Source organism: Meles meles, chromosome 1, assembly GCF_922984935.1.
Source record: "Meles meles chromosome 1, mMelMel3.1 paternal haplotype, whole genome shotgun sequence".
Classification (NCBI taxonomy): domain Eukaryota; kingdom Metazoa; phylum Chordata; class Mammalia; order Carnivora; family Mustelidae; genus Meles; species Meles meles.
The window spans coordinates 37,177,868-37,299,763 of record NC_060066.1 but is presented as its reverse complement, the minus strand read 5'-3'; the positions used below and the strand labels follow the sequence as shown (position 1 = coordinate 37,299,763).

General features: G+C 39.3%; 1 protein-coding gene and 1 pseudogene across 3 annotated transcripts; both read right to left on the bottom strand.

Annotated features, from left to right (window-relative positions):
- Positions 1-3,405: 3,405 nt before the first annotated feature.
- RNF19A (ring finger protein 19A, RBR E3 ubiquitin protein ligase) lies at positions 3,406-58,113 on the bottom strand. 3 transcript variants are annotated; one of them, XM_046009722.1, is made up of 11 exons: positions 57,833-58,113; positions 49,014-49,289; positions 31,104-31,871; positions 20,113-20,321; positions 16,970-17,114; positions 16,023-16,185; positions 11,505-11,619; positions 10,842-11,003; positions 8,041-8,254; positions 6,679-6,822; positions 3,406-5,604 (listed from the first exon to the last, which is right to left on the bottom strand). In XM_046009722.1, the coding sequence occupies exons 3-11, from the start codon at positions 31,775-31,777 to the stop codon at positions 4,914-4,916; spliced, it is 2,517 nt and encodes an 838-aa protein (XP_045865678.1). In that variant the 5' UTR covers positions 31,778-31,871; positions 49,014-49,289; positions 57,833-58,113; the 3' UTR covers positions 3,406-4,913. The 3 variants fall into 3 exon arrangements, with proteins under 3 accessions (XP_045865678.1, XP_045865686.1, XP_045865667.1); XM_046009730.1 differs by lacking the exon at positions 57,833-58,113 and adding an exon at positions 50,876-51,081; XM_046009711.1 differs by lacking the exon at positions 49,014-49,289.
- Positions 58,114-58,184: 71 nt separating this feature from the next.
- LOC123943132 lies at positions 58,185-69,621 on the bottom strand (annotated as a pseudogene).
- Between the last annotated feature and the right edge of the window lie 52,275 nt (positions 69,622-121,896).

Below are 121,896 nucleotides of genomic sequence, written 5' to 3'. Positions count from 1 at the left end.
GTCCTTGGCCCTAAGAGCCGTAAGTTTCTTTCTTTTTAAGATTTCTTTTCCCCAGTATCCTGAATTCTGAATTTGGAGGCACCTGGTGCACATGATGTAATATCTAAGTTTAAACCTCCTCTATGCTGGATAAAAGGTAGTAGAAATAGTGTTCCAATTATTGGGCAAAATGCTGGACAGAAAAAGAAAAACAGTAAGAGGAAAACTATGTTGTCACCATAGATCTAGGAGAATTTACACATTCTAGGATCAGGAGGAAACTCTTACAGAGGAAAGGGGCTGTCATTCCTTACTGCTTATATTATATCCACAAAGATGAACTGCTTCTCAACCCTGAAAACCTGGCTTTCTGTAATATTAAAAGACAAACAATTCAGAAGGCCCACACAGCCTTAACAGCAATTTCTGCCAAGCATTCATAAAAGATGTAATTCCAATCTTATGTGCGGATACTGGAGTTTATCCCAGGAGGTTGGTTTAATATTTGAAAAATCGAATTCTTATTTTAACCATAACCATATTAACCCTGGTTAAAGGAATAAATCACATTTACATTTCATAATTACATGAAAGGAATAAATCACAATTATGTGACAGACGTACCTCCTCAATAGCACCCAATAAAATTCAATGTATTTCCTGAGGTTTTAAAAACTCTTGGCAAATGAAGAGTTAGAAGACAACTTGATAAATTTGATAAAGGGCATCTACAAATATATCTGCACAAATATCACACTTAACAGCTGAAACACTGAAAGGTTTACTTGTTTAACAAGTAAACAATGCTCCTACCGCCACTGCTGTGTAGCACTTTACACCTGAAGTCCCAGCCGCTGCAAATGGGCCAGAAAAAGAAATACACGATCAAAAGCTCGAAGAGGAAGAAAAAAAAAACCACTCTGAATCCTGGCTTTGTCACTTATCAGCCATGCAACTCTGGACAAAGAACTTAACTCTTTGCCTCTGTTTCATCTATAAAATGGGATAATGAATACCTTCTTCACAGAGTTGTTCTGAAGAGTAAATAAGTTAATATTTTAAAAGTACACAGAAAGTGACACTTCAAAGCACTGTAAAAGTGTTAAATAAAAAATACATTATTCACAGATGATTACTGTGTACACAGAAATGTCAAAGAAGCTAAACTACTGGAATTAAAAGAGACATAATATTCTCCAAGACATGAAATCATTACATGAAAATTAGTTGTATTTCTATATACTATTAGTAACAAAAAGAAAATGGCATTCAAAAAGTACCAAGTACCCAGGAATAAAATTAGTAAAAAACATGAAAGATCTCTCTACAAGGATAATTATAGACTCAGTACTATCCCAACACAAACTGGTAGAATTCAACAAGGTTACTCCGAAATGGTTATGAAAATATAAAGTGTGAAGAAGAGTCAAGACATTCTCCCAAGAAAAACAAGGTGGCAGATTTGTCTTACTAGTTATCAAATTCCAAGACGATGTCTAAATAGGGTGTTAACTCACCTGGGAGAAGATCTCTTTCTGCAATGCTCATCCATTTGGTATGTCTACCCAGTTCCTCTCCCACTTCTTTTAGATCTTTGCATTAATGTCATCTAGGATAGAGACCTCTCTGTGATTTGCTCTATATGAAACAGCACTACCCAATACTCTAGTCACTTTATTCCACACCCTGTATTCTTCTTGGCACCCATCATCTGACATCATTTTAAGCTATGTGTATGTCTTTTTTATGCCTCTCTCCCCCAACTGTAAGTCCATTGAAGCCAGGGTGTCTGTTTGATACAATGCTGTGTATCCCCAAATCCACTGTTACTTTGTTGAATGAATAAATTGACAGAAATGACAAAAATTCTGATTGGCATATGAAGTATAGTGATTAAATTTGAACTAAATTTAAAAACTGCAAACTCCCTTTCGCTATTCATCTACTAAATGAAGGCTACCAAAACACTATGACTCTCCCCAAGTTTAAACTACTTCTTTGAGCATTCAAAACCAACCAGTATGTAAACCCTGGCTATTAGCAATGGTATCTCATATTTTAATAAGGGGAAGAAATGAAACAAGTCCATGAAAAGGAACCACATAAAACATAGCCCTGAGAATCCTGAAGACTCTGATTAGAAAGGCAAAATGATCAGAAGAATAGGAGTTTAGGTATTTTGCTCACATAGCTATGATATTATAGCTCACATAGCTATAATAGCTATGATGGTTTCCAACATGTGTTTATCCTTCGGTGATCAAAGTTGTATTTAACTAGACAATATGCTATGGGAAGTCTTACATATTTACAAATTAACCCAATTTTTGGTGAAAATAACAGTGATGGATTGTGTTAATTTAACATAGAAGCAAACTAATTCAGTGCTCTGGAGATAGGAGTTTGTACATTCAAGAGAATGCAGTTAAAATGTGGTCAATATAATGAACAGTAGGGTATGCCATTTTAATCTTTGTATTCTCTCTCACAACCTCGTGATTTTTTCCCCCTCATAGACCTTAAAGAAAACAAAGTACAAAGGGTCTTTCAAAGATTTTGGGGGAGTTAAGGCCTGTCTTGAACCCTGGAGTATTCTCTTGTTCTAGTCTAGTACTAGAGTTGAGCTCCAGGGGAATGTGGCTTGGTCCTAAATTAATTCAAGTTTGAATGACTCCTAGGAGACGAAGGAACTTCTGAAGCCAACTGAAAGGCTTTTTTCAAAAAAAAAGTGACATTTTTTTCAAGTGACACTGCAGTGGTACTGATTGAGCGTACAACCAGAAGAGGAATGGGTAAACAATGCACTAACCTTCTACATAGAACCACTTTTGCTGGATTCCTCTGAGAAATCATTTAGCTTTCCATTTAATCTTTGGCCTTTTACAGAAATGTCAAGAAGCAGTCCACATATTCACGCATATTATTTTCACTAAGTACTAACTATGTAACAGGAAATCAGAAAAATCACCATTTTATAGAGGCTATGAGGATAGAAAGCATTTAATTATAATTACTAGCTTAAATTTAAACAGCTCTAGTTTCATGATCTAATGTTGCCAGAGTAGAATCTCTTAGAATAGTCTTTTAAGATCTTTTTATCTGTTATGATGAGCATTTATAATATTTCTCTCTTCACAATTAAATGATAGATCTATTTACTTTCTAACCAATTCACTTTAAAAAGTAAAATATGTTGATGAATAAAGCAGCTTATTTCTGGAAGAAAGGCAAGTATTAAACATGAAGAAAGGATTCACTGGGTGTCAACACTGTTTGTTGAGGAAGTTCAGCAAATGCTTCCTTCTGGGCTGAGACCAGTATACAGAATCATCTCAATGGCTTGCAATATTTGTAAGTAACTGCCATGTGACAAATGAGAATTCTTATTCTTATAAAAATACCTGCACACAAACCATAAGGCAGCAATACATTAGTATTTACATTTATTTAATGTACGCAGTTTACACACTCGCTATTGAACAAAACTGCAATGCAAACAAATATACAAATACCATAATAAGCATTATCAAATAAAATAACTGGCACTAGTGTTATAAGCATATTAATGGACCTTGTGAGAACAAGTGGTGGAAGAAGACTGCAGCCCACGGCATTTTTCTTTTTATCAAAAGAAAACGCTCAGTAGCACCATAATGGTAATACTTAACAGAAACACGTAAGATGGAACATTTCAACTGCTATCTTTGAGGTTAACCTGTTTTATTTAAGTGAATTATACAGGAAATTAACAGTATAGGCAGTTATTTGGGTGGACTTCTGTTTACGTCAGCTGAACACCTTCCATAAACAAAAGCAAAGGAAAATAAAGCCAGCCATACGTGGATCCCTCCTTAGCACTTGGTACAAACTCTGCACCGTGCTTTGATTTCATGATTGGAGAAGATACGCATGTGTTAAAACTGAGGTTATGTATTCACTAAAGCCTGAGTGTGTCTTTGGTAGGTTAATACTTTTTCAGCATTGTTATTATTATTCATATTTATGTTTATCTATCTTGTATTTGTCTATATAATCCAAGGTGGCTAGAGAGGACTAATGGAAAACACAGCAAAATCCTCAAACAACTAGACCCTTAAAATCCAGTCTATTCCAAAGGCACCAAGAATCAATGGGGTGCAAACTTCCCCTTGGTGAAAGGTGACTTTTTTTTTGTAATACTTACAAACTAATGGAATTTTATTTTGTAATTTTATATATCTTATTTGGTGCTGTCAGTACACTTAATTACCTACCTTTACATTTTGCTTCTAAGATGGCATCAACAATATACAAGATATACAGAGTACCAGGTATTTCTATTTCGAAGTTGTGCAAAAACTGCCACAATCCTGCTCAAAGTGTCTAAGTATCCAAATGGTAGCAAATGGGCTGCATTAAACTTTACACATCCACATTGCATATGAAGAAAAAAATGAAATTTATGCCCAGTTATGAATAGAAATGTTACAAAGAGTATCATATACTGAGAGTAACCTGCAAGGTTCTTTAAACAGTATTCCTTAGTGGTTTCAATAAAATGTCACTAACCACTTACCCCTAAGCCTCAAGTTTTCTTCTCTTCATAAGAATGTTTCTAACTGTATTAGTATTTTATATTGATTATAAATTAAGCCAAAGTCCTATCTAAATACACAACTATGTGCTTCAAGCAATGTTTTGTGGCAAACACACAAAACATACTTCTCTTAAGAACTATTGTCCTTACAATAATGCACTTTTAAAGCCTTCATTTCATAGTTTGGTAATTAAGATCCACATGAAACACAATGCTTTGCTGAACATAGAAAATGTATCTGCATTAGATTATGTAACTGGGCATTTGCTGGTAACTTGAAACTTAAAGTAGTCACATGTAGTTCAACCAGCTCCAAACAAGGTTGTTCAGTGGTAATTAATCTGCAGCATTTATAGGCCTAAATTTCAGTCTGAATGGCAACTTTTAATTCCATTGTCTGATGTGAGTGGTTGTTATTTGTTTCTTTTAGCGCATCGCCAAAATACAAATCAACATTGGGTTTTACTCCATTGTTACCATGTTCTTCAGCAATATGATTCAACTGTGGAACTTCTGAACATGAAGCAGTTTTGGTAAGCAAAGAAATGCTACACTGATGTGGGGAATTTTCCAGACGATCGTTTTCTACCTCAGGAAGAATGTTAACAGTAGCAAAGCGGGCATGATAATCATTGGAACCATGACTACAAGAAGTTTTCATGCTTTCTAGGTCAGAACAACTAAATTCAGAAAAATGACTAGAGTGGGAATCTGCTACAGATGGCATACTGTCACTGAGGGATGGAGCCTCAAATTCACTTGAGTTCGTGCTTTGTTGTTCTAGCAACTGTGCATCCATGTCCTCTCTGGTCTCGTTTATCTTCATGTTACTCTTTTTCCTCAATTTCCCACCTTTTGCTTTCTTCCCTGCTGTTGCTTCTTTGGACCACTTGGTGGCACCAGATTTACCTTCAGGCAAGCCACTGGATGAAGCACCAGCATGACTTCGGGTGGCACTGCCATCCTCCACACTGCTGCTTCCACTGTTGTGCCTGAATTTGGATGGCTTTGATTCAATATCTACTTGCACCTCCATACTGTTGCCTTCTCTGGAACGTAAGAGTAACAAATATAAATACATTTTTAACTTCCTTTTATTTTTATTGAGGTAAAAGCAAAGGGAGAAGGACTTCTTTTCTTTGAAAAATTTTTCTTTGAAAAATTCAAAGACTACATAAAAGCTATCAAAACAAATTAATGCAGGATATGCTCTATTAAAATATTACTTGAAATAAGAGGACTTTTTCTTTTTAAAGATTTTATTTATTTATTTGACAGAGTGCACAAGCGAGCACGCGCGCACACAAGCAGGGGGAGCAGCAGAAGGAGGAGAAGTAGGCTCCCCACTGAGCAGGGAGCCTAACAGGCTCAATTCCAGGACCAGGGATCATGACCTGAGCCAAAGGCAGATGCTTAACTGACTGAACCACCCAGGCACCCTAAGGACAGTATTTATAATAATGTTTCAATTAAAAAAAACAGAAGTAGCTACACTGATTGCTTATCTGATCCAGGTACTATGTTACCCTCTCCATTTTTTTTTTCAGAACAGCTTTATTGAAATATAATTTATATATCACAAAATTCACCTGTTTAAAGTGCACAATTCTACAGATTTTAATAGTATATTCAGAGTTGTGCAGCTATCACTACCAACTAACTGCAGAACACTTTCATCATTCCCAAAAGAAACCCTATATCCACTAGCAGTCTGTTGCCATCCTTTCCTGCCCCCAGTCTCTGGTAACCACTAATCTACTTCCTGTCTCTATGAATTTGCCTACTCTGGACATCTTATCATTTTCTTTTCCCAAAGAGCCTAACAGTTGGTAACCATTATTTATTATAATTTTGCTTAATGATAGGAATAATTATTTTAAACTTAATTTTAAGGAGCACCTCAGTGGCTTAGTTAGTTAGCTGTCCAACACTTGGATTTCGGCTCAGGTCATGATCTCAGGGTCCTGGGATCAAGTCCTGTGATGGGGCTCTGCGCTAAGCGCGTAATCAGCTTGGGATTCTCTTTCTCCCTCTAAAATAAATAAATAAAATCTTAAAAAAAATAAAAAACAACAAAAAAATAATAAAAAAAAACTTGAACTGTTTAACAGTTCTTTCCTTACTTGTCCAATGGGATGTAGGAATTCAGAATAGATCCTGCCATTGCTTTGGTGCTGGCATTATCACTAACTGTTCCCAAGCTGACTGTGCCAGATTCTCCACTTAGACTGTACCGTTCTTTCTGTACATCTGCTTGTACTTCCAACCTTAAAGAGCAGGGAGCAGATAAAAACGGAAATTATATATAATATCAGACTACTATAATATATAGTAGTTATATAATTCAGTTAACACTCCTAGTAGCAAGAAACTATTTTAGAAACAACTACCAGCATTTTTAAAATTTCATTTTATTTGATTACTCAAACTCTACTGCAGCAAGCTGAACAGTGCCAGCCATCCAAATAAAATAGGAAAAATTAGCTGTCTGCCAAGTAAGGTAGTAAAAGAGTAACACAAAAAGGACATAAAAGATTTTAATTAAATATGCTAGCCATGTCTGAGTGTGAAACAAAATCTGAATATATTAAAAACCAGTCTACATGACAGATCAGCGGATTAAAACATCCCAAGCCCCTCATAACATATTAAAACTGACCCTCTAAATTTAATACCCAATTCTTTAAAAAAGACATAATAAACACTACTATAAGAGAATTTGTGTTTAAAAGCATAAAAGCAAAAAATAAAGCATCAAAACAAGCTACCTAAAAACAAATAATAAATAGAAGCAAACTACCTAAAAATAGGATAAATATAACCAACGTATCTTTTAATTCATGCACACTCTCCTATGTTTAAAAAAAAAAACAAAGCTAATAAACAGAAATAAAGATTAGAGAATTAGAGAAGAAACAAAGGAAGACAAAAATGCTTTAATTTCTTCTATTTATTGATATGGCTGCTGGCACGAGACTTGGTGAGAATGAAGTAAGTGCTAACACATACAAGGATTCTGGAGGACTAGACTACCCTGGCCTCAGCTCACGCACTCCCACACATCCTGACTCCACGTGCTCCCCCCAGGCCTCAGCCAGCGTCTCCTTTTCTAACATCTAGCTGCGGCCACCTCCAGAGGTGAGGTTCCAGGCTTCAGCACTGCCTTTACCATGTACACCAAAGCAGCTCCAGCACTGATGCATAACATCAAATCTGACAAATGCAGTGAAGAAATTAGCAGAATGCTATGCCTCAGACTTGGTTTTTACCACACCATGGGTATAAAATACTACAACAGAGAATTCAAACAAGTAAAAATTTCACTGTTTACCACTAAATTTCATTGCTAATGTTACTGTTTTCAGCCCTGACACAGGACTGTATGTAATCATAAATATTACACAATCATAATAATCTTCAAAATTCTCATCTAATAATTTGTAGTTAACAGAAGGCAAAAAGAAAACAGAGCACATTTTTCTTACCTGTTGAAACAGTTTACCATGGCGCTTCCTGACAGACTCCCTGTTATACTGGCTCCGGCTAGGGCCATGGTACTAGCCGTCTCGCTCAGGTTGTCTCGAATGGCTCCTATGCGATCCATGTGGCTTCCACTTGCACTCAAACTGCCAGTCAGACCACCAACACTTCCCTCCCCTATGCTAGGGTTGTGTCTTGCTTCTGCTACTGAAGTTGTGTCTAAATGCAAATATTTCAAAGAAATTAAATAAGAATGATTATTAATTTCCCTCTTCTCAAATTCCTCCATGATTTCAGATAGAATATTTTATTATACACAACATGCACAGGAACAGAAAAGACATCTGGAACCAGGAACACATAACTATGGTGTAAGAGGAAAGGGAACTATCTCTGAGTGTAATATTGGATTAGGGACTGGCTCTCGGTATTAAATGGTCACAACATTTTTTACTGTAATAGCACTGTATGGTGGTGAGACGGTAGCTACACTTGTGGTGAACATATCATAATGTAGAAACTTGCTGAATCATACGTTGAACAACTGAAATTAAGGTAACATTGTGTGTCAACTACATTCATATTAAGAAGAAAAGAAATGAAGACCAAGAAGAAATAGGAGGAGAGAAGTGGTTTCCTCTTTTTGTTAAGATTAAAGGTATTAGGATTTTTATATGCTAAATAAAGATGGTGAAATCAAGCGCCTACTATGTTCCAGGTTTTTTCTTTTTTTTAAGATTGTATTTATTTATTTGTCAGAGAGAGAGAGCTCAAGCAAGGGAAGCCTCAGGCAGAGGGAGAAGTAGGTTCCCTGCTGAGCAGAGCCCGATGCAGGGTACACTCCCAGGACCCTGGGATCATGACCTGAGCCAAAGGCAGATGCTTAACCCACTGAGCCACCCAAGCGTCCCTATATTCCAGGTTTTAAAAATACAGTAACAAAGAATACATGTATAGCCTTCACCCCTAAGAAACCAAGTAAACAAAGAAACAAGTTATTACAGACTGTGATAAGTGCTTTTAAGGAATCAAACTTTTATCTTCAATCTAAAATAAATTGGCTTGAAATTCTCAAAAAAAAAAGTGGTCACCACTTCAAGATTTAGGAATTCTTTAAAAAATCTGACAGCTGGAAGATTCAGCTGACTCTGGAGGAAAATATGTTAGTTTTCAATAAGGGTTTCACTTAAAGAGCTTATTATTCTTCAGGTCAATAAAATGGGCCAAAAGTTGATTTCTAGGTATGTTCTATAGATCCAATTGTCTACAAGCTATTACAAGATCTGATACCACTGTATTCCATAAAATTATCAGAAGGAAGACTATTCCAGGCAGAGAACTGCAAGTTTAAAAGCCTAGAAGTGGAAGTGTACTTGGCATCCTCAAAAATATCACGGAGGGGTGGTATTAAATAGGAGAGTAAAAAGAGATAAGAGAGATGCAGCCCAGGACAGATCATGTGGGGGCAGTATGGGCTAAGATAAGGATTATGGGTTTTCCTTCAGTACAGCTGGAAGCAGAAGCAGTGTTCTGCGCATAAGAAAGACATGATCTGATTTATGTTTCAGAAGTATCACTACATCCACTGTGGAATAGTGAGCAGTAGATGAGAAGTTGATGGATCATCTAAAGAGGCGATTACAATACTGCAAGAAAAAGGGCAGTAGCTTGAACTAATGGAACAGTGGAGAGGGTGAGAAATGGTTGGATTATAGCTAAATACTGAAGGAAGCACCAGAATTAGCTGTCAGATCGGATGGAAGGTAAGAATAGAAAAGGAGGAATCACTGTAAGTGAAGGTTTTTGGTCCAACCAACAGAATGGAGAGGCTATTTGTGGAGGTGAGGATGATGACTGGAGAGAACAGGTTTTAGAGTGAAGAGTTTGGTTACAGACAACTTGAAATTCTTCTCAGATATTTAAGTGTAGATTAATGAGGAGAGTTAGATGTACAAATCTGAAGTCCAGAGGAGAGTTCTAGCCTAGATACAAATTTATGAGTGGTCAGTCTACGTATTATTTAATATGACCCATATTAAGAGATGACCCAGGGAATGAGTATAGATGAAGACTGAGAACGAATGGCTAGGAAATACAATGAGATGAGAAATGGTTTCTCAGGTGATAAGACAAGAAAATGTTTCAAGAAGGAGGGCATGGTCTAACACATCAGGTGAATTGTTATATTAAAATGAAAACCGAGAGCTGACCATTATATCTGGTATGATGGAGGTCACTCATGGCTCTGTTTCGGTGGTGTGGTAGAGATAAAACCCTGGAGTGGCAGGGACCAAAACTGATTAGAGTGGGTTCAAGAGAGAATGGGAGGTAAGAAAGTGGTCACTATCTTTGCACATCTGCCTGATTACTTCCTAAAGACAAATTTCTATAATAAATTTTTATGAGGGCCTTTTCATCCTACAGGTATCGTTCTAATTCTTATTTCTCTGAATAACACTGGGTTAAAGATACTATTTACTGGCCATCTGTATTTCTTCTTTTATGAACTACATTTCTCTTCATATCTCATTCTTACCAATTTGTATTGTTTAAGGCAAAATTCAGGATGAAAGTCTGGATGTTTCTAAGACATTACATTTCTAGTGTAGGTTAGGTATCCAGAACTCTTTCACCCTCTTTCATCCATTCACGTTTCCCAGGCAGTTCATTTCACTGATGTACATCAGGATGAATGCTATTAGGCCTAGCAAAAGGTGGGCAATGGAAATTCTAATTTGCATGTTATCTATTTTTCCAACTTAAACTATTAATAAGTATATCTTCTTCCTTTGCTTAAAAAACTTACCTACAGCTGTGTTAGTTCCACCAACATTTATATCATTTTCGTCATCAAATTCAATCCTAACTCCTTTTCCATTGCCTGCTGAGACTCCACAACCTCCACTTCGACAGAGAGAAATTGGAACAACGCCATAGACATAGGCTAACATAATAGGAACACCAATACCTAAAGAGGAATTAAATTAGTCATTAGAAGTTAAAAAATAAATCACAGAAACAGGAGTTCTTAGAAAGCCTTTTCAAAATAAACTGTACAGGAGAAAAGTGCTACTGTTCTCCAACCCTTGCCCAAAGTAGTTTTACCTGTTAAGAGACACAAACAAATTCAAAACTTCTAAACTTTCCAGTGACACACATGAGAAAAAAAGATGTAAACCTTTTTGTTTTTAAGTGCCAAGGCTCTAAACCATATGAGGTGAGGGTGGGTATCAGTCAATAAGAATTTACCAATTATCCTAAACCCTAGGCTCTTCAGTCTATAGTGCTTTTAACCAATACAGTTACTCAATGAGAGGCTTTCTGTAGGCTCAGCTTAAACTGTCCTTAAATAAATAAAAAAGTAACTCTCTTATCATCCACAATATAATACTCTGTCTTAAAAAATCCTTCCACAAAACTTAAATTCTACAAAATCTGAGGTGATCAGTATTTTTAAGCATTTTCTTACCTACAGTTACTGCAGCTACAACTGGAGATACTATTACAGACAATGTCACACCACCTGTTATAGCCAAATTCCGTTTGTGCTTTGAAACGTCTTTGCCTTCATATCGATTGTGAATCTTGAATTAAAAATAAAAATGGGGTGGGGGGTTAAAGAAAAAACACATTACGTATTTAATTTAAATGAAACAGACCTATAGTTGCTAGTAATTTAAAGTGATTTTTTATAATTTCATTCAAGTGTCCTAACTCAAGATGATTGTTTTATTGTTCTTAAACAATATTTTTACCCATAATTTAGTCCTTATTAATAATTTGCTTAAATAAGACAGTGATTTAATAGATTTTACTTTGTGTTTGCTTTTAAAAAAGTTTTGAGTAGATGTATAATCTTTTTCAGGAATAATAAAATCATGTTTTGAGCAAAGAAGGAATTAAGAATATTATTTTTAGGGATGCCTGAGTGGCTCAGTTGGTTAAGCCGCTGCCTTTGGCTCAGGTCATGATCCCAGGGTCCTGCGATTGAGTCCCACATCAGGCTCCTTGCTCAGTGGGGAGCCTGCTTCTCTCTCTGCCTCTGCCTGCTGCTCTGCCTGTGTTCTCCCCCCTCCCCTGACAAATAAATAAAATCTTAAAAAAAAAAAAAGAGGGGCGCCTGGGTGGCTCAGTGGGTTAAGCCTCTGCCTTTGGCTCAGGTCATGATCCCAGGGTCCTGGGATCGAGCCCTGCGTCAGGTTCTCTGCTCAGCGGGGAACCTGCTTCCCCCTCCCCCTCTGCCTGCCTCTCTGCCTACTTGTGATCTCTGTCAAATAAATAATTAAATCTTTAAAAAAATATATTATTTTTAACATAGTCATGGACTGGATGTTTGACTAATAGGATTACTTCTAAGAAATTTAGCATTCCACAGGTTTCTTTCTAAATAAGCATACCTAGGGGCATCTGGGTGGCTCAGTCGGTTAAGCCTTTGCCTTTGGCTGAGGTCATGGTCTCAGGGTCCTGGATTTGAGACCTACACTGGGCTCCTTGCTCAGTGGGGAACCTGCTTCTCCCTCTTTTCCCCTCTTGTGCTCCCTTCTCCTCCCATCTGTACTTTCTGTCTCTTTCAACTAAATAAAATATTTAAAATAAATAAGTAAATAAACAAGTATCCCAAAATGGTAGAAGTTGACTTCTAGGGGAGACTGCCACACATTTTTTTTTTTTTTAAATAGACCTTAACAAGTGGTACTAATAAGCAAACATCATAAATAAGTTAATTTTTTCTTTGATCCTTTTTTATAAAGAAAATTATCATCAAATGACTCAGAATCCTGGGGTCTCATTTATAGCTCAAAGTCAAAGGTACAAAGAGGGAAAAAAAAGAGAAGAATGCGGCCAGAGGACAGGAATTAGATCTACTTAGCCACTTTGTATAGTATAGGTGTTAATAAACAGAATTTAATACCACAGTGAAAATGGCTTGTGAAATACATCAACTTTAAGAAACAGCCCAATATCTTTGGTCTCATGGTTTGCAAAGGCTAACGCTCATAAAATACATTTCCCTTCTGTTTCAAGACATATTCAAAACAGCCCTCAAAACTGTACAGGTAGTCTCTAAAATAAATACTTGACTTATGAACAATGTTACAGATGAGATTTAATAAAATTATTATTATTATGTGGTTATCTTGAAGGCTATAAAGTACAATGAGTCTTGTGGCATATATGAAGCAGTGACAAATTGGGTGGAGAGGTGGGTGAAGCATGCATGGGACAAGCAGCATTCATCTTTCCTAGTTAGAGTCCTGCCAGCATTGACTATACGTCCCTAGGGAATGAGCCTCTCTGCCTCCCTAAACAGTCTACACAGGCAGAGATGGCAGGGCCTCCCAAGGCATCTTTCATTATCCTTCAGCACTGCAGCTAATCCTTGCTCCTCTCCTCATTACCATTCTTGAAAAACTTAGCAATGAAGCAGAGAAAAGCCAGAGCTAAAAAACTGACAGACTAGACAGGAATCATCAGAAAATTTTGCATCCTTAAGCACCAATCTTTAATTACTGTGATGGCAACATTCTATTCCTTAATTTTTTTCTGTTCTATTGTTTTGTGCAACATTTTCTATTTGTTACTATAAATAAAGACTAAGCTTCTAGGTACTTTATCAGCTTAACAGGTTTTCCTGGGCTGGTCTGTAACCCTAAACAACACAGAGAACATTGTTTCAATGGAAAACTAATTTATCAACTGGCAACCCCCGGGGTATATGTCTGAAAAAAGGAGACTTTTAACCTTTTAACTGCTCCCAAGACATGAACAATGAGGTAAATAATCTTTCCTCTAAATTATTTGTAGGTGTGTGCGGTACAACAGTCTCTCCTTCTCTTCTACTTCTAGGTATCTGAATAAACAGTTTTGTTTTTAGCAAAGCCTTACTTTGGATAACTACATGAAAGATTAAATAATCAGCTGCTATGTTGGGGACCTTAAACAAATTTAATTAATTAAAACCTTCTGAAATAAACATTTGGCTCGTAAATATCCATGTTTATTTATCCTTGGTAATTTTTCAAAAATAGTATATATCACTATTTTTCTGATTATAAAGTAATATATGTTGAATATTTAAAAATATTTTTAAATATTCAACATACATTGAATATGGAAGAGGATCAGCCTCCTCTTGAGTTTAGTTCCAAAAGTCATAACCAGAATTTAACCAAACAATTGAAAGGAAAACAGATTCTGACTCAACCTAACAATTACAGACGGCCGGCAACAGAATGCGTGGCTGCAGGAGTTGGGGATGTCCCCAACACTGAAGTGCCCAAATGGCTAGAGAAACCGATCAGGGATCTTACATAAAGAATGTATTCTAGGTTTAAATCCTAGCTCTGTTTCTTTCTGTGTAACTTAAACTACATAAACTTTCCCAAACCTCAATATTCAATACATAAATTTCTTTAAGGTTAAAATGAGTCAACTTTAAACACCTACCACACAGTAAGGGCTCACCACATGTTATTTCTTTTAATTCCTACACTTTATTCTGCTTGAGTGCATGAGGTTATGATTAGATAATTTCTTTTTTTTGAAGATTTATTTTAGAGAGAGAGAGAGTGCATGGTGTGAGTTGGGGGAGGGCAGAGGGAGGGAAAGGAGCAGACTCCCTACTGAGTTTGGAGTCTGCTGCTGGCTCTGTGGACTCATGAGATCATGACCTGAACCAAAACTAAGAGCTGGATGCCCAACCAACTGAGCCATCCAGCCACCCCTTAGATAATTTCTAAAGTACCTTCTCAATTCTGAGATTCCATTAATGTAGACAGCAGCAGACTTCTTAGCCACTTCATAAATTATCCCTTTAACATTTCAAAAAAGAATGATTGCCTGGCTAATGAAGTATAATTCATCACTCATAGGCCAGTGGTAATTATTGGTGTTTGGACTTACACAAGACAGTTATAATCTACAGAACAGCGTATTTACTAATAGCAGTAATCGAAGAAATAAAACCTTTGAACCGAAGTTCGAAATAATTCAGGAACTGGCTAATTATTCTTTGCCTTGAGGGCACATGTTATTTAGCTATTAACTTGTTATAGACTTAAATTTACAAGAATATATCCATGAGAAAAATATCAGGTGTCCTTCAATACTTTAAAGTTAAAAAGGAAATATACAGAAGTTTTCAGATTCAAGTAATTTTATTTTATTTTTTAAAGATTTTATTTATTCATTTGACAGAGAGAGATCACATGTAGGCAGAGCAGCAGGCAGAGAGAGAGAGGGGGAAGCAGGCTCCCCACTGAACAGAGAGCCCAATGTGGGGCTTGATCCCAGGACCCCGAGATCACGACCTGAGTCAAAGGCAGAGGCTTAAGCCACTAAGCCACCCAGACGCCCCAGATTCAGGTAATTTTATTTTATTTTTAAAAATATTTTATTTATTTATTTGACAGAGAGAGAGGTCACAAGTAGGCAGACAGGCAGGCAGAGAGAGAGGGAGAAACAGGCTCCCCACCGAGCAGAGAGCCTGATGCGGGGCTCGATCCCAGGACCCCGAGATCATGACCTGAGCCGAAGTCAGAGGCTTAAACCACTGAGCCACCCAGGCGCCCCAGATTCAGGTAATTTTAAAGCAACTCTACTTTTGGGGCACCTGGATGGCTCAGTGGATTAAAGCCTTTGCCTTCGGCTCAAGTCATGATCCCAGGGTCCTGGGATCGAGCCCCACATCTGGCTCTCTGCTCCTCGGGGAACCTGCTTTCTCCTCTCTCTCTGCCTGCCTCTCTGACTACTTGTGATCACTGTCAAATTTAAAAAAAAAAACACCTCTACCTTTTATGGGTACATACAAGTTTGCTAAACACTGAAAATTTATTATCTTATGAAAAAATAAAATAGTTTATACTGAGATACAAAAAATGATCTTTCAAGACAAAACAAAACAAAACAAAACAAAAAACCCTAAGATCATCAGTCTTAAACCTGAAGGTTGAGAATAAGATAATGAATATAGAATTAAGCATTTTACCTTACGGCCCACATATACAGGAATGCCAATAATCATTGCAGGGATAGCAATGCCAGCTATTAAAGCAATTCCTACGGGAGCACCAACAAGTGTTCCAAGCTGCCACAATATCTTCTTCTTCCGGCTCCAGGGTTTCTTCCCCCAAAAAGTACATCCTGATGGACTAAGGGAAAAAATTATAACTGTAACTGCTATAAAACATAATATCAGCAAATGACTTATAATACATTAAAACAATGACTCTAAAAGAAAAAATCAATATAAGAATGACCATCAGTTATTTTCAAAGGAAACTGACAAACCAGAATTCAGGTTAAGTATTTATCCCTAGTCATTATCTTGAAAATGTTAGGTTAGTTTCTGAAGAGTAAATTAATACAAAACATGCTTATTTTTAGGCATAAAATTATCTGATTATATCAAACTCACTTTGTGGACTAAATGAGGGAATTTATATTTAAGAAAATTAAATGGAAATAGTTATGACCTAGTGTAATTACATGGGGGTATAAAATACTAGCTTCTAGTTTAATAAAACTAACAAAAAAAGAAGAAATCTATATGCTTCCTATTTTGGACTAATTAATCCCAAGTGGCTAGCACATTTGGTTCCTTTTAAATTTTTTTAAATAAAATAAAAATTTTATTTTTGTTTAAAAAATGTTTTTTCCACTCAAAGATACGTCATGAATTTATGTCTCACATTGCCTAATGTATGCAACTAGAATAAAACACATTCCTCTTAGTATAAGCATCAAGTTTAAAAATTCTTAAGATAATACAGTCTCCCAATTATCTTACAATATAAAATATTTAGATATAAATAGCTCTTTCTCCCTCCCCCTCCAACTACTAACCAGGCCAACCCTACTTAGCTTCAAATATCAGACAAGATTGAGCACATTGGTAGTATGATATAAACTAAATGGCTCCGTCTATAAACTTACCTTAGATAATGTAAATCTGAGATTTCTTTCATACATAACCAACAAAACTCACAACCACAGACAGCACATGTCATGTGATTACAGCTCCCATCATTCATCTTTATTATATAAGCAGCACATCGTGGACATGGCTTTATATCATCAGCTATTAGGAAAACAGAGAGACCTGTTTATTACATAAAACTGAAATGCTAATACTATCTGCTTAAGTGGCATATTAATTGATAAACTTCCTCATGCCGGAGTATCCTCAACTAGTAACTATCTTAATTAGTGGTGGGGATAAAGATATTTAACTTTCACTCTGATAAATGTAATCTTCAGAACAAAATGAAAGGTGACATCCCCATTTTTATGGTTCTAAAACACAAAACAGCCTTTTAATGTGCTAAGATAATATGTTAGAAACGAACGCCATAGCAATGTATTTTTGATGTCTCTTTATAGATCTGTATCTGCATGTTTCCACTGTATAATTACATATCTATACAAAAGGCTGTTTTGTCTTTGTCTCTTAAATTAGAAATTTACTGTGCACATTATATATCTCTCTCAAAATATTCTCAAATGCAAAACTCCTAAATAGAGTTGTTTTACTGACTGAATGGTCAACTGATGCCCCCTTCCCTGAACATCAATTAATCCATAGCAGCTTTATATTGAAAAAAAAGCTTCCCATTTCTATTTAAGGTACATTTGGCAAAATTTTTTTTAAATCATTACATTTCTATTTACTGTTAAAAAATGGGTTATTGTCATGTTGGGGGAAAAAACACAACAGGTTACAAAACAATATACGGTTCTCAAAATTTGTTCAAAGAACTTTCCCACCTCCACCAGATTACCTATAAGGACTTAAAACAAAATGTTAATAGTGGTTATCTCTTGGGGTGGTAGCAGCAGGAGACACAGATGGCGGTCAAAAGCCAAATAAATATATTTTTAATAAAGGGGGAAATAGAGTAAAAAAATGAAAAATATATAATTCATTTAAAATGTTAACTCCAAGTGCATAAACTCCCTAGTAGCTATAATAAAGTGTCTTACGTAGATATAATACTGTTACAGTTTAAAGATAATTTTATAATACAAATTACTTAATGTACCAGATGATTAAGCATACTTATTTATCTTTAGCTGACTGATCAGAAAGAGCCAATTAATTATCATTATGTCAAGCAATTATTAAAAGGGTAGTCGATTTTTCAATGTATCATAGTAACAGGAGACAAAAAAAAAAATCAAGATATCTGGAATAACAGAATTAATAAAACCATTTTAGATGGTAGTTCCCTTTCCTCTTTTTTCTCCCCCACAAGTCAATGAGTAGCCAAGTTCAAGTTTTTTATAGATTCATCAAAAGAAACTATCACATGAACATTTGTCCTGAGAGCTTTGATTTTTTTAGAGCACTGGAGGTAAAAATGCATGTACTTTAAATTTTCAGAATTATAAGGTTTTTGAACATGGAAAAACTCCAAAAGAAGTTTTTAAAATAATCACCTTGGGAGGTTATATTTGTTCCAACAATGCTACTATTTGGCTCAAATCACTTGGGGAGTTTTTCTTTCATAATTACTTTCAAAGCTACTTAATATAAAAAAAAAAATCACTCTCATGATCATATAGTCACATCTTAGTTTGGATCCATCCTAAACCAGTGATTCAACTTGGTTATTCTAGTTGTTAGACTTAGTTCCAGAAGAACTTCTCGTTACTTCCAGATATCAAATTGACATTAAAAAGATAACTTAAGTGGCTGTATTGGGATGTAAAGGTTATGACCAATAAGGCATTCCAGGGTAGTACTGCTGAAATAAACATAAAATCTTCCACAGTGAATACAGTGAGAAAGATCAACATTCATTTGCATGACTAAATCATGATGTATATTTTAAAATTAATAACAAACGCAAATCTCTAGCAGGTGACTGGTTTCTCTAGTTTCTCTACCTCAAACAGTAGAGCACCTACTTTGTGTCAGGAAATGTTTAAACCTTACAGACATAAGTATTATTAGTGTCTTCATTTTACAGATGAGAAAATTTGATCGGGTCACACAGAATTAGTGGAAAAGCTAGGATTCAAATCTAGACAGATTCCAGAGTCCAGGCTCTTAACTCAATTATGTATGTCCTGTAACCAATCAATAAATACCCATGTCCACACACAGAGAAGAGGGATATCATTTCCAAGTGGATCACTCCATGTCTACAGCTAACCCTAGAGGATACAGTTTAGGTTTATCAGGTCTCCTCTGAATTACTTCTGGACCCATACCTGTAAATTATTATTAATACCTTTGAATTCCACCCCAAATCTTCAGGAAAGGACACAGAAACAAGTCAATGAGCAAACGACCATGAAAATCTGTGTACACTGTGTAAGGTATTAAATATTGAATTTAAAGTTTAATTTTAAATTTGACTTTAACAGCATAAAGTACATGACTGTCTCAACACAGTGCTAGTAGGAATATAAATTATTTTCTTGACAAACTTCTGTATTTTCCAAGTTTTTCCATTTTACAATCAGTGAGAAAAATATTTTTCTAAAAATGATTGAAAGTCCAATAAACAATGACATTCTATAAATGGGAAATATTAATTTTTTCAATTTTTATCCAAAGAACATTAAGAAAATCAGAATTTTTTTAAAATTTTTGAGATTTAGGAGATGGATACATTGTTCATATAATAGATCCGCAGGTAATTTAAAAATTCATAGCCAAAGACACAAGATTCTTAGTGTCCCATAAAGTATGATTTTGAATCCTTGATCCTGGAATTAGATGACACATCTGTGAATAAAAGATGATTTTTAAACATCTTTGCTAACTTTTGCATAATATACTTTTATGAACAACAGTTTCAGACCATCCTCAGTTATCAGTTATATACATCACCACAGCGCTTCCTTTTTTCTCTTTTTACAATAAAATCTTCCCAACCTCAATACGATTTTTTCCACAGTAAGGAATGAGTGCTTCTGGAACAGAAATACTAACAACACAAAAAACATTTCTGAAAACTGAAGGGAGGAAAGGCAATAACAGGAACTATTTGAATACTGCATTTTTTATTAAGATAACTATAGTGCTGTTTGTGTCAAATATTTTATTAGAAAAAGTCAGACATAAATACCTGCTGCTCCAGACTCCTGACTATAACTAATGGATGAAGAACGTATAGTTCTCAGACGTAAACTCTGGGCTCTCTCTTGCCGAGCAGCATCACAGGTCTGATTGGGGTGCCAGATCTGTTTACAGTGGTAGCAAAACTCTGTTCCACAGCCTTCTCGCCCACAAGTTAATTTTGGACAGCTAGCACATCCAAATGCTATCACAGCATATCTTCAAAGAATAAGAAAAATGATTTAAAATGGGACATAAAAGAAGAGATACTAAGTAAAACAATTATCCAACTGAAAAAGTTTTCTATTTATATATACATGAGCAAATTAAGTCATAAACCCTAACACTATCTCATCAACATAAAAATGGGGAAAAATGAACAATTCACAAATGAATATATATAAATGGCTAAAAACATTTTTAAGGTTCAATTTTTAACTTTTAACTTTCAATTTTATCTAAGATGCCAAACTGTATAGTTAGCCTAATTCCAATTTTATAAAAATTATATTAAATTAGTATTGTATGCACACAGAAAACACTAAAAGGAAATATACCAAAAATCTTAACAGTAGTTTTGCAACTAATATACATATATTTGCTATATATTATATTATATATAATATTTAAAAATTATTTAGTAATTTATAAATTACTAAATAATAGTAATTTCACTGAAAAGGAAATGATGCTCTCTTCTATAATTCTTTTCTATCCTAGCTTTTCTTGAAGGAAGGAGGGAAGGAGAGGGACATGGGGAAATCTGTGTGTGCAAGGGACAATGATGCTAAGACCAACAGTTTGTTAAGGTCAGTCACAATATATAAAGGCAGAAGAGAAGTTTAGGTTACCTGGTCAAAATACCATTTCCACCACTTATTATCTGTATAGTCTCATTAAATCATAAAATCTCCTTACAACTAAGTCTTCCCAAAACATCAAACAGGATTCAAATACTTCAGCATTCAGCCAAAGTCAGCTTTAGCTTTAGCCTTGATATTTAGAATGCCAAACAAGCAATTCACCATTTCAACGACAGTTCCAGTAACTCTGCATCTGTACTTGATTAATGACCATGTGATCCACAGTTATTATCCTTTCTAAATCAATAGAAATAATGTATGGAAGACGCCTGGATGGAGCAGTTGATTAAGTGTCTGACTCTTGGTTTTGGCTCACATCATCATCTCAGAGTTGGGAGATCAAGCCCTGTGTTGGGCTTGTTGGGCTCTGGGCTCAGTGTGGAGTCTGCTTGAGACTCTCTCCCCTCCCTCTGTCTCCCCACTATGCTCTTTCACTCTCTGAAATAATTCTTCAAAAAAATAAACAAACATTGGTAGGCATTCTAGATACAGAATAAAAAATCTTACTGCTTCATATGGTGAAATTTTACTGGACAACCGAAGTATAAATGCACATTGTATTTAAGAATAAAATACAGTAATTATTAGTGAGAACTGTGAAAGCCAAATTTAGATATAAACTTAACTTTCAAATCATTAAACAGGGATATAGATTTGTAGTTAATATGAATACTGAGAGTGCCAGAACTAAATTTAGGAAGAATATAGCCTTTCTGAGTAAATAAATATAAAAATACACAGGGTAGATCAACAGAAATAGGTTATATCATAATTTTTTTTAAAAGGTTTTATTTATTTGACAGAGAGAGAGAGAGAGATCACAAGTAGGCAGAGAGGCAGGCAGAGGAAGAGGGAGAAACAGGCTCTCTGCCAAGCAGGGAGCCCCATGCAGGGCTCGATCCCAGGACCCTGAGATCATGACCTGAGCTGAAGACAGAGGCTCAATCCATTGAGTCACCCAGGCACCCAGTTATATAATTCTAACCTTTATAGGTGGTTCAGTATACCACCATATCACTAAACAAAACTTAAGAACTAACTTAATTTTTAATCAATGATTTAAGCTATGAGTCCTTTTTTTTTTTTTTTTAAGATTTTTATTTATTTGACAGAGAGAGACACAAGAGAGGAAACACAAGCAGGGGAAGTGGGAGAGGAAGAAGGAGGCTTCCCACTAAGCAGGGAGCCCAATTTGGGGTTTAATCCTAGGACCTTGGGATCATGACTTGAGCCGAAGGCATATGCCCAACAACTGAGCCACCCAGGCGCCCAAGCTATAGGTCTTTTAAGAAAAAGTCCTATTAGGGAATTCTTCACATTTTGATAAGAATTAAAAGCAGAATGTCAGCTTTGCTACTTTAAACTTTCATGACAAGATAATTTCCACATCTGGTACATAATCCATGAAAACATGAAAGGGTATGATGTGAAAACTGAGGTCTCAAAACATTTTATTCTCAATAATCAAGCTTCAAAACAGCATTATAAGTTGCTTTAAGATAAAAATTCCTTACAATGACTTAAACTTTTTGAAAATAACTGTTTACAAATAGTGAATGCCTATTTAGATTTTTAAAATATGCAGTATAATTATCTAGAGCAAACTAAAGACCTGACAAGTAGACTAGCATTTCAGCATGATGATGTCAAGTATTTAACATTTGATTATTTTTTAAAATAAAATTTTACATTTACTTTTGTATCCCATAAGTTCATCACACCTTAATTAGTGATATTTGACTTTGGCCCTGGAGAAATATTAATTTTCTGGTCATTTGGCATTTGTTGAAAATAAATGTAGGTATGATGCATCTCGGAAATTAGGATATCATAATAAAAAAGAGTTGTGATATTTAGGGGTACCTGGGTGGCTCAGTGAGTTAAACCTCTGCCTTCGGCTCAGGTCATGATCCCAGGGTCCTGGGATCAAGCCCCGCATCTGGCTCTCTGCTCAGCAGGGAGCCTGCTTCCCCCTCTCTCTCTGTCTGCTGCTCTGCCTACTTGTGATCTCTCTCTCTGTGAACTAAATAAAAAAAAAAAAAAGAATTGTAGTCTTTAAATAAAACTGTGTGTTGTGGAGAGAGCAGAGGGGAAAGCAGGGGGAAGGGGAAAGAGAATTCATTCATGGGACATCATCATTATGTACTCAAATATCAGAGATAAAGTACCTCAAACTTGTTTATTCTACTTCCCAGTATTTCCTTTTTAAAGGAAAAGCTGAGAGATTCTATCCTAGAATTAAACATTCAAGTCCCATTCAATCTGTATAAGTTACAAAGAAAAATAGGTTTATCTTTAATAATCCTATTTTTCATGAATGTATATTTTGATAACTAAAAGTTAAGAGTCTATCAGTTTTTTCTTATTAACAGTTATTGAGTGCTTACTATGTAAATGTTCATAAACATTCAATCTTAATAATAACTTTGTTAGGCATATTTTATAATATAGCAAGAATTAAATGTAACTAGCATTCACGTATTTTGAAAACAGAATGTTAGGCCTCTTGATGATTTTCATTGTGTGGGAGTCAAACTTATTTTCCATTGGAAAACAGCTGTCAAATTACAATGGAAGCAAATGGTAAAACTAAATTAAATATAAAATGCTTCCTTTGGGGCGTCTGAGTGGCTCAGTGGGTTAAAGCCTCTGAGGCCTGGGTCATGGTCCCAGGGTCCTGGGATGGAGCCCCTGGGATGAGCATAGGGCTCTCTGCTCAGCAGGGTGCCTGCTTCCCCTTCCCCTCTCTCTGCCTACTTGTGATCACTGTCAAATAAATAAATAAAAACTTTAAAAAAAATGCTTCCCTTAAAGAAAAATTTCAGGAGTGTCTCTGTTCTGGTGCATTAAGTGTTATATGGGAAAAGAACACCCTCAGCAGAATGTCAGGGATAACTGAGCAATACCTAAGATCTTTTGCTTGAACAGTATCCAAATCTTGGTTTAAAAGATGGTTTCATGTCCTTTTACGATTCATTATTTAACTCAAGTCTTACTTTCCATCCCTATTCTTCCATGTCTATCTACTTACAAATGTTTAAATCTTCCTATTTAGCAGGAGTGGAGGGACAAGAAGAAAGCAGGGGAAAGATAAACAGGGACTGAAATAGGACAATCTTCCCAGAAATATTTTCTGTTCACTGGAGTGGCAATAGGAGGTCTATACTAAGAAAGTACTCAAGTTAGAAAAATGCTAAGCAAAATTAAAGCACTTTTTCATCTTAACTATAGGATTTGCTAAAAGAAATTTTTTTAAAGATTTTACTTATTTATTTGACAGAGAGAGATCACAAGTAGGCAGAGAGAGAGGAGGAAGCAGGCACCCTGTTGAGCAGAGAGCCAGATGTGGGGCTCAATCCCAGGACCCTGAGATCATTACCTGAGCCAAAGGCAGAGGCTTAACCCACTGAGCCACCCAGGCACGCCACTAAAAGAATTTTTAACATGCCAGTGATCAGTATTTAGTAAGCACTATTTCCAGAATTTATTTCACCATGGTGTCTATTTCCTGGGAGAGTCTCACTGTACTAGAGTTCTACAAATTACACCATTGATAACAGAGGAAGTAGGGATACCAGCTAGGGTACTATATTGTGTCTACAGTAAATTCCTCATGAAGGAACAAGTAAAAAGAACAAACTATACCTAAAACAAAATCTAATCCTAAGGTAAACATAACACTCCCCAGCAAAAATTTTAATTAAAAAATGAGGAAAAAGAATGAAGAAAGATTATCCAGGCGTCAAAGACCCTTGCTCCCCAAAAGTAAAGCTTTAACAAAACCTTTAGAGAACAAAGAAAATATAATCACAAATACTGTTTGATCCAGGTAGGGGGGAAAGTCAAGTTTTGCATCAAAATCAACAGGCTCATATTTCTACTTGCTAGAGTTACTATTTCTCCATAGAGGAGTGACTTGTTTAAAATGTTTGGGAGAAGATCTAGATAAAGTGAGGCTCATCTCCTGGTTCCCTCTTTCACGAGCTGCTTCCTCTAGAAGATGCCTTCTGTTGTGCTTTCCACTACATGCTACAGGGGAATTGTCAAGAACTGCCCAGACTATCTGGAGAAGTCAGTCTGTTTTAAGGGTGGTGTCAGCAAGCCATATCTGGCTGCATATCTAAAGCCACATTCTTTAGTAGACTAATTAGTAAGGGAGAGCTGACATGCCTCCTTGCATATCAACTTGGTTCTGATTAAGGGTTTGAGGGAATGTTATTTTTACAGATTCCCTTAAATCCACCAAAAATTTCAGTATCATTTAACAATGGCTGGTGTAGCAGCAGTATATACTGAATTACATAGCATTAAAATATATCTAGACCAATTTTATGGTTTGGAAGAGTAAACTAAAAAGAGCAAACTCTCAGCTCAAGGAATTTTTAAACTCTAAGCTCAAAGTCTTAGAATACTTTTATGAATGTCTATTCTAACAGATACAATTTATCATTAGTTATGAATTACAACTTCCACTGAAACACAGTTTATACTCATTATGGCTCCCTATACACAAAACCTGCTGTTTTCCAAGTCACATGTATTTGTTTCCTCTGGAGAAAATCACAAGTTGCATCTGTTCTTTGTATAAAATTTCTAAAAGGTCAGCCTACAAAAGCATTTTCAGCATGTCAAAAGATGGTCAAGTTATGGCTAAAACCCTTCTTTGTAGGGTGGAAATAAGAGCTACATGGAGATTAACCGGAATTTAAAAATACATATTGTTCCTAAGCCGATGGTCCCATTTTTAAAATCCATTGTGAACAGTATGTTCACCAGAATAAGGATGGTGGAAATAAGAGCTATATGGAGATTAACTGGAATTTAAAAATACATATTGTTCCTAAGCCTATGGTCCCATTTTTAAAATCCATTGTGAACAGTATCCTTCACCAGAATAAATTATTCAGAATCATTTAAATGTCAGCCAGTTTGACACTACACAAACCTGATTGCAGTTGATCACATTGCTTTAAAATGGCTAATTGAAAAAAAAGTAAAATAAAATGGCTTATTGACAGTTCCTATGCTATATGATTTATGTTAGCGGCATATAGTCAGATTGACTCATTCAACAGCACTTTATTGGGCATGGCTAAACCAGCAATTACAAAGAAAAATCAAATACTTTTTTTCTTTTTTGCCCTTGAGAGGCTCACAGACATTATTAAATCAATTAACTATATTCTTGTATAATAAATGTTCTTGTATATTCAAAGCTCCCCAGCAAAGTCAGAAGCACTCACATGAGATAACAGGGATAACGTGTACTGGTAGAAGGGTGGCCAACTGAAATACGTGATGACAAAACTAAAATGCCAACTTTTTGCGGTCTGCCTGCAATGTATAAACTAGGCTGCCTGGGCAGAAGGTAATCAGGTATTTTTACTCAAGACAGGTTCTATGCATTCCTTCCTATGCACCTCTCACCTCGCCCCAACACGTCTCCCTAGCCATGGCCAGATTCTTTTCTGAGCCTGTGTACACTGTATGTTATAGCAGCAGTTTTGCTAACTTCACCCTGGTTAAATCAAAGCACACAGGTTTGGCTCCTTCTCAAGAGGACTTTTCCAAAATACTGTCTTTTAAAATAAGTTCAATTTGTCCTGGCCCTCAAAAGAGTAGAGAGAATATTAGGTCAGAAAACCTGAGGGATCTCAAATAGAAACCAGGTCAGCTTTTCTTTCTCCTCTAAGCTAAGGGCAATATTTCTCAAAGTGTGTTAAACTACATGTTTAAGTAAAATTAATGTCAGATACAGAAAATGGTCAGATTAATAAATATCATATGCAAAAGAAAAAATTCACAATTTTACATACAGCATTTCTAGAAAAAAAGCCTTTCAAGTGTGTTGTACAATAGAAGGGGTTAAATACTATATACATGTAAACGGTCCTAGCTAGCTAAGTATTTCTATTACTCACTGCCAGATAATCAGGCATTTATTTACCAGTATTCTTTATGCCAGATTTAAATAATAAAATGGATTCTAAATAAAATATGTCCCTCTGTGGATCCAAAGATTTTAACAAGTTCCAGGGGGAAGGGATTTTTGTCTTTTATTCATTATTAAGTTTCCAAGTACCTGGCACACCGGTGCATTAAATATTTGAATAACAGTCTGATTTTTAAAAATTAAGGCAAACTTAAGAAATGAACACAAGGAATTATAAATAAGAGCTACAAAAAACTTGCTGTGTACCAGGAATTGTGTTAATAATAAAATTAGAGGTCTACCCCAAGCCTTATAACAACATGATAGGACAGACATTTAAAATCAGGTCTACATGCTCATGCTAAGTAAAATTGAAACCTTTAATCAAGGCTTACGTAGAATTCCATTCTCAAAGTACACATATAAATTTTCTGTTACTGGATGACAGTTTCTATGTAACACAACCATAAAGCCTACAATGTAATCAAATATATAAAATATGCTCTTAATCTAGAGAGACAACATAAATCAAATATAAATGACAATACATTACGAAGCAATGCTGACATGTTTTCTTTGTCCTTTGTGGGTAAGACTATTGACAACCACCAAATCAAGAGTTAATTTATAGTCAAATTAACCAAGGCTAATTCTTTGTTAAACTTAAATAGCAATAAAGTAGTTGTGTTCATAATAACAGAATCTATTCAAGTAGCTGTTTCTATTATTTTATATTTTATACTTGAGTTAACATTTATCTTCTCCAAAATATTTAAAATATTAAGCCATTTTGCCCTTCTTTTTCTTTTTTAAGACTTTATTCATTTATTTGAGAGAAAAAGAGAGAGCTGCGGGAGGAGCAGAGGGAAACAGACAAGCAGACTGAACCTGAGCCCAATGCAGGGCTCAATTCCACACCTTCGAGATTATGACTTTAGCCAAAATCAAGAGTTAGACACTTAACCAACTGAGTCCCCTATGTGCCCCTAAGCCATTTTACTCTCTGACAATCAAGTCTCAATAAGAAGAAATTGGGCAAAAATAACTCAAAGTATGAGTTTATGAAACATCTTTAAATTTTACTGAAAAATGTCACCCATGCAAAAAGGATTTATAAATAAAAACAAATACCCCATATTTACCACGCAAACTAAGAAAAGTATCAGTAAGGTGATCATATAATTAACAACCTAAACTAAAACATTTGAGGAGAGTAATGCAATCAAAATTACAGCAAAAGCATAAACTAAACTATCTCTGGCAAGTCAGAACCTATGGTGTTACCACATTTATCAGTGGCTTTAGAAGCCTCTTGATTGCTCCTTCAAGTTCACAACCTCCTTTCAATAGGTAACCATGAAACTAAATATATTCAGTCATTTTACTGTTTTGTTCTTTTTTTTAATTTATTTGCCAGAGAGAGAGAGAGTGAGCACAGGCAGGCAGAGTGGCAGCAGAGGCAGAGGGAGAAGCAGGCTCCCCGCCAAGGAAGGAGCCCCATGCGGGACTCGATCCCAGGACGCTGGGATCACGACCCGAGCCGAAGGCAGCCGCTTAACAAACTGAGCCACCCAGGAGTCCCCATATTACTGTTAATGAACACTTTTTCTTGTTTGCTATCATGAACATTCTTTTTTTTTTTTTTTTAAGATTTATTTATTTTAGAGAGTGCATGAGGAGGAGAGGCAGAGGGAGAATCTCAAGCAGACTCCCTGCTAAGTGCAGAGTGGAGGCAGGGCTTGATCTCACCACCGTGAGATCACTACCTGAGCTGAAACCAAGGGTTGGATGGACCACCTAGGCAAGCCTATTATGAATATTCTTTTTTTTTTGAAAACAGTTCCCTTTTTTATTATGAACATTGTTAAACATGTCTCCTAACTAGATGTCTCCTGGCACACAAGAATTTCTTCAAGGTATTTCACTAGGAGTGGATCTTCTAAGTTACAGGGTAAATGTGTATTCAATTTTAATAATAATATGGCAGCAGTTGAGCTAATCTTACACATATATTTTCTTTTCATTTAAAATTTTCCCTTTTATTTATAAAACTTTCCTTTATAATCTGTTTTGATTTTGCTTTTGTGTGTTATGTGTGATGATAATCTCATTTCCCCCCCTCAAACAGCTACTTTCACAATTCTGTATGTTGAAAAATCAATCCTTTCCCAGTTGGTTTAGCATGTTTCCCCTAAAATCAAATTCTTCTATAAATAAGAATCTGTGTCAGCTGTAATTATTGTGTTCTACACACACAATTGATACCACTGAGTTAATACAATTGATATCCATTAGGAACACATGATCAATCAACACAGCTCAACAGAATATATCTATTTAATAACCAGAAAATTTGTGCCCAGGATTTACTGCCTCAATCTCCTGGGGCCATAGCTTCTGACACTTAAGCCTTTTAATTCATGCCATCATTTTCAAACTTTTTCTTTTAAAACTATTAAATGGGTATGCCTAGGTGGCTTAGTCAGTTAGGCATCTATCTGCCTTTGGCTCACATCATGATCCCAGGGCCCTGGAATTGAGTCCCATATCGGGATCCTTGATCAGTGGGGAGCCTGCTTCTCCCTCTGCCTACTGTCCCCCTGCTTGTGCGCACGCTCTCTCTCTGACAAATAAATAAATAAATCTTAAAAACAAAACAAAAAACAAACAAACCAAAAAAACAACCAAACCACTAAATGCTTGAAGAACTTGGGAAGTACTTTTTACCCTGGGGTTCCATGAGAGACAGAAAATCACACTCTTTTTCTCCAGACAAAACACACCATATAGGCATATTCCTCACTATTTGAACTCTTGAAGGAGTATTTGCTATAATGATTTGCAAAAAGTGTGTTAACCTAAAATTTGCTGTCCAAGTTGAAATCTAATGAATGCACGCTTGCACCAGTGAAAATGTTGTGCAGAGGTCCATGGGACCAAGAGTGATACAACTGTATGCAAGCTGTTCTTTTGACAGGATACTGTCTCCTGCTCAAGTTATTTAAAGGTATTGTTCATTATTAAGATTTCTTCCAATCTTTTTCTTGAGAGTTCATCTCTTCAGGGCTCCCGGAGTTTGCTTCTGTCATACACCTGTAAGCACAGCCAACCTTGGCCCAGTTTGGAAAGTATCTTTAACATATTATTTTATTATTTATGTTCTAGTACAAGCTCCCTGCATTAGAGGAGAGCACAGTTCAAATGTGATAATGAATTGTATTTTTAAATACTTCACACAACTAATGAATTCATAAAATGTCAAATACTCAGGTAATATTTTTAATATTTTATTTCCACTGAAATCCCTGGTGGATAGTTAAAGTGTTAGTTATACCTGGGACAACTGGTTGGGATTTGCAAAGGCTGGTAACATACTATTAATTTTCTCATTTGGAATGAGAGATATAGGCTAGATGCAATCTAGAAAGTTACTACTCAACAAGCTTTTAATAATAGATTTGATTCAGATGATGAATACTGAAACTTCATCTGAGAAACTGAACTCACATTCTACCCTTATTTCTGATTATACCTAGATAATCTTGAAAGCTCTGGGTTTTCCCCAACTCTTACTTATACATAATCTCTAGCTTGCTAATGGTAACATCCAATGTTTACAGCCTTTGTTATTCTTGAAGAGCATAAGACTATTTATTCCTAGTTATGACATAGGAAATGCTCTATAAACAGAAGACACTGTTAACACAATCAAATGTAGAAGAGAAATTTTAAATCTTGATACTAGCAATACTTACATCATACCAACATGAACACATGACATTGTGCACACATTAAGGTGTCTTTTGAAAGGGTCATTTGAGTTTATACAACCAAAACCTAACCACAACCAAAACCAAACAAAACCCTTGATCATTTCATCTGCTACACTAAAATAACAATTTTCCAAATTAAAGGGATAATCAGTTTTGCACACAACTAGATCTTGTACTCTACCAACTTATCCCTTTCTTCCAAAAATGTTCAAATGAGTATGCGATGAGACACAATATAAAAATGAGTAAGATAATATTCCTGCCATTAGCATCTAACATTGTGCCTGGCACATGGCATGCACTCAATGTACATTTGTCTACTGAATAATGAATCATACCTGACATGTTAAGATTTTTCTTTTGAGTAACAGCTAATTCTTATTTTATCCACAGAAAAAAATATTAACTCAAGAAAAACCAAACAAAATCTTACCCACAGTCCGGAGCTGGACACCACCTACAATCAGGATCTGCAACAAGCCACCGTCTAAGCATAAATTCTTCATATTTTTCCATCAAGACATCATCACTTAATATCAAGCGAATATCATGGGGATTAAACCGCTCAGTACATTCTGGGCAACTGATATTAACTCTACTTTCAGAAATTTCTATCCTTAGATATTGTCGTAAGCAATCCACACAAGATCTATGATGACAAGTCATGATCTCAGGAAATCTGTCCTTAGAATGCCGCAGAAGGCACAAAGGGCACTCTATAAAGTCTCCAATTTGTTTGCTGATAGAAGTTAATCCATTGTCAGAGGAGGTATTTGTAGAGAAAATGGAGTTCTTATCAGTACACATTTCAGAATGTATACTTTCAATGCTTGCAATTCCATCCACCCCGCCATTTAGCTCCCTGGATTTACGTTTGTTATCCTTTTTTCTCCGAAACAGAGAGCCTATTGAAATTCTTCTTTTTTTGGGTGCCTTTTTCACTGAAGGCAAGCTCACAGATGAAGCAGAAGACTGAAGATCACGATCTGAACCCATTTGCCGATGTAAACTCATGTCTAAAATGTTCATTAGAATTGACTCAGGGTCTGTGTTTACACACAGCCCTTCATTATATTTAGAAATGAAACCTATTTCTTGTTCTTGCATTCAGATTAAGTCATGATGTAAGAAAATCCTACTTGGTTCCTTCAGCGAATTCTTGAAAAAGCTTGACTTACAGAAGACTGTTATCATAGATGGTCTGAAAAACAAAACACAACACCAAGAAAATTTTATTTATATTCTTAGTGTGCATGATTTTAAAATAAACTTACAACCCTACTGCGAAACTTCAAACCAGTATGTTCTTTAGTCATTAGGGTTTTTTTTAATAACACCAATTTACTGAGTAGTCTACATGAGAATGTAAGAATATACAAGTATATTCTTTAATCTTAATTAAAAAAAACCTAGATTTGAGCTGACCTTACCATTATTAAAATCTCATAAAATTTTTTGATCATTTTCACTGAGACTTCAATGATTCCCCACTGCTTTTCAGAGTTTAACTGACGGTAAAATACACATGCAGATACAAAGGATTACTAAGTATAGCTTATATAATCTTGAAGAAAAGTGAAGTGTGTGTGTGCTCTTACCCTGCCAAATGCAACGACTTAGAAAGTTACAGGAATTAAGACAACATTCTGGTACATCACAACGCTGGATACAAAGACCAATGGAGCATAACACAGTCCAGAAAAGTCCCAAGTATATGTGGATACTAGAGTTACATCAAAGGTAACAATAGCCTTTTCAAAAACAAAACAAAACAAACATACTATTGTTCTACTGGTTACCATATGAGAAGAGGAACTTAACCTATAGCTCACCAGGTACATAAAAATCAATTCCAGTTGGCTCGCAGATCTAAGTATGAAAAGTAAAATCATAAAGCTTCTAGAAGTCAACAGAGGAGAATATTTCTGTGAAAAGACTTCTTAAACATACAAAAGTACTAACCATAAAAGAAAAGACTGACAAATTGGAATACAATAAACTCCAGAGACAGTATTCTAGAGAGTGGGACAAGACAGTTGCCACATATAATTAATAAAGGACCAAGGACCCAGAATATGGATAACACTTAAATATTAAGACAAAACAGACAAAAAGAAAAATGGGCAAGGGATTTAAAAGGCATTTAACAAAAGGATATGAAAAAGTGCTCAACAACATCTGTCATCAGGGAGATATAGATTAAAGCCACAATGAGATACACATCTAGCAGAATGGCTAAAATTCAGACTGACATTTCCAAGTATTACCAAAGATGTGGATTGCTGGTGGGAGTGTAAAATGGCACAACTACTTTGGGTAACTGTTTAACGGTATCTACCAAACTTGAACATATAGACACTTTTGTTACCCAATTACACTACTAGAAATAACTGCACAAGGGAAATGAATGCCTACAGGCATCAAGAGATACATAACAGGGGCGCCTGGGTGGCTCAGTGGGTTAAAGCCTCTGCCTTCAGCTCAGGTCATGATCCCAGGGTCCTAGGATCGAGCCCCACATGGGGCTCTCTGCTCAGCAGGGAGCCTGCTTCCTCCCTTCTCACTCTCTGCCTGTCTCTCTGCCTACTTGTGATCTGTCAAATAAATAAATAAAATCTTTAAAAAAAAGAGATACATAACAATATTAATAGCAGCATTATTTATAAAAGCCAAAATACTAGATGCAACCCACACTTCTTCCAACGATAGAATTATATTCACATTCTAGCATATTAGAAATGAATGAAAATGAACAAAATACTGCTTCACACAAAACAAGAATGAATCTCACACAAAAGATGGCATACTGTATGTATAATTCTATTTAAAGAAAGTTTAAAACCAGGCAGAACTAATCTATAATGATTGAAATAGGGTGCCTGGGTGGCTCAGAGGGTTAAGCCTCTGCCTTTGGCTCAGGTCATGATCTCAGGGTCCTGGGATCGAGTCCCGCATGGGGCTCTCTGCTCAGCAGGGGGCCTGCTTCCCCCCCCTCCCCCTGCCTGCCTCTCTGCCTACTTGTGATCTCTCTCTCTGTGTTTAATAAATGAATAAAATCTTAAAAAAAAAAAGAAATTAGGAGTATAGATAACTTTTGTGCGGAGGCACAAAGGGAACTTTGACATATGCAGTAGTTACAAAGGTATGTTCACTTTGTGATAAATCACTGACCTACAAACTCATGTTTATACACTTTACTGAATGATTGTTATACACAGAGTTAAAAAAAAAAAGCTTCCTGAGCTGGTATCTACACATATCCTTGAGAAAGTCATATTGATTTCCCAACACAAAATCTAGAAAAACATTTCACTTAGGCAAACATTATTCTTGGCCATCAGTTTATAATATTTTCTCATTATCTGCAGCATTCTCTGCTAATTCTGAGGAAAATACAGGGTGTAATGGTAGGTTTTACTAAAATTTTCTGCATTTTCTTCCATGTTTTTATTTTAACTTGCATTTCAAAATGTCTTCTGTACTCCACAGTGAAATATATTTATCATAGAAGAGAATTACAGAGGGAATCGACTTTGGGGAACTTATCATAAGAATCTGTCACTTAAAATAGTAAATCAATGGTACTTATCAGTATCACCTGGGAAATTTTTCAAAATATACATTTTAAGACACTTGATAGCCATGTAATTTTTTTCTCCAAAAGAGAACCCTGTAGGGTTTTTTTTGTTGTTGTTGTTTTTGTTTTTTTAAGATTTATTAGTTGGGGGGGGGGGGAGACAGAAATGTACAGAGGTGGCAGGTAACCGGGAGAGAGATTTCAAGCAGACTCTCAGTTGAGTGCAGAGCCAGACATGGGGCTTGATCTCAAGCAGACTCTCAGTTGAGTACAGAGCCAGACGTGGGGCTTGATCCCACAACCCTCAGATCATGACCTGAGCCAAAGTAAGAGTTGGCTGCTCAACCAACTGAGCCATCCAGGTGCCCTTAGAAGTACTTTTTTTTTTTTTTTTAAGATTTTATTTATTTATTTGACAGACAGAGATCACAAATAGGCAGAGAAGCAGGCAGAGAGAGGAGGACGCAGGCTCCCTGCTGAGCAGAGAGCCAGATGCAGGGCTCGATCCCAGGACCCTGGGATCCTGACCTGAGCCGAAGGCAGAGGCTTTAACCCACTGAGCCACCCAGGCGCTCCAGAAGTACTCTTAATATTTAAACTAGGATAATGAGCAAATCAGAACATGTGTTCATCCTATTTAAGAAATCCTAAAACATTATGCAAAAACACAAATATGGCTCAAAGGAAAAATAAACAAATCTGAATACTAAAACTTTTATATTTCTACATGGTAAAAAATATAATAATGCAGAAAGACAGTGATAAATTAGAAAAACGTGTGTAACAATGAAAAAATTTCCCTACTATACAAACACATCAATTTACACATCAATGAGAAAAAGATGTACAACCTGATAACAAAGATACAAGGAGGATGTTTGAAGAATTATAAAAATTAGAAAGACTGGACACAGTTTTTAATAATAACCAAAACTAAAGAAGCAAAAATTCAAACGTTAGATACCCTCTTTGTGCACATTAGATTGACAAAGGTTGTAAAAAGTTGGTAAGTGTGCTCTGTTAATGTCTCATACACTGGGGCACCTGGGTGGCTTATTTGTTAAGTGTCTGCCTTTGGCTCAGGTCATGATCCCAGGGTCCTGGGATCAAACCCCACATGGGGCTCCCTGCTCAGTAGGAAGCCTGCTTCTCCCTCTCCCATTCCCACTGCTTGTGTTCCCTTTCTCACTGTCTCTCTGTCAAATAAATAAAATCTTAAAAAACAAACAAACTCATATACTGTTGGGAGGAGTGCAAATCAGCACAATTTGGGGAAACCAATTTGGCCTTATCTATTAAACATCAAAATGGAAGTATTCTTTGACCAGCAATCCCACATGTAAAACTTACCTTTCAGAAAATGTAAGGACACCGGTGTGCAAAGATAATGTGCAAGGAAATTCACCGTAGCCTAGTTGATAGAAACAAACAAAACAAGACCAAAAAAAACAAACAAAAACCACACAAAACCTGAAAATAACTTATGTATCTAACAGGGGATTGATAAAAATAAATGAACCAGCCACGATATGGAAAGCACTCTCTATATAATGCTAAGTAAATAACTTCAAAATAGTGTATATAATATGAGCAATGCATTTGTGGAAAAAACATACCCACAAAAACCACACAAAACCTGAAAATAACTTGTGTATCTAACAGGGGATTGATAAAAATAAATGAACCAGCCACGATATGGAAAGCATTCTCTATATAATGCTAAGTAAATAACTTCAAAATAGTGTATATAATATGAGCAATGCATTTGTGGAAAAAACATACCCACACAGACTTACATATACTTATACAATTTTTGGAAAAATATTAAGAAACCACTGACAATAGTTACTAAGGGAAGTACAATCTAGTATTTTTTAAAATTAACATACAAGTATTATTTGTTTCAGGGCTAGTCACTAGTCTTACACAATTCTCAGCACTCAACACAGCACATACCCTCCCCAATGTCCATCACCCTGCCACCCTATCCCTCTTTCTTCCTCCTCTCCAGCAACCCTGTTTGTTTCCTGAGGTTAAGAGTCTCTCATGGTTCCTTCCCCTGCCCAGTCCCATTTTATTTCATTTTGCCCTCCCTTCCCCTCATGACCTCCTGCCCTGCCTCTCAAATTCCTCATATCAGAAAGATCATATGATAATTGCCTTTCTCTGATTGACTTATTTCGCTTAGCATAATACCCTCTAGTTCCATACACGTTGTTGCAAATGGCAAGATTTTAAATTTTTGATGGATGCATAGTATTCCATCGTGTGTGTGTACACATACATACATATACCACATCTTCTTTATCCATTCAGCTGTTGATGGACATGTATGCTCTTTCCACAGTCTGGCTATTGCAGACATTGCTGCTATAAACACTCAGATGCACATGCCCCTTCAGACACTACATTTGTATCTTTAGGGTAAATACCCAGCAGTGTAATTGCTGGGTCACAGGGTAGCTCTATTTTCAACTTTTTAAGGAACCCCCAAACCGTTTTCCAGAGTGGCTGTATCAGCTTGCATTCGCAAAAACAATGTAGGAGGGTTCCCCTTTCTCTGCATCTCGCCCACACCTGCCGTTTCCTGACTGGTTAATTTTAGCCATTCTGACTGATGTGAGGTGGTATCTCACTGTGGTTTAGTAGAATCTAGTACTGACTTTCTGCCTCCTGCAGAGTTTAAAACTGTTATCAGAGTTTAAAAAAAAAAACAAACAAAAAACTAATTGAACCCCACAAGCAATAACAATTATTTTTCCCTAAAGCTAACCAGTAATAATAAGGATGGGGTCCAGAGTTTGTGTGTTTTATATTTAGGTCAATAATTTAGTGGCACACTCTGATTAAGAACTACTAAACTAAGGAGACTTAAAACACTCACTTAAAAAACAAAACTCCATGGGCTTTGCCTCCGAAACAAAGTTCCTTGTTTTTCATTACGTCACGTACAAAAAATAAAAGTTCTATTAAAAACAACAACTCAGGGGGCACCTGCGTGGCTCAGTCAGTTAAGGGTCTGCCTTCAGTTCAGGCTGTGATTCCCAAGGTACTGGAATCCAGCCCCTTGGAGGCCAGCCCCAGCTTCTCCCTCTCCTCTGCAGTTCCCCCTGCTTGCACGCTCGCTCTGTCAAATAAATACATAAATAAATAATCAAACAAAAACAACAACAAACAACTCAGTTTATTAGTAATCATCAGTCAAAGGGTTATGGTGAAGTACCCCTTAACCTATGGCATAGAGATGATGAGACTTATTTAAAAATCCACATACTTTAATGGCTATTTTTCTGCAGAAATAATCCATAGAAGTGTCTATAAGCATGTAAGTAAAGAGTATTGGGAATGCCTCAATCAAGGGAACTTTGGCTAAGTTGGGATTTTTAAGACTACACCCTAAACCACTAAGGGAAAAAAAAAAAAGCACTACAGAAATTCTGCCAATTTGTAAAGATAACAAAATGTGTGAAATTAAAAAAAACTTTCAGTGATTCAGGAACTTATTTTTAGAAAAAGCTGACTTCATTCTCCAGTGAAAAATAAAAACCTATTATTTGCATCAATTAATATAGCACTATTCTTTTTGAACTCAATTTTTTTTAAGTAACTATCAACTACATGATTCTGCATTATGCTCTGCCTCTCAAATGTACACACCATTAAGACAAAAACATTACTTGAGTTCTAAAACAAATGGCTGGGTTGCAGGTTGGAAAAAGAAGGGAAAACATGTTGTATAATACCATTATAGAGTTTAAAAGTCCTTTTTATCTGTGTCTTAATTCTAGCCTCACTGCTCGAAAGAAAAGTTTTATTAAACTTATTTGACAGGAAAACTGAAGTTCAGAGAGTAAATATTGCAAGGTAAATAAAGGATAGGGTTAAGGGAAATTCAGGTGTTCTGACACTTCCGCCTCAGTACCATTATCTGCTTGCAGCTGTCTTCATGAAAACTTCTCTAGTCACTATCAGGATATCAAAAATTACCTCAGAAAATAAAAGACAATTACATCTTATACATCATCTGGGGTTCATCTTAACTATCCTTCAATTCCATGTCTCACTCAAATCATTCCTCCTGTCTGAAATGTCACTTTCTTTGTCTCCTCCTAACCAAACTGTACTCAACTTTTTTTTTTTAAGATTTTATTTATTTGACAGAGAGGATCACAAATAGGCAGAGAGGCAGACAGAGAGAGTGGGGGAAGCAGGCTCCCTGCTGAGCAGAGAGCCAGATGTGGGGCTCAATCCCAGGACCCTAAGATCATGACCTAAGCTGAAGGCAGAGGCTTAACCCACTGAGCCACCCAGGCACCTCTGTACTCAACTTCTAAATCTCAGATGACTTCATTTTGTTCACTTTTTTCCTGATTATCTTTAAGTTTTTAATAAGGTCTTTAAGGCAGAACTTGAATATTTGTGATTTCTTTAATACAACAGAGCCAAGATGGTGTCATAAACAGAAACATCATGAACAAATGCCAAATGAGTATTTCTTAAAATGACACAATGTCACTGAAGTGATGATACTATTCCATAACCAGAAAAAAATATCAGTCTGTTAGTTCACTGTCATACCTCCTAAGCACATGTGTTCTATTTTTTTTTTTTAATTTTTTATTTATTTGACAGACAGAGATCACAAGTAGGCAGAGAGGCAGGCAGAGAGAGAGGAAGGGAAGCAGGCTCCCCGCTGAGCAGAGAGTCCGATGTGGAGCTTGATCTCAGGACCCTGGCTGGGATCCTGACCTGAGCTGAAGGCAGAGGCTTTAACCTAGTGAACCACCCAGGCACCCCTGTTCTATTTTTTTTAATAGTCCAATTAGTTCATACTAGGACTACAAAGAGAAACATCAGGTCTACTGTATTAAATACAGAATAGATTATATATAAAAACATAAACATTTGCATGGTGTAATAGAATAGTTCATACATCTTCAGAGCAGGAGCAGATGATGAAAGGCAGTAAATATACTAATGACATAATCTGAAATATTCCCAACTCCTAAAAATCCCCAATCTTGGAAGCTCTTTAAATTGATGTACTAGCACAAGGATCTGTCAGGCTGTAATGTATTGATAACATAAAATAGTGAGGGGGAAAAGATAACTCAAGTTGGGCTCCATATGGTTATTGGCTTAGTGGGAATACCCAAAATAAAAGCAGGGATCTTTAATTAAAGACACTGGAAGAGTTTAGTTACTGAAACAGAAAAGAATAATAAAACACAAATAGATCCTAAAGTATGCATTTTCAACTAAGTATCTACAATCATAATTATTGTTACACCAATGTCACAAGGAATTCTAGTCACCTGTTAACTATGAGAAATGTCTCTCCTTTCCCTTGTTCTCACTATTAGCGTAACTCCAACAAGCTACACACTCATGCTCCTAAAGAAAATGTCTGGAGAGGGACACCTCAGTGGCTCAGTCCGTTAAGCATCTGCCCTCAGCTCAGGTCATGATCCCAGGGTTCTGGGATTGAATCCCGCATTGGGCTCCTTGCTCAGCGGAGAGCCCGCTTCTCCCTCTGCCTGCTGCTCCCCCTGCTTGTGCTTGTGCTTGCTCTTTCTCTCTCACAAATAAATAAAATGATTAAAAAGAATGGTTGGGGAATTAGTTTTATTGCTGGCAGAGGAACCCCACTTTTGACCTTTTTTTTTTTTTTAATGGACTTCAACTGAAAAACAGAACCTAAGACTGGTATGGAGAAGGAGAGAGACCCGTACCTCCTCATCTAACCTTCTCTAGTTCAGGGTCATACCCCTTTAAAGTCAAGGTCTCTTGATTCTCACCTTTTTCTACTTTTTGGGAGGATGGGGAGGAGCAGAAGGAGAGGAGAGAAAGAATCTTAAAGCAGCCTTCAAGCCCAATGCGGAACCCAACATGTGGTCTCAGTCTCAAAACCCTGAGATCATGACCTGAGCCAAAATCATCAGATGCTTGACTGACTGAGCCCCCCCCTCCAGGTGTCCCTACTTTTTTCTACCTATTGAGAATACGTGAGGGATTATGAAATAGGAAGGTTCAAAAACAAAGGTATTTCTACCAACATGTGACAAGATTTAGTAAAAGTGCTAACCTTGTACTGACTCATAAAATTGAAACCACACGATTTTTTATATTTGTAAACATTACAGAAATTGAGCATTCCACCTGGAGCATCTAATCAACAATTAAAATAGTTTTTTAAAAGATTTTTATTTATTTGAGATAGAGAGATCACAAGTAGGCAGCGCAGCAGGTATAGAGAGGGGGAAGCAAGCTCCCTGCTGAGCTGGATCCCAGGACCCTGAAATCGCGACCTGAGCCAAAGGCAGAGGCTTAACCCACTGAGCCACCCACGTGCCCCTAAAATATTCTTTTAAATGAAAATACGTACCAGATTTTAAACACTCAATTTATAAACACAGGATAGACAAGAACAGGAAAAAGGTTCAAATCCATACAAACAGCAGCCCATTGTTTAAGAAAAGCTGTTATGTATCAATCAGGGTCCTGGCAAAACACAAAGCACTCTCAAAGAGATAACTGAAGAGCACATTGAACAAAGTGTGGGCAGGGTTAAAGGAACCAAAAAGGGATGCCAAAGCACTCAGGAACCCACTGCCACCCTCTGGAATGAAGAGGCAGGAGGAACAATTACTGAAGAAGAGCTGTGCCATAGTAATTGTAAGAGTAATACCCCACTTCTCTCTGTGGTTCTCAAAATATCCTGCCAATGCCTCACATTGGCTAAGTCCAAAAAATGAGCCCAAATGAGGCAGTTCTTAGAAGCCAACTCCCTCTGGGACACAGAGCAAGGCAGAGATGGGTTAAGAGCGGATCTGGAGGGGTAAATTAAAAAAAAAAAAAAATCCATTACTGGATGTATAAAAGAGAATTTGGGAGTCAAGACCTGGTTTAGCTACTTTTAGTTATATATATAATCCATATATAAAGTGTAATACCGCGTCTGTGATCTCCACTACAAAATATGTATGATGCCACTCACTTCAAACAGATGTGAGGCAAATAAAGTGAGGTTGACCAGTGCTGAAAGTACCTAACAGAATCTGGCATTATACTAAATGTTAGCTGAAATGAAATGTAACACAAGCTTTGTATCCCTAGTACCTACCTCAATGTGTAACTTATAGCAGATGCCTAATAAACTCTGGCTAAATAAATTATGATGCAAAATACACATAAGTGGAAATGAGGAACTGAGGATTCTATCGTATCTTTACTTCTGGTTTGCTATCAATGTACCATCCTTATCAAGGGATACAATCTTACTATATCCAGCTTTTTATATTATGAAAAGATAAGAAACTTTATCTCAAGAGTGCTACAGGAGAAATAAAACATGTTAAGTATCTTTTTTTTATAACATTTTTTAAAAAGATTTTATTTATTTATTTGACAGGCAGAGATTACAAGCAGGCAGAGAGGCAGGCAGAGAGGAAGAGGAAGCAGGGTCTCCACAGAGCAGAGAGCCCGATGCGGGGCTCGATCCCAGGTCTGTGGGATCATGACCTGAGCTGAAGGCAGAGGTTTTAACCCACTGAGCCACCCAGGCGCCCCACATGTTAAGTATCTTGACACTATGTCACTTCAAGAATTATAGATTTAGGATTTCTCCTAAGAAACATCTCCTAATTATAAACACTTCAATAGCATCTAATAGCTACCCACATGCCAAATTATTTAAAACTAATGAGAAGGTATTCTGGAAAGTAGAGGGCTGGGCAAAAAGTTTACAGATAATAAATCACTTCCCGAGAGAAAATTCCTTAATACTCTTCATCTGTTTTTGCTTGTTATTCAGCTAAAATTAGGTTTCTTCTATTACTTCTTGAAAAAGTTAAAATATAGAGAAAATCCAAAAATTGTGTTTTGATGGTCTAAATGCTAAGTATAAGAACAAAAAGTACCTACAACTTCTAATTTCAATTTTTTTAGATGTCTGACACCCAGATGTTCTACACCTCTAAAAACCTGCATGTAATGAAGGGATAACATTTATTAGCATGGAACAACATTTATTAGCACTGTTGAAGAGAATAGCTAAGTATAAAGTCATTTTCTTGTTTTTAAGTGAGGAGGAAATAGGCACAGAGATCCCCACCACAGTTTCTATAGCTCACTAACTTTGGTTACTAGTGAATCCTGAGATATTTTCTATTCAAGTGAAAGAATCAAGAAAGATGAAATACAAGACTTTCTATTTTGGATGTTGTATTCTGTATTAAAAAGCATAACAGGGGCACCTGGGTGGCTCAGTGGGTTAAACCTCTGCCTTCGGCTCAGGTCATGATCCCAGGGTCCTGGGATCCACGTTGCATAGGGCTCTCTGCTCAGCAGGGAGCCTGCTTCCCCCTCTCTCTCTGCCTGCCTCTCTGCCTACTTGTGATCTTAGTCTGTCAAATAAATAAATATTTTTTTAAAAAAGCATAACAGGCTATTAAACTTCAGCAATATACACTTAGATGTTGTGAAGTTGGGAGAAGATGAGGAATAAAATACTTACTCATTTCAATGGCTATATATCTGCTATTATATATGAGACCGGGAGACAAAGAGGGACATTTGCTTTGGTGGGCAAGATACCTACAGTGTTTCTCAAGTGTTTACAAGTCATTTGTATTTCACTTGCTATGTATGGCCTAACCATATGCTCATATCCCAATATTGGACTTTCCCTTACTAATGTTTAAAACTTATTTATATGTAAAAAACACTTGCTTTTATGTGTCAAAATTTTTTTTTAAAAATTATACCTGATTTTATGGCAATTTTCCAATGCAGATATTTCAAATTCATGTATCTTTCTCTTTATGACTTTTGGCTTCTATACCTGTCTTGGACAAGTCTTGGCTTATTCCATGAGTATATTTTTAAAAAGCTCTCATGTTTCCTTCTGGTACTTCTACAGCTTATCTTCTGGCTTATATCTTTCATTCATTTCAATTTATTTAATGTTAGGAATAAGGGAGATCAAAATTTTATGTTTTCTAAATGGCTAGCCAGTTACCTCTTCTCATCCACAACTCCCACCTATTTAATAAGCTACATCTTAGTATGAATTCTTGCTATCTAGGTGGTATGGACTTCTAAAATAAGCTCTTGAAATAAACTACCAAACTGTTTTGCTCCAATCTGTACTCTCACCAGTCAGAAAGGTGCTTAGATCCTGAATTCTTACCAACATCCCATGTTATTTAAATAGCTTTTTCAGAGTGACAAAAAATAGCAAGTACTTCAATTTCCATTTATTTGATTACTAAACAAATTCAACAATCTTCTTTATTTCTTCAATGATTTATTTGTTCATGGACCATGATTTTTTTTGTCCATTTTTACACTGGAACCTTAATGCTCTTTGATTTTAAACATACAATATTTACTCCCTAACATTTGCCCTTTAATTGTGTAACACTTTGAAGGTGTTTAAAATTTTTATTTAGTCACATCTTTCAAGCTCTTCTGTAAATTCTTTGTTTCATATGCTTACAAAATCTTCTCAGAGGATGGAATCTATTTACCAATACAACTACCATTTTTTTGTAATCATTCCTTCTCGAGGATTCAAGTTTCACCTGAGGTCATTTCCTTTCAGTCTGAAGAACATCCTACAGCATTTCTTGGTATGCAGGCCTCCTTGCAACTAATTCTCTCAACTTTTGTTTATCTGAAAAAAGTCCTTATTTCACCTTCATGTTTTATGGATATTTTTGCTGAATTCAGAATTTCAGGCTGACAGCTTTATCCTTTCAGAACTTTAAACAGGTCATTCCATTGTCTTCTAACCTCCATCTTAAGTCATCCTTTTTTGATATTTTAATTCCTATGTTCATAATGTGTCTCCCCACCCTCCACCCTTTGGCTACATTCCATATTTTCTTTCAACCTGTGATATTCAGTAGTTTAAGATGTGCCTAGATGTGGTTTTCCCTGTGTTTATGCTGCTTGGGATTCACTTAACTTCTTGGATTTGAAATTGATTTTAATCTGAATAAGTGATGGCAACTACTTCTTCAAGTATTTTTTTGAAGTTTTTTATTTTTATTTATTTGGCAGAGCAAGAGCGAGAGAGAGATCACAAGTAGGCAGAGAGGCAAGCAGAGGGGGAAGGTGAAGCAGGCTCCGTGCAGAGCAGGGAGCCCAATGCGGAGCTAGATCCCAGGACCCTGGGATCATGACCTGAGCCGAAGGCAGAGGCTTATCCCACTGAGCCCAGGTACCCCTTTATCCTGTTTCATCTCTCCTTCTGCCATTCATATGCTAGACAGTTTAATACTGTCCCATTGGCCATCGAGGCTCTGTTCATTTTTTGTAATGTTTCTGCATTCTTTAGATTGACAAATTTTTACTTATCTTCAAGTTCACCAATTCTACCTCTGGCATCCCCAATCTGTTGTTAAATCCATTCAGTGAAATTTTCATCTCAGATATTGGACTTTTTAGTTCTAGAATGTCTATTCCTTTTTATAGTTTCCACCTCTCTACTGACATTACCCATCTGTTCAGTCATTATCATGCTTCTCCCTTTAAGTCATTGAAAATACTATAGTTGCTTTTTAAAGTCTGCTAATCCTGCTAATATTAGTGTTTGCTACCATTTGGGGTAGATGATGTTGGCATAAAGTCACATTTTCCTGATTCTAGTAACTGTATATTATAAACTGGATATTGTGAAGGATATGTTGTAGAGACTTTAGGAGTCTCTTATGATCTCCTGAAGAATGAGGATTTGTATTATACCTGGCAGTTAAATCAATAGCTAATCAAGTTGCCTTGTGGATGCTTGGTTTACACTTTTTTAGAATGGGACTTAAGAACATGTTTACCAAGGCCCTTTAATTTGGTGGGAATCAAAAACCAAATTCTGTCTCCCCTGCTAAGGATAGCTGCAATATCTCTAGTCAGCACTTTCAGTCTTACAGCTGTTGTTTTCCATTGAGCTCAGCAGTATCTTCCATTCACAATTCAGGGGTCACTTAAGTCTTGGGGTTGGGAGGGGTTATTCATAGACTTTAAGACTATCCTACTATAACTCCCTCCTTTCTGGAATTCGTCAATTTCCAGCAATTCTGGCACTCTCAAATGTCATTCCTTGACACCTTAAACCAGTAAGACTCTTTCTGCCTGATTTCCAGCTGCCCTGTGCTGCACGGTCTTTTGGACAAGAGTAAAGCTGTATAAATTTTTTTAAAAAAAACATCTGGCGTTTTCCAAAGTATATCTTCAACTAGGTTCTGAGATACAGTATTGTTCAACCTGTATATGATGCTGTCATAAGAAATCTTAGCCTAACATTAAGTATACATTATCTCTAAAATATAAATTTACTGTACAGCTTTTAAAAACTGATCTTTAAAAGGTGTTCTTCCATTTTAATACTTGCAACTGCAATGGCTTCTAGGAATACCTGAATTTATTAAACTTTTTGACTTTTTACTGTAAGTAACCTGTGTAAGTATTAATTCATTTAGTCTTTCAATAAATATGTCCAATGTCTATTGTGTGCCAGACATTCTCCTAGGTGGTAGATATACAATACCAAGATAGAAATAGGCAAGGCCTCTGTTCTGTGGAATTTTCATTCCAGTGCATCTAAAAAACTGAACAAAGACATTTCCGACTATGTCTTCCCCAAACAATAATATGGGTGATTTTGCAAGGACCTACGTTATAATGAAGTGATGCCCTTTTTTCATATGCATAATTTTGAAAGAAAAATTGATTTTACATTTGGACATACATGGTAGTCCCATAATCTAAATAAATACTCAACAAAATCCATTTACTTATCAAATACTTATCAAAATCCATTTTAAAGCTTTCTTTTAAAAAACTATACCCTGACAGCAACTCTGCTTTTCATTGTAACAATGATTTTCTGATACCATAAGTAGCTGATAATTTAAGTTACACAAAAAGGAATCACTGGTCATTTGACCATACAACATAGTATAGAGAACATTCATTTAGGTCACTGTGCATAATTTCAGGAACCAATACTGGTAAATAAATAGTGGGGGAAATCTTCAAAACCTTACTAATATCTTTGGTTTTACCCTTCCTCTAGTGTTAAATAAAGACTCCTAAGGCAGTGAGAAAAGAAGTATCTACTTTTCCATACTATCTCCTACAGGGAGAGCTGCAAATTACAACCTATCAAATTTAAATATGGCTAGGTACAATTTAATGTAGTAACTTGACTACCAGAAACCAGAATTAAAAAACAAAAACAAAAACAAAAAACCAGAATTATCATAAGCCATCTTTTGATCAAACCACAACTGGAAGTGATGTATTAAAAACAATGTGTCCAAACATAAGCTGATTTTGGCCCAAAGTAAACAGTGCTTTTGTAAATCTGAACCATCTCATTAAGAGAAGTCTGAGGCATTTAATTTTCTTGGATTTTCATATATGGCTTTCTCTAAACAAAGATAAACCACTAAAGTTTATTATAACAAAGTTTGCTGTTACTCGAAAAGATTATTTAAATGTCTAAAGTTTTTTTTTTTAAGTTATAGCATTCATTTTGCCACCATCAAATTTGAAAATGCCATATTTTCCTCTAAGAAATCTATCCCCCAATATAGCTGCCAAACTCAGCTATTGCAGCAGTGCAGGTTCTGGGCCTAATTCTTGCTGCCCAAATAATATTGAGGCACACTCTTATAAAAACTCTGAATTATTAAACATCTCTTTATACTACGTGTTAAAGTAAGAATGTAATAGGCACCACAATACATTTTTTTGGAGAAGGATAAAAATGCTTAAAAATAACAGCTAATACATGGATAAGCTTCAAAAAAATCCATGAAATCTCTAAAATGGTATACTACACAGTGCATAACTGTACATTCAAAGGACAGAATCCATAGCTTTCAAGAGATTCTCCAAGGAGTCTAAACAAAAGGTTAACAGCTACTGCTGAGATGTTGGAATTTAATTTGCCAGTAGATGTTAACATCAGTTTCTGTAAAATTTTCTGCTCTCAGTAATTTGTATCAGAATGATATTCTTACCTATACTAATTGTTAACTCAGTTATAATGCACTTGTATCCCATTAAGGTTTGAGGCTGCAGTTCTTTCCGAAAGAGTTAAGTTTTGGAGAAGGTTAACAGCAACTTCTTTCAAGACATGTCTCCAAAGGCAAAGGAAACAAAAGCGAAAATGAACTTTTGGGACTTCATCAAGATTAAAAGCTTCTGCACAGCAAAGGAAACAGCCAACAAAACAAAGAGGCAACCCACGGAATGGGAGAAGATAATCACAAATGACACTACAGACAAAGGGCTGATATCCAGGATCTACAAAGAACTCCTCAAATTCAATGCAATGCACACAAAACAGATAATCACCTCAAAAGATGGGCGGAAGACATGAACAGACACTTCTCTAAAGAAGACACACAAATGGTTAACAAACACATGAAAAAATGTTCATCATCATTAGCCATCAGGGAGCTTCAAATCAAGACCATGTTGAGATACCACCTTACACCAGTTAGAATGGCCAAAATCAACAAGACAGTAAACAAGTATTGGAGAAGATGTGGAGAAAGGGGAACCCTCTTACACTGTTGGTAGGAATGCAAGTTGGTGCAGTCACTTTGGAAAACAGCGTGGAGATTCCTTAAGAAATTAAAAATAGAACTACCCTATGACCCGGCAATTGCACTACTGGGTATTTATCCCAAAGATACAGATGTAGTGAAAAGAAGGGTCATATGACCCCAGTGTTCACAGCAGCAATGATCACAATAGCCAAACTGTGGAAAGAGCCAAGATGCCCTGCAACAGAAGAGTGGATAAAGAAGATGTGGTCCATAAACACAATGGAATATTACTCAGGCATCGGAAAGGAGGAATAACCAACTTTTGCATCAATATGAATGGGACTGGAGGAGATTATGCTGAGTGACATAAGTCAAGCAGAGAGTCTATTATCATCTGGTTTCACTTACTTGTGGAGCATAAGGAATAACAGAGGACACTGGAAGGAGAGGAGAAGTGAGTTGGGGTAAACTGGAGGGGGAGACAAACCGTGAGAGACTGTAAACACTGAAAAACACACAGGGTTTTGGAGGGGAAGGAGGTGGGGGGCTGAATGAGCTGGGTATTGAGAGCACGTAATGCATGGAGCACTGGGTGTGGTACATAAACAATGAATCTTAGAACGTTAAAAAAAAAAAAGTTTTGGGGAAGGTTAAAAAACAACTCTCATCCCTAAAACAAATGTCTCAGGATCATAATGGAAGAATAATCATGAGGTATGGCCTAGAATAATCTATCCCATGTTTTATATAAAATTATACAATAAAGGCTAATTAATATTGTAAACTGAAAGGACAACTGATTATTAATATGTATAAAAAGATATTATAATGCTACTATGTCTTCTTCACTTAAAATGGCAATTTTAATTGCCATTCCAATTACCATTGGAAAATGTTTTCATCATTCCTCGTAAAGTAAATCAATGACAATATCTCTATTTAAAATGTAATGGACACAGAGGTAAAATATTTGCTATCCAATAAGAAAGAATCAGCAATGGTGCTAGAAATGCAACCTAAATGTCTTTCAATTATTTGAATGTCTCCTCAGAAACATGAGCATATTAAATGCAGCTCTAAGGAAACCTGGATTCTATTTATTGCTACCAAGTGGTTTTGTGGCTTTGGTTCAGTAACCACCTCTCTGTACCATCTGTAAAACAGGGAATACACAACTGTAGCAGTAATGAGGTTATGTACTCACCTGTTTCATTTTTCTCCCAAGCACACAGGAGGACCACATTTTCCATTCCACTTGCTGCTACATGCAGCCATGGATCTAGTCCTGACCAATGCAATGATGTATGCTCCTTCCAGGACTGGTCCCTAAATCATCCTTTCACACATCCTTTGAGCTCTCACTCTTCCATCACTGGCTTGTTGAATGTAGTAATCCTAGTGGTGACTCCAACGAGGCCACAGAGGCAACTGAGTCATAAGACGGAAGGAATGTGGATACTGGAGTCATCCACATGGTTCTCTGTGTGAGAAATAAACTTTTATTGTGCTCCACCATGAGATTTTGGGGTTCTCTGTTTCAGATACAATTATCTTAACCTACCTTAGTGGGGGGAAATAAAATGAGGTAAAAATTTTAGAGTAGCCTGGGGGGTTGAGGGGTCAGGGATTTTTAAATACTATACATATGTGGGGTAATGATAAAAACTTTTTATCCAGAAACTAAGGCATGGACTTTGGACTCACAAGTCTGGGTTCAAGCTCAGCCTCTGACACTTACTATGCTATATGACACTGAATTCAGTTACTAATACAGTTTTTTCAACTATAAAATAGGAGTAATAATAATAATACCTACAGCCCACCAGATTATTATTAGGATTAAGTGAAATAAAGTATACAAAGAATACAGGATAGGGTATGGCATATATTACTACTTTACAAATACTAGCCAAACTATTAAAAATATCTAAAAAGATGGCACAAATGTAACTAAACCACATACTGGATAAAACTGTTGGAAAGATTATCATATTTAAGGTTAGTAATAAACAAATTGTTGGCTCTGAGAGGGCTTTTCTAATGTGATCAGAAAAATTAGTCATCTGGAAGTTTGGAATACATCATTATAGTACATTAATTTCTCTAAGGTAAATATAAATGTTTTGAGTCTTATGTTTATACAGCTACAAACCTACCTCAAGTGGTCTTTCTAATATATATTTTAAAGATTTTGTCAGAGAGAGAGAGCAAGTACGCACGCGCACAAGCCCACCAGGCAGCTGGAGAAGCACATTCCCTGTTGAGCAAGTAGCCCACGCAGGGAACCCAATGCGGGAGTCTATCCTAGGACTAAGATCATGACCTGAGCCAAAGGCAGACACTTAACTGACTGAGCCACCCAGGCGTCCCATGGTCTTTCCAATATTAAAAATGGATTAGAAATTTTGATTCAACTACTTATAAATGTATGAGGTGGGGGTAATTCAAACAGATCATTAGCATAGGCAAGTATCAGTTTCCAGCAAGTTTTTAAGAATGATTCAAATATACTCTTTTGAGCTCTGTCCTTTAAATAGTTCCTACAATTTCACAGAAAAAAAAAAAAGTTCAGAGCATACTATTCCCATATTCCATAACCCTCTCCAAAGAGACAGTTCTTAAACAGCTTTACAAACATATACCTGCCACATTCACCCACTGAAGCCTATTCTTGATTGGGATGTAGAACAGAATGGTACTCTGTGGTTTTAATAATACTCATTAAAAATACTATTTAATCTATTACAAAAAGTAAGCTGCTACAGAAAGCAAAAAGTGTTATTCATTCCATTTTTCCAAGGAGAGAAAGATTAAAAACATTTTGGTTGCCTAATGTCAGGCCCTCTTTGTTCAGAAGGGCAAACCAACAGGGAAATAGAAAAGCATAATGCAAAATCCTGGGCATGACAGAGTATTCAGAAACATTCAAAATGCCACACGTGATGGAATGCCTAGAGACATTAAAAGGTTTTTAAATAGGTTTTAAAAAAGATACCTAGTTGCCAAAATTTTTTTGAACTGGTTAAAATATTTATTGCTACAGAATAACAGAAGGGTAATACTAACCTGGTCTGAAATCTTAGCCACGTCTATGTACTTTTTTGAATTTCAGTTTCCTTATTTACAAGTTGAAATGACTGAACCAGATGATGTCAAAGGTCCCTTAATTCTAAAAGACTAAAATTCAAGGCATCTGGCTGGCTCAGTTGGTTGAGCGACTGCCTTCAGCTCAGGTCATAATCTTTGAGTCCCCGGATGGAGTCCTGCATCAGGCTTCCTGCTGAGCAGAGGGTCTGCTTCTCCTTCTGACCTTCCTCCTCATGCTCACTCACTCTCATTCTCTAATAAATAAATAAAATCTTTAAAAAAATAAGACTAAAATTCAAATTACAAATGGATAGTTTTAATATACAGCATACTTTAGAGTTAAAAGTGGATAATTAAGATTTTTCTGAGATAATTTTGTTTTAAAAAATCTCCAAATTCTCTAAAATGTTAGTATACTCTTTTGTAAATTCAGTGGAATGAGTATAATCTTTGCCTTTTTGGCAGTCTTCTTCTGAGACCAAATACAGAAGCATGTATGTCACTGATCCGGAATTACTAAGTTGAACTGAAAGTCAGGATATAAGCCTTTTTTTTCTTGGCTTTACAACTTTCCCAGAATGACTGTGCTTCACTCTTTTCCCCTATCAAATAAGGGAAAATGTGCTATCATCTATTTCACTGGATTAGTATTAAAGTATATTTTTGAAACACCCTGAACTACTCAGACAAGAGATTTTTTTTTTTCCCATTGGTAACTTGTCATAGCAAATCTAAGTATAAAAACAAAAGAAAGAAGTTCCCATGAGACTACTGCATATGAAGGTCCTGTTACCGCCCACACTGGAATCAGTTACAATAAATAAATCAATACAAGATGCTTCTGTAATAGGAAGAATCTGGAAAGGTAAGTAGGTACACTGCAGCACCAGATTTTAAATCTCTGATCTACATAAATACTGCCTAAACTAATCTATCCTACAGTTTTTGTTCATATGAATAACCAACACTTCTTAAATAGGCATTCTTAAAATAGTGAAATAAAGTCCTTCAGAAAGAGGGTTAGGGACAGATTAGTGGATGTGAAAGGGGGAAATAAAACAACCATTTAGAAAAGCCTATCATCACAAGATAGATTATGTATAGCACAAGGACTAATTCTTTCATCCAAATCAGGTTACCTGGTAAGCATTTACACATAGCCAAATCAAATAGATGTCTCCTTATGGCAAGCAATACCATTAAAAAAAAACAACTTAAAATTTTTATTACGGATGACTATCCTTTGGCTTTTTACATAAACATAATATACTTTACTGATGTCCTTAGCAAAAACTTGTGGCACCACATAGTAGGTTGGTGGTCCTCAAAAGATATGTTCCCATTCATGTCTGGAACCTGTTAATAATATCTGAAAAAAATTTTTAGTAGTTAACTTAGAATCACCAACCTGGAATGATTTGTGGAGATAAGATAGGAGTCAGGCCTTGAAAAAGCAGGACCTTAGATAAGTAGGGAAGATGGAAAAGGGTATTCCAGGCAGAGAAAAAGGCCTATGAAAAGTCATGGGGGTGAAACTATGGATGTTTTATTAACATATTTACCAAACAGATCAACTGGCTTCAATGTTGGGTTCCCCCACCCCAAGAACGGTGAGAGAATAAGGTTAGATTGCGGAAGGTTTTGAATGCTATGAAAATTTGAAATTTATCTGTGAGAAGCAAATGAAGATTTGTAAACAAAAAGACTAATGTGATCATTCAGAAACCAGGTGATTAATGAAATTTCAGTCTGGGAAGAGAAGAGAAAGTGGTCTGAAACTTTGGCTCTACCACATTAGCTCTTTAGACCAGCACAATGCAACAGCACTTCTGAAATGACAGAAATATTCTAGACCTGCACTGTCCAATATGGTAGCCAGTAGCCGCATATAGCTATAGAGTATCTGAGACATGACTGGTACAACTGAGGAACTGAAATTTAAATTTTTTAAAATGTTAACTAATTTAAACTTAAATAGCCTCATGTGGCTAGTGATGATACATTGGACTGAGTAGCTCTACACTATAGTTCTCTCACTTACAAAATGGAGAGGTTAAATTAGAACACTAGTGTCCCTAGGATATGTTCCACAGCCAAATAAAGTTGGTGCCGCATTCCAAGAAAAAAGTAAATGAGTATTCGAGTAGATGCACCTGAACATAACTAGAGCAATTCCAGGTTTGTAACCTTGTCATTTCACTCTTTGTATCTGTGATTAATTTAAGAGATGCCCTCTGTCTCCTGATTAGTGATTTTTCAAACTGGTCTTTAGGTTGACGTTTCCTAGGAGTCTATAGTTAAATATCTAATGAATCTAATTTAATAGAATTTCTGTGGAAAGGAACAAACCATTTCATGCAAAATGCCCCTAGATGTATGCTGTTCAGTATAAATATGTACTGGATCAAAAACTTAGTTTGAATTAAAGAATGTAAAGTCACTCAATATATGTTGAAATGGTAATATTTGGATACACTGGGTTAAATAAAATATATTACGAAAATTAGTTTCATCTGCTTTTTACTTTTAATTTAGCTAACAGAAAAATCTTAAATTACTTATGACTCACAATAGAATTTATTAATAATGACAGCCTTGCTGTAGAGAAAGTTATGAAACAGATACCTTACAGTACACATATTCAGTTAGTACATACATATTTATTCAACATCTATTATTGTCAAGCTTTATGCTAAATACTGAGACCTTAACAGTGAACAAAGAGAATGGTCTAGTTTAAATTATCTGCTACACTTCTAATGTACATTTCCCATATATTATCACATTTGTGATAATGCATAAAGATAATTTAATTTTAGAATACTTTACCATATGGGGGAGTAAATGCCAATACTTGACTTAGAAATGACAGCATATAAAGCATAAAGACTCACGCTAATGGCTGTCTATTTTTGTGATACATGCTATATAATGTTTATCTGGAAGCCTAATACTATCACATTCCAATAGCTTCTTCCAGTTTCTTGATGCCTCCCTCTAACTAGTTTGCTCCCTCTTTATGGCTCACCTCTCCCAGACTGTCTCTTCAACTGGCAACCTGCCTGCTATTCATATTACAGCAGTGTTATTTATACTTTCAGGGGTCTACAAAGAAGGAAAGAGGTTGAAAATGTAAAGTGTACATAATTTTAGGGAGCCAACTCCTGTTTTTTGGACCCAAGACAGATCTGAAGTTTCTTTTGGGCTTAAAACTTGAGTGATTTCTGTAGGATTTTACTTCATAATTAAAAGCACAAATTTACTTGAGAGCTAAAAAAACAAGTCATTAGTTTTGTCCCACTGAGGCTTTCACATAAGAAAACTTTTCCAGATAGGACTTCTAAAACGAATTAACTAGTGGTATTTCTCTAGCAAATGATTTTCAAAATAAAATACTAGGTAACATCAATAGGTCAAGAATATGTATGTTTTTAAGGCTAATGGCATTGCTTTCAAGAAACTATTACCAATAGAGCGCCTGGGTAGCTCAGTGGGTTAAGCTGCTGCCTTCAGCTCAGGTCATGATCTCAGCGTCCTGGGATCAAGTCCCACATAGGGCTCTCTGCTCAGTGGAGAGCCTGCTTCCCTTCCTCTCTCTCTGCCTGCCTCTCTTGTGATTTCTCTCTGTCAAATAAATAAATAAAATCTTAAAAAAAAAAAACAACTATTACCAATAAACTAAATGCTCAAGTTTTATTGACAGCTACAAAGAAAGCAATAAAAACAAAACTACTTTATCAAAAGGCAGTAATTTTTCCCACTTTAATAGAGAAAGTATTACTGACATATGATAGCTATTGAGAAACAAATGAAGTACCCAAGTTTCAAACACCCAAAGTGATTTCACTGCCTTTTTTGGTTGAAGTCTACCACCATCTGAAATACAGATGTGGTGAGCAAAGGAATATTATCCCTCCATATATTGCTGTGCAGGTGTGGTTACATACATAGTTGTTTCAATGTTACGTATCTTCTACAAGCAAACGAAAAAACTATTGACATTTTTTTTTTTAAAGCTAAAGAAAATAATTACTCATTGGAAAAAAAATGCCTAAGGAAAATAGAAGTATTTTCCAAAAATAATAAAATTAGCATTTTGCTTAAAAGGAGTCAAACCAAAATCTTTAAATGAAAGTACTTCATATAGGATCATGGGTCCTTTCAATCATTAAACTACTAGTGCTAATATGCCAAATACAATGCAATTAAATATAAGTTGACAAATTCAACTTTCTTTGGTCTTCAACCCAAAATGGTCTATTTTTCATATGGGCCTCAAACAAAAGGGCATAAAGCTTACTGCAAAACCAGTCTGCATTTGACAATCGATTGTCAATTCGTTAGTAGCATCAGGAAAACAAATAACAATTCCCTAAAATTTCCTTTATAACCTGGAGAGAGAATATAAGGAGACAATTCAGATGTAAATGTAACAAAATTTATCCGCTCCCCCCCTTACTCTGTGAGCCTAGCACTAGACCAGGGTCTTTGAACATGTTATCTCAAGTATTTGTCCTCCCCTCTCCCTCCTTGATAAATTCAGAAAACCACATTTTTCAATCCTCAGTGCCCTTCAGATTAAAAAAGCAAAGCAAAACAAAGCTGGGAGGGTGGGAGATGATTACAAACCAAAGCATTTCTGTGATAAACCTAAATTAAGTGTTTAAGGTTAAAATCAGAACCTGCTATAATATACAAGAGAGTCTTTCACGTGCTAAAGAAGTTTGCTTCAAATTACCTATATTTAATTCTAATAACCCTATGAGAACAAATAGTATCTTTCAATCTGATACTAAAGATTGGGGACTCCAAGGGTCTTACATTCACAACTGCAAAAATATTACTTTATGACCTTCCCTACTTCAAATTTATGAAATGCATTTATTTTCCACTAAGATGCTGAGGTATCTTTAAAAACAGATACTAATCTAGTACCTTCCATACATTAGGTAGGAAAAAAATATGGTTTCATTTAGTCAAGTAAAAAGGCACCCCAAGTTCTACAAATCGCCATGAAAATTTTAAAAAGAAATTTCAACACTGGTTAGATAGTAAAATGGACTGTTCTTTAAGCTAATGATCAACTGAGGCCCTCCCCAAAATGAAACAATATTTTAAGTAGCCACTATATGGAGACTTGGGTTGTGTTTCAACTCTTAAAACACATGGCACTTTAAAAAAAGTTAATCTTACTGGACTCCTCCTGGAAGTGAACAATACTGAAAAAAATATTTTAACATTAGTTGCAAAGTGTAATTTTTCCCCCTCAGAAAGACACCTTGTGGTGACATTAAAGTAGTTTCCATAGAGGCATGAAATTTAAACTTGCTATATTGTATATAATAAAAAAGAATATTAAACAAAGAAAAAGGGCTTTTTGTTGTTGTTGCATAATGTAATTAAGTCCCAAGACTTAGCTCCAAATCTTTACCATGGAATTCCAAATAGCAAGAAAAGAACATTTGAAAATAAGAGTTAACAATAGATCATCGCCATTTTCGACACAGAAGTATTTACATTTTAATTCAGTTCAGTCAGCTGGGTGTTAAGGAAGCATAAAAAGGCAAATACGGTAATAGCTTGAATTATAAACAGACGTGGAAAACTGCCTATTAAGATGGTTAATGGCAAAACTGAAAATGAAAACAAGGCATACCGTCATACTTCGTGTAACCAAGAGTCAAGGAATCTAGGTTAAAATAATAAAAAATGAATAAGACAGCCATGTTCTTACAAAAAGAAAAAAAAAGTAGAACGGAAAGAAAAGATCACAAACATTTTAAGGCAACCATGGGGAAAGATTGCTTTACGCCTCCACTGTTTACTAACATTTAAAATTAGCATTTCTAGTCAACACCTGGGTTTGAAAATAGCAGCATGGAAACATTGTCTTTTCCAACGTAAACCCAACAGAACATTCTGCAACGTTGTGAATAGTAAACATTAACCAGAATAAAGCATCGTTCGCGTATTTCCACCTTTAAGGACCAATGGGAAAAAATTAAGACCTTTTTTTCTCCCATATATAGCCTTGACGCCCCTCTCTCCCCTTTTTTATTTATTGCCCTCGTCGCGGGGCTAATGAACCCTAAACTTCTTTTTCTTTTTCCCATTAATGGCAATGGGGAGAAAGACCAACGAGAGAGGGAAACCCAAAGGACAGGGAAAACGAAATTAAAAATCGTGGCGTTTCTTCCTGGGTGAAGGCTAGGAACACCCTGAAGGTTTAGCAACAGAGACAATCCTGGGTAGACCCCTATTAACGCACCCTTTAACCCTAAAGCAACACCATTTTTCGTCTGTTTAATTTCTGCTTTTGAAGGGGATGGCAGTTCTCCCCGAAGAATCTTCCCGGGTGCATGCCACCCATTCCCCAGAGTCTCCTGCAGCAGGGGTTGGGGGCTGTCGCCCCAGGTCTGAATTCGCAGCGAGGCCCGGGAATCGGTCCCGTTAGAGCCGATTTCACCCATCAGGAATGCGCTCCACCCCCGCCGCCTCCCCGCGGCGGCCGCCCTCGGTGTCGGCTGCTTCGGCGGCCCGGGAAGTGCTGCCGGGGAGCGCCGCCTCGGCCCGTCACAACACTGCTGGGTTGGCCGCCGACTCCACAGACTGCCCCGGCCGGGAGGAGAGAGCTCAGGGAGGATCCCACGCTCCGGCTCAGCCTGCGCGGCCCAGGGGGCGCCAGCGCCAGGTCCGGGCTGAGGACGCGGAACCAGCCAGCGGCCTGACCCCCAGAACCAGGACCGGCCCCCGCTCCGGCCCCTACCCCGGGGCCCGGCCCGAGAGGGGGCGCCTTTCCCGTGGGATTTCTGAATCCATTTCCGTCCCGGGGAGGGGCGCGAGGGCAGCGGCCGTGCCCGAGCGCCTCGAGTCGGAAACGGGAGCCGCCCCTGTCCTCCCGCACCCAGGCGCAACCTCCACCCGCGCCGACCGTACCTTCAACTCCTCAGAGCGGCGGCGGGTGCCGGAGTGCGGGTGAGGAGGCCCATCTCTCGGCGGTGGCGGCAGAAGCCGAAGGAAGTACGGAGGAGGGCTCCTCAGACCCGCCGAGACGCCTCTCAGCTGGGGCGGGGGGAACGCAGAGGAGGGGTCCCGACCGCCGCTTTCCCGAACTCCTCCTCCGCAGTTCTGTCTTGACGGCTGTTCCCGGGAACCAGCGCCCCAACTGCCATTCTCCCCCTCCTTCAGCCCCCGCTGTCTCCGCCTCCTCCTCCCACTCCTTCCTCCCGCCCCCGGCCCGCCCCGCCCCGCCCTGCCCCGCCCCGGCGCGCCGCCCGCGTGCCGTGCGTCATGGCGTCACGCCCAGCGGGTCCGCCGCGGGAGGCTCTGGGACGCTGTCGTTCGCTCGCGCACGTTCGGCCTGGCGGGTGTTGGTGTGCCCCGCCTGCGACCGGGTGTTTGGGAGGACAGCGCCCCGCTCGTCCCTTACGCGGTCAAGTCAGCCGCCCTTTCTGACCCTCGGCAAGCAGCACTTCGCCCCGAGCGGGCGGGGCTGTGGAGCAGGTGTCGCTTCCGAGGGTGGGTGGGGTGGCCGGAGCTGCTCCGGACGTGGTGGTAGATGCTGGACTTGAGGACCCTGGCTCTTGGCATCCCGCACACCATTTATGACTCGTTTCTTTGTGTTCTCACGGTTCACCTGTTAGGTTGGCAACCCCGGGGAGGGCAAAGCCGGGATGTTGCTGCGAGTGTCTTCTCCTCTCCGCGTGGATATGTCTTCCCCGAGGGTGACGGCGCTCCCACCCTTTCGTCCTGAGTTTTAAGAGACCTCATTCTCCCGCAGGGGCTGCTAGCAGCAGCACGTAACCACCGTTTAACACCCTGTGTGAGCGTGCAGAGACTATCTGCCCCTCACCTCTTCTCTTCCCCCGCATCTCCTCATTTCACAAAGTTGCTTAAGTATTCAGAATTCATACTCTAGTACTTACTGATACATTCTGAATTACTTGAATCCAGCTTTGTGTGTTGCAGTCCCTCTTATCCTTTAAGCCAGTCATACCTCCCCTTTGAATTTTTTAACCTGCGTCTGGTTTAGTATCAGTTTTTTTTAGTGGAATAAACATTCAGTGCAGACCGGGTCAATTCCTTCATAGTTGATTTCAAGATTTAGAGTCACTCTTCCCTGGAATACTGAGAAACGGAATGTGATGGATGCTGGACAGAATGTCCATTTGCCATCTGTTACTTAACTAAATATAACATCCTATCAATCCTCGTTTTAGAGCGTCTGTCTAATTTAAATTAGAAACAAACCAAGGAGCCATGGTCTTCCCGATAGTACTTGGTATCTTTGGTAACCCAGTAAATGTTTACCAATTAGAAAACTAAACAAGCTAAGCAGTTTAGGTCCAAGATTTTTGTTTTTGTTTTTGTTTTGTTTTTTGCTTTTTTGTTTTTTTTAACCACAAATCAATTTTTTTTTAGGAGAAATGTAATTATTTTTTTATTTTTTAAATAAACATATAATGTATTTTTATCCCCAGGGGTACAGGCCTGTGAATCGCCAGGTTTACACACTTCACAGCACTCACCATAGCACATACCCTCCCCAATGTCCATAACCCCACCTCTCTCTCCCAACCCCCCTTCCCCCAGCAACTCACAGTTTGTTTTGTGAGATTAAGAGTCACTTATGGTTTGTCTCCCTCCCAATCCCATCTTGTTTCATTTATTCTTCTCCTACCCTCCCAATCCTCCATGTTGCATCTCCACTTCCTCATATCAGGGAGATCATATGATAGTTGTCTTTCTCCGATTGACTTATTTCACTAAGCATGATACCCTCTAGTTCCATCCACGTCGTTGCAAATGGTAAGATGTCATTTCTTTTGATGGCTGCATAGTATTCCATTGTGTGTGTGTGTGTGTGTGTGTGTGTGTATACATCTTCTTTATCCATTCATCTTTTAACCACAAATCTTAAAGGAAATCATTATGGGTATGTTTATTTTCATTTATTGGAAATTTTAAAGCTGTTATGCACTCCTTTAAATCCTACTTGAAAGTTGCTTACAATTTAATAAATGAGGTACTTTGTACAAATAGTACAAAAATAGTATAAGTTAAATGGATTTATGGAACATGCTCATATATAATATAATCCTTAAGAATATTTCAACATGCTGAACATTGCAGAACAGATGGGCCATTGGCTTGGAAGGAGGTTTTGAGGAAAGAGGCTATGCGAAGTAGAAACGGGTCTTGTACTCTGTACAATTGTCATCTTTTCCAGAGATTCCTTTTCCTGCTGTCTTCTTGAAAACTAGAGGGATTTCCTACTCTTCACTGAGGCAACATAGATCTATTAAAAACAACAACAACAAATATCTGTCGAACATCTCCACTTGAATTCTCACAGGTACATCAAACTCAGCCTGCCAAAGACACAACTTCTCTTTTCCTCAAAACTTGTGTCTCTCATTCACCCAGGCCCAAGCCAGAAATCTAGGATTCTTTCCAAGTACCCCTGGTTCAGTCACTTCCAATTCATAATCAACCTTAAGTTCTCTTAAATATCCCTGTACTCTCTCTTCTATATCCTCCTCCTGCCTTTAGGGCAGTGATTCCCACTTTGCACATCAGGATCCCCTGAGGAGCTTTGAAAAAAATCCTGATGCCCGGGCTGCCTCCATCAATTAAGTCAGAATCTCTAAGGATTCAAGATTTAAAACAAACACAAACAAACAACAACAACAACAACAAAACAAAAAAAAACCCAAAAAAACCCTCTCCAGGTGATTCCAATGCATAACCATGGTTGAAAACCACTGCTAGAGCCTCATCATTTCTCACCAGATTACTGGAAGAGCATAAGTGGCCCCAGGTACCTTGATTTTTGGCAGCATTCTCCTTTCTTTTTTCCTACTCTCTTCTAATTCATTCAGAATCAATTCAATAAATATTAATTGAGTGCCTGTGTGTGTATGTGTGTATGTGTGTGTGAGGAGGGAGGGGTTACAGTTTCCCAGAAACTGGGAATACAACAATGAAAAAGACAGCCCTTGTATCTGGTCTCATAGAGCTTATGGTCTGGGGGAGTGGGATGGAACAGTTGGAAAAGGCAGAAAAAAACAACAAATGAAGTAAATTTACCTTCATGACATACAGAAACCAGGAGGCCATTACTTTAGTTTAAACTAAGGTCTCAAACTAAAGTCTACCTCAAACTAAAAGTCTCAAACTAAAGTCTGCCTCCTCTGACACTTGAGCTGGGTTCTGCAAGACAAGAAGGAGGCAAACAAGGGGTGGGGAAGGTAGAGGAACAGCAGGTGCAAAGGTCCTTGCAAGACAAACTTCCCAAGTTCAAGGTAGCTAGAGGCTGAAGCATAGTGAGTAAGAGGGAATATACCACATGGGGTTACAGAGGTATGAGGAAGCCAGATTATTTAATACATTCTGAGATTAATGATAAAGAGAATTCTAAATGGTTGGTATGATGTGTGGCTAGACACAACAGATTTTTAAGTGGCGTGACACCTTATTTATCTCTGGAAAGGATCACTCTGGTTGCTCTGGGGATCAGATTGTGGCAGAACAAGAGTGGAAGAAGGAGATCAGTTTTGAGGCTACTTCAAGAATACAGGAAAGAAATCATAGTTCCTTGGAATAAGGCAGAGACAGAAAAGAATGGTTTTGGTATTTGTGTTGGAGGCAGAATTGGTAAGACTTGCTTGGAATAGAGTAAAGGCAGGAAATGGACTAAAAATGCAGCTACTCTTTACTGAATACATGTTACCTGGCAGGCACTGTTCTAAGTGCTTTATAAGTATTAAGCCATTTAATTACCGTAAGAGTCCCAAAAGATAGGCACTATTTTTTTTTAAAGATCACCTAGTTATTTGACAGATAGAGAGAGAGAGTGAGAGAGAGAGCACGCACAAACTGGGGGAGTGGGAGAGTGAGAAGCAGACTCCCTGCTGAGCAGGGAGCCAGGACCCTGGGATCATGACCTGAGCCGAAGGCAGATGCTTAACTGACTGAGTCACCCAGGCACCCCAAGATCGGTACTATTTTTATCCCATTAACAAATTAGGATCCAAGGCTTGAGAGGGTAAGTAATTTGCCCAAAGTTAAATAGCTGGTAAGTGATAGAGCTGGGATTTGGACCACACAGGCAAGGTAGTCTGGTTCTACAGTTCATACTCTTTCTCTACCCCAACCATAAGCCCCCTCCACTGTGTCGCAAAGTGAAATTTTCAGCCGCATTAAACTACTTACAATACTGCAAATCATTTTTTCTTTTTCCCTTTCTCTCCTCCCTCTCTCTTACAAATGAGCATTTACTTTTCTTTGTATATGCTGCTTCCTCTGCCTAGAATTCCCTCTCCCCTTCTCTGCCTGGCTCAATCTAATGACCTTTGCTGATCCTTGAGAGCTAGGTTAAACCCATCTTCTCTGTGCATACCTCCAAAATTTTCTATGTAAAGTGCATCATTATTGTTCGTAGGTCTTTCCCACTAGATTTTGAAAGTGGCTAGCTTAAAGCCTAATACATAAGGGAGAGAGCAAAGGGGTCTTCCTTGGGCATTGAGAGAGGCAAATGTGGTAAAGCATTGTTCTTGCCTTCAAGAAGCTTGTAAACTTGACAGGGAAACAGACTCATAGAAAAACATTCTAATGCAAAGGCCAAAAGGGTCATAGAAACAATATGTTGTAAGACAGGACATCGGAGGCAAGAAGCTTGGCCTAGAGGTTGTTTCACTGGGGAAAAAAAATGCAAGTGGAAATGGGAGCTTGGGGGCTTTATTCTCCTCCATCATTTAACATGGCTTGGGGAGGCAATCTTGGGACCTCATCCAGGAAGACTTGGAAGATTTTCAGTTGTCACAATTGATTCACTGGAATGTGCCACTTCCTGATTTTCACCTTGACCTGTCACTGTGTGAATAAGTGTACTGATCTCAAGTTGGTTCATTTCCCTACCTGGCAGGGTCATAGACATTTCTTCTTATACAAGCCCCTCATTTTTCTCATGTATGAGTTCTCAGAGCTTGGGTTCTAGCTGTGGGACCTTGGGAAAATTATTGAGGTCTCCTGTGCCCCACAGTGTTGGGCCCAGTGTGTAAGGCATGAGGATTTTGCCCTATGTGACCAGAAGGGGTATCAAGGACATAGACCACACTGTGTACAGTGCCTCGTGGACACAGTGGCCCTCCTCAACATAACCCGTCATAAAATAGGAAGGAAAAATCGTACCTACCCCACTGGGTTGTTCTCAGGACTCAATGAATAAAAGCAGATACAGCTCTCAAGCTTGCCATGTAGTAAACCATCAGTAAATATCAGCGGTTATTACTACATGAAGGGAAGCTGGCTAGAGTGGGAGTTAATCCAGCTAGGATTTTTAAAATGGGGTCATCTGCATCTCTTTTCAGATAGTGCTGTTGATTATTAGGACCATATAGGGGATCTGGAGAGGAAAGGACTTTTCCCTGCCAAACTGAGAAATCTAGGCTCCTCAGTGGAAAAATCCTTCAGGTGGCTGAAAGCAGAGTTGCTGGGATCCATCTCTCCTCCCTGCTCCATGTCTCACTCACCACCTTCCACAGCGGAAATGGCACCATATCCTCCTCCAAGTCAGCCCAAGGTACTCTTTCTTGTGGGAAGATTAGACTCCCCATAGGGCTATTAATCAACCTTCAGAGTGGTATTTCTCAAAATAGGCTAGAACCATCATTGCCAGCATCACCTGGAGCACCTCTTAGAATAGATTCTTGGGTTCCATTTCCAGAACCATCATCTGTGAGGCTGGGGTCCTGGAATCTAATTTTAATCAAACTCTCCGGGTAATTCATATTACACGTTTAAGAACTACAGCTTAAGTGCTCCAGCCGTTATAATATCCCAACTTCAAGCAGTTTTCTTCCACAGGATCTCTCATCGGGCTCTTTTGGAGGGAGGGTATCTCATTCCTCTTCATGGGACCCATCCAGTTACCTACACTCTAGTTCATTTTCCCTCCCACCCATTATCAGAAGTGATATCTCCTTTAACCTTCTCTTGGTGGAGACTGGGTCCTCAGGTCACCATTACCCTTCACTTATTCCAGTCTTCCTTAATTACATTTCCTATTTGTTTCAGGAGGTAACCTACCCTGAGTTGGTCACCTGCGCTAGAAATCCCCAGAGCCCCCTAAAACTAGAGCTGGTTAGACTTAACCAGCTTATTGGACAGGGTGACTTTGGCTGACTAGGTCCACAGTGGTGGGTTGCCCTGGAAGCAGGATGTCAGTGGGTGATGAGCAAGGACTTAATGACCATATGTCCCAGTTTGCTCAGAAAAATCCTGGCTCATACCTGTTGTGGAGGGTTAAATATTGATGGTACCCCTTTCACTCTCCAAGGGTGCGGGGTTAGACACATTAAATCATCAGTCTGGTAATGAGCCTCATGTCAAAACCAAGAGTTGCAGCCCTTTAGCCCTTGGATTGTGTCTAGCCCACCCCCTACCTATCCTCCTAGTCTCCAGTCTCATGCCATGACTCCTTCCTCTCAGATTTCCTTAATGAATTTACTTTGATGTAATAAGTAAATAAGGGATTTATAAGAAAGGTCCATAAAGATTGTTGCTATATTTATTCTCTCTGACTGTATCTGGAAAATATTTTTCTTTGATTTTAGCACCTGGTATAGTTGTGTTTCCCTTTTCCCCTTGTTTATTATCCCAATTTGTTTTGTCTTCTGGATACCTAATTGTGGAACTGACAGTATTTCTCTTGGTATGAGGAAGTTTAGAGCTGTATCATGTGGCCTCCTTCTGGCCTGTATGTAAGACTGAACAAGATGTACTTTACTTAAGTCAAGAATGATTATTTCCATTTCTTTACTTTCAGATTTATTTCTCTGGTGCTATGTTGTAAGTATCTGTAACTCATCTCATCCTTTTTGAAACAAGGCAGGTATAAGCAAAATGTGTCTGAACACAGGCCCACAAACAAACTGGTTCTGATTGTTAGTTACATAGCTGAGAGGGATTATTTTAAAATGTACGAAACGAATTATTTCCTCACTTCGAAATGTAGTATTAACAAAATGAATAGCATCTTAAGTAACGCTGGATTTAGCATTCTTCAACTACCTCATTATCTAGAAAGTGGAAAGATTCAAACAAAAGGAAATGAACAAAAGATTAGATTAGTTTTCAAGCTGCAATATTTTTAGATATGACCCTGAACCTTATACCAAATAATGCAATGAGGAACACTCGCTACAGAAACTGCATAGCCTAATTAGATAGCGTGCAGGAGTGTTTACCTTCATAATGAAATCCTGTACTGTTGACACCAAGAAAGGGAGAGGAGGGGGACAGGTCAGGGAATCAGATTTGAGAATGTGCAGTCCAGATAATAATGATGACCCATGAAAAGGAGTCTTTGGCCAGAAGTATGTGGCCTGTAACAGTCTCCAGACCATTCTTTTTACTGTTGGCCTTGATAATACTGCAGGAGTCGGGGGAGGGAGAGCCTGGCTACCTGTGGTTTGTAGATAACATAAAACCACATAAAGAAATTCACTTAAATTAAATTACTGAGAAATACATTTTACAACTAGTTTATTTTGGAGAATGTACTGAATTTACAAGACTCAATGCCAGATATTCTATGTTATTTAATGGGTAAATTGGGCATCTAGTTAAATCTGCTTCAAAACATTTGCACACCAAATTTATGGAGCTTATACTGAATATAGTGATTTCTGCCCCTTTTCAGTGTGAATAGACCCATTAATCTTTCTTAAAATACAAGCGTTCAGAGACTGGGGTAACAAACCCATGTAGCACCTGAAAGAACAAATATTAACATTTTTCTTACTTGTAGTATTTTTTTAAGCAAAAGAAATGAAACATTATAGAGTTGAAACCTCCTTTGGACTTCCCCCCACGCCAATGCCATTTCTCTCCTCCCCAAGTAACTGCTATCCTAAAAGTTTTACCCTTCTGGTTCACACCCTCTTATGATATTAAGTGCATATTCCCCAATAACATATTCTATTGTTTTATGTTCTAAACACAGTTTTTACTACATAACATTCTTACATAAATGATATTGTATCAAACGTGTCATTCTACAGCAGCCTCCCTTCTTTTTTCCTAGTGAACATTATTTCGAGATCTACCCATGTCGATACATGGAAATCTAGTTTATATATTTAAACTTCCGTATAAATGAGTTTTCTTATACATGTCTTTTTGCACATATGGGAGAATTTCTCTGGAGTATATACCTAGAAGCAGAATTACTGAAGACACTCTTAAAACTTAAAAGATACTAGAACCTGTCTTACGACTGTCCTTTATTCCGATTATACCTGTAAGTGTTAATATTCAGTGGGTGAAAAAAAATACATGTGTGTATTTGGATTCTCAGAGCTATTCCAGTAAAAAGTCTAAAATTATTAATACAAGAAGATGAATGTTCATAAATCAAGGTCCCTATATGCCTGTTTCCTCATCTTTATAAAAATGAAGATAATGAAAGTAACTTTTTTTTAAAAGATTTTATTTATTTATTTGACAGACAGAGATCACAAGTAGGCAGAGAGGCAGCCAGGGAGAGAGGAAAGGAAGCAGCTCCCTGCTGAGCAGAGAGCCCCTGGGATCATGACCTGAGCCGAAGGCAGAGGCTTTAATCCACTGAGCCACCCAGGTGCCCCTGAAAGTAACTCTTTAGAGTTTCTGCAAAAATTAGATGAAGTAATATAAAAGTATTTAGCACATGGCACTTAGTAATAGCTCAGTAAAAATGAGCTATTATCCATAGTGTTATTTTAAGATGAGTGGATATTGGATTCAGTAGTATTTAAGTGTTTCAAATTGTGTTTAATATTTTTGGCAGAGTCTAGCACTGAAGCAGTAAGAAGATACAAAACGTTTAAGTAGAGAGAAAATAGTAGGAAAGGCAACTAAACACAAATTAACCCCTGCTGGCAGTGGACAGCCTGTTTTGCAGGTGCCATCCTCCCCCCCCTTGCCCCCCACCGCCCTTTTTTTGCCATCCATTCTGTTCAACGGTACTGTCACTTTAGTTCCATGTGTGCTAGCCAGGAAACTCATCAGCAGTCACCAAAAAAACAATTCTGTGTCTAGTATGGTTCCAGTTTTAAAAATCCCATCTACCTTTGCCAGGGGAAATCCCATCAGAAATGTGTTAGAAGACACATTTAAACAGTTATTTCCTGGTAAATGTGGTCAGAATCCAAAATGACTAATTATAAGTCTGTGTGATGTAAAAAGGTGGACAAGAGCTGACATGTAGTACCTTGAATACATCAGCTTGAGGGAAGAATTTGTTACCTTGCTAAAATTCATATTTGGGAGTTTTAAAACAAGCAAACAAACAAAAACCAAAAAAACCATCACAACTTTGGAGCTAAAATAACTGTGCCAAGCCAACATTCCTATCAGTGATCAAAGAGAGTAAGATTTTAAAATAGTTGAATAAGTAAGTAAGGGAGAAAAATATCTGAAGTCTTAGGGAGAAAAACATCTGAAGTCTCAAGGTTAGTGATATGTATTCAATTTCAATTTGTTTCGAGGGGTTTTATATCCTGTGATAAAATCAAAACTTTTAAACAATATATCAAAAGGACATGAAGGGAAAACTGAATAATTACTACAGTGCTGTCATTATGAGATGGTTTTGTTCAAATAAAGATTCCCACATGCTAAAATTATATTACAATTTATTTTTACCAAGAAGAGGAGGGTGCCCGATCCAGATTTTGTACAATGCTGGTTCCGTACATCATAGGAGCTCTTTTTTTTTTTTTTAAGATTTTATTTATTTATTTGACAGACAGAGATTACAAGTAGGCAGAGAGGCAGGCAGAGAGAGAGAGAGGAGGAAGCAGGCTCTCTGATGAGCAGAGACCCCAATGCGAGGCTCGATCCCAGGACCCTGGGATCATGACCTGAGCCGAAGGCAGAGTAACCCACTGAGCCACCCAGGCCCCCCCATAGGAGCTCTTTTAAATGATCTCTGCGTTTCAGTGTTGAATAGACGAGAAATAATTTGGGAGCAAGCATTCGAGGACTTAGCAATAATACTTGAGACATTCTATTTTCAGAAGTACAAATCTGCAGCACCATCAAATTCAAGGACGGGTGACTCAAGTAGATGGTCAATCACCAAGAGGTATTTCTTTTGTTTCCACCTTAGTATTTTACTGATTTCTAGACCCCATGGGAAAGAAAGTATAGAGTTTGTTTTTCCTTTAAAATGGACAACGGATTCTCCTGAAATACTACATTTGGAAGACTTATGTAGAAAGTCTGGAGGAGAGAGGAAGTTCCTTTCCTTCTCTTCTCCTTCCAAAGCCCACTCCCATCTCACTCTGATCTAACAATGAGCACTGTTTTAATTTGGCTTCTAATATACCTTTGCACTGATTTTTCACAAGTGAAGAATTTCCAGCCTGAGAAACAGAATATATGAATATATGTACTTTCATAATGTCATAAAAATTTTAAAACAAATGAATTAAAAAGAACCTTATAAAATGACATTTCAGTAAGTGGTGATAAGAAAATTAACTCAAAAGCTTCATCTTTTAAATTGAAAATCCTAAAAAAGAAAGTATGTTTGCTATCAAAGACAGAAAACTTCAAACTAAAGAGTCTTAGCAAAGGGTTTGATTTTTGGGTCTTCCAAAGAAGAAAAACACACAGTCATTCTCGATTCTGACTTCCTATATAGCATCTGCTAATCTGTCCCTGTTTGACCTGACCAGTTCCATGGCCTCTGATTCTGGTCAAACCGTGTCATCTCTATGCCCTTTCCTTTCAGTAACTACCCTCTGGACAAGATGCCTGTACCCAGGAATTTGGTTCTACTGTTCTGCCCTCAGCAGCTCCAAATCTCTAGCCTGTCTGCTGGGTCCCCAAGCCCGGTATTTACCAGATCTTGGCTCAATCCTATAGCACAGAAGTTAGAACATAACTATCCAGTCTTTGTTATCAACCCCAATACTGCAGAAATATCTGCAGATGTTTATGATGGTGAATCTGTGAGTATTATACATGCATATCCAAATGTTTATACACTTTGATGCACAAAGAAAAATTAGGATAGCTTATAATTAAAAAAATATTTTATTTTATTTTATTTTTTTCTAAGTACCCTGGTTTTCCCAAGGGGTTTATTTGGGCCGACCTGGGGATAGGGACGCTCTGCATCCAAAAGAAAGTGTTGGGCCTCTTGGTGGTGAAGCGTGGCTTGTGCTGGCCATGCAGGACCCAGCGAAGCAGCAGGATCTTGATCTTGGAGTCCTGGAACTACCTGATGGCCAGTCGGCGGCACTTGCTGGCTGCAGTCTCCTTCATCTTTGTGATCTGGATAGAGTGGTGCCAGTGCCCACAACTCACAGCAAAGGGTGACAGTGCCTGCCGTGATCAGCTCCTGGCCAGTGTTGTGGGAGCCCCTGTGGGAGTCACAACACACAGCTGGATGCCAACATTCTTTATCCACAAGGGAGATTTCTCCAACACCTGTCCACAGTCAACAATTTCCCCTGAAGACTTCATCTTCTTCAGCTGAGATGAAAAGTGCCGGAAGCACAAGTCGGTGACCACATGATTAGGTGCAAAGATTCGCACCCAGTAGAGGGGCAGAGTGCGGCATTCGGGGTGGGCAGGCAGCTCCCCACCACCTTGTACTCTTGAAGTGTGACCCAGACCTTCAGGGCTTTCTCTCTGCTCTCCTGGCCACCCCAGAAAGGACTAGAATAGCTCATAATTTTAACAGACACGACACATAAATCATGTCTTTGATTTTCTTTCTTCTCTCCTCCTTTTTTTGTTCATTCGATTAACATACCAGGTGACTGATGTCCATTGACAACTGAATGGATAAAGAAGATGTGGCATTTATATACAATGGGATATTCCTTGGTCATCCAAAAGAATGAAATCTTGCCATTTGCAATGATACGTGGATGGAACTAGGGTGGATTATGCTAAGTGAAATAAGTCAGAGAGAGACAAATATCATATGATTTCCCTCATGTGGAATTTAAGAAACAAAACTGATGAACATAGGGAAAGGGAAGGAAAAATAAAACAAGATGGAGAGGGAGACAAACCATAAGAGACTCTTAACTCTAGGAAACTGAGGATTGCTAGAGAGGAGGTGGGTGGGGGGGATGGGGTACCCAGGTGATAGACATTAAGGAGGGCACTTAATGGAATGAGCACCGGGTGTTCTATGCAACTGATGAATCTCTAAATTCTATCTCTGAAATTAGTAATACACCGTATGTTACTTGAATTGAATTTAAATTAAAAAAAAACCATATTGGGTGACAAGAGATAACAAATCAGACACAGTCCATGTCTGAACAGTCACAGAATTGAGAGTAAAAATTTGAGTTGGATGCTTGCTTAGCCTGTGACAAAGTTATATGCTACATGCCACACTGGTGTTTTAAAGGGGCTCACTGCCTAAAACCCTCAGAAGTACTTCTAATCACATGACCTTGACAGTCTATTGCTACTTCCAATAGGTTTTCATCTTTGACCCCCATTTCCAGCCTGGCTTCCATCATCTTTGCTTGCACACTGAACCCTCTTACTCCTATTCCATCCCACTATCTCGGTCACACCAATTTCCAATCTGCCTGCTTTTCCATTCTTGCTTCTGAACTTTGCATACCAGCTAACCTTACATTTACAACCCCATTATTCATTTCTTACTGATTTCTAACATAGCTATTCCCAGCATTTCCTGTTCTTCTAAATTCCTAATGTCCACATTCTTTCATTCATTTTATTCAACAAATACTAATTGAGAATCAACAATATACCACCTGCTACACTAGGCGATGGGCATTCCAGTAGGGGACAATACAGACCCAATCCCTGCCCTGACAGATCTTATGGTCTAGTGAGGGAAACAAAAAAGCTTCCCACCCATTCTGCTTTGCTGGAAACATCCAGGCTTTTGGCAAGCAACAGCCTCTTCATCTTCCCTTTCCCTATGTCATCTCTCTCTGCTTCTTCTTTGTCTCTACCTTTCCTCCTGTCTCAGAGGAAGAGCCGATCTTATTTACTTTCCCATAGGGAGCTCTTGAATGCATTCCTTTCTTCCCTCTTCCAATACCTTACTCCTATGGTTCTTCATACTTTTTATTCTGAAATAAATGATATTATCTTAAACACTTTAGATGGTCTGTATTAAATACAAAGTTGTTTTTTGACTTTCTTTGATGAAGGAAATGCTGAGTACGTTTGTTAATATCTTCAAACTATAGAACTGGCAGTTTCTTTGAATGCTATCTTAGGTTTTCTTCTTTTTGAAATCTGTGTTCTGTCCCAAAATAATCAACATCGGAGCCAGTGGATTAACATTCTTGGATCTGGTCTAAACATTCTAATGAATAGTTCCTTAGCAGATATGTCAGGATCCTTTTTTTTTTTTTTTAGATGATTTTATTTGGATTGCCTTCCAGGTACTTTCTATTTTGCTATAAAAATATCCGCCCCCCCCCCCCACAGGCTTGGTTTTTCAATCTTAGATTGGCTAACAAATAACAAGAAAAATTATTTTCTCTTTCGGAATTTTTGAAATTTTGGATTGGTAAGGAAGAGTACCTCAGTATCTAGGAATTCTTATAGAAATTTCCTGTTCGGGGGCACCTGGGTGGCTCAGTGGGTTAAGCTGCTGCCTCCGGCTCAGGTCGTGATCTCAGGGTCCTGGGATCGAGTCCCGCATTGTGCTCTCTGCTCGGCGGGGAGCCTGCTTCCCTCTCTCTCTCTTTCTGCCATCCTCTCTGCCTACTTGTGGTCTCTCTCTGTCAAATAAATAAATAAAATCTTTAAAAAAAAAAAAAGAAATTTCCTGTTCGATTTAGTAATTACTTCTCATACACAGTTTACTGCATCGATTCACGAAAACTCTCTCCTGTAGGTGAAGTCACCCACTACTTTACTATGATCATAACCTGGAAAATCCTGAGTGTATGGTCTTTCAATTCCAGTGCCTTATCTATTCAGAGAGAGGGTGTCAGAAATTTCCCCTTAGGAAAACATCTGGTTCCTCTTTTTAAAATATTGCTTCTAAAGAAGGGTATCACACGAATCACATTTGGGAAGGTGAAGAGAACACCGTGGATGGTTTTATTTCAGCCTTGCTCTTCAAGCCAGCATTTCTTCTTCAGGGACACCGAATATGGGAGCGAGAAGAGCTAATATATTATATTTTTATTGCTGTTGACACAACCTGACAGTGAGCTATTATAGAGATTTGTGGGAAAACTGAGAAATAAATCCTGTCAAACAGGTAGGCCCTTCAAATATTTGAGATATGGGTCCTACACTCTAGTGAGAGTCTCAGACCTTGGTCCTTCTTTCCAGGTGCCTTCAATGGATGTATTACAGGAGACAGGATGCAAGGGCTGTTAGCATAAGGGCCTACACCTGGCATAACCTACCTTCCTTCTCAGGAAGAGAAGAGTCAGGCAAGAGTCTCCACTCTTGACCACAACCGCAGTGTCCCAGTTGCACATTTTCTTTAATGATCATGATTGGCACTTTCCCAGAGCCTCAACTGCCTAGGACCTCTTGGTACAGAAGCAGGCTCAAGCTAATAGGAGAACAGCATGGGGGCCGAGAAAACAGCAGAGATGAACTGAAGCAAAGGAGCCAGATCCAATCAGGGAGAGGTCAGCAGTTAAAATCATTGAGTCAGAGCGACAAGGTGAATTTTAGTTCACTTTGTAGTGTGTCTATATGCAAAGGGTCTAGTCCAAGGGACTAGGGCAATGTGTAGGAGAAGCTTCTGGGGATGAGTATCTTAAGGCAGTAATGGGGTATGCAAATATTAAATCAGAGAGGCCCTTCTGAGTTCTGGAAGCATATGTAGAACTCCATGAAAAGGGTCTTCTGTGAACCAGAAGAGGGAATCCTCAGGGAGTCAAGATCCGAGATGACACAGCTGAAGTACAGAGGCCTTTAGTTCCAGTAAGGACGTGGGATGGGGGACATCTAGAATCTGGGACTTGGGTCAAAGGCTTGTCAGACCATTTGGCTACGTGATGATGAGTTAGAGCCCCGACAACTCTGGTGTAAAGCACAGGCCAAATACGACCAATTCCAAATGCCTCTGGACCTATCCTAGCTGATATCTTTTCATTGACCATGGGAGAGCTGTGGAACGGCTTTACTGGCACCAGCCTCTGCTCATCTGGAACAGCAGGCATGAAACTAAAGTGCGGATAAAGGTTGGCAGTAACTGACCTGAAACCACAGGTCAGAGCTTATCATCTGATACACATGTGTAGGCACATGCCCAACCGCCATGGGCTAGCAAGGCTGCCCAATTATTCGTGGTGTAACATATGACCAAGGCATTAGCAAGGAACAGAAACCAGATTATTCAGGAATAGGCATGAGTCCTGGCCCATGCATAAGCCAAAAACCAGTCGGGTAAATGGAATACCAGAGGGTGCCCTTTTTTTGCAGCAAGGTCTACAGGCCTTATACCACCTGGTTCTAAAGGCTCACATTTTGGCAGAGCAAGTAACAGGATGGAGCTTGAAAGAAACAATAAAAAAAGATTTAAAAGAAAAAAAAAAACTAGGAAGTTCCATTCTGTTGGCTCAGAAAAGCAGTACTCACATAATCACAAAAAGCCTGACTTGGCAACCATTCATAAGAAAAAAAGACCTGGGGATTTTGTTGGTAACAAGCTCAACATGACTGAGTTGTGTGATATGGTTGTTAAAAAAAAAAAAAAAGCCAATGAAATCTTCAATTGCATCAGCAAAATATAGTGTCCAGATAAAGGGAGGCAATGGCCCCACTGAGCTCAGCAGTGGTAAGGCCTCATCTGGTGGCTTACATCTAAGCATATTTTAAAGACAGATGCATATAAACCAGCATGAATCCAGAGAAAGACAATTAGGCCCTAGAAAAATCTGGAAACCATGTCACCTGATACATGATCAAAAGTACTGGTTGTGCTTGGCCAAAAGAGAAAATACTGGGGCAGGAATGTGTCATCCAACACGTCAAGGATCATCTGATGAGAGGAGTAGCCTGAAGGTTTGTTAATCCAGAGGACAGCCTGAGAACTGGGTTCCAGCTCACTGACACACAGACATTTTAAAGAAGCAAACCCAGATGATAAAACTAATTTCTGAAATCATGAACTATCCATTACTGAATATGTTCAAGTTGAATTCGAATGGTCCTATAAGGGGTCCCAGTTTTGTGTATGTGGAGTGGGCAGAGGAGGCCCACATAAGAGGAGTAAGAGGGCTGAATTAGCTCTACTAATCCATAATTACTCTCCACCACCAGTCTTTCCATCTGAACGCCATCTCTTCCCATTTCTCTAGAGTTTGTTTCCATGACCGCCCCCGCTTTGCCTAGTATCTTAACATTTTCTCCTTCCAAAAATCCTTTCCAATTTTTATTTTTAAAGAAAGGAACAATCTTCAATTGATCTTTTTTTTTTTTTTAAAGATTTTATATTTTTATTTGACAGACAGAGATCACAAGTAGGCAGAGAGGCAGGCGGGGGGCGGGGGGGGGGGGGTAAGCAGGTTCCCTGCTGAGCAGAGAGCCCGATGCAGGGCTTGATCCCAGGAGCCTGGGATCATGACCTGAGCTGAAGACAGAGGCTTTAACCCACTGAGCCACCCAGACGCCCCTGATTTTGTTTTTTGTTAGAGTGGGGTGCTTTGTATCTGGAAATGGCATCTTGACTACTCCCCTCACTCTTGGGTTATAAGATTAGAGTGGTATTCACCACCGTCACTCCTAGGGGTGATCATGTGACTTTTGCATGGCCTACTAATGTTTCAGACAGTGATTAATTCGGGGATGGGCATGTGACCCAAGCTGTCCAGTGAGAATCTATTCTAAGGTTTTTGCTGGAATTATTAGGAACTGCTGAGACCACTTGTTTGTTCGTTGTAAAGCTGGAGTTGCCAGAAACCCAGCATGTGGAAAGAGTCTGCAAGAGAAAGAAGCCAGCACAGAAAAGTGGGTGTGGAGGTGGGGAAAGAGAAAGAATATCCTGATGATATTGTTGAATCTCTGGACTTTCCAGCTACTCCAGCCAATAAACTCCCTCTTTGGTTTAGATCTCTGTCTCTTGAAGCCAAAATAGTCTGAACAGTATGTTTGGGCTCTCCATTTCTTTCTAACTGCTCTTCTCACTTCTTTACGTGGTGTCCTGGGCCCATGGCAACTTGCCCAGCCCGCCTCTCCAGCTGCATCTCCCCCAGCCGGCTCTGACACCGCTCAGTGCTGATGCAGAAGGAGCAGGCTGGCTCCGGGCCAGTCCTGAAGTCTGATTTCCTTGCAACATTTTTGCAGGGAACCTTCTTTTCGCTCCTACATGCTTTTGTCTCTGAGTCTTCCTTTCACATTAGTTTGTTTCTCCCTATGGCTCCTCCATTTTTCTATTAAGTTAAAACGCTGGTAGTCATCTGAGATGTATTTATTAAGCCCCTCCCATCTGGGCTAGATGCTGGTGATTCAATGGGGAGGTCAACCTACACAGGCCCTGTCATCTTGGGTTGACAGTCCAGAGGAGAACGCTGACTGATGCAGCTGTATCCAAATCATAGCTGGGAGAGAATCCAAGCAGCTGCCCTTTTGAACCTTGATTTCACACAATGTAGGAAAGCCATCATCACACTCTTAAGAGTTACATTTTCCCATTGCAGATGTACGATACAAAATTCAAGAGGAACAAAAGGATAGAGTGAACATTTTCTAGAGATAAAAACCTCTGTCCCACCTCTTCAGCACCCTCCCCCCAGGCAACTATTATTAGTACCTTACGTATCAATCCAAAACGAGTCGGGGCACATATATACATATATATATACGTATATATACACACTCTGAGAGTTCCACCACCAAGGGTGGGGGGTGAAGATGGACAGGGAGGAGCTGGAGCCTCTTAAGGATGTGTGAGAGAGGGGCACCAAGGGAGCACGATGAAGGTGGTTATGAGAACAGTGCACAGAGTGAGCAGAGTCACGGAAAAGGCCTGCGGTGTCCCAGTGACAAGACCCCTCAAGGGTGCAGGATGTCCCTGGAGAGTAGCAGGAAATCCACTTGGATGATTTAAGTAGAGTGGGGCCAGATTATGGAAGGCTGATGCACTATGAGTGATGTAACATCACGTGGTAGGGAGTAAGAAGACGTTGTGGGGTCTTGAGTAATGAGTGTTTTCCAGCAACCTAACAGAGTATTGGAGGAGACCAGAGGCGGCAAGGCGGGGTAATACAATAATCCCAATGTGAAAGACCAATAAATAAAGGCCTGTGTGGTCACTGTGGAAGCACAAGGAGAAAGAAAAAAATCCTAGAAATAGGTTTACATTCCTTTGACATGTGCTTATTTTGATTTTGATTTTTATCAGACTATATGATACATGCACATTATAAAATTTGAGAAACCACAGAAGAGTAAAAAGGAGAAAATTTTCGTGCATAATTTCTCTAAACACAAGTAACCACTGCTTTGACATTTCTTTTTGGTTTTTCATTTATTGTAACGGAGTTGTTATCTCACAGCCCAAGCAAACTTGTATCCCATCTTTAGTATAAGTGTATGAGAATTTTCCTGCATCATTAATAGCTTTGAGCTTTAATTTGGTAGCTGTGTGGCCTTCGTTGGTATGGATGCACTGTGATTTACTTGCAGGACAACAACTTATGAATTGCTTTCCATTCTTCCCCTGTTAAAATAGTGTGGGGCAATAGTACATCTCAGACATGTATCTTTGTCCATCTTGACGGTACAGCCATAGGATAAATTTCTAGGTATGCCATTACTGGATAAAGAGTTTTCAAAAATTTAAAGTTCTTGCTACTTACTGAGAATTTGCTTTCCAAAAGTACTGAACTAATTTGCACTCCTGCCAACACAGTATAGCAATGCTGGTTTCACTCTAATTATCTTTGCTAATTTGCTCGAGTAAAAAATGAAACCAATTTGTATTTTTTTGTTGTTTATGAGGATGAAATTTTTATGTGCTTATCATTAGCCACTTGTACTTCCTTGCTTATAAATGGTCTGCTCATTTCTCTCCCATCACAGAATAGTAAAAAAGAACAAACTTTAAGACTTAGCAATATACAGAGGATAAAAAAGAGAGAAGATTCAAAGTTTTCATGTTCTTGGCAAAAATAAACACGCTAAAGCAAAAAAAGAAACACATAAATGAAATGAAAGGTTAAATAGCAATCTAGAAAAAAGTTGCAAATACATATGGAAGAAGCTAGTTTCCATAAAATGTAAAATGCATATACCAATCAATAGGTCAACAATCTAATAGAAAAATGGCAACAAACATGAGCAAATAGTTCTAGGGAAGGAAAGACAAGTGAGTATTAAACACAAGCAGATACTCAACCTCATAATAAAATATGTAAGATTAAAATGAAAATGAGATAGCATTTTTCACTTAGCAGATTTACAAAGACCAAAATGTTTAATATTAGACTTTGTCAAAGAGGATGCTGGAGGGGCGCCTGGGTGGCTCAGTGGGTTAAAACCTCTGCATTCGTCTCAGGTCATGATCCCAGGGTCCTAGGATCGAGCCCCGCATAGGGCTCTCTGCTCAGCAGGGAGCCTTCTTCCCTTCCTCTCTCTCTGCCGGCCTCTCTGCCTACTTGTGATCTCAGTCTGTCAAATAAATAAATAAAATCTTAAAAAAAAAAAAAAAAGAGGATGCTGGGAAACAGACATTCATCCATTTTTGATAGACTGTTAATTTATGTGATCACTTTGGGGGAGAAGTGGACAATAGATATCAATACGGAAAATTAGTCATATTCTTTGACCCAACAATTCTACTTTTAGGACTTTATCCTATGGATAATTCACAATACATATGAAATCATCTATGACTCAGATAATCATTGCAAATTTGTTGGTAGGAGCATAATGTTGGAAACAATGTAAGGTACATCAATAGATCATTTAATTAATGTAGGGTGTCTCTATACAGCTGAGTATTATCCATCCATTAAAAAGAACAGTGGGCCTTTGTAGGTACTGATATAGCGTTTCTCCAAGATACACTGTTGAGTAAAAAAGCAGGGTGCAAAGACTCTCTGTAAAGGTATGGGGGTGGGGCACATACATATATGTGTATGTCACTGGGACACCCCAGGCCTTTTCCGTGACTCTGCTCACTCTGTGCACTGCTCTCATAACCGCCTTCATCATGCTCCCTCTGTGCCCCTCTCTCACATCCTTAGGAGGCCCCGTCTCCTCTATGTCCACCTTCACCATCCCCCCTTGGTGGAACTTTCAGACTGTGTCCTTTTAATCCTGGCTGCAGGGTAATACCTCACGGTTCTGCCGCCATTTCTCATGGGCTAATAGGGAATCCCCAACTGTTTTGAGAGCTCTGTGAGGGCAGGCGGCGCTAATCATAATCTTCTTTTCTCTTCCCACTTGGTTTCTGCAAAGTGCTGCGCAGAGGCAAAGCCCTGGCCAAGTCCTGAGGCAGCGGCTTGGAGGAGCAGCTTGGTGGGCAACGTCCTCTCCTTTCCCGGGTTCTTTCCTGGAAGCCTCTCTTCCGAGGAGGCCCCGCCCAGTGGCAGAAGCAAATTAGAGGAAGCCCCGGAATGGTAGGGTTCTCAACCCTGGCTACCTAGTATAAACATTGGGGGAGCTTTAAAAAATATAACTGTTTGCTCTCTTCCTTCCCCCCTCCCTGCACAGAGGTTTAGAATTTAATCGGTCAAAGGCGGGACAGCACTGATGTGTTTTCTAAAGCTCCCTATCTGCCTTTAATGGTTTCACTAACTGAGCCCTAATGCTTTCAGGCCCCAGCCCTTCTGGCATGCACCCCTTCCAGCACTTTCCTGTCCTGTTTCCAGGCAGGAAGTCATCCTAGCCCTGGCCAGAGACTCCAAAGAGACTGTCTTTGGATAAATGCTCTGGCATCAGCTACAGCCTTTGTTGTTTTTCAAAGGTGTTTACTTTCAAATTGACAACTGTCTGTATTGGAGCCTGCTCTGAAGATTGCCGTGTCTGGGCTGCCTTTCAGTCTAGGCGAAGCGAATGAACAGACAAGCCAGCACTAGCATTAAAATAAGCTCAGATCTTCCCAAACAAAACACTATTGCTAATGGGACAGCAATCTGATCTGATCAAAGCAATTTGTTTCACATGGACATGCGATACATAATTTGTGTGACCGAGCTAGAATAAAATATCACAGAAAAGAGAATATATACGTATAAAAAGGAAAACCTCAGCCATTCTCAACTATTATAAAAATTTGACTCATGACATCATAACACAGACTGCTTATTTATATAATAACAAAAGCAACAATAACATTTTTAGCCCTCTCTATACACCAAGTACATGTTCTAAGATTTTATTTTTTTTGTTTTGTTTTGATTGCTTCATTAATCTGACAACCCTATGAGATAAGTATTATTATTATCCTCATTTTATAGATGAAGAAATTGAGGCACTGAATTGCTCAAGGATTTGCTAGTTGGGAAGTATCAGAGTCAGGATTAGAAAACTTCCAGGGCTTCTGTTCTTAACAACTTTCTAAGACTAATTCCTATTTCAAAGGAAAATGAGATTTTTTTTTAGATATCCAAAGTTTCTCAAGTATCTGAGTATGTATTAAATAACTTCCACTATTTTTCTTTTCTAGTTTCCAACGAAAATTCTTCCAAAGTATACTGTGCATGTCGCTGCTTCTTAAATAGAGGAAAGCAAACACAATTTAACCTTTTCTTGAAGATTCTGTGCTAGCATCATGGACTGTAATTACTTGGGGGAGGCTAGATGGAGCCTGATTCTCTCAGGTTTGTTTTTTTTTTTCAAACTTGGAGAGTCATGTCATTTTGACCCACTGCACTGGACAAGTGCAGTGGCTACCTTTGCCCTCAGTCCCTTCTCGAGGCTCACGGACCCGGCTGAGGCACTGGCCCCAGACAGCTGTGCTCTGTTCTGTGCAGGCCTTGGAGCTCCCCCAGCCCCAGCTGTTGACACGGAACGGACACCTGCCTTAAAGCAGCCATGCTCCAGTCTGGCCAGAATTCTACAATATGAACCAGTGGGAGAAGGTTAGCCAAGAATGGGCAATGTGATCCAGATTCTCCCTTTAGGGAATTTGAACTGGGAACTGCTAGTTAGCAGTGGGAACTGAAAGAGAGAGCTGATGGGGGAGAAAAAGCAAAAGTTATGAGGAACCAGATAAATGGTACGAGGATGCTGGGCGGTGGAAAAGAGAGAGCAAACAGGAGTCACAAACTCAGGTACCTTCAGCAGTCCGGCAGGTTATGTGACTAAGAGAAGAGGGTGTGGCGAAGGTAATGGGGCCCAGTTAAGATTCCAAAGACTTCCAAGTTCTCGTCCCACCCAAAGACTGGAATTCTCAGCAATGTGGAGGCATCATGCCGGCCAAACAGAATGCGTCTGCAGGTTGAAATAGGTCAGGAACTGGCCATTTACACATTCCAGAGAGAGGATGAGGAAGCCAGTTAGATACAGGCGGCCACAGCCGGAGGGGACAGCTGAGTCACATAAATAACCAATCACCGACGTGATGATGTGCAGGCTCCTGATGCTGAAGTCCTGGGGTAACCTTGGATTCTTGGTGGTGTCTTGGTTCCAGTCTTCGCGAGTTCTGGCTCGGTGACAGAGCCTGTTCTTCCAGAGGCTTGGTGATCTGGCCTTCAGTGGTTCCCACGAGGCCCTGTGGGGCTGAGATCCCTGTTTTCTTCATTCCTTATAACTCCTTCCCCTAATATTAGATGTAACTTGAGCTGTTCCTCGGAACTAAAAGATCCTAAGGAAAACACTCTACACGGCCCCAGATTGCTCTCTTTTCCCCCCTTGGAATTATTGTTCTCCTATTTATAGTTTTTCTGTTTCTCCTTTGCTGCTAGGCTGTCAACTGTCACATTTCATTGCCAGAGTGTGTCTGCTTGTACTAGCCTTTCTGTCTTTGTTATTAAGGCTACTTGTAGACTTGGACACTCGATCTGGAAGCCTGACGGAATTGAAAAAAACTCTAAGTAAACGGGCAATTAGAGAAGGGTGAATGTTATAGTATCAGAGATGTCAATTACATCTCAATAAAGCTGTTACACAAAATTAAATAAGCATGAAGACTTTCAGTTTCACGTGAGCTTTAGTATACGTTTTGGAAATGCAGTTTGTTCAGATGTCTTTCTTGTTTACTTTTATACTTTTGGCTCTAGTCCAATCAGTGAATGTCTTACTAAAATATCCCCCAGTTCTGAGGAACCAAACACACTGAAGCCAGCACAAGTACAGGAAAGGAGATTTATTTTAAGACATTATACAGAACCCAGCTGAAGAAAGCATGCCTGGTCAGACAGATTCTCTCTCATTCTGTCTCTTTCTTTCCCTCTCTCCTACTGGCTGCTTGGTTTCTTAATCTCTCTTTGTCCTTGTTTCACATCTGATCCATTTTCCTCTCTGCCGACTGGTTATTCTGCTTCTCTGTAAGGATTTTAGTTTCTTTGCTCTCCTCACACTGGCTAGCGCGTGACTTTGGGTTACCATACTGCCAGTTTTGGCAATGACTCTTCATGACCTTGCTTCTTCATTGCCAACAACATCCAATTCTGCCTCCATGTCTTCGAGAATGGACCCAGTTTGAGCCTGGTGTCTCTGCTCCCAGTCCAGTTAGCTGGTGGGAGAGCTAGTTAGTAGGGCAGGGTCCTTATTCCTGAAAGAACGCCCTCACAGGCTACAGGCAGCCGCTATCTGAAGAGATTTTGACTGGGAGGAAATGATTGGCATTTCCACCTGGGTGAAATTTCTGAATTTCTGAGCCCTATTTTGTTATTACATATTTCCTTTTCCTCTTCCTTGTTTTTCTCTGTTCAGTGCTTAGAGTCCTGCTAACAATAACCAATTGTTGGTGGTACTACCTATCACCATCTGGAGTTAGTCAATAGTCACTTATCTTGATTTTCATTCATGTACAAATATGAAAAATATTGAGGACGACAAGACAATTCTCTTCAGTTCTTTTTTTTAAGGTTTTATTTATTTATTTTTGCGAGAGAGAGAGAGAGAGAGAGAGAGAGAGCGAGCGCGAGTGCAAGAGCGGGAGCCTAAGCAGGGGGGAGGGGCAGAGAGGGAAGGAAGCTCCCCACTGAGCAAGGAAGCCCGGATGATGCTATGGTGATTCCAGACCCCCTGTGGGACTCCATCCCAGGACCTGGAATCATGACCTGAGCTGATGGCAGACGCTTAACCCACTGAGCCTCCCATGCATCCCCTCTTCAGTTCTTTCTTATCACATCTCAGGATGCTACTACTCCACTAGCTTTGTAAAACTTTAGTTCATACTCAACTAAGTATAATGCATATTTCATTTTTAACAATATAGTTACGAGCTGTTGTTGATGTTTTAGCGAAAAACCACTTTAAGGGGCGCCCAGGGGGCTCAGTCCTTAAGCGTCTGCCTTCGGCTCAGGTCATGATCCCAGGGTCCTGGGATCCAGCCCCACATTGGGCTCCCTGCTCTGCAAGGAGCCTGGTTCTCCCTCTCCCACTCCCCCTGCTTGTGTTCTCTCTTGCTGTCTCTCTGTCAAATAAATAAATAAAATCTTAAAAATAGAAAACAAAAACAAAAAACCGGTTTAAACTCCATGTTGCATCTACATGGGAACGTTTTCCTGACCAAAAAGTTGTCACTGTTGTAAGGATGTTTTGACAGTTTGTCTAAAATCACTACTTTGTATCGTGTTTCCTTCCCTTCACAAATGTATGAAATAATTACGAGTCAACTACTGGTAGAAGAGTTTATTATTAGCTTTTCCAAAGATGCCAAGTGTTAGAGGAAATTTTTCTCCCAGGCCAAGACAGGAACAGTTCTATTTCAAAAGCAATAAAATGCAAATTAAGTGTTTTTCCATTTTTAATCAAGCATTGAATGGTTTCCAAAACATTTTTCTCACATGTGATTGAACTTAATATTCAAAATAACATGCTGAGGTTAGTACTGTAGTATTATTCTGTAGCTGGAAAACAGCGTCAGAGGAGTTACAGGACGTGTCCAAAGTCATATATATATGCCAGATAAACACTAAGGTTTTTATACTCTAAATCTTGGGTTTTGCATTGCATTTTGTTTTTCCTTTACTTTATACCTAACGGTTTTTGGGGGAGGGGGCACCAATGACCTATTTCAAAATCCGCAAATTCTTAATATAAACTCCTCTACATAATCTCAAAGGGTTTCTTTACCTCCAAAACCCATACACTTTATGATAGAACCAAACTGCAACTTCCTTATTTGTGCTAAACTAAGAGTGATGAATTGAGGGTTGCCACAGCCTAAAACAATGTTAGACTGGTCCTTCACAGTTGAAATCACACATACTATTTTATTCTATTTTTTTAAGGTTTTTTTTTTTTTTTAAGATCTTATTATCTTATTTATTTGAGAGAGAGAGAGAGAGAGAGCAGGAGCACTGGTGAGAGGGAGAAGCAGGCTCTTGCTGAGCAAGGAGCTGGATATGGGGCTCCATCCGAGGACCCTGAGATCAGGATCTTAGCCAGAAAGGAAGACGCTTTTAACAGAATGAGCCACCCAGGCACCCTCACACAGGCTATTTTAACTGTAATACTAGTGTATCTTTTTCTAACTCTAACTTTGTCAGGGATATAGCCCTAATTATGGAGATTAAAATAAAATGTAAATCTCTAATGAAACCATTCTTGCAAGGAGTAACTACCAGTGCTATCTAAAGCGATTGAATCAAACCCTAGATGAGATTGTGATTCTGTGTTTGGGGGGTTACTGTGTTAGTCTACTTAAAAGAAGAAATGTTTTTTAAGGAGATAAGTGCATTTGCTATTTATATGTAAATAGATCCTGTTAACTACTCAAAGATTTGTTATCACTGAAGTCTGTAAATGGGTGCCTGGCTGGCTCAGCGAGTTAAGCCTCTGCCTTTGGCTTAGGTCATGATCTCAGGGTCCTGGGATGGAGTCCCACATCCTGCTCTCTGCTCAGCAGGGAGCCTGCTTCCTCCTCTCTCTCTGCCTGCCTCTCTGCTTACTCGTGATCTCTCTCTGTCAAATAAATAAATAAAATATTAAAAAAGATAGGGCTTCTAACTTAGAAAACCTTCCTTAGTCTTGGCGTTCAAATTATTCTTGGTGTACAAAGGTAGTATAACAAAGCAGCTTTTTAACTTTTTGTGAATTTAGATTTGCTTTCCTCTCTATTGTTCATCTCTAAAATGAGCAAGATTTGCTTTTTGCTATGTTTATTATTCTACAAAGGGCAGCCAGGAGATTGGAATTTAGGTCCTCTGCGTTCACGATTCATTAAATTTTGTTTGGCAATATCACATTTGGTGCTTATAACAGGATTCTCAGAACTGTGCCAAGCAAAGGAATTTTAATAGTTCTTATGGTTTACAGAGTATGAGCAAGAAATAACCCACATGTAATAAAATGCTGAGAAACAGAGGGGCACCTGCCAACACATGAGTTATTTTTACTTCAAATCAGTCCTTCTTTGTGTGACTTTATTCCTAATCTCTTTGCTTGGAGGCATTTAGGATCAGTTGAGGAAGAAAAATAATCTGGACACTTAGGTAACATCTTAAGAGAGAGGGAAGCTGGGATAACTGAGAGAAAGAGCTGAGGGGCTGAGGGCTGCAGTACGGAACAGAGAAGAAAAGTGAGAGAACGTAGAAGGACAGTGAGAGATGAACGTAGGAGGACAGCAGCATAGATTTCTGTTTAGACCGAAAGGATTCATTAAGGTAGATGTTGGGAAGAAGTAAGAGGTTATTTAAATAAGACCTCAACGTTAGAAAACTTTGAATGTAAAGAGAGGTGAATAGTCTCCTTTTCACATACGCGTTTGTGGAAATGTGAATTAAAATTAAATATGTAAAAGCTAAACAATAGAATTACATGTTTGAAGAAAGGATTTTATTCCACAGTATAAATATAAATTGCGTGTATCTATATAACTATATCCATGTGTCTATCTATAGAGAGACATACAATTTATATTCATAGTTATATGTAGAACTTCTTGGATATTATCTTTCGTTATGTGGTTCTAGCATTTTACTTGTACTCTTGATTTTGTATTTTTGTATTTTTCCATCACAACTGAATAGAAATTAACCAGTTGAAGTTTAAAGAACTTTTAGGGAAACTGAAAGATTTGTTCTTTCTGACAGTCACGGTTGTCTTAAGTTTGTAAGACCAATGCTTCTCATTCCCATTAGTAACACTGTTATTTTATATTTTACACTCTTACAATAAAATAAAGATAAAATGCAATAAATGATTCAAATAATTTTCTGAACACTGTGAGGTAGAGAAAAATGGCAGTATGTTTGAAACTGACCTATTGTCTACTAGCCAGCTCCCCCCACTGACCGCAAATAATCATTTAAAACAATGAATTTGAGATGGAAAGGCTCCAGGTTTGGCAGGTAGAGGCAATTAAGGGGGGTATTATCTAATATATGACTATGGAATGAAGTCAGGAGATCAAGTGAAAGATCTAATGCTGAAAATTATTTCTTTAGGAGTATTTGCAATGTATTTGGATGTCTATTAATTTAAAAAACCCCAAGAGCTTAGGTAGAAGGAGGATATTTTTAAGTAAAGAAAAAAGACAGTAGAAATTTAACTATTCTGAAAAAGGCAAATATCTTAGTAAAGGTTCAAGGATTTGGGGCATTTTTATCTTCATATCCATGGGCTAAGCGCCTTGGACGTGGGAAGTCTTGAGACACGCCTGGCAATTTACTTCCCTTCAATGGGCTTCATTTTCCATACCTGACAAATGAGAAAATTATTCCGTATTGGGTTGACGTAAATATCTGCAGGAAAATACATGAAACACTCGTGCAGTGACTGACACATAGTAGGCACTTAATAACTGGTAGCTATTAGTTGGATATTTTAAGGATTAGTAACTTTTGATGATCATGGACTGCTGTGACCATAGTTAGCAGAAGGCTACTCTGATTGGCATTGGGGAAAAGTCATACCAATAGCAGCAGGAGTAACTCTGTGGCTTATGTCTGCAAAGGCTGGTTTATGGTAATATTTTGCAAAGAGAGGAATCTTATGGTAATCACATTTTCAGGACACTTTCCCTTCATTGCCCTGTGAAATGGCTCTTGCGTTTATCCTCCTCTTTCCCTTCCTACAACCACAGCCCATACAGATGTTCAGACTCTTTAGGTATCCCCATAGCAAAATCTTCTAACCCATCCCTGTCTCTAAACTCTTCCCTCTACCCATGGCCTCTAGTCAAATCCTTTCAAAACGGACTTATTATTTACTTGCTTCTTAAGAACCTGCGGTAGTTCCCCAGTATGTACAGGAAAAAGTCCATTCTTGCTTGCTGTTTTATTCTGCCTTCCACAAGAAGCCCCCCCCCACCAACCTCGGCAGTCCTATTGCCTCTCACCCTTATCTCTAAAACCCTATCCCACATGAGGCAAGAGATGTTTCAAGAATAAATCTTGTACTTTATGACTTCTGAATCTTGACCTTTTTGCTTTCTGTTTTCTTAGTCTAGAATGTCCTTTCCCTGGTTGAAATTCCAATCATCTGCCAAGGGTCAGCTCAAACCCTATATCCTCTGATGAGCAGTATGTCAAGCTGGAATCAGTTGCTTTCTTTACTGTTCCTATATGTAACTTTGAGTCCTATGATAAGCTGTATATTGTGATAATGAATTTGTTTCCTTTCTAGACTGTAAGCTCCTTAAAAACAGGCAATTTTCTTATTCATTTTTGAAAAATTTTCCTCCAGGAAACCATTAAAAGATGACTGAAGTTATGTACTTGGTAAACAATTAAGGTATAGCCTCTCCTGAGGGATAGGAACTGTATCTGAGGTCTTTTTCATGACTGTAGGTTTTTGTCCTATTAAGGTACTTTTCTAGAAGCACGATAGGACAGACACTGCCAGGATGGTTCAACATATGCAAATCAGTAAATATGATATACCACCACATCAAGAGAATGAAAGAAAAAATTATGATCATCCCAGCAGTTCCAGATAAAACATTTGATAAAATACAATATCTTTTCATAATGAAAACTTTCAACAGATTGGGTATGGAAGGAACATACCTCAACATAATAAAGGCCATATATAACAAGCCCACAGTTAGCATCATACTCAACAGTGAAAGATTGGAAGATTTTCCTTTAAGATCAGCAATAAGACAAGGGTGCCCACTCTTGTCACTATTCCTATTTAACATAGTATTAACCAGAGCAATAAGGCAAATGAAAGAAATAAAAGGCATCCAATTTAGAAAGGAAAAAGTACAACTGTCTTATTTGTAGATAGTATCTTATGTATAGAAAATCCTAAAGACTCCACCCAAAAACTGTTATAATTAATCAATGAATTTAGTTAAGTTGTAGGATAGAAAATGGACATACAGAAATCAGTTGCACTTCTTCTATACTAACAACAAAATACCTGAAAAGAAATAAAGAAAACAATCCCATTTACAGTTGCATCAAACAATGAAGCACTTGGAAATAAATTTAACCAAAAAGGTAAGAGATATAAACACTGAAAACTATAAGACTTTGATGAGAGAAATGGAAGAAGCCACAAATAAATGGAAAGTTATCTCATGTCTATGGGTGTGAAGAATTTAATATTGTTAAAATGTCCATACTACCCAAAACCATCTATAGATTCAATGCAATCCCTACTAAAATTCAAATGGTATTTTCCACAGAAATATTAGAAACAATCCCAAAATTTGTAAGAAACCACAAAAGACCCTGAATGTTAAGGCAATCTCAAGAAAGAAGAATAAAGCTAAATAATAAGAATAAAGTATAAAGGCATTATACTTCCTGATTTCTAAGTGTATTACAAACCTGTAGTAATGAAAACAGTGCTGGCAGAAAAATAGACTCACAGGTCAATGGTGCAGAACTGAGAGCCTAGAAATAAACTTGTGCATATTCAGTCAACTAATATTTGAGTCAAAAATACTCAATGGGCAAGGGATAGTCTTTTTAACAAATGGTATTGGGGAAACTGAATAATCACATTGAGAGGAATGAAATTGGATCCCCTATCTTACACAACACACAAAAATTAACTCAGAATAGATTAAAGACTAAAACACAAGACCTGAAACCATAAAACTTCTAGAAGAAAACATATGGGACCAGCTCTTTGATGTTGGTCTTGGCAAGGATTTTTTGGATAGGACACAAAAATTTGCATGAGCAACAAAAGCCAAAATTAACAAATGAGACTATATCAGACTAAAAACCTTCTGCACAGCAAAAGAAATAATTAACAAAATGAAAAGGCAACCTACTGAACGGGAAAACTATTTTCAAATCATGTATCTGATAAGGGGTTAACATCACAAGTATACAAAAAGAACTCATACAACTCAATAACAACCAACATAAACAATAAGAACAACAACAACCAAACCAAAATAAAAACAAACCGAACAATCAAATTTAAAAATGGGCAGAGGAGGGACGCCTGGGTGGCTCAGTTGGTTAAGCGGCTGCCTTCGGCTCAGGTCATGATCCCGGCGTCCTGGGATCAAGTCCCACATCAGGCTCCGTGCTCGGCGGGGAGCCTGCTTCTCTCTCTGTCTCTGCCTGCCACTCTGTCTGCCTGTGCTCGCTCGCTCTCTCTCTCTCTGACAAATAAATAAATAAAAATTAAAAAAAAATGGGCAGAGGAACCAAGTAGATGATTTTCCAAAGAGGGTGCACAAATGGCCAATGGGTTCTCAACGTTACTATCCATCAGGGAAAGGCAAATCAAAACCACAGTATGTTATCTCATACCTGTTAGATAGGATATCATTAGAAAGATAAGAGACAACAAGTGCTGATAAGAATGTGGGGAATAAAGCACTAATACGTGCAAAAACATAGATGAATCTCAAAAGCATTATACTAAATGAAATAATCCAGACACAAAAGCTCCTGTTGGATTCCCTTACATGATATTCTGAAAAAGTCAGTTTATGGAGATAGAAATTAGATCAGTGGTTGCCAATAACTGGCAGTAAGAGAAAGGGGACATAAGGGAACTTTTGGATATTTTGGAACTTCTGAAACTTTTGTGGTTAATATGTGACCGACTGTGTATGTTTGTCAAAACTCTTAGAGTTGTAGGCCTAATATAATAAACCTGAAAAAATGTATGTCCTAAAAAAAAAAAAAGAACCCTCCACCATGCATCCTACTCTCAAAGGTCTCTGAGGGAAAAGACTTTTTCTGTGTAGTTTGCATTCAGCTAGTATTTATTTACTGCTTATTATGTGCTAAGTGTGCATGAATTGTTGGAGACCGGGGTGATCAAGACAATTTATCTCTGTCTTCAGTATATTAGTTTGAGGGTTAGTTACAGCCTGATCCTATTCCTTTTCTTTTCTGGGAAGCTTTACAGCAGAGTCAACTAAATGTAATGCCCATATTTCATCTGCGTACAGTATAGGTTTCCCCCTCCATTTTAGTAAAATTCCTTTTGGTAGGTGACCAAAGACTTTTTTTTTTAAGATTTTTATTTATTCGATAGAGGGAGAGATCACAAGCAGGCAGAGAGAGAGAGAGGTAGGGAAGCAGACTCCTTGCTGAGCAGAGAGCCCGATGCGGGGCTTGATTCCAGGACCCTAGGATCATGACCTGAGCTGAAGGCAGAGGCTTTAACCCACTGAGCCACCCAGGTGCCCCTGACCAAAGATTTCTTACGGCCAATTCAATGGAGGCTCTTCACTTACTTTGACGTTCTTAAGATATTTGAACTGCTCATTCCATTCTCCCTACAAACTCTTTCTTTCCTTGATTTTAGAGGCACTACTCTGTCCTGATGCGTGATTTTTCACAGATTCACAGCGGCTACTATTCTACCCAGTAATTTGCAGTGTTCCCCAGGGCCCTCTTCTTCCTCTTCCTCCCCCTCCCCTTCCTCTCCTTCTCCTTCTTCTCTTCTTGTAAGTTCCACATGGGGCCTGAACTCAGGATCCTGGGATCAAGACCCAAACTGAGATCAAGAGTCAGACACTTAGCTGAGCCACCCAGGTGCCCCTAGAGTCTTCTCTCTTACACCATGTTCTTCTTAAAAAACAAACAAACAAACAAACAAAAAAAAACTGCCCATGCTTTCTCAAGGATTCAACTACTATGTATGTATCTAGCCAGAAATTTTTGTTCATCTATACCAGAGAACCCCCAAATAGTGGCTTCAACAAGGTGCAAGTCTGAATGTAGACAGCCTAAGGCTGGTGTGGAAGCTTCATGGTGTCAACAGGGACACAAGATTCCAGCTTTCTGCTCTGGTATCCTTTAATTGAAGATTTCATTTGCAAGGTCCAAAGTGGTCTCACCTGGCAGATGGACCTTTAACCTAGATGTGCAGGAAGTGGGGTGAAGATGAACACCTGCCCACCCTTCCTTGCCTTTAAGGACACTTCTTGGAAATCCCACAGACTGCTACAAGGGGAATTTAGTCACAAAATCACAACTAGACTGGATAGGGGGCCCCTTATTTCTGATAGTAATACGTCCAGCTAAAAATGGAGGTGCTGGAAAAATTACCACTTTGTAGCCATCCTAGTAAATATTGATTTGGACAAGGATCATCAGAGAATGTTCATTCTGGGGAGGAAAGTTTGCTGAAAAGCAGAACACTTATATGGTCTTACCATATCTCCCCACATTGCTTATTGGCCACAAAGGGGGAAATAGTAACTACCCAGTGGAGAAACCAGACTGGGTGATCAAGATGAACATAACCAATGAGGAGCAGCCAGACCTCATGTGGCCTCCAGATGTGACCCTGTGAAGGACATGACATTGCTTATGTGGTATTCCAGCTGGAAATGCATAACCTGAATCTAATCACGAGAAAACATCAGACAAACCCAAGTTAAGAAACAGTCTATAAAAGAACTGACCTGTACTTTAAAAAAAAAAAAATGTCAGTGTCATGAAAGATAATGAAAAGCTGATGAGCTGTTCCAGATTAAAAGTGGCTAAAGAGACATAACAACCAAACACAATTCGTGATCCTGAACTGCGTCTCCTACTGCAGGAAAACAAAATGCTCTAAAAGACATTACTGGGATATTTGATTAGATTGGTGGAGAGATTTCAGAGAGAAAATGAACAGGACCTGATGACTAAGTGTGCTGATCTGTTTTTTCCTCTCTATCCCCAGAGCCACTTAGTTCAGGTTCTCAGCATTTCTCCCCTCAGCCCTTTTAGAGAATTTTCCAAGTGATATAACAAAGTCCATAGTCTCTCTCTTCTAATCTGTCCTCCTGTTGTCACCCGAGTGATTTTTTGAAGCACAGATCTGGTTACACCATATTCCTTGTCTTTGTCCTTTGGGCTGCTGTCACAAAATACTATAAACTGGATGGCTTATAAACAACAAACATTTAAAGGTTTTTATTTGCGTATTTGACAGATAGAGATCACAAGTAGGCAGAGAGGCTGGCAGAGAGAGAGGGAGAGAGGAGGAAGCAGGCTCTGAGCAGAGAGCCTGATATGGGGCTCTATCCCAGGACCCTGGGATCATGACTGGAGCCAAAGGGAGAGGCTTTAACCCACTGAGCCACCCAGGCACCCCAACAACAAACATTTGTTTCTCAAAGTTCTGGAGGCTGGAAGTTCAAGATCATAGTGCCAGCAGATTAGTGCCTGCGGAGAGCCTGATTTCCTCATTGAAGACTGTCTTTTCCCCATAATTGCATATGGCAGAAGGGGTGAGGGAGTTTTCTTGGCCTCTTTTATAAGGGCACTAATCCCATTCATGAGGACCTGGACCACATGACATAATCACCTCCCAAAGGTGCCAGCCACCTTCTGACATCATTATGCTGGGGGTTAGGATTTTAACCTATGAAATTTGGTGGTGGGGGGCACACAAAGATTCAGTCTATAGCACTACTAGCTGGGAAGCATCTGTAGCTTGTATTGCTCACCCTTTGCCTGCTGTATGAGACCCTTCTCTGTGTGGAGACAGAACTCCCCATGGGCTGTTTCTCTCCTACACTCCCATCTCCAGTGGCTCTCGTATGATCAGCCTCTCCACCTTCAGTAGTCACGGCATAACAGGATGACATAATGAGGCCAAGGATGCGGTAGAATAAGCCAGCAAGATGGAACGTTATTTTGAAGCTTTTATCTAGTTTGAAATATAGGCTGGACTATCATGGGAAAGGACTCCATTAAATTTTTTTAAAGGAATTAATTTTTCAGAGAAATAAATAAGTGTCTACTGTTTGTGCCAGCTCAAAGGAAAGGGCAAATGAAGATGGGCTTGTTGGCTGACTTCCATTCTAAAATTTCCTGTGCGGCTATTAGAGGCAGCCAGGTAAGGATCTCATTATCTTCTTGGTCAGAATTATTCTATCAACAGCCTCCCCCCACCCTGCCTTTTTTTCTGTCACAGCTGGTGCTGAGAGCCGTATGTCATAAAACTCCCTGTACTCCCAAAGTTTAGAACCCTTGCTCAATAGAAAATAAATCACTGTTGTTGAATCAAGTGACCCATGGGGATCCCCAAAGAATTTTCCTTCGTATTTCACAGTTACATGATGAAAACTCATGATTTTTCTTACCCGTGTGGCTTTTTGCTCATTTCCCATCTGCTTACTCCTATTTTTTCCAAAATGTTACTCCATCAATCTGTTCAATAAACAAAGACTGCTTACCTCACTTGCTCTCAGGAATAAGGATGCTTTACAGGAATTGCGTTCAGTGATGAGTTGACATAATTCTTGTCCTCTGAACTTAACAAATAAGGTGATCAGCGAACAAATACTTGTCTAGGATTGAAGACAGAAGATCCAGCTATTATATATTAATATCTAGTCTATAGACCCATTAATAGAGTCAAACTTACATTTTTAAGGCATCGGCTTTAATTGTTATTAAGCATTCTCTTGAAAGTCAAGGGTATATTAATTTAATGAAGAGTGGGAGAGGATTGGGACTACAATTGTGAATTTCCGGGTGAAGATAATTCTTATTCTGTCAAGTTAAGTAAAATTGTAATTTGCTCATCTCCACATAGGAGAGATGGTCTACAGAGCTCCTAATAGCTTTATATTTCAGAGGGATTCTACTACGATATTTTATAACTAATCTATGTGCTTGCTATGCCTCTATTTCTACTTTGCTCTATGAATTGCAAAAGTCACTTACCTTATATTCTTGGAGTAAGTGAAGTAATATATTATCTGTGACAGCAGCAATTTCTAAGCTACAGATCCATTTAATATGAGTTATTATCCTTAGCGTCTTACATTATCCAAGATTTCCAATTAGATTCCAGGAAATTTATTAAGAAAGTCTGAATTACTCTCTTACTTTCCCAGAGAATACTACCAGCTCATCAGTATTTAGGCAAGTTTCTGAAGAATTGCCCCAAATTGTATGCGTTAGATGCTCCCAGATACAACAAATTAGTGATTACTCTTTTAATGGGACAGATTATAACGCCCTACCCACCTCACTTGGGGCTTGTGAGAATTGTATGAAGTAATTTACAGGAAAATGCATGGAGTGTTATTTTAACATTAAATACTGTTATTAGAAGTAACAGTTTCTTAAGTTACATGTATGATCGGAGAATTATAAATCTTGAGAAACCACGTAATAATATTTTCTGATAATAAGTAGACATATGTTCTGTTCACAAACTAGGAGGAGCAGGTTCCAAAGCTTGGCCGTTCATTGCCAAAGTGAAATCAACGAAGCTTGGAAACCTTCTTAAGGTGAGCCTTCTTGGGACTGGACTTCAACTATCTGAATTGTCCCACTTCCAAGGCCTTATTTAAAATTCCTAGGGAGGGGGAGCATCTTTTGTTAAGCCCTTATTTGATTTCTTGTCAAAAATAAGTCAATGGCTGCAACAGACTCAGCACTGGAAAGCTATGAGGTTGGGGGAAGGCATCCTGTGCTCAGTGTATCTGTGCAGGTTGTTTAAGCCTGGATCCATTCCAACTGGTCAGAGGCTGTGTTAGACATACTAGGAAGGGAAGTCATTGTTATTATCATCCCTATTTTAAAATTAGGGAATCAAGAGGTTAACTAACATTCTCAAAGTCATATACCTAGTTAGTGCTAGAGCCAATGTTTGATCTCAGTCTGTCTCCAGGCCCTGTGTCTTTTTTTTTTTTTTTTTAAAGATTTTATTTATTTATTTGACAGAGAGAGACCACAAGTAGGCAGAGAGGCAGGCAGAGAGAGTGAGAGGGAAGCAGGCTCCCCGCCGAGCAGAGAGCCCGATGCGGGACTCGATCCCAGGACCCCGAGATCATGACCTGAGCCGAAGGCAGCGGCCTAAACCACTGAGCCACCCAGGCGCCCCCCAGGCCCTGTGTCTTAACCCTGATACTATTGACTAGTAGTTGAGTGCAAGGGCTTGTGGAAAAGATATAGCCAGGATATGTGGGGGGAATCATATGAATAGAGGGAACAAAGGGGATATGACAGAACTCTGTCTGCCCTACCCCTGGAAAAGGCCTGGGCAGAGTATTGATAACTGAAGATATATACTCAAGGAACATTCGAACCAGATGGGACCTTGAGAAATAGCCTGATGTCCTCCTTTTGTAGTTGAAGAAAACCAGTACCAAAGAGAGTATATGAATTGCCTAGGAGCACTGCTCATTCATTAATTTAATCATTCACTTAGTCAAGTATTGTACTAAGTGCTAGGAAAACAAAATTATGAAACAGCTAAAAAAGTATAAAAGACATATAGCAAAATGTGTGAGCATCCAGAGACTCTCTGGGGGAGTCCATGAAGGCTTCCTGGAGGAGCTGGGATTTGGGCTGAGTCTTGAAAGATGATCAGGACTTTGCCAGAGGAGAATGAGAGGAGCATCATTCCAGCAGGTCCAGCTGGTTGGTGGCTGAATGTGGTCTAAACCCCTGTATGTTGATCTGGCCCAGCACTCATTTCTCCATACTGCAGGGAAAGAAATACTTGGTCTTGGGAAGATTCTTGACAGGAATCTGGAGAATATATCAGGAAAATATATATAATTGGTGGTACTTGTGAAAATCTTAAATCAGTTCTACTTTCCAAATGCAAAGATTTCACATCTCTTACTACTGACTCAATTATAACTTGCATCTAAATTGCAAATTGTATCTAAATTACATATAGAAGATATTTTAATATATCTACTTTTTCCATTTTAAAACCACAGAGATAATTTACTGTATAACTGTGTCAAATTACTTTTATGGGTTTTTTTCCTTGCTTAAAGATTTCATGGGAAAATTGTTTTTTTTTTTTTTTTAACCACTCTTTTGAACTTCACATATAATTGGTGAGAGTGACCACTACTTTTTAATTCCACTCTCTGTTTGGCAAAACATTTCTTAACATTTCCTTCTAAAAACAATAATATATTTTGTTTTCTACCAGGATCCTAACCATCTTAAGAAAGTATGACTGGCCAGAGCCTCCAGATTCAGTCTTCTTGGTCTTGACTAGTTGCAAAAATATATGTAAAATTCATGGACTTGGTTATTTTTTAATTAAATGATGCTTTTCTTCCAAGTTGTTGTTTTCTTTACACTAAAATAGTAACTGATTCAGTTCACTGTGATTTGAGTATATGTTTTAAGCTTAAATAAACCCTTACAGGGGCTCCTGGCAAAGGGAATGAATTGGAAGTCAAGGCCAGCCTGAGCTTTGCAAGCTCAGAAAATGAAGTCTTCTCTTGCTTCACACACAGTGGCCAGTTGGGCCAGTAGTCCTTTAGGTTACCCAACACAGGGTTGGTCTTCTGTGAGAACGTGGAAAACCTTAGAACACCAATTCCGTTCAATGTTTCCCTTGTAGAAGAAGGCTTGTCACTCAGGGCTGGGTTCTTTTTGTTTGTTTTTGAAAATTTATTTATTTGTCAGAGAGAGAGCACAAACAGCAGGCAGAAGAAGCAGCAGGCTCTCCACTGAGCAAGGAGCCCAATGTAGGGACTTGATCCCAGGACCCTGAGATCATGACCTGAGCCAAAGGCAGATGTGTAACTGACTGAGCCACCCAGATGTCCCAAGGGCTGGGTTCTAGTTACACTACTAAATTAGTTTTGAACCCATAGGTGAGCCAGGACTTGGACCCAGACAGTCTGACCCCAGGACCCTTGCTCATAACCATCAAGGTGTGTAGACTCCCGCTGTGCACTTCTGCACCAACCTAAATTTACAAGTCAAATCACACAATAGCACTGGTGTCCTGAATTTCCCATGCTTGTTTTCTGCCTCCCCCTTCCCTCGCCCATGAAGTAAAGAACTCTTCTTCCCTGGATGTTTCCAGCAATATGCTAAGGTAAGGGCTGGGGGGACAAAAGTGCTCATATACTTGCTTGTTGGCAGCACTGAGCCTGTTCCTAGTCTTCTGTGCCCATTCCCATCATCATTTACTGTCCAGGAAGGTGCTTAAAGGTGCCTCATGATTGCCTCGGACCATGGTGTCTTCCAAAGAGTGTTATAAGAAGCAGCAAATATTTGTATAGCATTTACAGTGTTCTAGACACTATTCTAAGGGCTTGGCACTTATAATTCATTTGAGCCTCTAAACAGTCCGGTGAGGTAGATACTATATTATCCCTCCCTTTTATAGAAGAGGAAATGGAGGCGTGGAAAGGCTAAGTAACTTGTTCAAGGTTCAGGAGGAGCAAATAATGAAGCTAGTCTGATTTCGGTGCCCTTGGTCTTAAACACATAGGTATATGGCTAATATTCCAAGACATGCTCCCAGTGCTTCCAATAGTTGAGGTGAATGAATGGCTCTGCGTTCCTTTCATTAGTGACAAGAAGGGCTTGCTCCCAACTGGGGCCACACTCGGTCCTCTCAACCCCAGGCACCATCTGGGCTCAGATTTTCTCAAACACCTTGATGGAAACAACTCCTTGGTTTTCTTGAGTAAATGTTTCCTAAGGAATATTGATGTTTCTGTAAGCACAGGCAATGGTTTACCTGCATTTCCGATCAGTTTCCTACACAGAAAACCCGGAAGCAAACACAAGTAAAGTCTATAATGATACAGCTACCTGTTGCATACGAAGCATTTCATGCTCATTTACTTATTTTCTCCCCAACAAATATTGATTGAGCACCTGCTCTGTGTTCTGGCAATACAGTGGTAACCAAACAGCCCACATTCCTGTCTTCATGAAAGCCATATTCTTCCACGAGCACTTAAGTTCCTTGGAGTCAGGCCTCAACTATGTCCACATTAGAAGTGGTCCACATTGGAATGATTTAAATGGCCCCATGGCCACTTTCATGGGCCTTCAACTTGTGTAGCTTCTCGGGGTCCTATGCTCAGAAGGGATGTTTGTGCTGCTGTCATCATTTTGGATTTCTTATGACTTTATGAACAAGGTTCCTGCATTTTTATTTTGCTTTGGGCTCTACAAATTATGTATCTGGTCCTGACTGGTCCTTTAGATCTCCTTGTTTATGACACTGAAAACAGTCTGCAGTCTTGAAGGGGGGTTGTTTTTCCATTCATATGTCAGGGATCTCTGGTTTAAGTTCCATCGAAAATCAAACTCAAGGTCCCAAGATGATGGCCACAGGGTTCCTTCTTCCTTCCCCATCTTACTCCAGAAATCACTACATTTTGCTGTGTATCAGTTGGTTCCTATAATGCTTAATACGAAGATCAACTGAAGACATGAACTTGCATTGATTATTGACTAATAATAAAATAAGGCCAAACACAAGGAATAGCTTCTCACCCCAAACCATTGACTTGATCTCTTTGGCATGTGTTATCTTCCCACTTGCAACTCATTTATTCTTTCTTCCTCTCATTTGTTCAATAGTGATGGGGGTGCTGGGCTCTTTGCCCCTTGGATGCCACATGGGACTAAGGGGATATGGCAGAACTGAAAAGAGAAATAACCATGACCCTGCTTTTAGCCAGACTGTGATATAGGCAACTGGACTCTAGGTTTTTCCATGGCCTTTATAGGTCCTCAGTGTCCGCAACCCATTGGTTCTTCTTCCTTTCTTAAAATTTGCTCTGTGGAAAGTGGAAAAGAGATCAAATCAACTAAGCTTTTCATCAAAATGCAAATGACTGGTGAGACTTAACGTGTACTTCCTCTCATAATATTTCACTTTTAATTTCGTACAAACCCCATTTAATAATATTCAAGGACAAAGAGCTGCTAGGAGGATTCTATACCAGTGAGTGGGTGCTAGAGGCTGTGTGGGGAGCGATGGGGAGAAGATGAGAGAGGACGAGAGAAGAAATTTTTCCACTGACTCTTAGGAGTGGCTCTGAAAGACCTTTCTACCTCAAATAAAATGGAATTGCTCTGCCCTTTTGAGTGTGTGGGTTATACGCCAGGAGGAAAATGTAAACTGAAAACGATGTTGTAGACCTCAAAGCCCAAAGAAATTAATAAATGTTTTAAATGGTGATGGAGGCAAAAACATGTCTGTGAATTAGCATAGAAGGAGGTTGGTCCTGTTAGTGCCCTAGCGAACACTCCTGTGATGGTCTGTTCTGACTCAGACTTTTCATGAAGCGGGGGCAAGTCTATCCGTAGGCCTCTTGTTTTCCTTCCCTATGTGACCTTCTATGCGCCCGCCAGTACATTATGTCTCAGAGTTGCTGTTGGTCTTCTGGGAAGCTATGCCTGTAATTTTTAATAAAAAGCTAGCACAAAGTTGTTCACTACGATGGACCAACAGTCTAAGAATATACATCACAGAGAGACAGGCATGCTCGGTTAATTCAACGGAGTCAGCTCCTGGGAGTGAATGGAGTACCGTGACATCTTTTGCCATGATTTTTTGTTTAAGTTTAGGTGAAAGGCAATTATCATGAGAGACTCTGAAAGAGACGGTCAATGTCATGGGGCTCAATTTGTCCTTTGAGCTTTGGAAAGACCCTCTGGGGGGAACAGAGGAAGCAGCTGGAAGGAGAGAAGAGAGCAGCAGAGGGTAGAGTATTGGAGTGGATTTGGGGGCCCAAATCATCCCCTTCAAGAGAAGTGAAGTGGGGTGCACAGGGCCAGATAACATGGCTGTTAGAAGCTTCTCTCCTGTTCAGTCAGGGTGGTGGTGGTAGGGGGTCTGGACTTCCCAGGAAGAATGAGGTGGCATCCTGAGAGTCAGGGGTGGGGGACATAGAGGTGGCTTTACCTCATCTATTGGACATAGTATTTAAGTATCAAAACCTCATGTACTCTTTGGGGGCCTCCTAGGTTCTCGTTCCTGAGTGGAACTGCAGGCATATTTCCTTTCACTGGGGCAGAGAGCAGAGGTTTGGTGGCAGAACACCTGGAAGGTGGACTGTCAATGAAGCAGAGATGACCAGCAGTTTGTATATGGCAGCGAAAAAAGAAAAGCTTTGCTGGAGTTGGCATGTTCATTAGACAGGAATAAAGGGGTGTGTGGGGTAGGGTAGGGGGCTGGGCATGGACTTTAGGGGAAGTACAGTGTCCCTATACACTTAGGAGTTAAACAGACCTCATCTTTAAGACCTGGATGTGTGGACCCTCACTGAGGCATGGGTCAGTTCGGATTGAGCAGAGGTTTACAAAATTGGGAAACCTGTTCCACTAATATTTGGGGGAGAATCATATCGCCCCCAGTCCATTGATCTGAGAAACACCTATTAATGTAATCTTTTGCTATATCTTTTTACTGCCAAATGAGAATGATCAACTCAAACCTTCTCCCTAAGACGATGTATGAAAAATGCTTAGCAGAAATTTGTTGCCTAAAAACAATTTTCATACATTTAAATGCTCTTGTGTAATTAAACCACAAATCCAAACTTGCCCCCTTATGTCAAAAAGGAGAGCCCCCTAGGCATGCAAAATGGAAAGAAGACGATTGTCATCACTCTCCATGGTGACTGGGACTTGGACAAGGTATTTTGAGGGAAGGACTACCAGGATTAGGTGATTAACCACATATGGGGGGTGAGGGAGAGAAAAAGCAGAAAGAAGAGACAGTTTGGGGGAGATATAACGAATTTTGTTGCAGACATGACATGGTCAAGCTTCCATTGTGTGGGAGGATCCAGCAAGCCTGTAGGGAGATGGGGACTGAAGCTACAAATGGGGGTCATTTGCTTAGAAAGTGGTCGCTGAAGTCATCATGGTGGATGAGTCCATGAGGCAAGAGTCGGAAGCCAAAAAGCACAATGGAGGTCAGGACGCTAGGGACAGCAGCCATTAGGAGGTAGGAGAGAGAAACACAAAGAGTGCTGGGAAGGAAGACTGAGAGGTAAGAGAAAAACCACACTGTTGCTATGTCTCAGGAGCGGAGAAAGAAAAATGATCGAGAGCATCGAGCGACCAGTCGACTGACAAGGAAAGAAGTTCTTAGACTTGGCAAACAGAACTCCTAGATGAACTTCAAGGCTACAGCTTCATTACATTTCTGAGAACGGAAGCCAGATCACAGGGGGTTGAGGCATGACTGTGAGGATTTTCTTTTGTGAAGTTTGATTTGAAATTCCAGTGCCGAAAGACAAAGATTAAAGGTCTGAGTCATTGACGCAAAACTGGGTTTCTTAGGAAGGCACTGGGGTCCTTTGGAAGGCAGTAAGTGAGCTAGAGAAAGGCAGGAGAGGCTTGTCAATAGCTCCCGCCCCCCAAGTCTATGCAGTTTTCCCAGCCTTCTCTTAGATGGTTCCTTATTTCTTCCCTCCCAGAAGCCCTGGTAGGCAGGCACCAGCCTTTGCATCCTACACACAAGCACAGTGAACCTCGGTGAAGTTGTGGTTTCCTTGCGGATGTTCCAGCTGACATGGTAGCACCCGGATTTGAACACTGTGTCCTCCTTCTCTGTATTCTGAGATGTTTCAATTAATGAGAGTCTTTGGGCAAAGGACTTGGATTCTGGGCTTCAGGGTTCCTGTTTTTGGTCAAAGTTGATAATTCTTGGGGATAATTATTCCATGTTTGTTTTGGTGAGGAGGGTGGAGGAGGGGTCAAAAGTCAGCTGGATTAGTGTGGCTCAGATACGTGAGGTAAAGTTCATGTACTTTCTCTTACCAGGAGCATAGTGAGAAGAGCTGCCCTGGGTCCACTCTTGGGAGGCTAAGTAAAACTCACAGAGTACCAGTGAGTACCAATAATGCCAGAATCCAGAATGCTTAAGGGTACAAAGAACAGGCAAGTCCTCATCAAGCAATAGGACAGAATTACCATATAAATTTTTTTTATTTTTATTTTTTATTTATTTGACAGAGAGAAATCACAACTAGGCAGAGAGGCAGGCAGAGAGAGAGAGGAGGAAGCAGGCTCCCCGCGGAGCAGAGAGCCCGATGTGGGGCTCGATCCCAGGACCCTGGGATCATGACCCGAGCCGAAGGCAGAGGCTTTAACCCACTGAGCCACCCAGGCGCCCCCAGAATTACCATATAAATCGATGCAAGCACTAATATAATTGCAAAACTGCCCCAAAGAAATAGTCATTTAAGGTTTGTTTCTGCAATGTTTGGCCCATAGTTTTGGTTCTAAATGAATGGATGTTGGTTGAATAAAATTCCTGAATGAATGAATGAATGATAGCTAATGAAAATATTCGCCAACGAAATGAGTTCAGTGGAGAGTTCAAGAAGAAAAAGTGTAGAAGGTGTATGTGGGTGTATATTGGGGAGATTTTCTCCAGGGACCTGGGCAGCTGGGCCCAAGACCCCAGGGTGGTGGAGTGTAGAACACACATAGGAAGGCGGCTTGGTGAAGATGAAGCCTGAGGTTTTTGGTAAGTGAGCCATGGAAGAGAGGTGATCTGAAAGATCAGTAACTGGCTAGTCGCTACATTTTCTTCTTTTTCACATCTTTGAGGGAAGCTCATGGGCACACAACTTATTCAGGGTTAAGACTGTAACTATTGTTGTTTGCAGGTGAAATTTTAATCCCAGCACACCTCCAAGCCAATTCGCCTGGCTCTTCTTTTTATTTTTTTAAGATTTTTATTTCTTTCTTTGAGGGGAGAGAGAGAATGCAAGAAAGCACAAGCTGGGGGGAGGGGCAGAGGGAGAGGGCGAAGCAGGATCTCCACTGAGCTTGATCCCAGGACCCTGGGATCTTGACTTGAGCGGAGAGGAGACGCTTAACAACTGAGCCACCCAGGCGCCTTTGCCCAGCTCTTCTGAGGCAGCTTTCACCCCACTTCCCAGTCCTGGTATCCTACAAAAACCTTGGCATTGAGCGAGAGAGATGAGGCTCTGACCTTGTATACAGGAAACTTTCAGAGTAAGTGGAATCATCGTTTTCTGACAAGAAGGTAATTTATATGTTAATAAGGCACAAAATACTCAGTTTTCAAATGTTAGTCAAACAAAACCCAAGAGCCTAATTTTAAAACAAAAGGGCAAAGAAATCTCAGCTCATTACAAAGCATGGACTGTTGCTCCCTTAACACTTTTGTGTCCTATTTAACAGATATATATTGCCTTTTGTTTTGTGGAGAGAAAAATAAATGCTATTGAAATCTTTCCTAAACTCTCATATATATATTTCAATTTTCCCCACCAGACTAGGTTAATGGAAATAGAAACAAAAGAAAAAGTTACATTTTTTTACGTGATACAGGAATTCTAATGTCATTTCCATATCAAAATGGATATTGAAGATATATTTCATCTTGATGTCAAGTTTTTGTTTATTCTACTCAAGGAAATGTTTATGGAATGTGAAATACATGTTCTTCTCTGATCGCACTGTTTTTCTTATTGATAAAATTCTAAAGCATACAACAGGATAAAAAATGCCTGTTGAACTTGGGTGGGAGATGGTTTTAATCTATGATGACTTGCTCAATTTTATAACCTCTCATATGTTGTCAAACCAGGCTTGGGGTATAGGCTGATTATATTGTTTAGTTCTGCCAAAACATACAGCTATTTAGAGTGAAATATTAATTACTTTTCCACCATAGTTTTTTGCTTAGAATGTCTAATAGTAAATTCGGTTTTCAGATCAATGGACCCCATCTATGCAAGGATGCAGTAGGGCGTAGTGCAGTGGTTAAGGCAATGAACAGTGAAGGGTTAGAAATAGAGGTTCTGAAGTTAGATGACCTGAGTTCAGATCCCAACTCTGCTGTTTACTATTGGGGTTCACTATTAGGGTTCTTGGATGAATCAGCTTATTTGTGCAGGTAAGAGTAGTTGCCTTAGAGGGTGACTGTGAGGCTCACACAAGTCAATACATATGAAATATTCAGAAAAAGTCTGGTCCTTAATAGTCAATTATTGTGAACTATTATTGAAGGGCTTGGTCTTATTTAATTGTGACAGATCCACCATTTGTGATTCTCTGAACTTTTTTTTTTTAAAGATTTTATTTATTTATTTGACAGACAGAGATCACAAGCAGGCAGAGAGAGAGGAGAAAGCAGGCTTCCCGTGGAGCAGAGAGCCCAATGTGGGGCTCCATCCCAGGACCCTGGGATCATGACCTGAGCCGAAGGCAGAGGCTTTAACCCACTGAGCCACCCAGGCGCCCCTGAACTTTTTTCTTTAGTAACATCTTCACTGAGATATAATTCAATGTCACATTTCACATAACTTAAAATTCACCCTTTTTTTTCTCATTTCATGATATATCTGCAGGAAACTATCATCACTATCTATTTGGATAGCTTTAAGCCTAAATGTTGCCTTCAAGGAAGGAGGGGCTAATCTCAGGAGTACTGTGAAGAAGGCTTCTCTGTTAGCTAAGGAAAGGATAATGCTGTGCTAATTTTGATATACCTTGTAAGGATTTTTTCCCTTGAGGGGCACCTGGGTGGCTCAGTCGGTTAAGCATCTGCCTTCAGCTCAGGTCACAATCTTAGAGTCCTGGGATAGAGCCCGATATCAGGCTCTCTACTCAGAGTGGCGTCTGCTTCTCTTTCTCCCTCAGCCCCTCCCCTTGGTCATGTTCTCTCTCTCTCAAATAAATAAATGAAATCTGAAAAAAAAAAAAAAGAATTTTTGCCCTTTGCTTTTCTGTTGTGGATATTGAATATATGAGTTCTACGGGATTTTTGTGGTAATACTATATATGATGTGTACCATTGCTGGGAGGATAAAGGACAAATTAAGCAATGTGAACAATTTCCTGAATGACTCAAAAATAGCCAGTTTCAAAAGTGTTCACCTAGTTCTTTTCATGAAATTTCTTGCCTCTAAGTTAGGGGTTAGCCTACGGAGAGACTTACCTTTCCATGTCCATGCAAACTGTCCTCTGAGCATTTGAAATATTTAAACTTTAGACATTGCTTTATACATCTGGAGTACCTAATATCATTGATAATCAGTACTTCAAATGCTGACTGTCCTTCTGGTGGCTCAGGAGAAAATGTTTTCAAGGTCTTAATTTGTACAGTAGGCAGAATCATGCCTCCTCAAATATATCCACTTCCCGATCCCTGGGAACCAAGGGAAATGGTACTTTACCTGGCGAGGGGGAAGGAGATTGTAGAGTTAAGGAAATAAGGTTGCTAATCGGTCAACTTCAAGACAGAAAAATTCTTCTGGATTATCCATGTGGACCCAAGGTAATCACAAGTGTTCTTAAAAGTGGAATGGGGTCAGAGAGAGAAACGTGACAACAGAAGTGAGTCAGTATGATGGGATGTGAGAAAGGCAGGGCCCACCATTGCTGGCTTTGTAGATGGAGAAAGCAGACCAGAGCCAAGGAATGTGGGCTGCTTCTAGAAACTGGAAAAGGCAGGGAAAGGGATTCTCCCTCTAGAACTTCTATGAGGGAACCCAGCCCAGCCAACACCTTAACTTTAGCCCAGGGAGACCCATTTTGGACTGCTGACCTTCAGGACTGTAAGATAATACATTTGCATTGTTGAAGCCCCTAAGTTTGTGTGAGCCTTTAATATGTTCATCTACTATAACTCTCCAAGAGATAGCATTCAGCATTTCCCAGATTTTTGGCAGCAAATAGAAAACAAATATAATTTCTAAGTATTCCATACATTCAGACTGGTACTGAATAGTCCGGTTTTTCCTATTCTCCATTCTAGACTTTTAACTATGAAGAAGAGAATTTTTTTTTTTTTAAATATCTGGCAAGGTTTATGAATCTACCCTCTGCCCCAGGGCCACAGCCGGCAATCCCTTTGATATTTATTTCTTCACCTGTCCAAATCATGTCAATTAGTAGCCCTTTTCCAGTGTCTGATGCTGTTTTTTCATGTTGGCACATCTGTGTAAACTGCACAAGGACACCAAATGTTAAATTTCTTTTTTTTTATTTAATTTTTTTCAGTGTTCCAAGATTCATTGTTTATGCACCACACCCAGTGCTCCACGCAACACATGCCCTCCACAATACCCACTACCAAGCTCACCTAACCCGCCCCCTAAAACCCTCAGTTTGTTTCTGAGTCCACAGTCTCTCATGGTTTGTCTCCTCCGATTTCCAACTCACTTCTCCTCTCCACCTCCCAATGTCCTCCGTGTTATTTCTTATACTCCACAAGCAAGTGAAACCATATGATAATTGACTCTATGCTTGACTTATTTCACTCAGCGTAATCTCCTCCAGTCCTGTCCATGTTGATACAAAGTTGGGTATTCATCCTTTCTGATAGAGGCATAATACTTCATTGTATATAAGGACCACAGCTTCTTTTTAAATTTATTTGCCAAATGTCACTTATTCTCCAAGATTTTGGTCTCTCTTTTTTTTTAAGATTTTATTTATTTATTTGACAGAGAGAGTGAGATCACAAGTAGGCAGAGAGAGAGGGGGGAAGCAGGCTTCCTGCCGAGCAGAGAGCCTGATGTGGGGCTCGATCCCAGGACCCTGAGATCATGACCTGAGCCGAAGGCAGCGCCTTAACCCACTGAGCCACCAGGCACCCCTTTGGTTTCTTTTGTTAACACAGAGGACATTTTGTGATGTCTTGGTGAAAGAGAAACTTCCTTTATCCTCTCTCTGGGCAAAACTCCTTCCCCCACTGCTATGATGCAGGGGACAGACGCTTGGTCTCCTCACGGTAACAGGCCCTGGCGCCCCAGTGTGGTGCAGGGGTGGGTAGTGACCCATGGCTCCCCCTGGTACTTATGAACCTGGGGATCAACAGCAAGGGTTTCAGTCTCTCTGGTAGTGAAATAGTAAAATAATAGGTACAGGAGCTACAAGGGGGCAGTTGTTGTCATTTGAGGGGCTAAGACTGAAAAGAGAAGCAGGGAATGTGAGTGAGCAAGAGAGTACATGGAGAGGAAAATCCCACAGAGTTTGAGTTCTTGGCACCACTTAAATACTGAGGTACAACTGAAGCACAGGCCCTCCCCAAATTTATTTATGTGAGCAAAGGAGGGTTTTTGGGTCTTGTTTTGTTTTGCCAAACTTAGTTTGAGTCGGTTGGGTTTCATTCAGCTAGATTTCAGTCTGTAAGGGAAAGGATCCTGACAGAACACTTGGTGGAAAAGCGAGAGTCCAGGGAGTTCACGTGTGACTGACCTTCCTTCTAACTATGAGTCAGAGGTTCCCTATGAGCTAAAAAGGCCATCAACGAATTGATAAGTCACTGTTGTACATTCCCTAGAATGTCCACAAAATCCTTTCACAAGTCAGTGTTATCCTGGTGTCTTGTGTTTAGTGATTCTCAGAGTGTGTCACAAACCATACTTACTAAAAATGATTTACAATGGAAAGATAGTAATGAGGGCACCAAAACTGGGAAATGCTGAATGTTATCTCTTGGAAACTCATAATAATATAGAAGAATATACGGAAGGCTCTAAGAAGACTTGCATTAAGTAAAACTTTAGTCAGATAGTTTACAAAAATAATTAATGGAATTTAGGTATACGAACAAAAGCTCAACTTCACTTACAATAAGTAAACACAAATTAAAACAAACGATTTTAACCAATTAGATGGGCAAGTATAAAAAATTATATGACGACACTGCCTTGGATAGGATCTGAGGAAACAGGAATTTTCCTGCATGGTTGATGGTGGTATAAACTGCTGTATCATCTTTGGAAGACAACTGATCACTTTTATGATAAAAATGCACACACAGGGGGCCTGGCTGGCTCAGTTGGTGGATCATAGGGTTCCTGATCTTGGGGTCGTGGTTTTGAGCCCCACATTGGACACAGAGTTTACTTAAAGAAATAGAATAAAATCTTTAAAAAAAATACACACTTTGAGCCCTCCATTCTACTTATAGGATAATATTTTATAGATATGCTTCTGCATTTGTGCTTTCTTTTTTTTCCTCGTAAAAGACTTGAAGTAACCTGGATGACCACCAATATTGCATAAGTTATATAAATTACGATTCATCCATATAGTGGAAGCGTATGAGGCCATTAAAAAAAAATGAGATAGACATAAACCAGTTTCTCAATGGCAGCCCCGTTGCTGTTCTGGGCTAGATAATCCACCACTGTAGGAGCTGTCCTATGCATGTAGATGTTTAGCAGAATCCCTGAACTCTAGTTGCCGGTATCCCCCACAGCAAAATGTCTCTAGATAGCACCCCTGGTTGACCACTATTGATCTAAAGGAACTAATAGTTCCCCTAAGTTATATTTAAGTGAACAAAGGAAGATGGAGAAGTGGGTATAATATGCTATGAAGTAACCTGGATGACCAGTTAGATTTTATTTGTTTATTCGACAGAGAGAGATATCACAAGTAGTCAGAGAGGCAGGCAGAGAGAGAAGGGGAAGCAGGCTCCCTGCAGAAGAGAGAGCCCGATGTGGGGCTTGACTCCAGGACCCGGAGACCATGACCTGAGCTGAAGGCAGAGGCTTTAACCCACTGAGCAACCCAGGCGCCCCAATATGTTATCATTTGTGTAAACTATTTACCTATAGCTACCGATACCTTGATTTAAATAAGAGACGTAAGGGCACCTGGGTGATGCAGGTGGTTAATCGTCTGACTCTTGTTTTCAGCTCAGGTCGTGATCTCAGGGTCATGCGATCAAGTCCTGTGTTGGGCTTTGCAATTAGTGCACAGTCTGCCTGAGTTTCTTTCTCTCCCTTTGCCCCTCTGCCTCTCTCTCTCTCTCTCAAATAAATAAATAAATAAATAAATCTTTAAGAAAATAGGCTTATAAATGTCTACAATGGCTCTGGAAAGATACACAAGAAACTGGCAACAGTCCCTGATTCTGTGAAGAACTGGGGGACAGTAGGAGAGGTGAGAAGAAATCTTATGTTGCATTCTTTGCTCTTTTCTATTGTCTAAATATTTATCCATATGTATGCTTTCCTTTTTTTTTTTTTAATTTCATTTATTCATCTGACAGAGAGAGTGACAATGAGAGAGGGAACACAAGCAGGGGAAGTGGGAGAGTGAGAGGGAGAAATGGGCTTCCCACCGAGCAGGGAGCCTGACCCGAGGCTTGATTCGGGACTCGATCCCAGGATGCTGGGATCATGACTTGAGCTGAAGACAGATGCTTAATGACTGAGCCACCCAGGCATCTCTATGTTTTGTTTTTTTAAAGAAGCCTAGAAATTGGTTTAATGTTAACCCACGGCTCCTGAAATATATAATTTCACAATTTCTTTTCCTCTGAATAACATCCAGAAGGTACTTTGGGAAACATTTCCTTGGTTCACTTTCACTGCATTATTTTTGAGAATCTAATAATTTTGTTTGTTTGTTTGTTTGTTTGAGTTTAGGAAGTTTAGTTTTAGAAGACTTTGATCTGAGAAGTACAGGGTAGCCCATTTTATGAACTTGACTTAAGCAGAATGACTGTAATTGAGTTCAGTTATGCCAACAGGCTAAAAGTTTATTAGTCTTGCCCACCGTCCAAGAAACTCAGCTGATGCAAATAAAGTTGTTCTTTCCATACAGCATTCACTGTTAGTTGGCCTAACATTTTTTCCTTTCCTCTGTCTCCTGTAAACCTGGCTTCCAGGAGTTTTGCACTGATATTCCTGCATTTGCTTGCATCCTTGCTAAACTCTTGGCTGTTGGAGATTAATGATGGTACTTTCTTATTAGAATAATCATTTGCTGAGAGTATAGTAGGTGTCTAGTATTGTAAAAGACAGTTTGTGAGCCCTATTTTTATGACAACAACCTTGCAAAGGTAATATTCTTGTTCATGTTTTACTGATGAGGAAGCTAAGATTTCCGGTGATTTGCCCAACGTTATTCAAATTTTGAAGGGATGGATCTAGGATTCAAACACATATGTGTTACCTTCAAAAAGGCTGTGTCTTTCTATTCCAGTCTGATTCCTTAGTCTATTCTTCTGTCTTAGGTCTTCTCTTTCCTCAATGATTTTTTTCTGCTACTTTAATATGCATCTCAAGCGAGATTTTTCCAATTCCTCAAGGATTGTGCTAAAAACAGTCAGAGTTGATAAAAATGCTACTAATGTATGCCATAACAAAGCTGTGTTGTCCAGATTCAAGTCTTATCCCTTATCCTCTGTTACATTTTGAAACAAATTCGCCAGAAAAGCCTGAATAGTTTGAGCCTGTTATTATTTTAATCTAAGTTGATGAGATACACCAGCCCAAACTGATTAAATTAGAATGTAGTTTGGACTTGACAAACTCTCACGTCTAAAGGAATAAAATGTACAATTTTTCACATATGAGTTCTAAATATTCCAGCTGTCCAAGATACATTTGGGTGTCTGCAGTTATTTGCAAACTGAATTGTCTTTGTTCCCCAGAAGAGGGAGGATTTATTCATCTCGCATTAACTAATCTCGACCACATATTCATTGTTCACGCAAATCTGTGTAACTCTTCAAAAGACTGAGATACAAATGCCTTTTGTTTAGCAACAAAGGAAATCGACTGAGCCCCATGTTAATAGTTTCCTCATCCAGTTGCTTTTAACAAGATACACAGTCCATTAAGCTCTTGTCTAAGGCCCTGGGCGTAAAATGAGAATTTTTCAGCAATTAGTTTGGCAGAATTTCTTGCTTTTGAGATCCCGAAGCAACCCTGTTAAAAATCAGCAATGGCTATTTGGATAGTTCTCCGTAGTGTTTTTTCTTACTTTATTAGGCCCTTCTTTTAGTTGTTGTCAGCTATTTTAGTCCTTTTCTTAGGTTGCACAAATTAGTGTTTTCCAAAGTACGTTCAGGAGAAAGCTAGTCCCAAGAGGTGTTCTATAATTAAAGAGTTTCATAATCAACTAAGTTTGGGAAATGCTGCATTCTACATATTTCTGGGTATGTGCAGTGTTCATGCACTGAAGAAAGGCTCTGCAAGGTCCCGCAGTAGAGAAATGTGCATAATTCAGTTTTTCTGGAATTTGTTTAACCGAAGTCTACCTTGTCTTTTGTTCTTTCTCTTCCTGGCCTTTAATTTTTGTTTAAATGTGTGCCATTTCTTTAGGTTTTTTTTAAGGATTTTATTTATTTTTATTTATTTATTTGTCAGAGAGAGAGAGAGAGAGAGAGCAAGGAGGGGGAGCAGCAGGCAGACAGAGAAGCAGGCTCCCTGCTGAGCAAAGATCCTGATGTGGGGACTTGACCCCAGGCCCCTGGGATCATGACCTTAGCCAAAGGCAGACATTTAACCCACTGAGACACCCAGGCATCCCTCTCCCCTCTCCCTCTCTTTTTAAGTAACACCTATTGAATCTCACAGAGAATTTCCCTTTGGAAAACACTGACTTAAACCATTGCAGGGTCAAGAGGACAGTTTACTCCCTAAGCTCTTCTTGTAGTGAGACCATTGAGAACTTTGGGAGATGCAAAAGTATGGTGGATTTTTTACAGTTTATAAGTCAATATTGACACATCAATATTGACACATCACTATTAATTCAAGTCCAAAGTCTATTCAAGTGTGTGTGTCTATATATATATATATATGTGTGTATATATATATATATATATATATATTTTTTTTTTTTTTTTTTTTTTTACATCCAATATCCTTTTCCTGTTTCAGGATTGCATCCAGGTACCACATTACATTTTTTAAAAATATCAGTTCAGTTAGCCAACACATAGTATACATCATCAGTTTCAGAGGTAGAGTTCAATAATTCATCAGTTGTATACAATACCCGGTGCTCATCACATCATGTGCCCTCCTTAATGCCCATCCCCCAGCCACCCCATCTCACTTCCACTCCAGCGATCCTCAGTTTATTTCCTAGAGTTGAGTCTCTCATGCTTTGTCTCCCTCTAATGACTTCCCATTCGGTTTTCCCTCCTTCCCCTCTGATCCTCTGCGCTGTTACATTTAGTCATTGCGTCTTCTTAGGCTCCTCTTGGCTGTGACAGTTTCTCAGACCAGCCTTACTTTTCATGACCTTGACTATTTTGAGATGCACCAATTGGAATCACTTAATTTTTCCCATATCCTTCTTGCTATCTAATTTGTGGCAGTGAATTGGGGTGGGGGGGGTCCCTTTTACAGTTTGGCATGAACTTGTGCACTAACTCCCCCAAGTTGGGAATGTGGAAAGCTGGAGCTGGGTGAGCCAGGAGCACAAGCAAATGCTTAAAAGCCCCAGAGTGCAGGGGGCACCTGGGTGGCTCAGTGGGTTAAAGCCTCTGCCTTCAGCTCAGGTCATGATCCCGGGGTCCTGGGATTGAGCCCCGCATTGGGCTCTCTGCTCCGCGGGGAGCCTGCCTCCCCCTCTCTCTGTGCCTGCCTCTCTGCCTACTTGTGATTTCTGTCTGTCAAATAAATAAAATCTTAAAAAAAAAAAAAGCTGTAGAGAGCATGGCAAGTGTTTTCCTATTCTTTTTGCTTATACCACTTTAGGTTTTGCTTTTCTGCTTTTTCTTTTTTAAAATCTTCTTTTGACACCACTAAATGCCTTGGAAGTGAGGAAATAAGATTTTTCAGCTTTTCCCATTCCGCTGTGAGTCCGGGTTAGATTAAATCTCCCCTTCTGTGTCAAGTGCACACTCAGAAAAAACAAAGCCCCATGAGACTTGACTTTGGCAAACACTTGTGCTCTTGTGGTCTTCATCTCTGGTCTTTGTGTTAAAGTGGAGAAATGCTTTGCTAGGCTTATTCTGGTATTTTAGCAATCCCTACTCCTGTGCTCAGAAATCTTGCCCTGATCTCCCCAGACACCGAGGCTAAAACCAGATCTTCTCTGGTATTTACCATCACCAGGGTTTTTCTTTCTGTTGATGAAGTAAGGCTTATGCTAATCAAGTGAATGTGCTAGCTTTTTAATTTTTAAAAATAATGTCCATGTCTTTTTCTACCCAGCACGTTCCCTGTTAATTCCTATAGTCATTCAACATGAAGGTTTCATGACGTGGATGGAACTAGAGGGTATTATGCTAAGTGAAATAAGTCAGTCAGAGAAAGACAATTATCATGTGATCTCTCTGATATGAGGAATTTGAGAGGCAGGGCAGCAGATTGTGGGGGGAAGAGAGGGAAAATAAAAAAGATGGGACTGGGGAGGGAGATAACCCATAAGAGACTCTTAATCTCAAGAAACAAATTGAGGTTTGCTGGGGGGTTGGCGGGGAGGGATAGGGAGGCTGGGTGATGGACACTGAGGAGGGTATGTGCTATGGTGAGTGCTGTGAAGTGTGTAAGACTGATGAGTCACAGACCTGTACCCCTGGGGCAAATAATACATTAAAGGTTAAAAAAAAAATGAAGGTTTCAGTGCTAAAATTGCTGTTTCTTTCTTTTCCAGGGATCCAGTGACTTCTAGATAGTTCTGGCCCCTCAGCTTGTTTGCCAGGACAGCCAAATTTTGCCAAGAGTTTTGAGGTCATCTCTGTCAACTGGTCAGTTTCTAAGCTGAGTAAATACTAAATTGTGTCAACAATAGTTGCCTGGTTAACAACCGTCTTCTCCAACTGGTGTCATTAGCTCTCATTGCCATCTTGTCAGGACTGTTACTCTTTCTTGAAGAAGACATGGTCTGATTGTGTCATTTGAGGGGAAAACGGGGAAACTTATACATTTCCATTAAATCTTTTCCCGACTTTCAATGGATTTGTTTGGGACAAATCTATTTACACTCTTATGTATCCTTCTCACTCCCTCCTTTCTTCACTTCTCTTGTTCTTTTTTTTTTTTTTTCCTCCTCCTCATCTACTTCCGCCTTCTCCTCCCTCGCTCCCCTGTGCTAAGGCGTGATGAAGTCAAATAATATAGAAGTGTGAAGCGTGGTGAGCACTGGTGAAGTTCTCAGGGAGTATATGTAGTTTGTGCATCCAGTAGAACTTCTGACCTGAGGCCCTGTTTGGGGATGGGCAACCGAGGGAGAAGGGGAAGAGGTTTGCTTGGGTACTTCTGAGTGAGGAATCTTCCGCCGTTATTTGCTTATACCAGAGATTGGTGAACTTTTCCTGTAAAGGGCCAGATAGGAAATATTTTAGACTGTGCAGACCGTACAGCTTTTGTTGTGACTACTCAGCTCTGTCTTGTCACAGGAAAGCAGCTGTAGATAATATGTAAATGAGTGAGCAGGATTGTCTTCCTTTTTTTTTTTTTTTTTGGCTGTCTTCCAATAAAACTATTTATGGACCGCAAAGTTTGAATTGTACATGATTTTCATTTCTCATGAAATAGTATCCTTCAAAAAAATTTTTTTTCAACCATTTAACAATATAAAAACCAGTTTTACTTTGTGGGTCATAGAAAAAGGAGGAGAGACAAATTTAGCCTGTAGGTTCCAGTTTGCTGAGTCCTGGCCATGCCAAGAGTTCAAGACCTCCCTAATACCTGCCAACTAGCCAATGACCAAATAATAGACAGCAACAAGCCATACGGCAGGCAGGGTGAAAGGAGAGAAGGGAAGGTGTGATGGGGAGTATTGCCTCAGAACGTGAGAATGGGAAGGTGCTCCCGGTAGAGAGACAGAGCTTTATGTGCTGCCCCGAGTCTGTTAAAGCTGGAGGGTGCGGTCGGGTGGGACCTCACCTCTTTGGGCATCTTCACACCAAAAAGAGCCACCCTTTATAAAGGACTCCCTTGCGTACTTGAAATTTCTTACTCTTCACAGTCCCGCACTGTAGGTGTCTCTTTAAGAGACACAGAGCTGATGAACACCTTGCCAGAGTCACATAGTTGGAATGTGACAAAACCGGGGTTTGAACTGTGGCCTTGTCGACCCATGGCTTCCTTCCTCCCTCCCGCTCTATGCTGGTGGGAAAGCGCACAGAACACGAGGGCAGTGATGGTCCCCATCACCTCACCCTCCTAGAGCGGCCCCAAAGCAAGCCTTACCATGCCAAATAAGAGACAGCATTTAAAAATTGGCCAGTACCTACAAGGACCAGCAAGCCCTCTGAGCTGCTGACTTCTTCTACCTGCCACTTTAAGGAAGGAGGCCAAGAAGATACCAGAAAAGGTTGATACAGACTCCTGGCTCAGTTGTTTACTACTTGTGTGATTTACTTAGTCCCCTGAGCCCAGTTTCCTTACCTGAAAACCAGGGAATAAGAGAGTCCCTGCCTATCAGGCTTCCAAGAATATAAAGAGATGATACATCCAAGCCACTGACATCGTGCTGATCACAAAAGAGATACTTAGTTGCTGCTGGTATCACTCTTTGCTCATTCCGTCTATAAACCTCCAGTGAATGGCCAGCGTCTACCAGAAACCATGTGAGTAAGCATGGGGATGGACAGATGAGTCAGACAGTTCCTGCCTCCAAGGAGCAGACGGTCTAGTAGAGGAACGGGCATATAAGCAAATGAGCTTGCCAAAGTGCCTCAGAGGAATGTGGGGCCAGCGTGAGAGTACAAAGGAAGAAGCGGCTATTTCTAGGCAACTGGGAGAAGGAGCACAGAACAGGCTCCAGGAAGGAGGCAGCAGAGTTTACATCCAGAAGACTCAAGCCAATCTTGTGCAATTCCTATGGCTGGTCACTCACTGACATAAATCTTGTCTCCTGGAAAAGACTGGAAAAAAAACCCCACTTTTCTTAAAAGCATTTAAAAGATATCTATTGAAATTATGGAAAGCAAAACAGGAAACCAAATTACAGGCAAAGGAAAACCCTCCTTCCTTCTCAAGTCTCTTGTGTTTGTTGCAGGCAGCAATGGAAGCTTCCTGCCAGGATGTTGACCAGAGAGAGGAACAGCCTGACCGAGAGTCATTTGTTCCTCATGGGTTTCTTTAAAAAGAAGCTGATTTCATTTTTCACATTCTCTGTGGCCTTGGGAAACACCTCCTACAAAAATAGAAATATCCAAAAGAGATTTGGGGAGAAAGGATTCCTTCTGGGTCTTAAGTGTCCATATGTGACAATGGCAGGCTGCCTTCGAGTCTGCACAGAATTTTTATATAAAGCACATTTATAGCGTGAGGGGGCCGGGGCAGGCTGCCTGAGGTTGCGTTCTGGCTCCCCCATTTGATAATTACGTGACCTTGTGGTATTGGGAGAAATAAGTGGGATGGTGCATGGAAAGTGATGACCACGGCATGTGGCCCGAGAAATAGTAACACTTTATCATTCATTTTGTCCCCCTTAGAATTAACCTACTGCAGCCTGCGAGGCTGAGCCTGGGTCAGTTCCACCTTCCCCATGTGGCTTTGCACTTCCTGTCACTCTGCCCGTTTTTTGTTGTTGTTCATGCCACCTTCCTCCCTCCTCAGTCTTTCCCCTGCTATTCTTTTATCATGACCAGCTCTCCCTTTCCCACATCATTGGTCTAACTTCTGCTCTTCCTTTGCATCTCAGCTCAGTGTGGCTCCATCGAGGAAGCCGTCCCTGACCTTCTGGTCTGGGTTAGGTGTCCTGGTGAATGCACCCATGAGTCCGGGGGCTTTTCCACGGTGACACCGTCACACCTGTAGATAGTTGCTCACAACCAATTTCAAAGTAGAACGAAAGCTACCAGAGAGCAGGGACCATATGTCTCCTCACTCACTGGCTCCGCGACCTGGAGTATAATGGCGCGCGCTTCCCATATCCGCTGAAGCGGGGCTGGGTAGGCAGGTGGAATTATCATCCCTCTCACAGATGAAGAAACCAAGTACCCAGAGAGTATAAGAGACAGATTCAGGATGGCACAGCCAGCGGTCTCGGGAGGCAGGACTTGAATCTTGGACTTCCGCATGAAAGAGAGTGGCGCTCCCAGGAAAAAGTCCCCAGATCTAGAAGCCTTGGTTTAGAGTGCCTGGACTCTCTTTCATTTCATCTACAAGTGTCCAGAAGCATCAAAGACCAGCTACCAAGCCACAGAAGTACTGGGGAGCCGGGCCTTTCTCCAGGTGAAAACCCCCACTTCCCAGTCCCAGGCAGGGTCCTTTCTCAGCCCTTCCATTCTTACTGATGACACAAGTCCAAGGATTTTTCCTGCTTACCTCTTCTTCCCGGGCTCCCAGTGACTTCCTCTTGACCCCTCTCTCAGCCTAGACTGATTTCCAGATAGCAAGGAAGCTCTGCACCTCACCTGCTCTTCCTGAGACAAGCACACAATCTACCTTGGGTTATTAAGGATTTTTTACTGCTCGTTCGAAATAGTCTCTCTCTCTCTCTCTCATACACACACACACACACCACTGGGGAGGTAACAAAACTTCAAGAAATCTCAAAAATCTCCACGAGTAATTTTCCCTGACTTTCACCCTTTCCTGTCAGTTTTCTTTGGAGGGGGCCATCTGGATGCTCCCACCCCTCCCCACATGCTTTTATAGTTGGTTGGTGGGGTGGGGGGGAGGAGGGGCGGTCAGTGTGCCACTCAAGATTAAGTTCATAGAAGAAGGTTTTGTAATGTAACTCAAAATCAGAAAGAAGAGATGCATTTTTATAGTATAACAAAGTCCAAAATTTAGTTACTAGGAAGACATATGATCTAGTGGGTGCTAATGGCCAAAGATTAACCGGAAAGATGATCCCTTTTAGGAACAGCCTCCAGGGGTGGTGGTGGGGGGTGCACCTCATATGACTATGGCCTGACTGGAGAAATAGCAACACAGAGTCCGGGGTGGAATTCCCCTGCCCCAGAGAGGAGTTGCAGACACTTCCTCCAGGCCAAAGATAAGGAGCAAAGCCCATCAGGGGAGGGAGAGGAAATATAACCTTTAATTGATTCGTATTTTCATAGTTTCCTTCCCATCCTCCCTTCCTAGATCTCCCTGGGACGGCTGGTCTATTTGACTCCCCCACTCTTTATTCTTGATAGTGGACCGTCTTTACTTACCAGATTTTCATGCAAGATACCTAGACACTCCCGCTAGGGTAAAATAATAGGAGGCAATCAGTAAGGGGTTCAACTGCCCCAGATCCAAGTTTCATTTTGTTTCAAAGCAACAAGAGTCCCTCTCTCCCAAATCTCCCCTGTAGTCTACAGGACAAGTCAAAGTAGGCCATTTCTGACACAAGATTGCTAGAGTAAGGAAAGTGGGAATGATGGACATTCATCTGAATGTCTCTTCCCTGACTGACTAGTAGGACCACGAGGTATAGTTCCCATTCCCGAAAATTGTGGCAATTCCCAGAAAATGTTCTAGTCCTGTGGGCTGATGGTTGCAGGAGTGTAAAATATATGAAAAGGAAAGGGGGAGCTGTAGTCCCCTCCTCAGCAGAGCAAGAACCATGCCTTAATCTTTATATCCCCACAGCCTAGCATCAAGCTTGGCATGAGGTAGTCTGTCAATAAAGATGCGTTAAATGAAACAGATTTTTGGAAGTATGGAGAGCTGTCAAGCACTGTGATTTGACAACAGGTTGAATGACTTTGATTAGTGACCTTTAGGACCTGTCTAAACAGAAGAGGAAGCATAGATTAGAGCTGCCTACTAGAGGTCTGTGTTCACAAAAGGGGCAGGTGAGTTTTGGGAAATTTATGTGAGCAGGATACTAGGGAAGGATCATCACTTATAAGACCCAAGGTCATATAAAGGCTAGTCTGGCCTGAATGTATGGGATCAACCCATACACCCAGATGGTAGGACTGTAATGTCCTCAGTGACAGAATCCATGAGGCAAAGGACCCTTGGTTGATCCAGAAGAATGGGATTAAGAAGTAAATCTAGTATCAGCTATAAAATTTAAACTGCAAAAAGTAGTTTAAGTAATGAGATTATGTACTTCTGGGGATGCTTACCCACTGAGTTTGTATTAATCATAGAAGACACCATCCAAGAGCGACCCCAGGGAGAGTTAATGGAGAAATCTATGTTAGAAAACAATGTGGCCTTTAGAAAAGAAATCCTTCTGCTTGGCAGTACCCATAGGGAATCTACTGGCGATAGACCTTTTTGTTGATGGTGCCGTCCTTGGCATAATTCCCAAACCCATGTGCCCTGGGGATACCGCACAAGCCTCAAATCAGAAAAATGAACAGATCTTAATCTACTTTAATTCCAATTTGGAAAGTGGTAGGATATACTCCTACAAAATCAAACGAGAACAGATCTTGATTGGCTATAAAAACATTATTTGTCTTGGAGTGTTGACCACATAGCATCATATTTGTTGGCCTCATAGTGGTTTCTGATTTAAATATATCCATGTAGATATCCGAAAACCTTGTCTAAGCTATGATCGTGCCTTTTAAACATGTTTGGCATTTCAAGCCCTTCAGTGTTGCACCACTTTTTCACTATATGGAGACCAAAGAGGGTCTATATTACTTCCTCTCTTCAGTTAGTGGGAACTAACCGAAGCTCTGGGAAGAGCTGGGCATGATCCCTGAAGAATAATGCTTGGGCAACCCAGAAGAAAGCCGGGGACATCAGAGCAAGTGGCAGGCCCTGAAAATGGAAAAGAGAAAGCAAGGTTGGGGAAAAGAAAATGTGATCCGTGATCCACATCAAGGAAGAAGTAACTTGACTTCATTTATTCATTACTTCAACAGATATTTTAAATAATTCAGTGAGTGTGACACTGAGCTCAGAACTATTTGGTGGGGTGGGGAAGTGACAAAAAAAGGAAATAGAAAATGCGTTTAAAACATGGTTCTTGATATCAAGGAGCTACAATTTATTGGGTTATGATAACTAATTATGTAAGACTGTATCTAATTTTTCTCCCCACTGCAAAGGGCTCTGTTTCAAGAACTAGAAGATAGGAGAGACTGAATAATAAAATCTAAAGCAAATGGGTCAGCAATGAATCGTATGAATGAATCGGTTTCTCTCTAAGCCAAGAACCTTGGCGATTCAGTTCCACAAATAACTATTAAGCATCCGTCCTACATAAGAGTTATGCTAAGGGCAATAGAGATTGCCCAGATGAATAAACATGGTTTCTGTTTTCACAGTGCTTGCTGTATAGGATGGGATAAAAGAAGGACAGAATGACAGAAAGGCATCAGAGGGTATAATTGTCAGGTGAGAGAGATACAGTGCTGTGGATACAACAGAGAGAGAGGGATCCCATCCTGTTGAAGGAAAGGAGGAAACTCTGCTTGGGAAAGACAATATTTGAGCTGGACCTTGAACAACACAGAGAACAGTGACAGGCAGAGTTGGGGATAAGCGTTTCAGGAGAACAGGGGTCATTCGAGCCAAGCAGAGGGAGGGGTTGAAGAGAAGGCTGGAAAATTTTTTAAGAGGACATTTTTCAGTGATGTGGGACAAATTATAGGGAAAAAAAAATGAATGAGAGAAATTTAAAAATATTTTTAATAGGTAAGTAAGTACAGAATTTTATTTTTTGTATTGCTGAGGATTAGCTTCGACTGCAAAACTCTCCAAAGAAAGACTTGGGCAAAATGTGAGACTCTATCTGTCTCATGCAAAGGTCAGTTAGGCAGGCCAGGCTAGTATGACAGCTCTGTGAATTCCTCAAGCCCCCAGTCCCCTTTGGCTTCCCATTCTGCCACCCCTAGGGGTGACCAGCCTCCTCATGGCCCAGGCCGGCCACATCTGGGTCCTAGCAGCAAGATGGAGGAAGGGTCAAAAGAAAGAGAGGGCAAAGAGCAGACACTGGGTGTCTTTCAAGGGGAAGATTCCTGGAAGACTTCACAGGATACTTCTGTCCCCGTCTAATTAGTCAGAACATAGCAACAGGGCGACATCTAGCATGGGAAGCCAGGAAATAAGGTATGCTCTCTAGGGATCCACATTCCCTGCTGAAAAACCAGGAGTTCTGTTACTGAGGGAGATAAGAAAGGATATTTGGGCCTCACTGCCTTTCCCTCCCATAACGCCGTTAAAAAAAAAAAAGGGCAAGCTTAAGAGGTTGTAATTTCATAATAGCTAAAAATTATTCCCCAGATCTCAATAAAAAGAATTTTTTAAATGTAGTTTCCATCCTAGAATCTTTATTTTTTTTTAAAGATTCTATTTATTTATTTGACAGAGAGAGAGAGAGCGAGAGATCACAAGCAGGCAGAGAGGCAGACAGAGAGAGAGGGAGAAGCAGGCTCCCTGCTGAGCAGAGAGCCTGATGCGGGGCTCCATCCCAGGACCCTGGGACCATGGCCTGAGCTGAAGGCAGAGGCTTAACCCTCTGAGCCACCCAGGGACCCGACCATCCTAGAATCTTATCTTAAAACTGATTTCCCTTGAGACAAAATAATCCCTTGACCTTTCAAATAACGCTGGGTTTGACCTGATGGCCAAGGCTACCCAAAGCAGTGAGAGCATTGGTTTGTCTGGGTCTTGGTGACCCTGCCTTAGTAACCTGCTCCCAGAGTTCTTTTGAAAAGGAAAATAAATCTATGATCATCAGGACAGTGTTAAATTCCACCAACTGTAAGCCATAAGGAAGCTCATCCTCGCTGGACATAATTAAAGCTTCATAGTTGTTTCCACATGGCATTTTGGCTCTGAGATCCAACAGCCAACTCCCTTCATTCATTTGGCATCCTGAGGCATCTCTCCCCTCTCCTGTCCACCTTGCCCACCATTGCCTGAAGAATCATCTCAGGGCATTGGGGACAACATGTGACTGTGCTCAGCATGTGACCTCGGGCTCTCCCTTGCTCCAAACCTTAAAACAACTCCTTGGCTTGGCCTCCCAGATCCTCCCAAACCAGACCCACTACACAAACTCAACCAGATTTTCCTTTGGGATACTGATAACTGCATCCTGGTACTTTGGGGGAAAACGTGAACAGTGCTTTGTGCTCTCCTCTTTTCACCCAGTGACTTCTCTGTCTTGTTGCTATCACTAGATGATTTGTAGTCAGCTCACATAAGTAATATAATAGACTTCCCGTTAAAACAAAAGTGGGCTTCTGAAGAGAATGTTAAGAATTCCACAGAAGTAACACATCTGTATTTACATGGATTAAAAATGTATTTAAAAATGGTAAAGACATACTCATTATTCAATGAGGAGATAAACCCATGTACCAGCTAGAAAAAAATTTTTAAATTTAAGTATAAACCATTCTCTTTCTCTTAAATGGTGGTAAGAACATTTAATATGAGATCTATGCTCCTTTATTTTTGGTAGGCTCCACATCCAGCTTGGAGGCCAGCTTGGAGGCCAGCGTGGGGCCTCCAACTCACAATGGTGCGATCAAGACCCGAGCCTGGACCAAGAGTTGTACGTTCAACCAACTGAGCCAAGCAGGTGCCCCGAGACCTACACTCCTAACAAACTGTGAAGTGTATGACATGGGATTGTTAACTCTAGACACTGTTGCATAAAAGATCTATAGAACTTATTCATCTGGCATAACTACAACTTTATTATAGCTGTTGGAGAGCAACTTCCCCTATCCCATTCCCCCAGCACTCGCAACCATTCTACCCTCTACTTCCATATGACTAAGTTAGACATCTCCTGTGAGTGGAATCATGCAGTATTTGTCCTTCTGTGACTGGTACATTCCATTTAGCGTAATGTCCTCAAGGTCTGTCCATGCCGTCATCTATGAAAGGATTGCTTTCTTTCTTAAGGTTGAGTAATATCCCATTTTACCTATGACCATTACTTCTTTCTTTACTGGGATAAATCTCTTGCGACTCTCTCTTCTATCAATCAGTTTTCACCTGTCTTAATCCAGGAAGGTTTTGGAATTTTATCATCATATCATCCCCACTTTTCCACTGCTATGATACTACCTAGAATCCATCCATTCATTCAACAAATTCTTACCAGTTGGTTATATTTAGTCTCTATTCTGCACTATGTCTCAGCATCAAGTGGCCAGGTAGTTCCCCTATGGTTGTAGCCACTGCC

Excerpts from the sequence above, each read along its gene's own strand:
- RNF19A (XM_046009722.1), bottom strand. The coding sequence starts at position 31,777 with ATGCAAGAACAAGAAATAGGTTTCATTTCTAAATATAATGAAGGGCTG. Across the intron at positions 17,115-20,112 it reads TCAGGAGTCTGGAGCAGCAG|CTGATGATATAAAGCCATGT; the intron begins GTATTTATGTCT and ends TTTTCCTAATAG. Across the intron at positions 16,186-16,969 it reads TCAGATTTACATTATCTAAG|TCCATCAGGATGTACTTTTT; the intron begins GTAAGTTTATAG and ends TTTTTCCCTTAG.